Below are 144,179 nucleotides of genomic sequence, written 5' to 3'. Positions count from 1 at the left end.
TGTTTCACAAGAAGTCTGAAAGGAAAAAAAGAGCATAATTTTCAGCATATACCACTTCTTTCTACTTGTTAGGCTGCAAGACAAAACCTCTGGATTCTGAAAGCCCATTTGTAGGAGAAAAAAAAGGTAGATCAGGGAGATACATCTAATATTTTTGGAAACAAATGCTGTAAAAGCATAAAGTTATTTCAGCTGATACATTTAGAGACCTCACACTTCCAAAGTAGTTCTCAGTAGGCTTCTGGGAGTAAAAAACTTTATCCTGACATTTCACACGAAACAGTTCTCATCCCACGTGAATTTTAAAGCTCTCTTTACTTGACTGGACTTCTCATTTGACATAGGGTGTTGGCTGAGACAGACTTTGATTTTTACACCATAAACGTGGACCTTCAGTCCTAGGAAAAAAATTGTTCCTCTGCCAACTCTTTCTGCTATGTCTGTGCTGCACTGACCATGAAAGTTTCAGTGAAGTTAAGCTCACTTTTCCTTACTCAACATGATAGTCTATACGACCAACAAAGGTTTGGTTTAGCCTCACATAATTTTAGAGGTTTAAGTAAAGATTCTCCTCAGTCAAAGTTCCCTTCAAAGCTATGCATAGCTTTAGGGTCTCGGTGGACTGAATCAATGTTTTGCAGGTACCTCTCTCTTTGCAATGATTATCGAGGATTATATACATATATATAGAGAGAGAGATTATAGGGGAGGAATTTAAAGTCACAAGGCTGATGAATTCCATGCACAAATTTAAACAGAATTTGGGATAAAATATAGTACCTGAAAATTAGGTTATTTTAAATATAAGCCCTTGGTATATAATTTTATTTGAATAACTACTTTTACATAACATTTATTTTAAAATAGCTCACTGAACAAGTTTAATCTTCATTTTATCTTTTAAAAATATGATGAAGTCATGGTTAGTGAAATGAAATCTCTGGGAAAAAAAATAAATTGTGATTCTATTCACAACATTTTCAGTCTTAAATGTGTAGAAGTGGATGGTTTATATTCAGATTTCATACATAATTATTACATGAATAAGATAAAACACTCAAAAATTTAGTATTGCTATTGCATTTTGCAGTTTTACCTTAAATAAATATGTCTTTGGAGAGGTGCAAATACTGGCACTCACTTAGTATGTTGAAAAGAAGAGGGTTACAGACTAAAGTGTGATCTCAGTTGTACTTAACTGAGTTTTAAAGGGTAGATTGCTGTCATCCTCAGTTCCTAAATGGTATAACTCAAATTAAACTGAGCCATACTTAGAATACCAACAGTGGTGTCATGATAGATTTCCAACCTCAGGAAATACTAAGCCGTAAGAATTCTTAAATCCCAAGGAGGAAGATAAGTATTTCTCCTCTGCATAAAATAATATTCACCTTTATCTATTTTTCCTTTTCTTTTTTTTTTTTTTAAAAACAGAAAGAAGAAAGAAGAAAGAAGAAAGAAAAAAAAAAAGATTAATATTTACAAAAAAATTCTATCAGAATAGATAGGCTGGACAGAAATTATATTTACTGCACCAGTAGCTTCCAAACAGCTCCATGTATTATTCCGGCTCCCAGTGTGTTATTGAGATGATTTTTCTGAAATGAAAATCATTGAAATTGACGTTAGAAAAATCAGCAGCACAGAATAATAACCAGCAGCTAAGCTACTGGATTTTGAATAAGGATTTATAATTCTCCATAAGCTTTTCTCAAATTCCTCTTAATATGGCCAAAGACATTCACAAATTGGAAAAGCTTCAGCCAATAGAGTATAGCTTATGGGTTTAGCGTGAGTTGGCACAGCTTCACAAAGCTCCTTCAGGGTGCTCTCAGGAGAGTCTGAAGTGACCAATGACTGGTTTCTCAGATGCTCTTGTCTTTAATAGGTAAATTCAATATTAGTTCAGCATGCTTCTAAGAGTGTGAGTCCTCTGGCAGCTGTATTGTTCAAAACGTCCAGGATTTTTGAAGTAAAGTGGATTTTTAGTGGAACTGTATAGAGAAAAAGCTGCAGCACGTTGAATGAGAAAAATTAGTTTCTCACATACACAAGTAATAAACAGTGGATTCTACAGGCCAGTGAGTTTGTGAGCACAGGATATGTGGCATTTTGGAGGACTTTGAATGTCCTTGCAGAGACTAATTTCGGTTTAACAGCTGTGCAGCTCTATCGTCAAGAGAACTATTGTGCTGCTGCTGTTGTAAAATTTAATTTTTCAGTCCAGTTAAGATATTTTCCAGTAATGAACCCTGTTACACAGATATGGTCATTTATATTATAAATGGTGATATTAATTTCTGTCTGCAAGACACTTCTACATCATGCATTCTCACAGGATTAAGCATGCTCTCTGTTCCAAATCACTAGCCAGCATAATTTATGACATGGGGCTCCTTTTTGCTCTATTCAGCATCATCAAACCCCTTCAGCTGTTTAGCAGACAGTGGCACATTTTCTTCTGTATGGTGTTCCTTCCTCCTAGTTTTTTCGAATTTTGCTTGTCTTTTAATTCGCATCAATAATTTCAATATAATTTAAAAAAGGATGAAGAAAACCAACTGGTGTGAAGCAAAAAAATCTAATGATTTCCACAGAACAGAGTAATCGCGGTTCAGCTTCTTTTTCCATGGAAATGTTCTGGTGTAAGATACCACCCTGAACTACCACCTACTGCCTGGTGAGTTTGTGCTTTGTTTTAAAGCCTTCATCGTGGCAAACATAGTTTTTAATGCAAGGCCTCAGTCCTGCTGAGAGTTGTCTTGATAATGAGTTATCCAAAATTCCCTGTAGGGCAGGAAGCTAAACCCCTGAGCCAACAAAAGGAAAATGAGGATGTGCATACAACTACCACTTGTAGTCCCACTGTTTCAATGGAAAACTCATGTGTTCCAAAGGTACAGACAAAATTGAATCAGATGAGGAGGCAGGACTCAAGCTGGTTGGTAATTTGAACCACTTATAAACCAACATAATAGCTTCTTGCTGCTACAGGTGCCTTGAAGCAATAGCTCAGAGCGGGATCAGCCACTGTGCTCATACCTCTTCACATAGGTCCATGTACACGTGCCTATGTACATAAACATAGACAAAAGAAAGACTTTGTCCACTGTAACCCTCTTCCTGTGCTCCTCGACCTAGGGATGCAGCGCTCCGTGGCCCAAGGCTTAGCTCCGATGCAGCCCAGCTACAAATCCTGGGGATAAATGTCAGAACTAATTGTTTTATTTTGAGAAAGAAATGTGAGGAGGTGCAAAGAGTCATGCAAGAAGGAGAAGGTAAAACTGCAAACTCGCAGCAGATTGAGTATCTAGAAGGAAAAACACCAACATGAAGACTTGGTGCATAAAACCCTAAAAGAAAAAGCAGTGAGTCGTAAGACAGCAAAATATCGATATCGAGGGTTGAACTCTACCACAGAGCAGTGGAGGCTGACCCTCTGTCCCCTCGCTGAACACTGCCTGGCCTGCAAGCACTCATAGGGATTCTTAGTAGGGGTTGTGCGCATATGAATGCTGAGATTAAGAGCTTGGTAAGTGTAGCTATTCCTTGTGGTATTAGCTAATACATTAAAGCTCTTGAGCACATGGTAAAAGCTGCCTGAACAAAACAATGCAGGGAGAGCTAAAACAATAATATTGAAAATAACTCTGTAATTTTCAGTCTGTTTTCCCCGTTTCAAGGGAGTGGGCTTAGCCATTCATGTAACCACAACTTGGAAAATCACTATCAGCTCCTGTTTTCTGTACTAACCTCTGACTGATTAGATGGGAATTGAAACCAACACAGAAATAAATCACGAACACTGTCAACTGAAAGACTTAGCTATAGTCTATTATTTTGTATTATTTCCGACAGTATGACAAAAAAGAAATTTGTCAACTCTTCCTGCACCATATTTGCAACCTTCTGTATTTCTGACGTATTCTTAATTGTCCTTATCTGAGCCTAAACCTCTTAAACTTCATATAGAGTTCACAGAGGGGAACAAAGATTCAAACAATGTACACAAAAAATGTGTACTCTATGGAGAAATGGGGGAAATAGAAATGAAATTATACCTCCAGTTGTGGTTTCCAGCTAGTGGGGGGAATATGCGAATTAATCAGTCTTGTTGGTTATCTCTGAAAAGCCCACGAAAATTAAAATAAAATAAAATTATTTTTAGCACAATTTCTATATTTATGTACTTAAAAGAACCATGAAAGAAGTAAAGCCAAATCTTATTTAACCATCAGAAGGCCTTCAGAAAGATGGCAGCTAAATGCTGAGGAAGTTATTTAACATTCAAATTCTTTTCATTATAAAAGCATTTATTTAATTTATTTTTTTTGCTCAGAAAGGAGAAAGATGCCAGCGTGAGATAGAAGTGGGAGACAAAAAAAAAGCCATCGTTTGGATGAACCTTCAAAAGTTCTTAGTCTGAGTTGTGGAAGAAAATAAAAAACGCAGCTTCAGGTATAAAATATAAAGCATATTATGTGTCCCTCCGACGTGCGGAAATAGACTCCACAACTCGGAAAGTTGTAAAGTAGCTATGTTTATTACGCGTAGGTGCACGGGGGATCGCACCACCACAAACGTGCACACCGTTTGGCAAAACAGAACCAATTTATGATGCAAAGGCATACATGACTCATCACCGGATCATAGAACGGTCGTTAACAGTTCCTATTATCTCATTTGCTCCTTCTAAGGTCGTTACCCACAGACAATGGGGTTCCGGTAACAGTTCCTGTCACCTTTATGGCTTTAGATGGCTTTAGATGGCTACTTATCTATAGGATTCTTGCTCGTGATAGAGCTTCAGTGTTTTGCTAAACTATTTGCTGTGTTGCAATGCCCGACTAAGTGTTATTCTCCATATCACCTCCATTTACTGTAGTAGAAAATATGATGGAGAGGTTGTGCTTTGGGATAAAATTATATACTATCTGCTTTGAGTGCAGGCAATATGAATGGAAATATTAAAATGCAATAATAACTCTATTGTAAAGTCAGATAAGAGAAAACCTGTCTGTTGCTATTTTGTTCTCAGATTTTTATGTGGTCTGACATTTCTAGCTGGACTAGCAGGAAGCAGCTGCACAACACTGGGAGATACACTAACAAAGATTGCTCTCCTGGAGAGCTGAGCCATCCAGACAAGCTTCTTAACGTTTCTGGCATGAAACAGAGACCTTTGCTAAGAGTCCTCTAGAGCCTAGACAGAGATGCAGCTGACATTGTGCAGGCTTCCTTTAAACAGTTTTGAAATACTCTGTGCTCTCCTAGGTTTGGGCTTTCACACTGTAAACAATACACTTACAATACACTCTTTGATTTTAACACCTCTGATACTCCAGGCATGGCTGAAACATCGCCATGTCTGATAACGGGTTTCACACCTCGCCTCAACACCTCTTGTTTCCTCTTCCATGTTTCCTCCATGCCCAGGAGCCTTTCAAATTCCGTCTTCAAACTATCATGAAACCTCTGCATGTGTTAGAGCTGGCCAAAGCAGCAAATCCATCTTTGTGAACTCCATGATAAAAAGATACTGAGCGGCTTATCTCTACTGTGATTTCATTCAACCCATAGCAAAAGAGTGGATGCTGGTTTCTGATACAACCACTTTGAACACACAATGGATAAAGTATAGCTCCAGAAACAGAGATTGCATGGGAGAACAACTTCACTCAGAAGAAGCCCATATCAGTATGGAGAGAGCATAGCAGCTCCCTTTTCTCACAATCTCACCTGTCTGTAGGTAGGGTGTGACTAGAACTAAGGGAACCTCTTTATACTCAGCTGATGCCCAGAAGTACCTTCAGCGCATTAGGTCTGTTAGTAGTTAGGGTAACCTAGTCTCACAGACAGCATCCCCGTAACAGAAGAGCTTTACACTATCTTTGTGAAGTCTCCTGACTGGTGCAATGTGCTTTTCAATGATAGAGAACGATTTGGTCCTACAAAGACTGTCCTTTTTGCATGACTCCAGCACTGTAGGTCTTATGTACTTTAACACAAACATTGCTGAAGTAGGAGCCTTTTAGAAATGAAGGGAGAACTCCCTTTTAGTTCCATTCCTGGGTTTGGATCTCTCTATTCCTCCACAAAAATAAGTCTAGTGAATTACAAGAGAAGGCTTTCCCTTGCATGCCAAGAAATACAGCTTGAACTGTTTGTTTCATGAAGCTAAAGGTATCAACACAACAGCATCCTCGTATCACTTGCAAATAAGACACAATTATGTAATTTTGAGATTTAAAGTAGATCTGGAATAAGATAATAAGTTTGCTTCCCTTAGAAATGATTCTAGGGATTTTAGAGCAAGAGCTGAATATAAAGTTGGAGGGTTTTTTTTCTCACTAATATAATGTTCTACATTACTCTTCATTGTCAGGTGAGTATTATGTAGAATTTTCTTTCTCCAGCCAGTGTGATATCCTGAGACTTCTTTAAGATGCTTTGTTGTCAGATTTTTAAAGAGAGATGTACAGAGAAAACGCTTTTCAAAACCAATACATTATGTTTAAAATCAATGTTTTCCTTGATTGCATGTCTACCCTGGAGAAAAGTTCTAGTTCATTTACAGGCTATTAGGTTCAAAACAGAAAAGACTGGATGAAATTCAGTGAGTCGGATGAAGTGGTAAATCGGAATAGATAATGCTTATGGCTTAAAAGTCTATTCAACTGTTTAGAAGGGAAAAAAAAAGTAATATAGATAGATTTGTAACATGAAGTTGTTTGTTTTGGGTTTTTTTTTAAGTGAAAGAGAGAAAGCTCTAGTCTGGAAATACACACTTCCCTGAGAGATCTCTTTGGTTTATCAAACTAACAGTGCAATTCTACATATTTTTGAAGGCCAAGAACAGGCGCCGAAAACCTGGGCATTGATTCAGCAAGGTACTTAAGAACGAGCTCAGTTTAAAATTGCTCTAATCAAAGACAAAGTTCCTGGTGCTACTGTCTGATTTTAGAAAGCAAATTTAGCACTAATGAAAAGATGCCAGAACGAAACAAGTGAAGGCTGTCATCTCTTTCTGTGCAGAAAAATTGACACTAGAAGCAGCGAGGCAAGCTTTTTTAAGCTTTTCCTGCCTGTCCCATTCTCATCAGCCTTACCTCCATATGTTTTAACTTAATTTTATTGCTGATGCAGTCCTTAAGATGCTTAGCAACAACAATGGTAATGCTATATTGACACCAATTTGAACTAATAATGTAAAAGGCAGTTTGTAGCTCTAGCCAGGTCTGCTAGCCAGTCTCCTTAGCAGTTCAGCATCTTTTTTCCTCTTCTTGTCAGAAATTCACTGCTTGAACTTGTTGTCCACAGTTCCCACGTTAGCAACACCTCAGCACGATGTCTGCTACCTTTTCTCTTGCTCAGAACATGTCAGGATATTTGCCTGACTGACAGTTTTAATTATGAGTAGCTGGAGCATGATAGGATCAAAGGCACAAAGGTGACAAAGAGAAATGAGATTTAGAGGTGGATTATTGAAGGCCTTCATTATCCTTGCAAGCCTCTAAAGGTGTTAGGTTGTGAAACAAAGGTTTTCTTTGTGGAAATTTTTCAGAAGAGATGTTCTGGTTTCTTAACCAGCAAACTGTTTTCATAAATAATAATGACTACTTTAACTGAGAAATAAAATTATATTCCTCCACAATTCCCTGCTCTTGGCATGGATAAACTTCTCATCAGTACCAGGTATCACTTTATCTCTAGTGCAGCATTGAAAAGAAAATTCTTCTTTGTGTTAGAATATGAGAAAGATCTTTGGTGGAGATTAGTTGGTGGTGTTTTTTTTCAGGGCATGTTTTCCAGTTTCCTGCTGTGGTGAACAACTGTCAGCAAGATCTTACCAGGTTTCTATTAAGACATCCTTTGCACTGTCATGCAGCAACAGGACAAGACTAAGATTCACCCTATGCTTCTCGCATGGGAAACAGGGAGGCTGCCCTGAATTACAATCCCTAACCTATGACACTGCAGAATTTCTATAGTCTCCTCAGAAACCAGCTCCCACAAGAAGAATTCAGAGATGGGTGGGGATAAGAATGAGAGGCAGACCTAGCTCTTCTCTTCCAGCTTCTTGTCTCTGACCATGGCTGGATGATGCATAGGGAAGAACATAACACAAATGCAAAGAGAGAATAATTCTTCCTGGATATTTGCCTTGTTTGGGGAAATGGGTACTTACAGGATTTAAATTAATTTGTCTAACTTTTGAAGTCTTAATATTTTTTCCCCATGATGTTCTAAAAAAATAAATTCCACAATTGCCGGTGCACCATTTGAAAAAGCACTTCCTTGTGTTTGAGTCATCAGAGCACCGCTAGCTCTTCTGCTTTGAGTTTTGTATCTCCCTTCAGTTGTTTTTTTTCAAGCTGAAAAATCCTCATCGATTTAGACTCTCTTTATGTCTCATAATATGTGTTGTCTTCCTCTGCACCTTTTTCATGTCTGCTTGAGTAATTACACTAAGCACTCAGTATATGGAATGCTAACATTTTACAATGTGGCATTATGATATTTTCCAAGCATTCTGTCTGATAACAATTTTTTTTATATTCCTGAGTTTATCCTCATGTGCCTATTTATGTATATGTTTTTTCTGTGCATGTATATTACCTTGTTTTTATTAACACTAAATTTCATTTATTTCATGTCTCTAGCCCAGTATCATAGATTGTCCAGCAAAACTTTAGGCAGGTTTATACTATGGTGACTAATTTTGTGTCAGCAGCAAATTTTGTCACCCCACAAATTTCCCCTTCTTTCAGATGATTTATGAATATGTGGAATAGAACAAGGTCTAGAAAAGATTTCTGGGTGAAATATCAATGGTATACTCGTCATCCACCTTTACAGTAACTTTTCAGAAATTCAATAATTTAATTGAAATTCAATAATGTTGTATTTACCAGGACTCTTTTAGCTTTTAGCTTTTTGATTGCTCCACAGGATCTAACAGATTTGTGACACATGACAGCTATGTTGATTTTTCCACAATGTTTTGTACTTATACATAGGAAACTATTCCTGTTTTGTCACAGTCTACCAGTTTTTCTACTGCAGAAATAGGATTTACTGAGTTGCATTATTCTGAAACCTCTCTTAAAAATTACCTTAACATTCTCTGTCTTTTGATACAAAGCTTGAATTTAAAAGTTAGATAAATGTTTTAGTAAATCATTTTAGTAGTTATTATTAATTATATTTGTTCTAAATTTCTCTTCTGATGATCTTTCATTTTGTCAAAGGTTCTCAGAATTTTATCTGAAATAGGACCCTTTATTAAATCTCTGCACAGTGAAAACTAAGGCATAACAACAAAATGTATTTTTTTTTACTTTTATTTTTTTCCTTTTACACATGGATAATTTTCTGTCTTGACTGACCCTCTGGTTGGCTCCCTGTTTTGACGCATTTTGAAAAAATTCCTATTACGAGTTTTCTGCCTTTAGCAACTGTCTTAGCAATGAAAGACATCGCCAACCTGCCTCATTGCCAGTCTACGTGTCATGTGCTGCTTTCTGTTCTTTTTTGCATTCCTCATTTGAGCAATAGAGGGAACACAAATACTTATTTTTCCTCTGAACCACCAACCACTGTCTGGCAGTATGGTGAAGGGAGTACACTGGTCTCTTGGAAGAAATCTCTTCATAGAAAAAGTAGGGAGGTTTGGGAAACAGTTTCTTCAAAGGAAAGTAGCTCCTCTGGAGTATCCCTGAAACAGTACAATTCCAGACAGTTCACAGCACTGCAACACATTGGGAAATATAGTTTGTTTTAAACAGTAGGTTTAACCTTTGAGTAGAGATATTTAATACTGCATGAAATATGAGCTGCAGAGTGACATTTGCCTAAAATGTCACCTTCTAAAACTCCTGGAACTGAATCTTTAAAAAGACCATCGAAAACTCTCCATTAAACTGACAGTCACATTTGGTACTATTTTTCCTAGCTCATTTCATGAAAAGTGTTTGTTATGGATGATATTTTTGGGGAAAGTAAGAACTAACCAAGGAGTGGTAGTCACCGAAAAATCTTCAGCTAGACACAGCAGCAGCAGAAGGAACAGACCTAAATAAGAAGGGAAAAAAGTTTCTCCTCACTCCTCAGACTTATTGCAGCAGACTACTATTGCAGCTACAGGGCTACTGTCCAACATGGTTAGGTTGGTTAGTTTACTTTTCTTATTCATACTCACCGATAAATACAAGACCAGAGACTAAAGTCAAGTGAGAAATCCTGTCTTCCACCTCAAGGTCTGGATGAAGTTTAATTCTTTTCTGAGCATTCAACATCATGTAATCCATATCTAATAAAATGTCAGCATAGCACTTTATATTCTTAAAAAATTATAAGCGCTTTAATTTATAAAATATAGTCATACTTAGTTGTATGTGGAAAATGGTTATCCTACCCGAATGTCATGGTTTGATGTGGGTGGGAGGTTCTGGTGGCAGGAGCTGCCCACCAGATTGGACTCCCATCCCCCTTGGGGCTTGAGCCAATCGGCACCTCTGTGAATTGCCCTATTTACGTCAGGACAAAGGAACCGGAAAGGTGTGCCTTTGCCCAGGAGCAAGGAGAAGAGAGGAGAAGGGAGGCGCTGTCCCCACTCCCCAGTGCCTGGCCAGGTGGCTGTCAGCACCGGGCTGGTGCCACCCGCTGAGGATGGCGGCAGCGGAGCCACTTGGGGAACTCGGGGAGAGCCCTGCTCCCAGGGTGCCCACCGGGCCGAGTTCACCCAGAGAGGACTGAGATTTGAGAGAAATGGCCACACTGACACCAGGTCAGTGAAGATGGAACGGGACGAGGTGTGCAGGAGCTGAGTTTCCCCTGCAACCAGTGGCGAGATGGCAGGCGGCCCCCCTGCAGCCATGGCAGTCTTTGGTAGAGCAGAGACCCACTCGCAGCCCGTGGAAAACCCACGGGTCTCTTTTCTTTTTCTTCTTTGATTCTCTCCCTCATCCCTGGGGGTGGGGGAGTGAGCAACTGTGTAGGGTTTGGTTGCCGGAGCGGCCTAACCCACGACACCGAAGAAACTCTGGGTGATCATAGCAGTATGGCCTACAATGCATGAGGATAAACCCAAAATTTTTACAAATATTCCATGAGAAATACACAAGCAAGCAAGGATGGTGACCAGAGTAGAGCCCTTGCAAGAGATACACAAATTTCCTTGAGGTTTGAAGCTAGATCTGCCACATTTCCAGTGAGTCACCTGGTGTTGTAGGAATTCTGTCCTCCAGTAGATCTCTCTTCTTCGCTTCAATCACACATTCCATTCTGATTCTCTCCAAAATGAATAGTTTCTTAAATGGACCCTCAACAATTCTTTAGCTTTCTTGGGAAGAGCTGGTAGTTGTCCCAAGCAGGGAAATAGGAGAACTCTGCTCAGGAATTTGGGCTCTAGGTTTATCTCAGAAAGTTGTATGATAGCTAATGCTCAACTCTAATTCAGCAAGGTAGGCTTTTGTGCCTTCCACTCATTGCTGATACAGCAGGTATAGTAACAGCAATAGGGACTGAAAATCCATTAGGAACAACAGGCTTTAAGCTGTGCAGTTACGCACAGTCCCATTTCTGATTTGTCTCCTGCTACCGCAGTTGACATAACTAAGTTGCCACTGTAAGGCTCTTGAATTTGTTGTACTGATCACATTTGAGAGACGTATTTTTGGAATTAACTCTTCTTCCATTTGTAAGCAACCTAAATTGATTGAAATCAAAACACTTGACATTTTAGGACACTTGATGATAATTATTTTATTGCACTGGGTTTTTCCCCATTTCAAAACCAGAAAATAACTGCGTATATTTTTTCCTCCAAATTATACAAAACTCTTCAAATGTGTGTCCTCAGAAATTCACAGGTCATATTCTTTCTTTCAACAGGATTTGCAAGCAGATGCATACAAACAGCCTGTGCAATAAAGACCTTCATTTCCTTTCCCATACTCTCATTCTCTCAAGTTGATGCAAATCACAGCATACGAGGTCATGGCCACCTTTCCAAGGCTGATGGATCACCTCCTGAGACTAACACTCAATACAAAGCTGCCTACTTAGATGATACAAGCCATCTACAATGAAGACTGGAAACGGCACCTGCAGAGACTGATGGCTGTTCTGTAATCACTGCAAAACACAGGTCGCACTGTTAACATAGCCAAATATTCCACTAGCTGATGAACAACCGTTATCTAGGATATGTCATGGGAAAGAGCCAGGGAGGGGTATAATTTATAAAACTGCTGCTTTGGCTTAGAAAACAATCACAATAGCAAAGGAAGCCTGTGGTGGTTTAACCCCAGCAGGCAGCTAAGCACCACACAGCTGCTCACTCACCACAGCCCCACCCAGGGCAATGAGGGAGAGAATAGGAGGAGTAAAATCAAGAAAACTCGCGGGTTGAGGTAAAGACAGTTTAATAAGTGAAGCAAAGTGGCACATGACAGTAAAGCAAAATAAGGAGTTTATTCATTACTTCCCATTGGCAGGCAGGTGTTTAGCCATTTGCAGGGCTTCGTCACACATAACAGTTACATGGGAAGACAAATGCCATAATCTGAATGTCCCCTCCTTCTTTGCACATATTTATTGTTGAGTGTGATGTCATATGGCACAGGATATCTCTTTCATCAGTTGGGGTCAGCTGTCCCAGCTGTGTCCTCACCCAATTTCTTGTCCGCCCCCAGCCCACTTGTTGGTGGGGTAGCATGAGAAGCAGAAAAGCCCTTGACTCTGTGTAAGCACTGCTTAGCAATAGCTGAAACATCCATGTGTTATAAACACTGTTTTGGTCACAAATCCAAAACACAGCATTGTATGATCTGCTATAAAGAAAACGAACTCTATCCCAGAAAAAAAACAGTACAATCTCCATCCTGCATTCCACGCCATTGGACAGTGTGGGACCCAAACATGACATTAAGTGACCAAAAGGATGACAAGGAGTTCAGAAAGAGCTGTTCTTCTGGTAACACTGCTGTGCTTTGACTCTTTCTACAATATACGACAAATCCATTTTTAAATAATAACTCTCACATTTAAAGAAACATCTGAAAAAGTTTTGCAAACTGACCTGCTGATGTCTGGATGTGCTAACAGATTCAGACCCTTTGAAGGACACTTGTTGGAATCAGGTTCCCCTCTGGTGCATTTTCATTTTACGGTCCAAGCAACTCCCTCATACAGTATCCGCTGTATGGGATGCAATACAGTTGTTTTCCTTTTCTACATGGGCCAAATAATTTCATTTAGCAATCGGATTGTACCCAGTGGTATCCTACCTGAAGAAGTTGAAAGATCTGTGACTTGTTTAAGGCATTCTGGTTTTGTCTCTTTTCTATGTTTACTTATTTTGTCTAATATTGGCTTTTTTGCTAATGTATTAATGTAAACTTAGTTCCTGAATCTTCATCCAAATTCGTAGTCGTTAACTACCCAAAGTGCAAAGCAAACAGTGGGGTTCTAAAGATTTAAACTGCTACTTTGGTACTGGCAGTACAATGACATCATATGCAAATTATTCAATATTGACTCTGCAGGAGGGAAAAAAAGAAAAAAGGAAAAAAACTTTAATAAAGAAAGCTACTTTCAGCAGCCTTGTGCATGAGAAGTACCAAAGGTGATCCATGTGATACAGGGATGGTAGAATTTTTAATAAAATGCAAGAGAAAATGGATTTGTGTTTTTCTGGAGGAGAACAGTTAGATATCCGGGTGGAATAAACACAAGAGATGTTGCAAGACTAGATGACTTCAATAACATGGGAACATAAATTATAATTCTAGTAGAACAGAATCAGACATACATTAAAATGGGTTTATTTTGCAAAACATAAACTTTAGCATAAAATACTAGCAATGACATTCCATGAAAAAAATATATCCACATAAGAAGGGGGAAAAAAGAGGCTACAGGAATACAAAGGAAGCCTAAGACATGCAGGGACTGGCTTTTTGGTTTCATTCATCTTCCAGTACTTTGAAGCATTAGACAAAAGCTCATGCATAGAGTAACTTCCTTGAAGAAGCCAAGGCTTTTTTTTTTTTTTTAAATTACAGGTTTCCTGTGTATAACTGTTTTTCTCTCACTGAAGACCTGCACAAATCCTCTTCCCCTAGTGAGGGCCCTCAGTGAAAACTGTTGAGCAAACAGTACGAGTCTCAATGGTGATTCAAATATCACGCTTGCTCCATATATTAATATCATTTGAAAACCAGTCGTGGACTCTTTATAGTGGGAACATTTTAAGATATGGCCCGAACTTTAAAGACAATTTCAATTTGAAGTGAGTGCAAATTTTGCACTTTAGAAAAGCAAACATTTTCATGACGATCCTGCATTTATTCTTCAGAGTGCTGTGAATATATTGGAATATGCTTCGTTTTATCTAGAAGACTTAATTTGTCACTGTTTCTAAACTGCAAAGGAAAAAAAGTATAAATATTCAGCTTCTTGATTACTCATATAAACATAATCATAATCTCTACCCAATGAGATTTTTTTTTTAAATAAATAAATCTTCCCAGGAAGGGCAAGAAACTCTTGTATTAATATAGAGCTGCAGAGCTTTAAAACTTTGAGATGCAAGTACTGACAGAAGGAGAAACTGATTAAAACCGAGCTGATAACTTACCTCCTACAACATGCCTTGAGTCAAATTTTCCAGAAAGCAAGCAGGAAAAAATGTCTTTGTTTAGAAAGAAAACTCTGTTTTGCAAGACAAAAAAGGGCTCTTGGCTTTTTCTCAAAGTGTTCCTAACACTTGTTGCTCTCATTTTTGCCACGCACCAATTTGCACACAACCTTCCATAATCCATTTGTACCCCAGCGCTGGTCCTGGCAGCCAGCCCCCCAAGAACCCACTCATCTATGTTGTTCACCTTCTGCTCAGCCTTATGCTTCCCAGCGCTTCTGGCAGTGGCCTCCACCACAACAGCTGAACCACCAAATTCAAATTTACAGAGGCCTGGAAGAGTTTGGGCTCCCTGGACCTGTTAGTGACAGCTGCTCTGGCATGTGCTCTCTTCAGTCGTACGGTAGAACCACTCAGCACTTCCCTTTAGAGTGAGGCTGCATCTCTCCCTGACTACCCAAATGTTTAATTGCTCCTTCGATTTACCCCAAAAGGAGAGTATTTAGTTTTTCCATTGGCTTTACTGAGGTAGGTAATTATCAGCAACGATGAATATATTCCAGTATAATAGAATTTCAGTTATGTATAATAGAAAACTTATAAAATATCACCTTTTTCACTGCAAGTTAATAGAAAACTTCTAAAATATCACCTTTTTCACTGCAAGTTAATTCATATAGCTACACTATCAAAATGCCTGCTTCATATGCCAGATTCCACATATCAGCATACTGGAACAAAGTAAGGAATATCTCAGCAATACAGTCAAGAGGAAAAACAGATTCATCACTTCTGATTTGGATGATATGGCATCTGCTCACTACACAGCTTGCAGAAACAAACAAGAGAGTTTGTGTTTTCTCTCTTTATCTAATCTTTATCTTTCTTTATCTGTTTTATGTGTTACCATGGATTGAGACTGCTCAGTAGTGTTTGATAGACTGAAATTTGCGGATTTAGGCACTTTGAAGTAACCTATAGACTTAATTGCTTAAGTTATCACCTAAGCATTAAACCCTCTAGTACTCCTAGGATATTAATTATACTGTAAAATCCCTCTAGGGATTGGTCCTGTCCTGGTATCTTATAAACAACAAGGCTTTAAAAACCCTTGTGAGGTAGATTTCATTACATCTTTTAAATAGTTATATAAACTGGACTGCAAAGAGATCAAGGTCCTTGCTCAGTGCTGTGCTGTGAATCAATGATAGATTCAGTAATGTACCTGAAATGACCTGTAGCAGTTTCCTTTCCTTTAACTGACAGGCTGTATTTTCTCAGACAACAAATTATGAAATGCACAGGTCTTTTCTTTTCCCCTGTAGAATACAAATTATCAGTACTTGGAGTCAGTCAGACGTTCTTTTCTTTTGAAGCTGTATAATATTCCACAATTATGCAGTTTCCTGATGGGAATCTTCTAGTTCTTTTTTCAAAGTTTTAGAGCTCCGTGGACCATTGGCCTATTCTGTTATTTTAGCTCTTCTTTTGGGAAAAAAACAACAGCAACAACAACAACAACAACAACAAAAACCCCAAACAAACTGAAAAAACAAGAGAACTTTTGAGCTTATGCTCATAGTTTTGCCTCCCTACTTTAAAGACCTGACCTGGAAGTTGGAAATTGAAATCTTCAAACATTCTTTTTCAAAGGTAGAGATTATGAGCAAATTGGTTTGGGAGAGGAAGAGATAGTGGTGATTCATTATAAGAACTTCAGAAGGAGAAACTGTTACCTCAGAAAAAAATGTAGGTAATGGTTTCTTTCTTTCAGTCATTGTTAATAAAATGGAAGTACTGTTTTACAGAACAGTGGGAGAAGTACTGTCAGAAATCTCTCTTTAGTTAAGATATCAATATAATGCATTAAACCAAATTTTTCATTCAGATCTCATTCTTTTCCTCCATTAGGATCAGCACTACTTTTAGATCCAGACTGCCTCAGCAAGTACTTACTGCTAGGGAAATCGCTGTTACAAAGCAAGATGCAAAGTCTAGAGTTGTCTTAGCAAAGTATTGCACAGTTCAGTGCTATAACGGTGAAGAATCACTTTCACTTCGTACCAAACAAGCAAAATTGTAGAAAACAGCCTTAGCACTGAAGCTACTCAGCTTTCTTAAACACTGTTTGTTTCATATCCTTTGTTGATATTTGTCAACCAACTTCTGTTATGCAATGTAACAAACGGTAAGAACCTGGTTTTGCACAGCTGTCTTGCAGCTTCAGTGACTGTAGCTGTAAATTCAAAAGCTCTTCATTTGCGTGCTATCCAGTATCTCCTGCATATTTCCTAACTGACTGCTAGCCCTATCAGCCCACCAACACATCGGTGACCCAGTCACTACGAGACGCACGTTCAACACATCTGTAAACAGTATTAAGATGATTCCCAGTTACAGTCTCACTGTGTGATGCCCTTCTTTGCTGTCTATTGGTGCTTGCTAGTCCTCCACCTGGCAGGAGGTATGTTGGATCAATTAATGCATGGGCAGCTGCCTCTCTGAGTATCCTGTTATTCCTTCATTCCCAGTCAGATAGTAAACCCCAGTGAGAAAGTTAAGTCTTTCCCATGTGATACGTGATGACCTTGTTTAGCAGGAAGTCATAGATGTCATAAAACTTACTGTTTCCTAAGCCAGTAAAACTTGTGCTATGTTAAAATTAAGCCTTTAGCTTCATAGTACTGCTTACCCTTGGCCTATATTACACGCTTTAATGTACTCCACCGATCAGTCAGAATGCTGGCAACACAAACATCTACATATCTGCAATGCTGGATATTTCCTAAGGACAGTGAACAACGTAAATATCCATTACCACAACTATTGCTTAAATTGTACTTCAGAAATAACTATTTTTTAAAGTAGTAATCGGATGCCTCATTGCACTACAACACAGTTTTGTTTGGGGATATATCATCTCCTGATAAAGCCCTTAGTTTAGACTTTGAAAAGATGGCTGATTCCTTCGCCAGGTATCCTGCCTCTGTAAACCAACTTTTCATGTCCTCGGCTCCAGAAACGAAACTAGATGGAGAAAGGAGGGGATTAACTGGGCTATTTTGAAGCATTTATATGAGCTCTCGGTGATGATGGCAAACCTGGAGAATAACTCTGCATTATACAAAGATTTGATTAGACTACCCCTCTGATTTCTGTAAGACTGGATGCCCAGCATTGCAGCATGGCACGCAGTGCACGAGCTGCTTACACGTATTAGCTTATTTGAAGATAGACACGGTCATGCACAGTAGAGGAGATATACACAGTGATGTTAGTTTTGTTGCATATGGCAGACCTTTTTAAATAGACAATAACAATTCCATTGTCTTATTTTTAAAGGTAATTAAAGTTCCAATAAATTTAAAGTATTTTGGTATAACAGAATCCTACATATTTCCTACATATACCCACTCAGTAGTTCATTGAGGGAAACTTGTTTTGGTATTAAGGCAGTTTAATACATTTTAAAAAATCTCAGTTTCAATGGAGAGTTTTAGGGAGAAAAAATAGGATCCTGAGAACTCAGTAATTGTTGTTCAAAAAGCCTTAATGACTTAGGAGTCCAAGTCCCACTGAAATCCTCTCATAGGTCTTGGAGGTTTTTAAAAATTAGGACAAATGCTTCTAAATTTCTGGGGCAATAACTTTGAGAAGTTTCCCCTAAATCACTGTTGTGAAATACTGCACACAAATCAGATCAAGTTTATGTTTTACATGCTTACTTCTCCTTGATAAGAAAAAGATTTTACCTTTCTCTTTTCACTGCTATAAACATCATGTGTCAGTATAACTTGAAGCCTACAGGCTTTTATTCTCACAGTCTGTGTTTTAAGTGAATTATAAAGGAGCAAAATGTTGTCAACAATTCAGTTCACAGAACCCCTAGAGTTACCCTATGCGGCATTTTAAACCTGGCAATAAAGCAAATAGTCTAGCCTTAATAAGAAAAAGAATACGGATATTGCAGTACATGAATTATTGAGGAAAAATATTCCAGCCAAGATAAATGAGAGAGTACTGGAAATCATCCTCTTATTCTACTTCTACCTGTTAAGTCAGCTTAGATCAAACAAGGTGATTGTAGGCTTTGATCAAAGATTTGTTTCTTTCAAGATACATTTTTTGCTGAAATATTAACAGAAGCCTACCTAGCTTTTCAAGCTGGATAACACAGAGGGCATCACAAAAAATGAGGATTGCACACATTACTCCTCTGTAGCAACTTCTGGGATAAACACGGCAGCCCATCTGCTCATCAGTGTCTAATGCAGGAGAGAAAGGCTAGACTTCTCAGTCATGCTGGTACCCCAGACTGAAATCTCAATGCATTGTAACAGGAAACATCAGGCTCGTCAGTGGTGTTAAAGTGAGAAGGCAAAATCCAACAAAATCAGACCTTTTTGATCTAGAAATTAGGTTAGTTATCTGGAGCCAAATCCTATCCCTTTTGTGCATGTAGAACTGCATCTTGTTCGTGTAATACACAAATATCACAGACTTCCTGGGACACACACTGCTACCCAGTAGAAGTAGGAAAGCCTGAACACGGTCAGTAAGTGCTTGTGCCTCAGTTTACCCATCTGGAAAATTAAAATTAGTAACATCTACATTCCATGTCTGATTTCATGAAAGTTTTGATAATACTTAGAGATCTTGAGATGCAGAGACTCAAATCAAAAATCGATATTATGACACTTTCCCACTTCTGCCATTTATTTAGGTTTTCTGATTGCTAGTTCCCAATAAGAGCAAGTAGGCAGAGCAAAACAGAATGGGAAAGATGAGCCACACAAAGCCACGCAGTGAAGACAGGCCTGATATCATAAATCTCTAATATACCTAAGGAAAAGACTTAGGCATGGAGATACTTACTTTAAAACAGAATTTCCCAACCTCTTTCTCCCTGCACTGCAGTCCCAAAAGTACACTCCTACCTGTGCCTCCTGCCTCATTAGCACAGTCACAGCCTTGAGTCCCTGTAGCAGCATCACTCTATGGCTTTTGGTGTTGGCATCTCCCCTACAACCTCAAGGCACAGGCAATGCAAGCACCTGCCCGAGAAGGTGCCTTAGCTCTGCTACCAAAGTTCACACAAGCTCTGGATTTTCCCCTCTCGAACAAGACACTCACACAATCTCTTGCTGGAAACTGCGCAACAAGGAAATGTTTTTGCCAGACCGCGAAGGATGCCTTGGTTCTTCTTTGCAATTTTCCATTTGCATTTATATATTTTTGCCTTTCATCTGAATGCCATGCTCTGACATACCTAGATAAACACAGACAGTGTGTGCCCTGCCTGGCCCATATACCCGGCAAGGCAACGTTCTCGAGTGCAAGGCATAAAGTTCTTGCCAGCTTAAGGACGAAGCTCTCTGTCTGACTGAAATGTCAGATACTATATTAAAAAGGTAGCAGATTGTGATGATAATGAAGTGCTGCAGCCTGTCGCTATGTTACCAACTGCTCTGAACTGACATGTCAGAAGGAACAGCACGGAAAATGCCCAGAATCCCTGTTTGGATCCCCTTCCCACGCCTACCACCAACTGAAGTATTTAAAATATTTGCAGCTATAGCCAGCATGTTTCTTTATAAACAAAGCCTAAAATGATAAATAGATAAACATATTACCCCAGTGAGCCTGCTGTCTAAAATCATCCTCCTGCCTCTCCAGTTTGCCTCAGATTGCATCCTGCACCCTCCAACAGAGAACGGGCAGAGAAGTGCCCATTCCTGAATAATTTATTCGGCACTTCTCTGCCCGTTCTCTGTCCCTCAAAGAGGCCAAACTCCCCCTGACCGATGCAGTGTGTTTAAAAGTAGATTGAAACAGGAGAGGAGATGTTTTCCTGCTGACTGAGGATGAGGTAAGAGACATGGATGGTCTTTAAAGGGAGAGGGGACATTCTCCATCCCTCGGTCTGTTGATTCCACCTATTATTGTCGTGTTTATACAGTGTCAGCATCACCATCCTGGGCAATATGAGCTTCGCTGGATAATAAAGCTGGCTGCAGCTGGCCCGTAAGGGGTGGAGGCAGAAGTGAGGAGGGTGGTGCACGAGGGCACAGCCAAAACCATTGCTTTCATCCCGAGCAGAGCAGCGCTCACAGCAGGCTTAATCCCTTCCCTCAGCAAACCTACCTACCGTGCAAAGAGGAAAACACTCACAACCAAACCACTTCTGCTCTCATGGAAATTTTACGTAAACAAAGAGAACAAAACAGAGTCCTTATCACTATGCTAGGGATGTACTGTGACTGCCTGGTGATTTTGATATGAGATGGGTCTTCATCACGGGGTGTGTTTGCTGAGAAGAGATTGTGTTTGGAAGGGCACTAGATCTGGACATGATTCTGCTCATAGACGCCGATGTCATTTTTAAAACTGTCTACTCAGTCAAGCAAACAAACCGGTTGGAGTCACTTGTTTCCTGCTGCACACTACACAGAAACGGAATTCTTAGTTATTTTACCAGTTGTGGATGAATTTTGGGTTACATAAAACGGTAGGTTTTCTCAACATTACGAAAAGAGATCAGTTCTCTGAAAAGCCTACAACATTTAAATTAGGAATAGGTTCATTTTCTGCTAAAAATCTACCATATCATTATCCAAATTCAACAGTAAAATATTTTAAACTGGTTTTGAGTGAAAGTAAATTTCTTCTAAAAATACACAGCAGGTACATTTTCAAGAGCCAAGAACACAAGTACAGAAGCAATTCTATTGTTTGTAAAAACCACACTTGAATAGCAGAGGCTGCTAGATATTTAATTTCAATAAAGATTTTTTTCAAGATAATGTGATGCCAAGCATCAAAAGGAGAGTGTCTGAACTTGTGCAGCGCACAGCTGCAAAGCCCCAGATACCAGATGAAATGGAGGAAACAATGCAGTATGAAGTATGTGCTGCTACTTGACAAGGTGCTCCATAGGTAATGGAAAACAGAATTAAAAAACAACTAAAAACAAACAAACAAAACCAAAACCACCTAAACCCCACAATTCTGGGTATTTTTTATTGTGTCTGAAAATAAATTGCTCAGAGCATAACTGAAGATGTGTACATCTAGGAGAGTCCTACTCCTGTCTCTGTCCTCCTGGTGGTAAGGGCACCTGGTGCCAACTCTGTACTGAGGAGGGGAAAACAGGCGTTTAACCAAATTTCTGATTAACAGTGCATGAAATCTTCATGGCCTATCACACTTGATCAACTGTATTTATCCTCATGCCACTTGCCATCACTTCTCATTAGTCCTGCCATGCATCTCAGAGGGAAACCAGCAGAATTTATGCAGTCAATACAAGGCCACACTAATATCTTACCGGTGTTGTATTTACTCCTCTCTTGGCTTCACTTTCCTTTCCTCTTTTTTGCACCTGCACTTGTGAATAAGCATAACATAGACCTAGCTGAGATAAAAATCTGAGAAAATATCTTATTCTTTAGATCCTGCTTAGCAACAGCTGTCAGCAGGCATATATGACTAGCCTAACACTACACATAAAGAAAAGAGACTGACAAGACTAAGTCCAGTGGTCTAAAGTAGCTTCCTGCTGCACTGTAAAAGGCTGTTTTCCTATAGACTAGGACAGAGCTTCAGGTAAAAGCTTGTGCTTTCTCACAAGGGATTAATGCTAACAACAGTGAATAGATAGTCCAAAGGAGCTTGATGCTTTCCAGATGTCTGCCAGGAATATTCTAGGCATGAGGTGCCAATATGATCTTGATGACTAACTGAGGTCCCTTCCAGTCCTATTTTCTATGACTGCATAATTCTGATGTATATCTTAATATATTTTCTGCCTCCAATGAAAAAGGAAATGCTGCTTTACAGTTTCTTTAATAGTATTTGGTGGTATATTTTCATTGACAGTGAGGACCCTGGAGTGTAAGATGTCAGATACATTGACTCAAATATAAATAATTAAATTGTTTTTTTCTCCTCCATTAATTCTACTCAGCCCTTTGCTCCCATCCTCCAGATAGATTCCTGATTAACATAATTGGAGCAGAGAGTTTTGTTTTTCACTTTTCAGTAGAAAGTTTTGTTGTTTTTCCCCTCCCCATGGGAATTCAGTGCACAAGCTTGACAACATCAGCCGGGTTGATTGAAATGTGCCTTTTAACTTTGTCTTGAGAGAAAACCTAGAGGGAAAACATGAAAGAAAAACAACTCTAAATGAAAAGTGCAAGATACCTACCACTCCACAGCTCCTGTTCTGAGTGGATCAACAAAGGCTGATAGAATAAAGTTAAGGTCTGTCTGCACCAGTGAGACCTGTAATGAATGAAATTGTTGGGGGCTTCAGCCAGTTTGTTGTAATGAGGAGAAGTCTTCTGTGGTCAAGGCTCTTGGCTCTAGTTGTTTTTATCTATTTGCCAGCAATGCATGTTTTATAGATGAACCATTACTGGCAGGAGGTAAAACACGTGTGCAGTCAGTTGGACACCCAGGAACCTCAGTAAATACTGAGATTATCCACAAGAACAAATGAAGCATTGCCTAGATAAATTTTGACCATAGCAAAATCTGGTAAACATCAGTCTGTCACATCCGAAGGCTTGATCAACATGTATTTCTGTGTACAGAGGAGGTGATACTTTTATGTTCTCTGTTTTTCTGAGCCTGAGATGTCCTTTGCATTATTACAATTCCTGGGGAGCTTCTGAGTTACCAGCAAATGAGAAGATTCACAGATATATTCTCATTTTCACGTTTCTCTTCATGCTGGAGTCACAGAATTAATTTTCTAGTTCATCATTAATAACTACAACACTACAGTGTGAGGGAAAATATTTAAATAATTTTATAAATATAATTACATAAATGTCATCAATATCTCTCATATATCAACTTATCCTATGTGATTTAATTTCACAAAGCCAGTGCTGTAGGATACAGGAACCTGTGAATCTTTCCTACTATGCCAGGCTCTGCACAGAGACTTTGTTCTTCTCCAAGTCTCAGAAGTGCAGCTGTTACTCTATGCATGAAAGAGGAGAACACTTCTGTTCCTTGGTGTTTTAGCTGCTTGAGTGCTTTCTTGACTGCCTCACTGCTCTCGTAGTAAGAGGAGAATTTCGCTTACATGGTTAACAAGTTTTCTATCTCTCCCCTCTGCTTTTGAAACATACAAAACATATGCCAGAGAGTAACATTACAGTGAGTTATAAAGAGATAAAATGGAGACGTGATCGATCAGATCCAAAGACGGCATGACTGAGAGCTGAAACTCTGGTCCATTTAAGTTGCTGGTAATACACTCATCTGTCTCTCTGGAGCTAGATCTTTTCTCCTGGGTTTTCCAAGTTATAAATATGACACTTACTTAGATGCAAACTCTTTTGTGTTGGCCACTAGGTGGCAATAAGGCCACTGAAACGTATTGCAGCCAGCCAGACAGTGAGTGTACAAAACTTACTGCTTCAGAATGGAAATGAAGAGGTTGGTTTTGTCTGGAGAGTACAGACAGGCAGACTGCAGCAAATTGAGTTAGGATTTCACAAATCTCTAAGGAAAACAGGTTGTCAAGGAGGGCAAACTGAGTGGCGTCAAGTGGGCTCAGCCTTTTACTGCCAGGCCTGCGTCCATATCCTACCCCAGGCTCATTTAGTCATCTTCTGAGAAAGCACCACCTCCAACACCTCCACCACCACCAGCCTACAGACTTCACTTGGCTGAAAGTCCTCGATCTGCCTCTGACAGCCCAATGGTGGCTTTAGAAATTAGAGTTTCTGATGATCTGACTTTGCAATATTCGCAGTAGATGTTAGGATAAAATTTACCCTCTGAGCATTTCATTTCAGTGCATCTTGAAGATTAACAGTGATCTCCCCAAGAAGAAAGAAATTTCTGAGCAGTTATGTTGTGACTGCTTCCACAGTTGCATGGAACCACTATACTGCCATTTCTAATGAAACCATAAACAATCATCTAAAGAAAGTGGATTAAAAAAGTGATTTCAAGTGGAAGTACTGCTAGCAAATTTCTAATCAATTCTGCCTCTTGAAATAACAGAGAATTGAAACAATATCACAACAACTTATGTACCTGACAAGTATAACAGGAAAAATAAAAAAATCTGATTTGTTACTCTCCAAATTAATAAGCAAGTTTCCAGTGCTGGCACGAAACACTTGGTCCCGTTTATTATCCTTGCTACCTTCCCACCCACCATTTCATACTTTAATGCATTCCTATATGACTGCAACAGATGTGATCATCTTGAATGAAAAAAAAGAAAACTCAGTATCTTGCATCGGATATTTACTAAGTTATTATTTCTTTATAATAGCCAATATGACTTTAATTTTCAGATTCTGTGATAATGGAAATGTATCTTTTAAAGAATAAAAAAATAGATCACATTGTTCCCTTGGGATGATTTTAGGCAGGCTAACTCCAACTTACTTAAATGGGTTCACTGAAAAGATAAATTACAGCATTTACAAAAGTAGCCATTGTACCCACAGGCTGGTGTTCTTCTTTGCTACATTAAAGTATTTTGTAAAAACATGATGAGCAGTAATCAAATATTATTATAAAAACTATGCAAGTTGCATGTTTGTTTATCTAAAAAGCCTATTTCAGATTCTACAAGAATCCTGGCAGAAAGACAGTTAGAGCCATTTAGGAGCATATAAACAAATTAGCAATTTGGAAGACAAGCTCAGATCAATAAATGTCAGATCAGTAGAGTCTCTTGAAAAAAAAATGAGATGGAAAGCACAACAGAGATCTGTTTTTTAATGGATTACAAAGGTGAAAGTGATTAGAGACAAGATTATTCTGAACCCTCTTTTGTAAGTTGTGCTCAATGCCTTCCTGACAAGGTGATCACTAGTATGAAATAATATGGAACTATACTTCCAAATATTTCTTGAGTATTTGCTAGTATATGTGTTTGTCTGTTACTTTTCTGTGTCTCAGTTTCCCCATTTGCAAAATGATGCCATTCATACTGATTTTGTCATGAGGTGTATTGGCATCTGCTGATGAAAAATATTTCATGTTAATGGACTGAAAATCATTTACAGCTCTTTGTCACTAGAATGAGTTAGTTACAATAATAGCCACGAGCTTGATTTCAAAAGAAAAGCCGGTAGCAGTGGCAGTGTTTCTACCTCTTAGTCAGCAAGCTGCTTTTCGCTCCACTTATCTTTTCTTTTCATTGGCATTGTGTTACAATTGAGAAGTCTTATCAGGTCACAGCACTCTCACAGAGAGCACAGAAAGGTTTCATTGCCCCAAAGAACTCAGGGAACTGTAATGGGAGTTTTCAATGCATTCATGTCAGCTGCATTTGTACCCTTCAGCATTGCTTTCTCAACAACATTTCCAACATGGCTAACTTTCATGCTGTTAGTGTTTTTCCTCTGAGGCTCAGAAATACAAGGGGAAAGAAGAAGAGCAAAGAGAAACTCTCCCTCTGGATCTAGGAGCCTATTCACTGATTCCTTTTCACACTCCCACTCCAGCAGGCCCTGAACAGCTACCTGCCTGCCTGTCCTAATGATTTTCATGCTCATGAAAAGCTTTATTGCAGGATGGTGATTTGGAATCTTTTTAAACGTTGCCATACATCTCACTCAAAGCAAAAGAGAATCTGAATAATACCTGACAGCCAACAGATGTGCAGTCTGTAGACATAAAACCATCTTGAAATTCTGCTACTAACAACCTAACAACAGAATAACTTCTCTTTGTGGCAAGGTATGAAAAGCAAACAGTTAGATGAAAACACATGTATAAAATTGGTCTTATTTTCAATGCTCAAATTTTCCAAGAATTGAAGAGCTTTTTATATCTAGCAGTCAGTTACACTTGTAATTGTGGGGCTGGAGGGTGTAGGAACACATTAGACTCATTTTGTATCTTCTGCACTCCCTCCACCCCATTATTTTACCAGAGAATCAAAGAAGTAAGACATAGATTGATTTTCTGCTAAGGGTGAGAGCAACTGTACCTACCAGTGCAGTTCCGCAATAGTTTTAAGCCATTCTAATGTGGCATCATCTCTCTCTTCCTCCTGACTGTATGTTCTCACCTTTCTGGTCTTGTGACCTGATTCAGGGAATGAAATCAAATGGTTCAGGGAATGAAACCAGATGTAAACTAGCCCTGGAAGGAATGCCTGATATGGTTTTGCCTGGTTTAACCAGGCATTGCAGGACCAAATGGATGGTGACACTACTGCAAAGGAGAAGGTGCAAACCCAAGCCCGAGGTAAGGTGCAGTGGCCCTTCAGCACCCTTCCTACCTCAGCCATTCCCGACTGTACAAGGAGCTGAGCGTCCTTCAGCACCTGATCCATGGCACTTCCGATGCATGATAGCCCTGCTTCTGAAGCCAAACTCTCAAATCTTGCTGCTCCTCTCTCTTTGTAAACTCATAGGCTACTGGGAAGTGGCCCCTGACCACAACAAGCTCTTGAGCTCACCTCTTAGACTTAAACATGTGTTGAAGAGCTTTACTAGACTGCAGAGCTCACGACTGCCACTGTATAGGTTCCTCAGAATAGGTTTTTCTGCATCCACTTTAAGTACAATGATACATGGATCTACTTGAAAAAAGAAATGAAGGACCACAAAAAGAACAAAAAGTATCATAGCCATTACTGTCACCTGTGCAAAGAACGCATTGCAATGGCACTTTGTCTCTATCTAGTTTACTATCTTTGTAGAAACATATTTAAGTACTCAGGAAGAATGTGCTTGCTCTGCCTAGTCTGGGTTTTGCAGCAAAGTCCTTTCTCAGGGTTTCTGAGCTTTAGGCTTTAACCTGTGTCAAGAAGTTAAAGTAGTGGAAATATTGAGGTAGAAAAGTCAGGGAAAACTCTCTGGGATCCTCAGACAGAGGGAACAGAGATGATGATGGGAGAAAAATGCCTAGTTGGAATGAAAGTCAAAGATACTTTATGAACAACAGCAACAAAATGGTTTCTCCGAATAAGACTTACTCATATACTTCACTTCTTTTTCTTCTATTTCTATAGACGTTTTTATTTGAGGTGGAATAGGATTTTGAAAATAATTTAGCTTGTTCTGAAGCATTCACATAATAAATAATATACTGCACACAAAATAATTATATTACACTGAAAAATTAGAGAGCACTAGGATTAAAGAGGCCCTTTCAACTGTGCTTCTTCCCTTTATACAATTCTGCTCCTGCATAGTCATGCAAGTTTTCATTTCGCGCTTACATACTGTTTTTCTCAGCAGGTACTCCTGCTCCCATAAATAAGTGTCAAGGCTCTCTAAAGACTGTGTTTAAGCATTCCTGCCTGGCACCCAGGCCATCAACCCAACAGATGATTCAAAATGATATTGTTTTATATGTTGCTGCACATCAACAGCCTTAACAGGGCCATGTAGCATGGCACAGCTGTGCTCTTCTGAGTGGTTCAGACAGAAGGAAAATGAAACTTTTGAAACACCAAAACAAGATTCTGAAAGGAAAAAACAGATACAGACCTGGTAAAATCCAAATAAGAGGACAGTGTCTAGTGAGGCTTCACTGATTCTGGGATACTCTAATGCAAACTGCTCTGATTGGCAATACAGCTCCAGCAGATGCACCTCATACAGTGTGTCTTTCCTAGCTGTAACTGCTTCTTACCAAGGTTTCTGTGCTAGCACAGGTCTGTTGCTCAGGGATCACACCTCCTCATATCCCTGAGCAATGCCAGCACAAATTTGTAGTGCAGATTTGACACCTGTGGAGCTCATCAGGTCTTTTAGGGGCTAGTTCAAGAAGACACAAAGAGAGAGCAGTTTAATTCCCTTTCTTCCTTTATGTCTTTAAGGTATAATTTACAGTGTACTGTGAAAAATTCGCTAAGAACAGAAGCAGCTTCAACTGCAGCTTAACACTTTGGTTCTTTGTTTCTTACTTTAAGCTTTGACTTAATTCTCTTCACGCTTCAGCAGATGTGAACCATAATAATTAGAGCTAGCTTTTGGAATGAGCTGCAAGGATAATTGCCTGGGCACCCACGTATGGAGAGGGGACAGAGGGATCATTACGTTATCTTAGGCTGTGCCTGCACCAAGAGGCTGCTGTGCTCTGTGGTGTCTACTGCAGCCTTGGGCTCCCAGTCTCCCAGCCTCCCAGACCTGGCATGATCCCCTTTTGGCCTGCCTGCTGGGATTTTTTTTCCCTGGAAATCCAACTGAGAGGAGAATGAGAAGAGGGGCTGTTGCATAACCTGAGAAGTGTTCCTGGTTCCACAGTCACCGTATAGAAACATCAGAAAGGAGAAGGAGATCCATGAGTTACTTTCTCACTGTAACACTAAGACTGTCTTTGCTTTTTGCCAGTAGTCATCTGCAGTTTTCTGGTTTTTTCTACAGATAGCTGGTGTTTGCTGAAGGTTGCACTGAAGAAAGATGCTAAAAAGTGGAAGAGGTATATATCTACTCATCCTTCTTCATGGTGATTAAGTGGATTATATGTGCAAGTAGCTATATGGTGCAAATAAGGAACAGGAAGGGGAAAAGAATATTATCTTTCTTTTCTTGCTAACTACTTTGCTAAACAGGCATCAGTAACCTTGGGACAATATTTGTTTACCTGTGGGTTTCCACAGAAACTCATCTTCAGATATAAAGTGATTTTTAATGAGGTTTTTGACCCTTACGTGCAGAGTTCTTAAACAAAAAGGGTAGGGGAAAGGGTCCTGCCCTTAGGGTATTTAGCAGGTGAACAGCAAACTGAGCCAAGGATCTCCTATAATGTTACAAATTAGCTACCATTTATTCCAGTAAGTTTATTCAGGCTCTAGGAAATGTTTCCATTTACTGTAATAGGGAAGTAGCTGAATAGTTGAGGATTAAATTTACTTTGACTATTGGGTTAAGTTAAATCCTCAGTGGGGAACGAATGGTTACTAAGGCAACAGGAGCATGCATTCAATACCTGCTATTCAAGTCTATATCCTTATGTTGATTAACTATCACATTGTTTATTAATATTCACTCTGAAATGGATGTTGCCAGAACCTCTTTCCTTTGACCTGAGTAGCAAGACACGAATTAATGTGAAAAGAACACACAACTACTAGCAATATATTAAGATGCCTCTTGAGAAGCACAGATCTTTGTATCTGAAGAAGAACTTTTGCTTCCAGGTAATAAAACATCAAAAAAGCATTTGTAAACAGAATTCTGAAGAGAGCTCTGCCCAGAAAACAGCAGGACCTATCATGATCTCCTGAAACAAGCAGTATAAAATTAGCAAAAGCCGGGCCAAAATATCCAATTAGATATGAAACACCAATATGTAAGAATTGCCACGCAGGATCAAACTAAGAGTATCTGACTGTGTGTGTTGTTGAAGACCATGACCAATATGAAGTGTTTTAGGTGAAGCTGGAACATTTGTGTCTCCCTATTTTTTTCTCCTGTAATAAATGAGAATAACATGTTCAGAAAATATATGCTAGTTTTGGCCTATGATAGCTTGCAGAGGTCAGGATCATTATAAGGACCTCCAAGAACTCGTACACATTGTGCAACACAATAGCACTTCACAAAGCTCTTAAGGCACCTTTGTGTAGCCTCCCACAAGAACACAGAATCAAATGCACATAGCAATTCATCCCTGAGCTTACTCATTCCTCTCCCATTCAGAAATTAAATATCAACAGCAACAGATGCTTCAATCTGAAACAAAAAAAATACATATTTAAAATGCTCTCTTAGGAGTGAAAATTCTTCCCATTCAGAATCATCAGAGCCTGTTATTTAATTTCATTTAGATTTTTGCATCATGTTAAAATATATGCCATATTATATAAGGGTTACATGACACTTATACATTAACATGATTTGTTACTTTAATAGTGTAGGAATATGACAGTGTGACTACCAGTGTCTGTTCGTAGAAAGCACGAATGTGCCTTGCTGTTTCTTGAAACACTACCAGAGAGAAGTTAGTGTGAGCTGGATCATCTCAGTTCGTTACTTCAGTAACCATTCAGCAGGCAAGGCGCAACATTAGTCCCCTTGTAAATTTGGCCCTAAAGGCTCAATGTTTTTCATAATTTGGTGTTAGGCCTTAAAGTCTGTCACATTTCCTCATTCACAGTTTACGACCGATGCAGCCACAATGCTCCCAAGTGTAACACAGACATATTTATCAGTCCATCTTAAAAAATTATGCTATGGAAGCAAAGGATCTCATTCTTCACCTCTAAATGAGTCTATGAAAGCAAGAGCACTCAGTAACTGAAACAGAACTAAACCGTCTGTTCTAAATGACACATTGCAGACAAGTAGAGAGCACGGAGTTGGTCTTACGTTGATCAATCTGGGGAAAAAAGAAAGAATATTTTTGCTTAGGCTAGAGTCTCATATCCTACAATATCCTTGACTTCAGCTGTCTGAAAACACAGTGATTTGTATACTCCCTGTAAAATCACATTGGCCTAAACAGAAGAATCATTTAAAGGATTTTAAAAAAAAGTGTAGGAAAAATTTTATACATAGTATGAGTTCCAGACTTTTTGTTTCATTTTTATTAAATTCTTGTAAATTTTCCATTCTGTAAAGGCAGCTGTCACATGAGACTGGCACACACTGGACAGCTATGGAAAAGAGGTCAAGATGTCCTCATAGTTTGGATGCTTTTGAGGATCCCATGAGATAAAAATAATGATTATCAATGAAGCATTAAAATCTATAGGGATATCTTTTTTTTAAAAAAAAAAAAAACACAGGGATTTAAGGGTCTTAAATCCTTAAGGGTCTGAGTTTTTAACTTGAAGTGGTTTTTACTTTTCTTCCTTTTGCTAGCCTCCGATGCTAGCTTTCTCAGACACTATAGTGTAGAGAATTAGATTAGCTATTCTACTAAATAACCAAGCATTTCCATAGTTAAGCCCAGCACCTCAGGAAGGCGTCTGGAGTCTTGTGGATTTTGCTAGCAATTAAAACTCTAAATCCTCCTTGGGCTCCTTTAAAATTCTTAGCCCAAACCCCACAGCCAGGAGAAAGCTCGAGATGCTGTGGGTTTGCCATTCCCCAGTATGAGGACTCTGAGGCTCCCAGGCCAGCAGGCAGGGTCAGGGTTACCAAAGAGCATTCATAGAGGCTGTGCTTCCCAGATGTAGTTGAATGGGTTGTCTTGTTCAATAAGGGACACTTAGGAATTGCCAGCACAAAATTTCTCGGTAACTGGAAGCATTTGAACTCTGATTGCTTGTCACTGAGAATGACAGTCATCAAAGACAGACAGAAAGAAAGTGAATATCCAATAACTGTAATCAAGTAAGTGAGGTTTCTCAATTCCGTGTGATGTGTGCAGGTTTTTCATTTCCATTGAAGACTAAAAAGAAATACAAACAGGGCTTAGTAGTAAGTATCACTGTTGATTTACTTACATTAGAGATTAATTGAATATTTAGTGCCACAGTCCTGCAAAGGCATGACTTCTGTGACTCATCCCATGAAGTCACCTGAACTTCTCCCAGTGCAAATCTGGAAGTCTTTCCAAGACAAGAGTTTTTGACTGACTTTGAGAGCACTTTTTAAAAATCTCTTCTTTTTGATGTTACCACTTTAAGGAGAACAGGTGGTAAAATATTCTGACCCTACAGTTGATCTCTACATTCATTCAGATTATTTTAATAAACCGAAGAAATTATGTCTAGGAAAATAACACCAGACAGTAAGAGATTTTTTGTTTGGTCGTTGATTTTGTTGTTGGTTTGTGGCTTTTTTTCTTCCATAAAAAGTAGAACAAACAACCTGATGATAGAAAGAAGAGAGCTAATTAAAAGTTGGACAGACAGTCTCACTCTTTTTGGAAAGCTGCTTGGTAAAGTGCTACACCGTAATTGGATTACTCCACTAAGTTTAATGAAGTGGGTCAGTTAAACCAATGTCTCTGTCTGTTATGAAATCTAGTGAAAATCTGGAGTGACTTTTGGAAGGAAAAAAGTGTTTGAAACCTTAGAAATATTATCTAACAGTGAGACAAAAAGATTGAAAGAGGTTGATAACATTTTTGATCATTTGAAAATATTTCTTAAATTCTTTCTCGGGAAAAGAGCACCATCTACTGATCATCACTCTGAAACTTCAGTATGATGTTTCATTCACATGGGTTTTACTTATGTAAAAGATCATAATCTTAATTCCAGAAGCCCTAGATGACTCTCGAACACATGTGAAAGAAGGCTTACATATCTTCAGCTACCAGCTAATACCATTGTAATGTTTTATTATTTTAGTAGCCAGCAACACCTTAGCAGCAGAAAGTGTGCTTAAGAACTTCAGAACCTATGGTGATATTAAATAAACCCACATTACCACTAACAGGAAGGTACATGCTTTCCTAGTACTGTTGCTTGTTACAGATGCCTGCTTCTTGCTGGCACTTTTTAGCCATGTGAAGAACTAGCCTAAGCAAAGGAAAGGTTGTTTTTTCAAGTAGAACTTGTTTTCCAGCTGCCCTAAGTGGGAAAGGAGGACTGCCCTTTCCAGTCCCAGCACAGATTTATGCCAAATTGCAGTATCATTTAACATCTCTTTAAAATATATGTAGCTCTTCTACTCTAAAGAGAATAGTGACTTCTTGAGTTCACCTCCAAAGCTTTTTTTGAGCTTGCTTTTCTGTCAGAGAACCAGCTGTGACAAAGAATGTCACACCGAGGAGTATTCACCAGAGACAGTAACACTCATCCAATGCCATAAACACTTTCCCCACTTACATCCAGAAGATGTAGCTATACTTAAATCTCAGGTCATTATTCAGGTGTTCTACCAGACACATTCTAATTATACTCTTTTAATTATATTACATATGTCTTCTTTTTATAGCTGTTCTGATGGCACTGACTTTTCTTCTAAAAAGATTGCTCAGCTGAGTTCCTTTATTTTATTTCTCTCTTAAAAATAAGCACTCCAGCTAGTGACATCAGAGTAGTGCTCCAGAAGCAGTAGTGTGGGCTACCCAGCAAGTGTGGGGAGGATGCCAGGCACTGAGGGTGGTGGTCCAGAGTGGGGCAGAGATCTGCCTGACCAGGCAGCCCTGCTGTGACAGTGACCAGGACAGCTGCAGCCTTGCTTTGGACAGAATGGATGACTAGAGCGTTCATGCAGCCTCAGACCCAAGGCACAGTGTCCCCAGTGAGGTTTCTCCCAGCTCCACCCTGGGGTGGCAATAGAGACTGCAGAGCCTGCTGGTGCAATCAGGGCCCTAAGAGCAGCAAGCAAGCTTAGCTATCTTCGTTCATTTTCCTGCACATTTGATAGGACTTGAATTGTTAAAAAGTTCCAGTGCTGTTCTGAAAAATGATTTCAGAAAATCGGTGTGCTGGTGATTGCTGTCATCCTATGAGTGACGGGGCTATTTTCCCAGTGTCTCACATCTGATGTGATTGTGACAATTGTCTCTAAACCAGAACGTGAGGAGCTGAACCAGGAGCTCCCACAGCTGCATGCACAGCTACAGCTTGAAACTCCCAGCCAAATCTCCAAGACTGGCACTCATGCTCTCTGTAGGTCTGGCACACCTCTATTAGCTGCTCATGCAATTATGCCTCTCTGTGAAGCACAGGAGAAGGTGCTTCTCATACTACTGCCCTTGCCAGGCCATAGCCCAGCAGCTAGAGCTGAAAGGTATCATTGTGCAATAGCTTCTTGCTTGACTCAGCCTTTGGTGTTCTTGAATTCCTCGCCCAGGGGCATGCAATCATGGGAACATCTCAGTTGGTTGGGGGAGGAGCTGTTTAGAGAACATTTCTAGCTCTTGTAGCTTCAGGGTAAAAATTTAAAACCATGACTCATTTGCATTCAAGATACTCCATTACCCTGCCTAAATATAGAATTAACAGCCTTTTGAGTTTGAAGTTTTTCTTTCTTTATACACTGGAACTTCTACCGGACATGTTTCTACTTTGCCTGGTAGGTTAGATGGTTATTTCATGATTTTGGTATGCAAGGCTTGGTAAGACTGAAAAATCTGTTTCCTCCATTAAAAGGTGAAAAAAGGAATGACTGGATATAAACTGAAAACATAGTAAAATCATAGGTTAGGATAATTCAAGTGGGAAGTGGCCTCAGAAGGTATCTAGTCCAACCTCTACTTCGAAGCAGCAGCTCAGTTTAGACCAGATTGCTCAAGGCTTTATGCAGTTGAGTCTTGAAAACATCTAAGGGTGGAGATGGCATAGCCTCTCTGGCGAACTTGCTTCACTGCGTGACTGACCTTATGGTGAAACAGTTGAAAGCTAAGTAAATCCAAGTTAAAATATGTTAGCCATAGGTAGACATGTATTGAAGGAATGGAGAGAAAAGGATTAAGTAGAGCCATTTACATGAGGAAAACTGGAGCCACTGATGTGTGTTGACAGATGTTGAGCAGGTAAATTAGAACCATCTGTAGGCTAAGTATATCACTGTGTAGTGTAATTCCAAGGTATACGATAAATTCATTCATAGAGCTTGCAGATGTCCTTTTGTAGAAACGCAGAGTTAAGTTGCAATGCTAGAGTGGAATGAGTGGCTGAACTGGTCAGGAAATGCATTTTCATGCATCTACAAGAAAAAAAAGTGAGGTAGAATTCTCTTTTTTTTTTTTTTTTCTCCATTCGAAACATTTATTTGAAATGCACATGGTTGATTTGTTTTAGGAGCATCTCGTTATTATTACTTTGCACAGAAAGAAAATTCAGCTGGTATTTTGGATTTTCTAGCTAGTCCCTCTGAGTCCCTCCCTTTGTGCCAAGCAACTTGTGGGGTTACTCCAAAGAGGAGTGAGTCTTAGATTTTTAGGTTCATAGATTGAATTAGAACATAGAACATCCAACATCAGACCACGCCATAAGAATAAGGACCAATTTTTCATTTTATTCTAAAATGCAGAAACAATCTTGAATGAAACTAGGCCAAGCTCCTGCATTGTTGTGTCATCCCAGGACTGTAACAGATCCCTCAACTCCAACTTGTGAGTCATGCTGCCCTTCAGCCCTGTTGCTCAGAGATCTTCTGCAGGTGATCTTTTCTGTTTCTCCTGAGGATCATGCTCTTCTTGGTCTAAAGTTTCTCTTTTTCTGGAAAAGGGAACTTTTAGGACAAGGGAGAGCTCTGGAGTTCACTCTGGAGACCCCTGGGCTGGATGATGTCTGACAGTCTCCCTGTTCTAGCTGTGGCTATGGTGATGGCCCATTGCCACCAGGGCAGACGAGAGGAGCAAACACTTGCAGGTTGTCTGAGAGCTGAAAGGAAGAGCTAGAGCTGCTCTCTCTGGCCTTGGCAAATCATTCACACAGAGCTGGGCAGATTCAAACGTACGGCTAACATAAGGAAGACTTTAATACTTGCACATACACTATGAGGAAAATGTAAGTTTTTTTTCTAAAACAAAAAAAAAGAAAACGGTTTAACTTTTTTTTAACTTTTTTTTCTGTATTGCACTATGTCAACTGTCTGTGTTTTGTGCTGTCAGGAATTATGTTTGAATCTCACAGTGCTCTGTCTAAAAATTAGACTTTAAAAGGGTCAATATGAACCACCATAAACCAACTGTATCTTCTAGTCAGTAACTACCTTTGAAAACTTGGCCTTAAACAACTTCAGACTCACGTAGTGAGTCAGTGATGCCTTCTGTTTTTCTGTGAAAAATATACTAGGCTATTGATTGGAGAACTCCAGAGGATCCTTGGGATACAGCATCTAAAAGGAGAGAGGAGGGAGTAGAAGTTATTTTGAAAAAGATGTTTTCAACATGCTTAAATTAACAATAAACTGCACCTCCGCTGGAAAAGGCTTGTGGAGATGCAAACTGAAAGGCTTATTTAGTTCTTTTCAGGCACGCAATTATAGTTGGTATATTTAAAGGTACTAAGTTTGATAAGTTTTTGATAAGTTGATTGCCCTGCAATTCTGTTATCTTATTTTACATTGTTCCATACATATTATGTGTATAATATATTCGGTATCTATGGTGTACTAAAATGGTGCATGTCTCCACGGCAAGACAAAGAAAGTCCTGTATAAGTACAACTCCTCAGAAACTATTCAACCACATCAGAGATTACATGAAAGATATTTTACTAAGGCAAAGAAAACTGGCAGAACTGAAACCAAAATCTAAGGATTAAACATAATAAAAAGTAACCTGAAATTGTAATATATGGTTTTCTAGCTCCATCTGGTGTTTATTTTACAGAATTTCTAGCTCAAGGAAATCTGTTTTCCATTCCGCTTTTCAACTATACATTGGAGTGACATTAAGAGGATACTTAAATCTATGCATCCTGAGGACTTAGAATCATAGAATCATAAAATGGTTAGGGTTGGAAGGGACCTCAAAGATCATCTAGTTCCAAACCCCCTGTCATGGGCAGGGAAATCCTTCACTACACCAGGTTGCCCAAAGCCTCATCCAACCTGGCCTTGAACACTTCCAGGGATGGGGCATCCACAACTTCTCTGGGCAACCTGTTCCAGTACCTCACCACCCTCAATGTAAAGAATTTCTTTCTTATATCTAACCTAATAACTTATATTCAAAGTTATACGTTAGCTACTGTGAAGGTAAAAGAATACTACTTTGTTTTAATCAGTGTTTATATCCTGTGACTTAAATCATATTCAGGTCTGAGAAAGGTCTTTTATGGCCAACAACTTATCATTTTCCCTCACAATATCAGTTAGACTGCTAAAATGATAAGAGGACTGGAGCACCTCTGCTATGAAGACAGGCTGAGAGAGTTGGGGCTGTTCAGCCTGGAGAAGAGAAGGCTCCGGGGTGATCTTATAGCAGCTTTCCAGTACCTAAAGGGGGCCTACAGGACAGCTGGAGAGGGACTTTTTACAAGGGCATGTAGTGATAGGATAAGGGGCAATGGCTTTAAACTGAAAGAGGGGAGATTTAGATTAGATATAAGGAAGAAATTTTTTACATTGAGGGTGGTGAGGCAGTGGAACAGGTTGCCCAGAGAAGTTGTGGATGCCCCATCCCTGGAAGTGTTCAAGGGCAGGTTAGATGAGGCTTTGGGCAACCTGGTGTAGTGGAGGATTTCTCTGCCCATGGCAGGGGGGTTGGAACTAGATGATCTTTAAGGTCCCTTCCAACCCTAACCATTCTATGATTCTAAATACCCAAGCATTTCTATAGTTATGACCAGCACCTCAGGAAGGCATCTGGAGTCTTTTGGATTTTACTAGCAATTAAAACTCTAAATCCTTCTTGGACTCCTTTAAAATACTTAGCCCAAACCCCGAATTCTATGATTCTAAAACACTATTCCTCCCTACCAATCTTGCCTCGCTTACATCCTCATCATGGCTCAATCATCAATGCTACTGCTTTATTCAAATTAACTTTCAAACATTTGCAATGCAATCATCACAAGTCTTCACACCAAATCTTTCATTGTTGCTGCTTTCAGGTCAGATAATAATGTATTTACTGACTGTGCAGAAAAAGCAAGTTGGAAGGGTGAGAAGATCCCCACTTGACCACTCACCGGATCAAATGTTTGTGGAGAAAGTACCTACGCAGACTTGGACATAAGTCACTTTTAGTATCGTAGAATCATAGAACAACCCAGATTGGAAGAGACCCCAAAAGAGCATCTGGTCCAACCTTTTGTGGGAAAGGGAGCCTAAATGAGCCTGATGAGCCTATCCAATCACATCTTGAAAACCTCTGGTGATGGTAACTCTATCACATCCCTGGGGAGGTTTCAGTGATTGATTGTTCTCACTGTAAAAAATTTATTTCTTATACCGAGATGAAACCTCTCTTGGTGCAACCTGTACCCATTGTCCCTGGTCTTTTCCATGTGGCTCCATGTGAAGAGAGAACCTCCATCCTCTTTGTAGCTGCCTGTTAAGTGCTAGAATAACGTTATGAGGTACCCTGCGGAGCTCTCTCTTCTCCAGAGTGAAAAGACCTAACTGCTTCAGTCTTTCCTTCAAAAAACATTGATCACCACCCTTTGAGTGCAGCCTGTGAGCGAATTTCCCACCCATCTCACAAACCACCCATCCAGTCTGTATCTTGCCAGTTTGTCCAGCAGAAGGCTGTGGGAAACAAGTGTCAAATGCTTTGCTGCTGTCCAAGTAAATAGCATTGTTGTCTCTCCCCATGTCAACAGAAAGTGTTACTTTGTTCTAGAAGGTGATCAGGTTTGTCAGGCATGATTTGCCCTCGGTAAATCTGTGCTGGCTTTTCCATTCACCTGCTTCATTTGGTTTGTAATAGTTTCTAGAACTCCTTCCATTACTTTCCCAGGGATTGAAGTAAGACCAATGGGCCTGTAGTTTCCTCGACTCTCTTTTGGGACCTTCTGGTAGATGGGTACGACATTTGCCCTCTTCCAGTCACCAGTCACCGGGGTTATCCCCTGATCTCCACGACTTTTCAAATATTATAGACAGTGGTCTTGCAACAATGCCAGCCACTTCCTTTAACATGCTGAGATGGATTCTGTCTGGGCCCATAGGTTCATGAGGGCATAAGAGTACAAGCTCTTCTTTGTTAGCATTTCTCATGATATAATGGTATAACACCCTTGTTTTTATACTGGGCCTAATATACCGAAATGTCTTGTTCCTATATGTTCATACACCCTCAAACTCGCTGTAAAAAAAAGCAGGGTAAATTACATACTATCCTTTAAGAAAGGGATTCTCATGTTCCATAAAGTGGAGTATATATATACCTGCACATGCATGTTGAAAACAATATTAAATCAACATGAGGACACTTTTAAATATGATTTAGCAATTGAGAATAACGTAGAACAGCCAGTACTTCCTGACAAACAAGCTTTCTGCATAACTCATGGGCTTGACTGTACTTGTAAAGCACCTGAGTAAAGTAGATAACACTGAGAAAGTCTTGTCAAGCAGCAAATGTATTAAAAATTATACCTTTTTTGTCCCTGTCTCAGTTAGAAAGATGAGTTTTCCAACCTTACTCATTTTAAGTAGCTTACTCTTCAATAATCTTGGTTACAAGGGACAACTTGTTTTCAAAGATGTTGTTCATCACATGTATGGGTATTACTGTGGTCTTCGCAACTTGCCTGCACACACATATTGTTCAAAATTATCAGACTATATGTATGTCTCACCTGCAGGTGACGGAAGAACTCATCGTACTTGGCATTCAGTGCTTCAACTTCGGTTTTGACTGAATGCAAGCAGTAGCTCTTGGGATCTCACTGGCTCTCCACAACTTTTACATTCTTCTTTACACTGCAGATATTCACACTTCTGGATTCAGACCTGTAGTTTTCTCACATAAAAGACTCCATTTCCTAAAATATGTGTGTGTAATGGCAAAGTGGAAGGAATTAAAACAACCATACTGTAAATCAGCTGTTGGTCTCACTGAGCCCAGGCTTTCCCGGGGTAGTTAGCCAAGTGCAACCAGCTCAGTATCACACAAGCTCAATACACTCCCATTTGGGCTGCTGCTCCTCATCCCATCCTTGTTCTCCACATGCTGACACAAATCTCTACAGCAACAGCTGGTAACTACAAGAGAAGAAGCTGTGAAAGCTACCTTAAAGAAGACCCAGACAGTCTTGAGCCCCTGGTCAGAGAAGGATTATGACTTTTATCATCCTCTGGCAGGACAAGCAGAATATGAAAACAAAAACAAAAACAAAAGCTAAAACAAAAACAAAAACAAAGCAAATGAAAAGCAGGCTATATAACCAACCCATCCCCAAGTAGGCAAAACAAAACTGGTGCCATGTAGCACAATGGACTCCTTCCACCCTCTGAACACCACCCAGAAGAGCACCAGTGATGGTGGAGATGGGGAGTCTTGTATGCCTTTTTCTGTTTCCCTATCTTCTGCAAGACCAAATAAATGCACTCCAGCCAAGTTACAGGCAATTCCCAGGCTGGAGTAAGTGCTGCCTGCTCATGAGACTCTCTGGTCTGAAGTGAAGGCATATTTGGCGTAGTGTAAAAAAAGAAGGGTTGTTTCTTTTTCTTTCTCCCCCCGATGCAGCTGTAAAAGCATGATAGTTACATTTATAGCCATCAGACTGAGACTGAGATGTTCCTTCCAATAACACACGGCATCCACCATACCCACCCTCTACAGTCTCTAACTCAAAATGATTCAGCATTGGCTGATGCAAATGGAATTAATTTACTTTAAAGGAAAAAATTAATTTTGGCTGCCCATTAAATGTCACAGAGGAAATTCATGGCATGTAGGAAAACAAGTGTGTACAGTACTGTTGAGCCAAGACTGTCTAACATGTTGTACTCATTATAGTCCAAGCATTATAACAACATTTTTAATGAGGAAAAGCCTTATAGCCCTGTGGTGATACCGTGGAGGCATTATTATCACTAAAAGCCTTGTTTCCTCCTTCTGATTTCTGACATGTTCTCAGGCTGGAGTCTGTGATATTATCTCAGTGAGTGCCCTGATCCTGCAAATGTGTAGAAAGCCTCAGCATTAGGAAAACAGGTATTACCAGTTGATTTGTTCCTGTTTCCAAAACCAAGCTCATTTCCAAGTCTCCTGGGACCGTCATTCCGGAAGGCAAGGAATCTTAACCGTGGCTTTTGTGCCACATCCATCCAATCCTCTGCATGCTATTTCCAGATGTCAGCTTTGGCCCAGGGAGGGAAGCACAACACAGAAGCTTTGGGATAGCCGAAATTCAGGAGAAAGTTGTCTCAAGTCCAGCTCCTCACTACAGTATTACCAGGATCAAAAAAGAAGTTACTTAGTATTTTTCTGTGCTTCCTTTCCTAAAACGGGTGGAAGATACTTCTTTACCTCACCAAGGTACCCGCCCCAGAATGGCAGGAAGCTGTGTTTTCTGTTAGATGGAACATTTGAGCTTTCTGAAAACAGAGGCTTAGTTTGAGCTAACTTGGTTTCAGGGTAGTTGCCTAATAGTTCCACAACAGTCATGTGTTTTGGTTACTTTTTAATCTGACATGGTATGTGAAAAACGGATTGGTAATACATTGCAATGAAGTCTCCAACCTCTTACCAACTTTCAGCAGGAGAAATCTCCCTGACATTTATTGCCCAAATCTCAATTAATTAAGTATAGTCGTTAAAAGAAACTAAACCCAGTGTTTCATAAAGGACAACTACTCTTCATTTCCTAATCATGCTAGTGAAAAGAAAAAAAAAAAACAAAACATGAAAAAAACAGCTCTTGTGGGATCATAGGATGGTTCAGGTGGGAGGGGGCCTCAGTAAGTCCCAAGTCCAACCTCCTACCCAGGTGAGGGTCAGCTCTTGAGCTCATTACGGGTTGCTCAGGGTTTAACTCAGCTGGGTCTTGAAAACCTCCGACGACAGAGATGGCACAACCTCTCTGGGCAGCCTGGGCCAACTGTCTGCCTCCCATCAGTGAGAAAACTGTCCTGAAATCCAGCCCAGTCCTCTAGTTTCATCTTGTGGCTGCTGTCTCCTTCCATCGTGCACAACTGTGAAGAGCTCCAATGCTCCCTCACAGAGGAGTTGCTCTTAGGCCCTCCTGCACACCTCAATAAGTCCTCAGCCTCTCCTTGCAGGGAGGTGTCCAGCACTGATCAGCTCCAGGACCCTCTGCTGGGATCGCTCCAGCTTGTACAAGTCTTTCCTACCCTGGGGCCCCGAACCTGGCCGTGGGTGCCCTCCATGTGGCCTAGCAAGTGCCAAATAGGGAAGGGAAAAAACCAAACCAAACGGCCAAAACCCCCTTTCTTTCAGCCTTCTCTAGCACGGGAGGCTGAGAATTCCCCAAGCTCTGAGGCAGGAGACACCATACAGGATTTTTCCCACACCTAGATGTCTCGTTCCCCTGATCCTTCCTGGAAGGTCCCAGCCTGAAACCACCCCCCATTCTGTAGAAGCCCGCACTCCCGTTTAACCTCTCGGCACCCCCCGCGCAGCCCCTCGGGAGCGGCAGGCCCGACAGCCGGCACCAGGCGCTTCCCGTGCGGCGGGAGGGGAGGGAGGCCTTACGGGATCCCCGCCGCCCTCTTTGCGCCGTTTCTCATCCCAAACAGCCGCCGTGAGCGGCTGCCCTAAAGGCCCGCCGCCTGGCGGGGGCACAGCCGGCGGGGCAACCAAGGCGGGCGGGCGGGCGGCGCTGGGCGCAGCCCTCCCCGCGACGGCGGCGGTGAGGGCGGGCCGACAGCCGGAAGAGGAGCCGCCGCCGCCCGCCCGACTTCCCTGGCAGGCGGACAGGGGAGCAGGGAAGCAGGCGGGCGCCATGCTGCAGTTCTTGGTGAGGCTCCGCGGGGCGGCAGCGCCGCCATTTCGCGGCGGGGCGGGGCGGAGGGAGGCGCGGGGAGGGGGGGGGCGACAGCGGGGCCGCTCCTCGGCGGGAGGAGGAAAGTCGCTGTGTGCCGCTACCGCCCGCACCCGCGCCCCGCGGGCGGCTCCGGGGGGGTCCGGCGGGCGGGCGGCCTTCCCTCTGCCCGAGGGGCCGGTGGCGGCCTCTGCCCCGCGCTCGCCGCTTCGGGGCTCCTGCCCCGCGGCGTGGCTCGTCCCCGCGGCCGCGAAACGGCTCACACGGGGCGGCTGCGCCCGGTATTGCCTCTCTGGCAGCGGCGCAGCATCCTTCTGCGTGCGGCTTCGGGCGGTTTCCCTTCTCCGGCCCTTCAAACCCGCCCTGACCCTTCCAGTCGCCTCGCCCCGTTTTTCGGTACCCGCCGGGTTTTTCCCTGCTCCCCGCGGAACGGTGCCTTAAAACTGCTCTGAAAATGAAGTTCCTGCCTTGCTTTTTCAACAAGGCGTGCCCTTAGCTTGCTTCGGAGGTTCGGCCGAATCTGCGTGCTCACGGTGATGCCCTCCTGCTGCTCAAATTTCTTTGTGTTAGCGTATGTACCTCCCACCTGCTGTGCCAGCAGGGCTTCTCGCTCCGTGCACCCTTAAAAAGTTATCGCTGGTGGTGCGGATTTTTATATATAGAAGTTAAGGCAAGGCATCATGTTTCGTTACTGCCTTTCATTAAATCCCCTTAACGACAGCAGAATTAATAGACTAAATGTCTTTTAACTTTTCTGTCTTTCCGTATGTTCCTTTGAACTCTTCTGGGTGTCTGAAGTTTAGATGCCTGGCTGTTCCTCATTAAAGGCTTAATCGATGGTGGTATTTTTACTGCCAAGTGTGGAAATAAATTGTCGGACCGAAAAGATGCTGGCTGCTGCTGTAGCAAAGCACGGGAATAACCTCCCATTTTTCATTCTAGTGATGTGAGGGATGTTATAGGGTTTTAGTTGTGTTCAGGTATGTCCCAGTAAGTACAAATAATAAGTTATATCCTTGTATCCCTTATCATGGGAAGGGTAATTTAGCTGGCTAGTAGGTTTCATACCGAGTGTTGACACAGAGCAAGAAGAGGTGGACTATTGTAAGCTGAGAGTCGTTCATTTTTTATGAAATGAACGAATAAGGTCTATTTCTTATCTCAGCTTCAAAATGAAGTGTAGGAATGCCTCAGTCGTTTCTGTAGCTGTCTCTTATAGCCTCTCTCCTCTCCACTGAAAACATTCAGTAAGAGTAAATACCCTTAGTCACTCTCAGAGTTTCTGTGTTTATTGTCTACTGCTTGCTGCCAATGTTTTGGTTTTTTTTTGCATTTTCTAGATAAAAACCTCGTAGTAATTTTGACTTCTTGATTAGCACCTAAAAGTTAGGAAAAAATACGTACTAGTTCTGGGTTTCTTCCCTCTTTGGGTGTAGATTGAGTGTTTGGCTCTTGCTCTCCCTTGTTAGGACTGTAGCAGGGAGATAAAAGGATAATCTCACAAACCTTATGTTTTTGTTATCCAGAGTGAAGCATAAAATAAACATGTGTTTAAAATGCAACTTGAAATCCTGAGTAGAAATGGAAGACTCTGAACTCTTCTCAACCCTACTGTCCTTAGTTAAGATGCACATTTTAATTGGCTGTATTTTTTGCTATCCATATAACTGAAGTCTAAATAGTGAAATGTTTCCCTCTGCTTGAATTGTCAGTTATAAAGGTATATGTAACTGGGTGGATTGCTCTTGAATGCAGTGCTAGATTTTTCAATAAAGGAGTACGCTTAAAGGGAGTACTGATGTCAGTACTATGTACTGAGTAAGGTTTATCACACAGCAGAATACGATAGTTGTCTCATCTTTGGAAATGTTCTAGGACAAAAGCCTAGAAAACTGCCGATAAACAAGGGCCTGATTTGTGTTTTCAAGTGAATTCTCAGACAGTGCTAAAGATGGAGGAAATTATCTGATAGAACGATGCTCTTCTAGAGTACTACTTTAACTGATAATTAAAACTACAAGAGCAAATGATAACCAGTGCGGTACATACAAAAAGAACTCTACTTTTCCCTAAATTGTAAATGCTAAGCCCCTTTAGAAGTAGTAATAGACAAAGAATAAGTCCAAAAATCTGTTTAAGAAAATACTGAAGTAACTTTCAGTTATTCTTCATTTGGCAGTTTTCAAACAATTTTAGTTTTCTGTAGCTAGCTTTTCACTGGTGATGCTTATGGAGTCTGAATCACTGAAAAGATGAGCTGTACTGTAGTCTGCTTTGGGCATGGAAAAGATGTCTGGTCAGTATGTGATGGCGAAGTTGTCGTTGTGGACAGTGGTTTTATTTTTTTCTTGTGGTTTAACCCCAGCTGGCAACTAAGCCCCATGCAGTCATTTGCTCACTCCATCCTGGTGGGGTGGGGAAAAGAATCAGAAAATAAAAGTGAGAAAACTTGTGGGTTGAGATAAAGACAATTTAATAGGTAAGGCAAAACCACACATGCAAACAAAGCAAAACAAATTCATTCACTACTTCTCATGGGCAGGCAGGTGTTCAGCCATCTCCAGGAAAGCAGGGCTCCATCATGCATAAGGGTCACTTGGGAAGACAAATGCCATCACCCTGAATGTCCTCCCCTTCCTTCTTCTTCCCCCAGCTTTATATTCTGAGCACGATGTGATGTGGTATGGAATATCCCTTTGGTCAGTTGGGGTCAGCTGTCCCAGCTGTGTGCCCTCCTAGCTGCTTGTGCACGCCCAGCCTACTCGCTGGTGGGGTGGGGTGAGGAGCAGCAATGGCCTTGACGCTGTGTAAGCACTGCTCAGCGATAACAAAAACATCCCTGTATTATCAACGCTGTTTTCAGCACGAATCCAAAACATAGCTTCATACTAGCTACTGTGAAGAAAATTAATTCTATTCCAGCCAAAACCAACACATTTTCTTAAAATATTATTATTTTGACAGTAGTGACCACAAGCAGTTTTCTTAAACAGAACTGGCCTCAGCTGCTGTATAGAACGATTGTTTATCGACAATGAAGGCACATTAGTAGTCTCCCCTTCCAAAATAGTCAAATGAGTTTTCATAGTATAGGATGTACTTATTATTAAACATAACAATAAAAATAAATCTAGGACCTTGGGAAGTTGCTGAATGAAAATCTCATCACCTGTCTTTGAAGAGGGAAGTTTCTTTCCCTCACAAAGTATCATTACACTTGAGGATTTTCCTTAGCTGGCAAGCAGGGACCAGGCCAGAAACTGTGCTGCTGTTTTGCTCTTGCTCTTCTTCCAGGGTGCGTTTTCACAGACAGCCTTCAGCAACTACAAGTGTGCACAGTTGTCAAAAGAGGTTGTGCCCTGTCTCCAACCAACAACCCTTTCCTACCTCAGAGGAGCCCCTAGATCAAAGTAGGGAAAACTGATTTCTTGGAGGCTAAGGAGTCTGGAAGGTGTGCGAGTGTTAGTTGTTGCCGAAGAGAAGCAGCGGGTTTACATCAGTTTAAGTTGATGGGGAGCTCTACTCTTAAACCGTTTAAGGTGAGACTGGGATCTTTTTGGATTCAGAACCTCTGTTCTGACTTTCAAGATTGTGAACCTTTGTGTTACTGCGTATTGCTGTGTTATATCTTTGTATGCGTGTGTCTCTGCCCAGCATTGAGCATCGTTTTAGTGGGGTGTTGCTTTAGGCTTTCCAGGCATGGACCAAGGGCTCAGTGATATGTAGGTCCCTGCTACTCTCTCCTCCGCTTTTATAAGAGTTACTCCCTTTGGGGGTGTGCAAAGAATTTTGTGGACAAAGATGATCATAGGCTGAGCCAAATAGTCTTGGAGATGTGTATTGAAAACACAACTGAGCTGTATTTTGGACATAATGGTAAGGTTTTCCTGGTGAGGAAGTTGGGTAAAATTGTGTCTCTCTGGAAGAAAGGTGAGAAATTAAGTAGGAGTGGAATTGAAACTCTTTAGTTTTCACATGACTTGCAATATTCTTTTTTTTTTAAATTATTATTATTTTGATCAATATGCTTTTGATGGAAGGACGTTAACTATTCTTTTCTCTCTTTCTTCCTTTTAGCTTGGTTTTACTCTTGGCAACGTGGTTGGGATGTATCTGGCTCAGAACTATGATGTGAGTATCCTTGTATTCTCAGAGCTGAACCTCTTCTGAACTGAAAATATAAAGCTGTTTTCCCTGAATTGGAATTGAATCAGTCTTTATTTTGATGTTTTATTGTATTTGAACAGAATACAGATTGTACTGACTTTAGTTACAGATGAACTGGAAACAAACTATCCCTTTGACATCTTGTCTGTGATAGAGCAATGCTTAGAGCCTTAACTGATGTTGGGGCCCTAGAGCACAGATGTAGTAACCAGACTTCTATATAGATAGACACGGAATAAACAGGAAAGGTTTAGCAGCTGCTCACGGGTTGTACCAGCATTAAAATACTGGTTTCCTGACTCTGATGGCCTGCCTGCTTACAGTGTTCTTCATTCAGTACACCTGCTGTTCCTTAAAAATCCTTCAGAGCATCTGAAATTTCGGTCTCCTGTACCAGTAATGAAAATAAGCTTTGCCAGCTTTTTTTTTTAAAATTCAGCACCTGGTCCTACTTCAAACAGTATATCCACCTGCAATCTTTCTTCTCTCACAGTGAGGAAAGAAAGAAAGTGAACTTTCCTTCCTCAGTTCTCACTGTGAGCAGAGACTTTTTACTGTGAGAGTTAGAGTAGGAGAAGAAATTTTAGAGCCGAGTCTTCAGTACAAGCTTTTAGCTTCTGCAGAGTCAGCAGAATCCCTTGTAAGAGCACTGCCACTTATTTGTGTACAGGCTAGAGGAGTTAATAAAATTTAACAGATTTTTTTTTCCTTTCTTATGCAATGTGTATTAGCCTAGTTTAAAAAAAAAAGTTGTTGAGGCTTAAATCTGACATTTATGTTTTGCTTTTCTCTCATCTTCAGTATTGAAGTCATCTTGCCAGCAGAATTCTTATTTTTTGTCCCTTGCTTAGCGCAGTCTTTTGTGATGCTTCCTGTCCTGTCACTCTAGTAAGAGTGCTAATAAAAGGCTGGTGTTTCTTTCCAATATATGTTTTACAGTGTTATGAAAATGTATTCATAAGAAAATATTTGGGTATATCAATATGCATTGTAAACATATTGTAGTGCTTTTCTGGCAGCACTGATAAAGTATTACCACAAGAGGGGGACTTACGCTTTTGATTTGCAAGTAGTTCCCTGGGAATGTAATGCTGACTTGCAGTATGAACATAGTAATTTTATTGCTACTGTTGAAGATGATTTGCTTTAGATGACATCTAAGATAAACTCATTATAATCAGGTCCTAATTCTGCAGCTCTACACGCATGTGCTTAGTTACAAGTGCATGGAGGGTTCCACTGACAGCAGTGGATTTCTCTCTGTTTAGCTTAAATGTCAGGCGTGTTACGGGCTGGGCTCTTAATTTTGTTTGCTCAACAGAGCTTAAATTTGAAAGGGAAAGTAAGAGAGAAACTTACGATATTACTTGTAGTATCAGCCTCAAACCATCCAAGGAGAGCACTGCAGTCTGTTTGGATTAACTTCTGGGCTATGGTCAGGTTGCATAGGAAGTAAAAGCCCATGATCTTTTCCACAACTGCTAGTAGGAGCTTTGCTTTACTTTCATTTAATCAATTAGGTTGTGAAATCCTTTGTTGTCGATTCCCAGTTTTAGCTAGAGTCATGAGATAATCTATTCCTTGTCCTTAAAAGTTGCTGCTTTTTTAAAAAAAAAAGTTGTCAAAATTTACTGTTGGGTTGCTTTATCAAAATGCTTTTATTTGCAAGAGAAAACTGAAGTTTTGAAGTTCACAAGCGGTAAATTGAATTTTCATTCAAGTGTGAAACTGCAAAAGGTCGACAATTTGCAAATCAGTAGAATTCCCCAATGGCAAATTTTGGTTCCCACAAAATGGACCAGAAGTATTTCTTGATAAATTTCTTGAGAACATACTTGCTGCTCTTGAATATCTCTTTTCTCTTGTGACCGGTATAGCGCAATCTGATTTCCAGTCCAAAAGTAATTATTAAAGTCTGTGCGTCAGTGTTTAAATCGGCTTATTCTTTGGCAGTTTGTCCTCTTTCAGTGAGGAAGCCAGACTGGTCTTACTAAATTTCCTATGAAGTGATCTCTTTTCTTCCCTCCCATTCCCATCACCACTGGCTGACTTTTAATCTTAACAATGTAAAATATTTCCTGAAGTCCCATGTGAGGTGCTTTCATTTGCTGTTTGCTTTGTTTTTAACCTTTGTGCAAGGTAACAGATTTTTGGAAGCAAGTGGCTTTTAGAAACCAATTTAAAATTCATAGAATTTCTTACTGTGTTTGTGGTATTGTCTTTCCTGCTGAGACTTATGTAGCTCAGGATTTCTTGTTAATTTGTGTGGGTTTTATTTGTTATTTGATTTTTTTCTTCAAAGATTCCTAACATTGCAAAGAAGCTCGAAGAATTTAAGAAGGATGTGGAAGCTAAGAAAAAACCTCCCAGCGACAAGTCTTAAGAGACCAATGTTACCCAGGTCACCTCTGTGCATGCACCAAGGATGCAATTTACCTTTCAGGCAACAAAGATCAAGTAGAGGGTTGGCATGGGAGGTTCCTTCACTTTTAGTCTTCTAGAACTGGAATGTCTTTCTTTTGAAAGAGCAGCCGTGAACTTTTCCTGGGACTGATTTTCAAGGGTTTCAGAATTTGGATTTGCAGCTGATATGTGACTAGATAAGACCGTTTGTATTTTTTGTTATTGCTTTTCCTAATATTTTGTAACCCCTTTTTACCTGATCCAACTGGAGTCCCGTTAGTCCTGTTACTATGTGTACCTCACACTTTGTAATACCTTAGTTCTTAGACCATCATGAAAGAAATTAAATGCATCAATAAGTGACTTTCAGGGTTTCTTGTCGTTTGTTGTGAGCAGTGAGACTTCACTGTCCTTAAGATCCGTGTTCCTTTATTGGAGATGGGGAAGTTCATTTGTCAAACTGTGAACCTGGGGGAAGGGAGGAGCTCCTGCTTTTTCCATTATGTTAAATGATCCAGCAGTATAGACTTTGCAGAAACATGGCTGACTTCAAAAGCGTAAAAGGCCATCAACTTTAACCTAGGGTTTCAAATTCATTGTTTCTTCTATTATTGTCTCTTCCTCTTATTTCTCTTCTGCTTGGTTGCTTGCAGTTATCTCTGGAGCGATGGGGAGGATGGGAGAGAGGAGTTATCTTCCATAAGGGGTAATCGGGGCACGTAGAGTTACATTGCAGTTACATTGTGAATCCAAACCATTTACTTCATGTACATAATGGTCCAGTTTGTGTAATTGTTCTAAGTATACTTTTTTACTGCCTTTTGGTATGGAGCAAGGAGTAGAGCTCAGTATTTCTATCAAATGTCTGGTATTCCCATAAATTCGTCATTCCTGTGCATGGTCTTCAGCCCATTGCCTTCACATTTGGTTCAGTTGTCTACCATGCATTTTGTTAGGATTAGAACCGTTTATCTGCTGTCCCCTATATTGTCTGTCTGATATACTCCTCTTCACCCATTACTGCCACCAAAAACTCTGGTGTGTGAGAGAACGCACATGATATTGCAGCATTGTCCTCTTCTGTTTGAATGGAAAGCCAAGTCTCCATTTCGAAGCAATTGTTTTACACAAATTCTGTTATAAATTCTGAAGAAAATATTGCAGTAATTTGATTAGATGTAAATTTCTTTGATAGATTGTTGAATTAAGATAATCCATTTAATCTGTGTTTTTTTTTACTGTAAAATAGGAGAGTCGTATCAACTCTGTAAGGTGACTTAAATAATTGAATCACCTTGACAGTCTTTTGCTGAACATGAAGGGCAAATTTTCTATCTTCGCTACTAAATACAACAGTAACAGTAAAAATACTATAGACACTCTGCTTTCATCTGCTATACTGAAATTGGATTATTCTACTTCTTTGCATTGCTAATTTTGAGGATAGGTACCAGAAAGATATTCTCCTTGCTTTTAGTAACAGTGCCCAGTGATGAACCGCTACAGGCAAGCAGGAGGAACAAGCACAGAGAACTACCTCCTCCGCTCCTTCAGGCTCTTGGTTAAAGGATACCTGCAGTGCTTCTCCATCAGTGTTTCAATTAGGATAAGGAGTGTGGCTTCAAAAGGAATTGTCCTCTTACCATGTTTTCATTCTCATCACAGGAAAACTATAGAGCACATGGACTGGATTCCTTTCAGAAGAGATTAAACCAGAAGATGTGCTTTGATCTCTAGTGGGTCTTTAGCCCATGAAGCAGGCCTAGAGACATTCAGAGGGAAACTATCCCAAGCTTTGGGCACTGTTTTGCTCTGTAGACCCAGTGGACTGCGCTGTTTGAGATAAGTGTAGCCTGAAAGCTTTTAAGTACGGGACTCCTCATGTACACATTGTAATTTTCACTTTCCACCCTAAGGCCTTTAGTTAGGATACATCAGGCTGGATTTCAAGCTCAGGAGTTTTCACTGAATCAGCAAAGACACATTTACAGAATACCTTATGCCAAACTTTTGCTTCCTTTCCCAAAGTTTGATGGTGGCAGAGTTCACCCACAATGCAGTCCTGCAATTGAGGAAAGTGTTTCTCACCTAAAGACTCTCCTTCTTAAAGAATATAAATGTGTATATATATATATATGTCACCTGTAATTTCTCATAAAGAATATAAATGTGTATATATGTATACACAAACACCACCACCCCCCCCCCCCCCCCCTTTACTATTCTTGAGCAGAGTGTTGAAAAATACTGGCTCTAACCCATTCACATTTCTTTGCTTGTCATATACAATTATGTTAGTGTTTAAAATTGGATTATTTATTTCCTCGAACATGCTTTATGTTCTTCCCTTTCTTTACACAGAGATGAGAAGGGAGATAATATTCAAAATCTCTGTATTTGTTGCCAAACAGGCCTCTGTTACTCTGAAAGTGTAATTTGGAGCTTGGACTTTCAGCTGTGCAGTCCAAGCAGATGTTGGTTGGTTGGTTTGTTTTTTTTTTTCCTGTTAGTTTAGGAAGTGAAGCAGCTACAGCTGTAGTTCTGTAGAAACAATGTATGCTCATTAATATTAAAGACAGGACTTCCTCACTGTTTGCAACACATTTCAGCTCAAGCTGTCCTTTTTGTCCCATATATTAATCTGGAGAGCTGGGTAACATTGTGACACAGTTCTTGTTGACTTTGCAACTACTGTGGAACACATTTTTCGTAACTGAGTCAGCCTGAGGCTATCCTAGATGTACTAAAGGTTAACCTCAGATTTCAGAGGGCACAGAATACTCATGGATAATGACTGCTCGATGCAGATCTTGCAGTTGTGGGCTCAGATGGGCTTTGGATGCAGTGTTGTCATAGCAGGTCACACAGGATGACTGCACCTTCCAGGTAGCTAGGAGCAATTTTCCCACTTAACATGGATACTGTGAATTTCTGCATGTTCAAAATGCCTGTGTGGATAACTGGAATGGCCAGCTAAAATATACAGCCTTCCTTTGCTAAAAGCTCTTAGGATAAATACAGTTGTATCCATTTTCATATCAACACATCTTGGGAGGTGAAGATTCAAGGCAAAAGTAGAGGAAAGTGAACAGACTTCTAAAATATTTACGGTGGATTGAGACTGTTACCTTGTGATGGAAAATGTTGCCCTAAGGTTCTTGTAGACCATCTACCACTGAATACAGTAAGGAGTTAATACTGAAAATATATGAAATGCCAGATAGCAAAGCTAATAATTAGCTTGCTGGGCACCAGAGCTCAAGTAAAGGTGGTGGATTTACCTCACAGAGCTTTACTAACATGAGTGCTCAGTGGTGCCATTTTACATCATGGAACCACAGCCCCTTGTCTCATGATGCGTGCTCCATCCCTTGACCTTCATGGCCCATGGGCACTCCGGTATGCCCATGTACCTCTTGTACTGAGGAGTCCAGAACTGGACATATCAGTTCGGATGTGTTTCACCAGGGCTAAGAAGAAGGCAAGGATCATCTCCTCCCTCAGCCTGTGGAGTATGCTCTGCCTAATACAGTTTAGGTGCTGTTGGCCTTCTTTACCTCAAGGACACATTGCTGACTCATGTTCAACTTGTTTACCAGGACCTCCAGGTACTTTTCTACAAAGACGCTGTCCAGCTAGTCTGCTCCAGCTTGTAGTGTGTGTGGGATTATTACTCCTCAAATATCTTCTTCTGTTGAACTTCAAGAGATTTGTTTTGGTTCGTTTCTCTGGCCTCTGAAGGTCTTTCTGAATGACAGCATGGCCATCTTGTGCATCAGCCTCTCCTCCCAATTTTGTATTGTCTACAAACTTGCCAATGGTGCACGCTGTTCTATTGTCAAGGCCATTAGTAAATATGCCAGTGTTCAATAATTCAATACTGGCCCTGGTATTTTCCCTGGGAGTACACCACTAGAGACTGGCCTCCATGTGGACTTTGCAGTGCTGACCACAACCCTATAAGCCCAGCACTTCTGCCAGTTTTTGATCCGCTTTACTGTAGTCCATGCTTCCTCAATTTCTCTGTGAGGTTATTGTGGAAGGCCATGTCAAAAGCCTTGCCAAGCAACAACTCTCCTCTCATCCATCGAGCTAGTCATTTTGTTCTGCAAGTGCCAGGCTGGTCAGGCATTATTTCTCCTTCATTAATTCATGCTGGTTACTCCCAGTCACTTTCTTGTCCTTCATATGTTTAGAAACAGCTTCCAGAAGGATTTGCTCCATCACTTTCTGAAGGATTGATGTGTGACTGACCAGCCTGTAATTTCCTGTCTTCCTTCTTGAAGACAGGAGTGACATTTGCTTTATTCCAGTCCTCAGGGCCTCCCCTGGATCACCGTAACTTTTCAAAGAATACAGAGTGGCTTTGCAATGACATCAGCCAGCTCCCTCAGCATTTCTTTAGGTTTCCTTTTGCAGCCGGTGTGCCTACAAAGGTCCTTGGCTCCCTGTTTGGTAACAAGAAGGGCCTCTATAGGCATTCCAGGTGAGGCTGGCCAGGGCTATTAAGGCACTCAAGGCCCTGGCACTGGCTTTTCTAACCCCATCCAAGTCCGTTAAATCACTAATACCTCCACCCACCTTCTGTGGAAATGGATTGTACTGCGGAGGGATTACTCAAGGGCAGGGACAAATTTAATGAAGCCAACTCTTTTTCTTTATGTTTTTACATTAAGTAGCATCATCTACATCAGAAACACTTATTATGAATTCAGGTAAAGATAGGTGACTCCTGTTAATGTAGAGTATCACTCTTCACAGTGATTTCTGATGAGTGAAGTAACATAATGGTGACTGGCAGCATGGGACATTTCCCAGTGGTGATGCTGCAGGGAGCTGTGGTATCACTCAAAAAATTTATTGCCTTTGTGAAGGCAGAATTTTTCCACTGTGGTTCTCCTTCATGGTTCTCCTTTGTCCTGTGGTGCTGGCTGCTGTGTTCATCACCGGCTGTTACGACTCCTGCAGGTGTACTTCTTTCTTGGAGAGATTTGTTACATGTACTGAGCATCTGGAAATGTTCTTTGAAGGGCCCAGACTTCTGTTGGCCCAGATTACAGATGGCTGTTAGATTACTGATGAAATTGAAATGTTGCAAAGGAAGAAATTGGAATTCTCAAAATTAATAAGGAGTTGGTTTCATAAGCCTAGATTATATCTGTGTTTGCAGAAACATGATGGCGAGTTGGTATTGATTTGTAAAAATCAATATCTGCTGTATGTGATGCAGATCATTTGAATATGAGGAAGTGATGGTGGATATTGGAGTGCGTATGTTACTGTTAAACTCCATAGAGAAATTTCCTGTACAGTTCTTTTTATTCTTGCCTCAGAGGGACAAGAAAGAGTTACTTAGTTCTGTTTGTTACACTTCTTGGTGGTATATACTAACTTTTACTTTGCAAAGTCTACCGCCAAGGTCACTTTTATTGAATTTGTACTGAAATAAAATAGCTGTGGAGGCTATTTGCTTTTTCGCCTGAAATATACATTGATCACAGGCGGTCAAATTTACTTTCTTGAAAAATAAATCAAATTTCATAAATTGCCTTCAGAATAGATATTCTCACCAAAGTAAATTCTAGCTTTAGTCTTTAATTCATTTGGAAAATACCTAAATACCCCATTCCTGTAAATCACCAACTCAAATCATAACTACACTAGTAACTTTCCTTCCCTATGAGCCCAAATGCTGGAGTAGAACATACTGTTGGTTTTCTGTGTTAAAACAGGGATTCTGCAAACTTTCGTCACACTGGTTAGAGCCCTTCTCTGACAATTGAACCTTTAGGCTCAAAGATGTAACTCAAGTAGTAAGATACTAACCAATGTAGGAAAAAAAAAAAATAAGGGTCTATTTTAAATTCTGTTATTCACATTTTTTGCAAACCAGAGAGAATTAAACAACCTATGTACAAGTATTAAGTACAGCCATCATGCTCTGCTTTTTTTCTGAGAAATAAAACATTAGTCTATCAGCTACAGAATGAAGAATTGCTCAGTATAAATCACCTTAGTTTACTTCAGTTAAATTGTTCAGGTTTTATATCACTGTGGGAAAAAAAATATATTTAGGCTTAGTAGGATTCTAGTAAAAAGTAATGTAAAACTGTAAGATAAAATAGTATATTGTTACTAGTTAATGTGATTGTACTTTTTGGATAGGAATCTTAAATTCTGGGCTGAAAGCAGAACTTTTATTTTGACTTGATACATGTGCTGAATGTTGAAAGAATCTAGGAATCACTTAATTTGAAATCTGGCTTCTCTCCTCTCTGAAGAAAATGCTTCAACTTTGGCTATTGGTGGAGACAAATCTGATGATGAGTGACAGTATGCTATAAATTACCAGTGAAAATTTCACACTTCTTTGTCCACTTGCCATTTTAATTAATAAAAAAAAAAAAAAAAAAGCTGCAATCAGCACCCATTGCTGTCACACTATGAGCAATGCAGCTTGCCCAACCCAACCCTTGCCCAACCCTCATCTGCTGCTATTTTCTTTTGTGATGTTCAGATTCTGCCAGTAAATACTTTCTCCTGTACTTTCTTATGTCTTCAGTGAAATGAAAGGAATCGTATGTGTTTGTCTAAGGGGAAAATCTGGCTGTGGTGTGTGCACTGACTGATCTGATATGGAAAAAGGGCCAGTACAGCACGCTACCTTCCTGCAAATGCCTGGTGGGACATGGCAGTGACGAGTGCCAGCAGCTGTGGACATGGAAGTGTGCTGAGGGCACTGATACAGAAGAGAAAGGTGCTGGGGAAACTCCTTGCCCGAGTCCACTCCAAATTTCTGTTCACCAGTCTCGCGAGGCACAGACTGTGCCAGAGACTCGTGGAAATGTTTCTGAAGAAATATTGCTTGAATGTGGCACACAGCACTGAGTAATTTCCATTTACCTAGTGCTACTGGTGTTATTATTAAGGAGTGTTGGTGGCCATCCTGATTTGTGAGTAGTCCTAGATCTCCCTAGACCTGATTGGCATGCTGGCTGCTCATCTCACTTGCAAATGAGAATATGCTGTGTTCATATCCCCTGGGAAAGGTGTGGGATAGCAAGGCCTGGTGGGAGCTGAGCTGAGCAATAAGTATTTGGAGGGTAGAGAGTGATTTGTTGCTGAGCAGATAGGCAATTTGAAAGTGGTGGTGGATGAAGCATGAAGAGAAAAGGATTAGAAGATGAGTGTGCAGTAAAAGGTGCAGAGTGACTAAAAAGCAAGCCGGAAAGAGGATGTCTTGGCATGGGGAGAATGATTGACAGTAACTTTGGGGACTGTGAACAAAGAGATGTCCTTCTTGTGCGTGGAGGGGAGACAGGACCCTTAGTACTGCAGACACCCCCACCCACTGAAGTGCCTGTTCGTGGAGAAAGTTGCCCGTGTTGGTGGCCACGTGTTGCAGCCTGCCTCTCCTGCTTCAGCGGCAGCGGTGCTAGGCGCAGTGTGCTGGGGCACTGCAGCGTGTGCCAGCAGGGAGGCCGGGGTGCCTCTGCTTTGAACATCGTGTTGGGGTCTGTGCCCAGCAGCAACCGCTGGCTGGGGAGCAGGAAGACACCCAGGGAGGGGAGCTGGAGTGATGCAGAGGCAGACGTGAGTTTTGTAAGGTGGGGTGCAGCAGAGCAGCAAGCTCAGACAAGGGGAACCGACACATTGGAAAGGTGAGAAGGGTTGAAAAAGCAAGGCTGAGATCTTCTTTCATGGATTAGGAGGGCATGGGGATGCACTGAGCCATTGGTGCACAGAAATACTTTGTTTTTCAAAACCAAATTTACAGGAAGTACTATGAACAGAAATTGTTTCACTAAAGGGTGCTGCCTCCTGCTTTTGGTACAAGGGCGAAGACGCCCTTTTGCGATTTGCCCATTTTGCTTCCCCTCTGCCAATCTACAACCTCTTACTGTGTCTGTTTATTTGCAAGACAAGTCTGTGGGATCCCTCTGTTTTGACAGAAGCACTAAACCAACACCTCCTGCTGTCCCAACACTACTTTCCTAAGGGCTTGGTGGGTTATGAGGTGAAATATATCCTGTTTATATTCTCACAGAGCACCAGAATATGCAGTGGTGAATAATTTATTTTATTGATGTTTTATTTATGCAGAATAGGTGTTCACACTAACATCTAGAGAGTCTAGATTATAAGTGGAAAGCATAAAAAATCATTAAAGTATATATATAAAGAGTGTGATCACATGAGATCCAATCATCCTAATATACAGCTTAAATGCATTGACATTAAAGAAATGATTAAAACCAGGACATAATACAAGAGAAGATTTACTGAGCATCACAGAGATCCAGTCAGAAAAGCAGGGCATTCAGTTTGCAGATAATGAAGAGACTGGCCTTTTGGTTTGGTAGTTACTGCTCTATGTCACAGTTTCCTACATTTGAAGTTCCTGTTCTCTGGGCTGCTAGAGAGCAGGTGGGTGTGATGTTCAAGTGAATTCGCACAATGAGGAGATACACCAGCACCACTCCACTTCAGCCCTCTCCCTTCTTACTCATGGAGCAGCACTGAGTGCCATCTTGGATGGGATTGTATTTTCTCTGTCACGGGAATCGTCACTACGTAACTATTTAAACAGCCGCTAAGAGAGAGGAGAGCAATGGATCTGCTGGCCTGGTGCGGTTTTGCTGGTTACAGTTTCACCTGCTGTAACATCTCCTGCTGCAGTACAAGGGTAAGGAAAGCAGGTACTGACCAAAACTTTCTGTTTCTGAAGCTCTTCCAAGGCAGAGGTTGCACGTACTGCAATATTGGAAACTTTATACTAGGACTATGGGGAAAAAACGTTCTCCTTCCCCAGAGATCTCTCCTTCCTAAATGTTTAGTGGTTTCTATCATCCCTTTGAAGTGCTGTAGCTGGTAGCTGTGTTTCTTTCCAGACCATATGCATTAGCTGGGAAACTGTTTTTTTCCAACACAGTGATGAGTCACCTCAAAAGAAGAAAATTTTTCCTTTAAAAGAAGTAGGCTTATAAAACTCTGGGTTTGGAAATAAGACTCACTCTTCATTCACTGTAGGATTGATGGTAGGATTGAATATCCTACTACTGAGTACAGCAGTGTGTATATACTTGTCTTCTGTCATTGAAATCCTATATCCCCTCTTTTACAAGTCCTACACAACTGTTCTAGGGCATGAAAAAGCCTTAGGCAGAGAATTAGGAGGAGGGTTTTTTTCAGAGTTATGGTATGACAGGGAAAGCAGCAACAGAACAAAGCTAATCTCTCCTTTTAACTCACACTGGTTTTCAGAACTGAAAAGCTTTTACAGAAGGCCTCCCTGTGGATTTTCTTCATGGTTTGCTGTGGATCCTGATTCTATGTATATACAAGTTTTCTCCTTTCTTTCATATGTGCAATGTAGATTTAATGTTTTGTCCCAACTCGCTTTGGTCTTCCACTTTTTCTTTTTTTTCTCGCACTTTTTCTTGTTTTCTTTTTTTTTTTTTTTTTTCATTGAAGATTATGCTTGGCTAGTGGCATTGCTGACCACTGCCCATTCTGGAAAAGTATTCAGCTGGAAAAGTCTAATTCCCCAAGTGTTGATTGCCACCGTGACAACAGCCAGGCCAATCAGATTTACACCCAGGCCAGCTTTCACCTGCAAAAGCAAAATGCATCACAGCACGATCAATGACAACTTGATCAAAAACAGTTAACACGGAAAAAAGAAGGCAGTAGGGTGTATGTATGAATGTATACTGACTTATTATGTATGAATGTATACTGACTTATGTATAGTGTGATAAATTGTGTATACTGATTTCTAGTGCCAAAAAAAAGCACAGTGAGTATTATGTATCAGGGTGTACATTGTGGGAGTATTTAGGAGTGATCGTCAGGTTGATACAGCTCATTGGAAAACAGCTCAGTTCATCACTTCAACTCTTCCATCATAATGGGGGTGTTATACCACACATAGCAGGCTGATAATTACATGACTTACTGTGGAACTATGTGATAAATCTGATTTCTCATACTCTCCTGTGCATGTCTTAACAGGTCAATGCAAAGGATTATGTACTCCTCTTCTTAGATACCTCTTTAGACCATTACATTCATGAAAAAGATAAAGATGACAATTATGAGTATCCTACAGCAGATGTGTAGATGTTCTTTCTTAACCTGACACCTTGGTCACATAACAGCAATGCAGATCAACATGACTTTATATTAGCACCAACATCATTGTTATTGTTATTGGCTGCTGGATGTGACTGGGACAAGGTGTTGAGGTTGCATGAAGCATGAGAGGATATACCCAATCTCAAGACTCACCATATCTTTAATCTGGCAGTGCCCATAACTGAAGACAATGGCATTTGGAGGATTACCCACTGGCAGCATCACCGCAAATGAAATACACATGGTGACGGGAATCAGGGTGTACAAAGGATTGATAAGCAGGGTTTCTGACTGGAAGGACAGAGGAGGAGAGAAATTTCACTTAACCAATGAAAGCCACTGCTCATAATTGGGATGAAAGGACCCTCTCTGCTTTACATGAAGAAAACAAAATTCTGTGAATCTCACCTCCCCAGTTTCTAAACCTAAGCATGGGAGCCTTTTTTCTTTGTGTTGTGGTTTTTTTTTTTTTTTTTTTAGAGGAGGGTAGTGCTATAATTTGGAGCTGGTCATGCTCCAAGGATTTCTCTTGAGCTATTTCACATTAGGTGAGGGTGGAGATTGCTACTGTTGGGCCTTCTTTGCTTTTTCCTCCCACTCCCATGTCCTCCATGTCATTCTGTGTTTTGTCTTACAGACCTTAACACTGACTGCCACTTCAGTCTTCCTCCAAGAGAAATCACAACAGGTTGGCATGAAGAACTTAGTTCCTTCAGTTACTGAAGATACTGAGACCATTATGTAAAGTCTTCCTGAACAATGATTAAGACAACTAGATGTTCATGGTCCTAACTCACCTGATGGAAATACAGTAATGATGGAATATTCTTTACAGCAGTCTAAAGAATTATTCTTCTACTGCAGCCTTTGGCAGTGGTGAAATTTTGCATTTTTGTTTACATTGCTATGGTTTGGTTTTATGTCAGAGAGAAAGGGAAGGGTATGCACAAGGCTAACTTCATTTTGGAGAGGGAAGTGTCTCCAGGTTATTTTTACAGTCAAAAGAGAGAGACTGCCTTAAGATGGCAGTTCAGACTCCTAAAAGTAGATTGCTCCTCTAAATTTCTCTTTAGGAGAGTCTCTTTCTGCATGGAACAGAGGTAAATTTGAACTCATAAGCCATACAGACATAATTACTTATTTTCATCTGACTATATCTTCATATTACTTCAGAGGTGTTCACATAATGTACTTTGGGACAATCCCATAAAATCGTTATAATAGGGAAACATGATCTGCATTCTTCTTCACATTACATAAAAAAAAGTAAGACAGTTTTCTGTAACTGCTATTCCAATATAGAATGAAATTTGTATCTCTTTCCTCTGCCTTTGTCACCAGTCTACTGATTTTTTTTCTGATATTGTCTTTGTCAATACTGCCTTTGTCACCAGTCTACTGATATTCTTGCAAATATCTCTGCTTTCCGTGTTCGATGACAGTACACTTACCAGATCACCCTCTTGAACACGTTTAAATCTGATATAAAATTCACTACTACTGTCTTAGAAGTAGTAAGTGGGTGACTACTAACTAATGAACAACACATTTAGAATAATATTGATAAAAATATCTCAAGCTTTGTATGGACTTCACCTATCGTGTTGGTTATATCATCACCTTTTCTTGCACTTAGACTATGCATCCCTCAGGGCAGGAGCTAGGTTTTCACTTTGTCTGAGTGGTATTGAATAAATTTCTTGGTGCTAAAATAGGCTTTTGTCTGCCTGAGTTTACTATTTTTCCTAAGCCCAAGACTGCAGAACAGTAGCTTTAGAACTGAGACTGGGTTTCTTGTGAACAGAGTGCCAGTACCCTGACATCCTGAAACATTCCCACAAGCCTGTCAGGAAACAACAGACTAAAAATGTAATTATTTTTACTCACCATGCTGCATAAAATAGGCAGAAAGATGGTTATGGTTGCTGGATTACTAACAAACTCTGTAACCAGGGACACCAAAATGCAGGCCAGTAGAGTTACCGCCCAGTAGGGAAGGCTGCTCAGGGAGAGCATTTGGCGTCCAATCCATGTAGAGAGGCCAGAGGTCTGGGGAAAGGACAGAAGTGCAAGAATTACTAAATACTTAGTATGTTTGTAAAACAGATTCTTCTGTTTGGGGTGGTTTGCATCAGAGAATCTCGCCAGTAAATAAAGTTTAGGTCAATGATTTCTACATTTCCTTTTGTTCACTAAACTGAATTTCATTGCAGTGCCTAATAAATAGTTTTCCATATTAACAAGGTGATACATTTGACAGTTAATAACATTAAAAAGACATCAAGGCTGATTATCCCTCTCTTCAGCATGTGAACTAGAGTATTGCTAATTGGTGATGAATGATTGCTCAGCCTGGGTAAAACTCATTGTAAGATTAAAATATACAAATTTAGTTGTCTACTTGTAGGAGTCTATAGGAGGGCTAGATGTGTATTCATGAATTATACTGAGTGTAGACATAGTCAGTAGAGCCTAGAGTATGATTTGTCCAGTCAGCACTAGGAGCTTGACTCAGTTGTCTGAAGAGGAACATCCAGTGGCAGCTGAGATGTTCCCCTTCTGTCTCATTAGCTACTAGTTAAGAAAGTGTGAGGTCTCCCTCAAATCCTGTGTCATGTCTGTCAGCCTTGCAGGAATATCTAAATATTCTAAAGCATCTGAAATGGTAGATGCTTACACAATTGACTTGAGCCCTAAACATCTTTTTGTTAGCTAGATAGCTGTCTATTGAGTGCAGGGAGTAGGGACTAGGTTACGTACAAACTTGAAACTATCCACATTGTAAATCCTAGCTGCAGAGCATACAAAGAGATAAAAGTCCAGGTTTATAATTTTTTTTTTTTAGGAAGGAGGATAAAAATCTGAATCAGTACCTTGCATCCAGCTGCTAAGGCATAACCTCCTCCAACCAACACTACAATCTCCCAGGGCATGGTCTTCTGGAAGTCCTTCCAGGTAATGATGGGATCTAGTGTGTTAATGTCTGTTGACGTTTCACCATCTCCTATATCGAAATTAAGCAAGTGTGTGACCGGTATTACATTGGCATTTTTGCAAATATCTTCGCATTTTTCACATTAGTAGGAATAATGTAATATACGTGGGCATTACCTTGAGAACTGTCTGTGAGAGAGGTGAAGAAGCAGCATGTAGCCTATTTCTCTGGTTAGCTCAGCCTCAGAAAATGCAGCATATTAACTCCAAATGTCCTGACTCCCCCTTGGCTGCTCTGTTGATGTGAATAGTTATAAACCCCTGTGTTTCATTCTATAGCTTTTTGAGGGACTGTGTGCTTTGTTGTGTATACATGTGTGCAAATTATCTGTAGCTGCTAACATGGAGTTACAATGGGATTATTTTCTCAAAGAAGGGCATTTTCTCTCTCTCCAGCAGGCCATGAAGCTTGATGAAGTGCGTTTATGTCCCTAGGTTTTATCTGAGGACATTATTTTTTAGATGCCTGAGTGTTTTCCTGAAGTAGGAGTTGGAGAGTGTCATTTTTCCTAAATGCTGCATGAGATATGTTGGTATAAAAGAAAAACATATCTACATACATTTGTAGTCTCTATATAAGACTATGCAGGTAATTCTGTTTTCATACAGGACTGCTGAAAGCCTGGCACAGCAAACTGATCAATACCACTAGGTGCTACCCAAACATGAATGTAATAATCATTATTATTATCAAGAAGGCTGTGAGAAAGCATTGCTCAAAATTGGAACTTTGTCTGACGTTTACTGACTTATTTTATGTTTATTTTATGACATTATCAATGATTTCTGCTGTGTAAGTGATGACCAGATTATTTACTAGAGCTTATCTTCAGCCAATTTTGCAAATGTCTGCATTATAGTTCTATATATGGAACTCTATCTGAACCTTTCCTAAAACTCAGTCCTAATTTTTCATAACTCTGTTAACACAGAAGAGATGGTGGCCTCAGATACAAGATCTGTTTGTAATCTGCTGGGTAAGACAATGTGAGTTAAAGCAACAAAAAAAGAAGGGGGTTGATGTAGGAAGGGCTGGTATCAGAGGAGAAATTGAACCCTGACCTTCCACAATGGAAATCTCTTCTTGGAACATTATACAGAGAACAGAAAAATGTCATTAAAGGCACTGGAAAATGTGCCAAATCTCTTTCTTGCTGCATTTTCCTTACCTTTTTCTCTTTTCCCAAAACATGGCTTTTTTGCTGGAATCAGGAAAAGGAGAAAACCAAGAAATAGAGACACAGTGGCATCAGTCCGGTAACCTTTCCTAGGAAAGAAACAGTGGGTTTATCATAAAAATCATAGAATCATGGAATGGTTAGGGTTGGAAGGGACCTCAAAGATCATCTAGTTCCAACCCCCCTGCCATGGGCAGGAAAATCCTCCACTACACCAGGTTGCCCAAGGCCTCATCCAACCTGGCCTTGAACACTTCCAGGGATGGGGCATCCACAACTTCTCTGGGCAACCTGTTCCAGTACCTCACCACCCTCAATGTAAAGAATTTCTTTCTTATATCTAACCTAAATCTGCCCTCTTTCAGTTTAAATCCATTGCCCCTTGTCCTATCACTACACACCCTTGTAAAAAGTCCCTCTCCAGCTTTCCTGTAGGCCCCCTTGAGGTACTGGAAAGCTGCTATAAGATCACCCCAGAGCCTTCTCTTCTCCAGTCTCAACAGGCTCAACTCTCTCAGCCTGTCTTCATAGCAGAGGTGCTCCAGCCCTCGGATCATCTTTGTGGCCCTCCTCTGGACCCGCTCCAGCAGCTCCATGTCCTTCTTGTGTTCGGGACTCCAGAGCTGAACACAGTATTCCAGGTGGGGTCTCATGAGAGCTGAGCAGAGGGGCAGAATCAATTCCCTTGACCTGCTGGCCACACTACTTTTGATACAGCCCAGGATACACTGACAGAAACATTTCCAAGCAAGGTATGTGGCTCCAAGCAAATTGTTGCAGGTGAAGTTGTATTTCTACACCTGAAGTCTTACTAACAGCCCACTAGAAAAATATGACTACATATCAAGAATACAAATTGAATTTTTTTCCCATTTATTAAACTGACTCCTGTAGTCAACTTCAATCACTGTTCAACAATTTTTTAACATTCCAGTGAAAAAAAGAAATTCTTTTTGGTTTACAAATCTATTTACTTGGAGGTACCTAAAAATAGTGTGTTTACTAGATGCAAGAAAGAGTAAACACATTCTGGGGAAAAGCCAAACCCAAGTGATCCTTTAGAAATGAACTGTAGATTGATTTTAAATTAAAAGTTCAAAACTCATTCTGAAAAAGTATTTTGAGAAGTGTCAAACTCCAGAGATCTTCAGAAAATCCCAATATTAGAAATCGTTTTCTGAAAAAATTAGGATGAAAAATTAAAATAATTTTATGCAGTAGAAATGTGAATAAAATTTAGGTACAAATCACTTATTCTTAGACATGCATTGTGTGTTATAGTTACATTTAATATATCTGTTTCAACACTATTTAAAAGAAAAATTATTTGCTTCACCATTCTGTGTAATATTTAATTGAAACAGACATTTTGTTGACTAAATGTATCTTCAGAAAAATAAACTTTTTGTCAAAAATTACTATTTGAAAATAAAATTGAAAAAAAAATATTTTTAATTATAGTTGCAGTCTATTCCAGTGGCAGCTTCTCTATGAGTGCACCAAAGTGTTTTAACTTCAGAATCTGACCTTCCCATTTTTTTACATTTGAAATATGTTTATTTTACTTTCTCTACCTAGTTCACTCTTCTTACTGAGAAAGATTACAATTTGCTGCCATGCGAACAAATGTAGTTTAAAAAACAAAAATCCTAATTTTTTAATAAAGACTTCATTTTTAACCACCTTGCTAAAAGTGGCTGATGATCTTTCAAGGCCTAAAGTTATTGCAGAAAGTAAGAAGATGCAAGGCCATGTTCCTTTGCAGTTGTTTAGGGAATTTCACTTACTTCTCAAAAAAAGATGACCATCCTGGTACAAAACCAGGCTCACGAGTAAACCAAAGCAAGGTCATCAGAATGAAGAAAAATCCAGTCACCATCTCAGGATAGCTAGAAATAAATGCAAAAAAAAAAAAAAAAAAAAGCTAGGAATTAAATCCAAGGTCTGTCTGAATACCCGAGAGCAAATTCCAGAAGTAAACAAGTAGAAATTGGTTCCAAAAAAAAAGATAAAATACATATGGAAAATAGAAAGGAAGATTAGTTTGAATTAAAGAATTCTACGTTTGGCTCCCAGCTAAGAACCTTCTAAATCCAGTAAAAACTAGGCTAAAAATATCCGTCTGTATTTGCAATTCAATCATTCATGGGCAAGACCTGAAGGAAAATATTTATAAAAGCCTGTTTTATATTTGCATTATTTTCTAATTAAATGTGGTAATAAGGTAAAACTCATGTTGCTATTCCACTCTAAACACTTTCTATTGCATTTTTTAAAAATGTGGAAAGCATAAGAGGAAATGATGAGGTAAATTAGTGCAGATATTTTAAATACATGGAATAAATATAAGGTGACTTGAGGATACTGAGTTTTAATTTAGGATAGATTTAAATTAAGCATGTTTCATATTTAGGCAGAGTCTGAACAACAGTCTAGATTCAGAGCTGATTATATTCAGCAAGTTGATCTGTCAACATTTCAGTTGAAGATTTTATGAGATTTTATGAGGTATCATCCCTTTTGAAAAATGAAAATCTTACAAAATAATATTTTCAGGTGACATTTCTTGCCACCATGAACGAAAGTTATGGGACAGCTGGTCATCTCATGGTGTGGGAGATTGCTGCAACGCCTTTGCTAACAGTGAACTTCTATCCACCAAAATATATATGTGCCTGAATTGGAAACGGGGGTCCTTTAATGATTTAGTTCAAAGGCAGAGACAAACCTTGACTCAGACAACCTTTGGACCCTGTTATAAACCTGAATGTTTCCTTTTATTTCCTGTTTCTTTAGAAATAAATAAATGAGTAAATAAATGCATGCTTGTAACAAAGTCTTTGACTTTAGTTCATTTTGGCATTTAGTTCTATTCCTGTCCTGGAAAGGAGGAGAAAGAGCTGACAGTTTAAGAATAATCCACATGAGCCATAGGCAACATGGAGGATGATATGAAAGGATAGCTGTGCCTACAAAGGCAAATTCCTGAGGAAGGCAGGTCCGTTTTACCTAACATTTCCCAGTTTCTTATATTCTTCTTGAATTCTTCTCTCTGACATTTCTTCCCGTTTGGTCTTCTTCTTCTTGCTCACAGAACAGGTCTCTCTAAAACTGAGGTAGACAGCACAATAAAATTAGACAAGGGCATCAAGTGAAAAAAAAAAGTCATAAAAAATAGCAGCAATGAGGCAAACTGAAAATTCCAATTGCCAAAGGAAGAAGGTGTGTCTGGGTCAAGGCCTGATGGCAATGGAAAGGGAAATTATTGCATGTGATCTTTGCATAGTCTAGTTTCCAGATCTTCTGAGAATCAATCCTAGACATAGTAGGAAGGTCTCCAGGGTGCTCTGACTAATAATGGCCGGTATCACTGAGCCATCTCGAGCTATGGCTGGGCTTCCTTTATGTAAGCTTCCTCAAAAAGCTGGCGGTGGCCAAATTTTCCTGGTGCCAGAAACCTTCAAAGGCTATAGCTAATTTCTGTCATCGCATAGAAAGACTGCGATGGAGGCCAGCAATCAGTAGATTTTTTAATGGGGTAACTGTATGCTTTCCAGTTGGATCAGATATTCAACACATATGGGGCCTCATCTGTCTTTTGAGTCTAGATTTGACTTGAATATTCAAGAGTCATTGTAAGTAATGGGGAAAAGCTGTGCTGAGGATCACAATAGCTTTCATGACCTGTCTGATTCTGCTAATACTAGCTGTTTCTAAACCAGACACAGTCACTGCAACACCAAATTGCCTGCCACAGAGGCCAAAGCAATCAGCCTAGTCTTTTGTCCTGGAGAAAAATGCCTGTACTTTGGCTGCACACATACAATCACATGTGCGTTTCATAGCTAAATATATTTAAACCTGCTATATATTTGTATGAAAATTAGACAAAGTCCTAGTTTATTCAGATTGCCTTCATACTATAACAAAACCTGGACATCCCTAATTGAAATTAAGATAGTTGCAAGCTCACTTTAACCTTTCCCTTTTCTTCTTTCCAGTAGCACTGCTTTGCTGTGCTTTGAGCCACAGATCTCAGCTTTTCTGCTTCAGCTATATCCCGTCACATAGAGGTGTGAGGGATGGCTTGAGAAACCCCTGCAGCTAAATCAGTCTAAAATAGGCTGCAACAGCAGGGTCTTCAGTATTTAAATTTCCCTGCAAACCTTGCTGTTAGACTCCAGTAAAATCCACCAGCAGTAACGCGGCTACTGGAAGAGAAGAGCTATGTGGTTTATAATGGCCAGTTCTACAGTAATGATTCTACCCTTAGCTCTGTTTTGCCATCGAAAAACTTTTAATGAGTCAATTATGCTTCCCCTTTGACCTAGTCTAGAGCCTAAAAAGAAAGCCTGATGTTGTTCCGACTGGGCCAAGTAAGAACAGATCGATGACACTGAGCTTCCTAGGAAAAGAACATGAACATTACAGGAATTCAGTAAACATTTATGCACAGGCATTAGGCAGCTGTTTCAACATGTTGTGAGTGTTTCTAGGCTTAGGAGAATGTGAAGAGTACTGTAGCCAAACTTCTAACATAACATGTTCTTTAATGAACTGCAGTGAACAGGAGTCAGAGATTAAGGAGGCTTGGAATCAACCAGTACTTCTCAAAAAGTTGATAATGCTTCAGACTCTGGTATTATTTAGAACAACATTAATCAGCATGAGCTCTTGGGTGCAATGTGGAATTTCAATTATATTTATTTTTTTAAAAAAGAAAGTAATTGAGGGTCATGTTAGGGCCTGTTTCCTCTCAAGATTAAAAAAAAAAAAAAACAACCACAAAACCAAACTTATTTTAGCCTTTTAATTTGGAACTACAAGGCTCAGGAGACTGACTGAGAGAAGGACATGGAGCTATTCACCTCTGAATTACCTCTTCAAATCTAGTCAAGGTCAGCAGCAAGCAGAAGTCATTATCATTTTATTCATTGTCTTAGGTGAAATAAATTAGTGATGTCAGTTCAGCTTACTTTTAAGAGTAAACTAAATCAAATTAAGGCCACTTTAATTCTGAGTAAATGTGTCTGCACCACAATTTAATGCAGATTAACTAATCCACTCTAAATGCACACATTTAGTCAATTTTCATTAACTTTGCTGAGTGCCTCCGCAAAGAGAATACGTGGTACAAATGAATTAGGAGACTGAGCCTTGTTCTTATTTTGGGGCTAAGGGACTTACTGGTATCAAAAGGTATTCATCTCTTAGGCTGTGAGTCCTTTCCAATTTAAAGAGAAATATGTATGGAGTCTGTTTACTTTTAATTTTAACTGGTCTTACATCAATTTCATTGAGCTGTGGACAGATCTGAAAAGTGACTTGTTCACTTGCAGTTATTTTTCTATTCATCTTTAAAGTGTACTTTTCCAAAAGGAATTTTAACAAGATTTTTGGTCCGCAACAGGACCATCATCGTCATGAGACTCAAAAAATCAGCTGAATGCGTCATAAGGATTTCCATCAGCAATACCTTGGCACTTCACTCTTAAGCAGTAATATGGTACACTGCTGTGTGCAGTGCAGTTAAGCAATAAGATTTACTCTGCTAATTGCTCTGGGAAGATGAAAGAAGTTGTGCCTTAGTTTTTGTCATTTGATACTGGAAACATCTTTATGAGACATATTCTAGAGGAGCCACAGATGCCCTGCTTTCATAATCCATGCATCTTGAACAAGCTGCACTCACTTGCAACCCAAAAATAGCCAATGCATCCAGAACCAAGTCAGAACCAACATGATGAGAGAGATGGGGAAACTGAACAAAAACCAGGTTCCAAAATTCACCACTTCAGCATTTGGGTAGTGGCTGTAAAGGAAAAAAAGGATGCACAAGGAGTTAGAACAGTAAGGACAGGCACCTCCGATACGCATAGATGCACACACATAAATGTGTATGTATATTTGTCATGGCATGACAGAAAAACTGCCTCAGTATGTATTTGCAAAAGCTGCATTACATGTGCATGGTGAAACCAATTGCCAAAGAATGTCAATCATTGACCATGCCTGACCAAGAGAGGAACTCTATAGCACTTCACACCTTGAAGACCAAATGGTCTGAATTATCTAGCCAGGTTCAAAAACCCTTAGAGTTACCAGGAGTGAAATTCTGACCCTGCCTGTGGTTTTTGTTAAAGCTCTTTTAGTTTCAGCAAACTTAAGAATAATTTCACCGAGAACCTCTTTGCATGTTTTATTGTGGGCCACACAAATAATGACTATAGCCTGCTAGGCTCTGACAAAGATGTTTGCACACATGCATTTGATGGAACTATCATACAGTAAGATCTTTGGAAAACCTGTAAGATTTAAACCCTTGGTTTAAGGATGCTTTCTGAAATTAGTTTTCTTTGCTACTACTATTTCTGACAGAGGTAACATTCATGTCTTTGAGAGCCCTGGGCATATATGATAAACAAAATACTTAGCTGGTCAGAGAGCTGCTCCCCATCATCTCTGAAGCAAAGGTGTAAGGCCGCATTTCTAAGCTTATTTATTTTTGCACTACATGTTGAGCAGCCCAAGTACCACTAGTGATGCCTCTAGGTTCACCGTAAGAACTCACTTTCCAAGAACCTATAGAACAATTTGAAGCTGGTTTTATGACATTCTTCTTTTGTATTTCTCTTTGTCATCTTTGATATATCTTCATGGCTTTAGTGTTTACTTTTCCAAGGTGCCTACTGCCTTCATGATAATAAATTTGTAAAATCAAAAGAAGTTGCTGAAGAAACTTAAATATTTGTTACTGCATGCTGAGGAGTTTTTATTTTGCATGGGAGAAAGACATGGATATGTATTAACTGAAGCTCGCCCTTTCAACCACTAACCGTAAGTAATCTCATTAGAGCAGAGGAGGAAACAAAATTGCCTTCAGAGAGATTGTCTTATAAGGGTTCCTTGAGGTAGTAAATAACCCATGGGGAAAGCCACAGAGATGGTAACAACCCAACCACTATTCTCACACAACCACAATATCACTTACTTGTTGAAGTGCTCCAAGAATATGAGGCTAGTGGAGGTCCCTATGATGGTTGTCAGTCCTCCAATGGTCGCTGCATAGGAAATACTCAGTGAGAGGCATTTACAGACCATGTGGTCATGTCTGGTCTGATACCGGTACTTAGTGCGCAGGTCCAGTTCTGAGGGCGTAGGAGGCAGGACCAGTATCTGAGCCTGTGAGGGGATACATTCACCCAAGAAAGCAGATGATCAGGACAGCAGCCCAACTTGCTCTGATGCCATGGTGATACTGGTCCCAGAGAAACAACAGGTTTGCATAAGAGGAGACAGTTTTTTCTTCACAAGGATTAACTGGGATCAGAACTAGAAATCTGTCCAGAAGCCTGGAATTGCCTGGTCTGTGGCAGAAATGTAGGACAAACAGTAATTGGACTTCTGGCTATGGTTTGAGCCAGCTCCAGTTCTGGCTGGAATCTCAGTGGGATACCAAAAGCCTTTGTGGGCTGCAGGGGTGGGATGCTAGTACTGCAGCAGAAGGAATTCATAATCCTTGAGGCTTATGAGCAGCCGCCAGACAAATGCTTGGAGGACTTTTGGCACTCATACTGGCTCAGGGACTCTTGCTAGGAATGGAGTGCTAAGGGTCTTGGAAACATCATGAAAAAGGCTGGGCAATGGAAATATAGAAGAAAAAGCTGCAGGTAAATATTGCTCCAAAAGAAGCTTTCTTAGCAGTGACAAGAAAGTCTCCATATTGGCAAAATAGAGTCTTGTACTGGAAAAAAAGGTCCAGTACTTCAAGGCACTTACATGCAACCCAAGGTTGTAATTTAGCATCAGGGAAAAGGCAGCAAGTGGTTCAGATGGATTTGTTAGATTTATTAATTTGGATTTGGGTTTATGTAGTAAAATCAGTCATGCTATAGGTTCACTATCACCGTGAGGGTACCCTGGCTAAAATCCCTGTGGGTTAAAAGTGACATGAGTATATTTGTTACACAATAACCGCTGAACGTGTATGGGAAATGAGGACAAGACAAGAGGAAATTAAGTATCAGAAACATCGCATTAGCCTTTTTTGGAAACATACAGTCAGATTGCTGTGAACTGTGAATGCAAATTCATGTGTCAATTTTAACCTCATCTTTCCTGGACATCAACTTATGCCATTAAGATACTGTGTGATTATACTCCAAACAGCAATTACTTCCTGGATCAACTCAAGAGAAGTGGAAATACTGGAATGAACTGATGTAATTGAGTTTTGTTTTGAGGGTGAATATTTATCAAGACAAAAAGGAAGTTGATACTAAGACTTCCTAAAGAACTGGCTGAACAGCTAAATGGTCCATGCCTGCTGCTGGTTTAGCTCTGAGTAGGATATTGTGTGTCAGGGATTGTTATTTTGAGTCGGGCTATTTTCCAAGGAGGCTTTGCAAAAATATATTCTGTAGAACAGCCAAATAAGAAGGGAAATTTGTGGTCACATTGCTGAATATAAAGCTAAATTAATTGCACTAGCTATTGGAGAAGAGTCTTCTTAGAAAAACCTATGCTGGGGACATCTAAATGGGAGTAAGAACTAGCAAAGGGCCAAGCCACAACTGCTGTAAGATAATGGAGACCGATTCCGTGTAACACAGCTTACAAGGAACAAATACGAAACAGTGGGGAGCAGGTGATGTTCACGTCTGTCTTTTCTCTCACCCTCTAGGCCTAACATCTCCTTACCTGAGGTAGGTGCCGCCCGTTGCTCTTAGAATTCACTGTTCCAATAGGGTCGGTTATCATGTGTACACCATTCATACTCTGTAGGGAGGCAAATGCCTTTGGATTAGCCTTTCTTCTGTTCCTAGGGCACTTAGATTAGAATTGATGATGTTTTATAAAGATCATGGGTAGTGGGCTTTTGGAAAAAAAAAAAAAAAAACAAAAACAAAACACCAAACACCACTAAAATTTCAGCTGTAAACTTTACACTGGGGAAAACAAAACAAAACAAAAAAATACAAACACTTTAAAAAAAAAAAACACAAACCACAAACAACAACCTGATCTTATTTTACAGTGACCTTAAAACTCAGATTATAATAAGTGCAGATCTTCTTCCTCTGCCATATAGGAGAATCTAACAGATCCCTTGCTAGAGGCTATGACTTTGTGATATGTGTAAGTTGTTCTAGTAACTGAGTTGTCTCAGCTGCAGAAGCTGGCAATACCTGGACAATAAAAGATCATATCTGAACTTGCTAGAAACGGTATGAAATTGTTAGTTTGCTGACTGGGTCTTGCGATCTCCAGCAATAAGTACAACACTATAGAGCTAATGTTCTCCAACTTGATTTGGGCTGACAAAGCAGGACGTTCTGCAATATGTAATCTCTGCCAACAACCACTATTTGTTTGAAATAAAGGAAACAGCAGTTTGTTACAGAGCTGTATAGACTCTGCTGTGATGGTTCCTGCATTAGAAGACAGTGTAGCTCAGAAGATACTACCTATGACAATACCTTTGAGTGCATCAAGGAGCTGAAGTCAGTAGTAGTAGCACTAAAAACAAAGAAAGGAAAATATACTTTAAAAATGCCTGTTCACCCAGCTCCCTCAAAAGGAACACATCATGGGTGGGAGGGGTAACATCTGTGGGAGAACTAATGCCTACTGAAATAGTGAAGAATATCATTTATTAGTATCTCTAGTGTGGTATCTTGGTCAGATACATAAGAGTTGTCATTATGTTTCACAGATCTATCTAGCTGTGTAGCAATGAGGTTCCAACTCCGTGAAAGAAAAAATATGTATTATGGTTAGTATATACCCCACTGTAGGAATGAGCTCCATTCGCAGTGGAGTGAATCACCAGGCAATCCAGCACTACCACTGTCTCATTCTGCACAAGTTCTTCCTCCGCCAAACTCTCCAATGCTGCTTCTGAGCACCTACCTGTATCACATTAAACCTTTCACTAAAGTCTATCCTGTGTGTCATGTGGACCATGCAAACAATCCACTGAACTTTTTACTTTGATACTGAAAACAGATTTAATTCTAGAAGATGCACTACTTTGCTTTTCCCATCAAATTTCAAGCTCTTTTTCAAGTAATACTGTTTTAATAATAGTTCTGTTATGAAATATCCCACACATACTCTTCTAGGGCTTAAAGGGATTAACGGCACAATGCCAGGCTGAAAATTTGATTCTATGCTGCACAGAAAAATATGTCTGGGATAAAAAGATAACAACAGAGGGAATATTGGAGAACCTGTTAATCTTCAGGCTAACAAGAAAACTATTTAGGTCTTGTGAGTTAACTTAAAGTCATGAACGTGCTATTTGAATAATAATGTTTGTTTCAAAGTAAATTTTTCAAGGTGTAACAAGAACCTGTCTGTCTTTTGTTTTGAACAATTTTGAACAAAATAGAAAGAGCCCAAGAAGGGATTGTGTAATTTATTATCATGTCTTGTAAAATACTCCTCAGGATTTAGCCTACAACATAGTTTTAGGACAATGACTGTGTATATTCTCCTGAGTATCTTTAAGTGTTGGTTAATTTGATAATTTGACAAATAAATTAGTCTTTTCCTTGATTTGCCCTTTTCATCTTACTAGATTTTACCCCAACTAGAGACCTGATTGAAACTGTTAATGTTTCAAACTTCTGAAGAACTCTGTCTATATTAAAAGAAATATTTTACAGGTCTTTTAGGGGGAAGAGAGGTGTTTTTTGTTGGTTGTCATCCCCCTCCCCCCTGCTCTCATCTCTCTCTTGAATGCTCTTGAGAGTTCAGACTTTCCTTAGGAATCTTCTGTAAGCGTTTTCCCTCCAGATATGCCCTGTGGGTACTCCATACTGTGCTTGGATCCTGTCCATCACTGTTCCTTCAGGGGAACAGAACTAAAAATCTGTGGACAGCACTTTCTTATACAGCACAAACGTATCTTCAAAAGAGATCTTTCAAACCCTGAGGAATATTTTCCTTCTCTTTAAAATGGCCATAGTGTTAAAAAAGAAATGAATCCTAGGAAGCTTTAGTGAGATCCAGACCATTACGTTAATCTCATTTCTCGTATAAGCCTTCCTTGTCAGTCACAGCTAAAACATTCACTTGTAAGCTTCTGCTTGACCTTCCTGGCTCTACTCCTGAGTTCATCTCATTGCAACCTGTGTAGGGCTCAAATCTCCAGTCGTGATGTACAGGGTTCATTCTTACTCCTCATTGATGAAGATAAGTTCCAGTGAAGGTTGGCCGTGCTTTTCGCTGAGACCTGCAACGAAGGAAGAGAAAGCAGCCCTTGGGGTAAGAACTGAGCTGAGCCCCTGGGCCACACCACTGAAAGTGGAGATGCTACTGCAAACAAAACTTCTCTGAACCCTCTCAGGTACTCTGTGACTCTTCTGCAGCATTTTATTGTGTCATATTGTCCTGATCACGTGCCTCTGGCAATTAAAAGTCTATCATACCTAAGTATAACAGGCAAGGTTAAATGACATAATTTTCAGCCTAGAATCTGTGAATGGAAAGGAAAAAGAGATTCTTTTCTTCCCAGATTCTTTCCTGCTGGAAAGAAATGAACGAAATGAACCTTATGGCTCTTATAATTTTTCTTGTGTGGCGCTCTCTAACCTGGGCAGCCTGAAAAGGCAGGTGTAGAATGAGCAATCATGGGATTGTCACAGAGCCCACTTTTGGGCCTCTTCTATATTTTTTTGACTTTCTTCTTAGAGGTTTCCTTCCAACCCTATAAAATCCTATGACCTAAGAGTTTATGACACACAAACTCCAGTACATGACTTAATTTAACATAAATAGTTTCCCAACTCCCGTTCTCCCATTACATCTTGAAACTTTCATTTTTTGAAAGAAATATCAGAGTACAAAAAGAGAGTACAGACCAGTGTCTGTGGTGGTACAAGTCAGACAGCTCTGACCTGGATAGAATTTTAATAATGTGTATCAATGAGTCCGGTCACTGATAAACAAATGAGAAAAGAATGGTCAATATTGACAAGTACCTATTGGCTCGTTTTCTTCAGTAATGGTGCTGCCTGCGGTACTGATGACCTCATGCTCCTCCTCAGTGTTCACTAGCTCCTGAAGCACTGCCTCCACAATTGGCATCACCATGGCTGTAGTGGATGTGTTGGAAAGCCACATAGAGAGGACCGTGGTACAACACATAAAGCAAAGAAGCAACCTGGAGTACAACATAGGGAAACCTTCTTGAGGCACTTTCAGATATATTAAAGGCCTCGTTGCCTAACATTTTCACTAATCAACTGATAACTACATGAAGTCTTTCTGTGGGGCCAAAATACATCACTGTGAGCAGATAAAATGCTGCTTTGTACTAAAAACTGTCATAAGACAATGTATCATTGTAAGCTGTTTGTGCCCCATGTGGAAATCAGCACATGACGTGAGAAATAGTGATTTTCAGCATATCCAGGATTTAAGCATCCTTTTGTGTTTGCTAAACAATAGACAAAGAAGGAATAGAAAGACTAAAATCAGTATCAGTAAAAAATAGAAAGCAAAGGGACAGCAAGCCAAGGAGCAGGAAGTGGCAGAAAGAGGATGGGAAAATTTGTAAGATTTCAAACTCTGAAAGGAAAGGGGGGATAGGAAAAAGAGCCCCAAATCAAGCTAGCTTGGTTTCCCATGGATGGAAATGTTGGAGTTGTTATTTGCTCTTTCAAGCTGCTGCTTAAGTCAGCTTCAGACTACGCCGAAGTCGAAGGTTCACTCACATGCCTGGCTTTGCTCCCGCCATCATGACCATACGCAGGGCAATTCTCTTGTGGAGGTTCCATTTTTCTACAGAAGCTGCCACACAAATCACACCCATGAGGAGCAAAGTTGTGTTCTTGAAATATTCAGCAGCGACCTGCATTAAGGGCAAGGAGGAAACAGTCAGTTAAAAAAGCAGTAACTACCCTTTACAGAGAGCATGCTGAATGAGAAGAAATACGGTATTGTGGATTTTTCCCCTTAGAGAAAGAATGAGATGGGGAGCTGGAGAAAATGAAGAATTCATAAGTCAAAATGTTCTCTTTAATCTCTTTCATGTTGTGTTTGCAAATAACCAGTCTCTATACCCACTTGTTAGTAGATTTCTCAGTTTTGAAGACCTCAAGAGAAATTTTCCTTCTCTGAGCAAGACGTTCATGGCCTGCAGTTAGTCATACTCAGCTGCTCCCAGACTGAAACAGCCACGGACAAATCTCTGCATTTCTGCACTAAAGGCAGCTAAACGTGCTTCATTTGCTTTTCATTCTGGAGCTGTTGCTGTCTATCTTGTTTGTATTTCTTATGTCTTCAACTGTTGGGCAAAATGTGGCATCCCTAGAACCTATAGCTTCAGGAAAAGTCCTTTGGGATGTGCTCTCCGCATGCAGTAAAGAAAGGTTGGGATATTGCTGTGATGATCCACAAACCCTATGCCAGAACTTTTCACAATGGATATCTGTTTCCATTGTATCAGGAAAATAGTGCAAAGTTTCAAAAAAGAGAACTTCAATTTAAAGGGGATGAGCAAAAATCATCAACTAGCTCAGGAAAAAATTCAGAGACCATGCACAGACCTCCAAAGAAGCATTGTTGAATGAGTGACCTGCTAAGATATGAGAAAATGTTCTGTAAAGAGACTTCAAAAATAACGAATGAAGCAAACAAAAATATTTTCTCTCTCTCTCTTACGTGAGAGCAAACAAAATGAGAGAAAATAAAAGTTATACACAGATGCTTGCATTCTAGCTAAATTTTTCATTTCGTTATGAGGCAATCCTTCCCAAGCTGCTGCTGGAGTATTTTTCCAAAAACATAGTTTCTTCAGTTTAAAACTCTTTCTCTAACCACGTATAGGTGCCAGCATTTTAAAACAATTAAGATCAATAGATGCAGTATTTTTTCTATTGTCTGGAGTTATACTGACAATCCTCCATAAAAGTGCAAGAATGACACTATTATTTTTTTTGTGTGTGTGAAAGCTACAGCAAGTTAGTATTTAATTATATTTATTTAACAAATCCCCATGGTGACCTAAATAGACTTGGCCATTATAGTTGTGTGCCAGAACTTTTAAATATCACTTTTTTTGGCTTTCTTCCACTGGTTTCTTTCTCATTAACTTTATTTTCCTGCTACCTTGTTAAAAATAGATCTTATATGGAATGAAAGGAATCCATCAAGCCAGCAGCACAAAGAATCTGTTGTTTTCCTTTATTCCTTTCACAGCCATTTTGGAGAAACAAGTGAATTCTAATATTCTTATTAATACACACGTACACATATACGACACTGACTCATGTTCTTAAGCCCCTGTGAGTAATTTGCAGCTAAACCGCTAGGCAAGAGCCCTGGGCTTCTGTGGCTTTCCAGAACCACAGACTGGAAATACTGTAGCATCATCAGAGTTGTTTATTTTAAAATACAGGGGTTTATTTCTGTTCCTAAAGCAAATAATACATTCTCTGCAGTAGTCCCACTGTCATTTAATTTGATATTGCATTGAATTTCTGTCAGGATGTCCTTAAATTTTCCTTCTCCAATATGCTGCAGAATTTTGTAATGAAAATGCATAACTGCTTTACCTTTATGTTAGGAAAAAAAAAATCCTTAAAAGTGTTTAACTATGTTGGTATGGAAATGTACCTGATTATATTATACAGTTGTTACACCATCGGGAGAAATAAGGGAGGTCATAAAAGTCGTGTTTTGTTCTTGACTCCATCCATTTATGGGCATGCCCAGTGACAGATTGTGTTAGAAATGCAACAGTTTTATGGTTGCTATATATTCTTCTGGGTTCTTATCTGTATTTCTAGTCCTTATAAGTCAAATGTGATTCCCTCTAACCCCCAAAAAAGAGAGAGAAAAAAGCATGAGAAAAGAAGCTGTAGATAAAATAAATTCTTGGCATATCATTAAAGAAAATTACATTTACCAAAAACTCAAGTAAGGAAATTCAGAAATGATCAAAGAGACTTCTTTGTACAGCTACTGCTTTGCCTTAGACTTTGTGGCTACAAGGCAGCACTAAGGTTACGGCTTCAAAAAAGGACTAGATATTCACCTGGATAACAAAATTATCTGATCTCATACAGTAAATGGTAACTGGTTTTAGAGTATTTAGCCTTGTACCTTATACATAATCTACAATGAACATGATTGGAAGGAAACTTTACAGATTATCCCGTAACTGTTGTTTACATGGTTTTGGAGGAGGGGAAAGATGGGATCCTTTGATGTAATAGGTTTTGGGAATTGTTGATGATGCAGTAGCTGAAAGGATGGACACCCTTCTTGACTAATATAGCCATTACTATACCTATCTTCAGTAGAAAAAAGAGGCAGTCAGCCCGAGTACATCTTGTACTACATAGTACAAGATGTAGACTTCTTCCTGCCACACCTCTTAGTCTTGCTAGTCCATTACGATCAGTTTTATTCAAATAATTAACTGAGAGTAAGAAAATTGAATGATGAAAATGTGAACACTGGTCTGACCTCACTGGACTTCATGACTCCAAAAAGTGGGTATAGGAAAGCAGGAACTAAGGCTGCTGCACCAAGTGGTACCGCTTCAGAGACCCAGTATACAGCCGTCACGATCAGCACGTAGGCACATGAGGCTTCCTGTAGGGAGAAAGTGCAGAGGTTATGTGATACTGCCCCACCACCAGCTGTGGAAGCCTTGTGAATGCATCCATAGAACTCAACACTCTGAGGGTGCCTGGACTTAAAAAAACTCCACAAGGACTGCATAAGGACCTCCTAAGGTGCAGCTGTTTGGGTGTGGAACGTAGGCTACTATCTGAAAGGACAGCTCCAAAAGATGATGCTAATGAAAGCTTTTGCACATAAACTAGGGAAAAACATTGGGATAAACATATTTATCAGCAAAATAGTGTTGCCAAGGGCATTTATAGATTTGTTGGTTTTTGGTTTTTTTATAATTCAATATTTACCTAATGTTCAACCATGACTCCTCAGATTGGGCCTGTGGAGCTGTTTTTTTTTAAACAATTTTCTCTCCAATATTGGATAATCCTGAAGTTTTCAGGATTAGATGAGAACATTCACATTTGTCATCGCATGGATAAAGCTAGATTGTGGCTCTTTTGGGAAATACTCTGAAAGATTGCTTTTTTAAAACAGTGTGAAAACCTACAATTTTTTGTCAGTTGATTTTATTTTCTCTGGTAATTTTCACAGACATTGAAAGAAGACCACAGACCCGAAGGGTTTAGAGACAACAGGTAAACAGAGTTCATCAAACAAATTTGCTACTGTCCAAGGTTTTGGTAGAGTAAGCCATGACAACATCCTGCTGAGCATTCACAGAGAGCTGGTATATGATGGAGGAAGGTGCTACCTGCTGAATATTTTTACAGGAAAACACAGCTAGTCCACGGAAGTCTTTCAGTCCGTGTTTTAGATAGATATGTATTTATATTTTAGATAGATATGTATTTACAGTGGAGTTCTCCTTAGGCTGTTTGTTATGCTTAGAAACCTGGGAATGTTTCCTGCTAATAGTTACAGAAATTGCCCTCAGAAATGTGTTTTTCCTTTCCTTTTCTCAAATTTGAAGCTAGCTCCTGTACTGGGTCTAACTGACAGTTCTGTGGAAGCTAGTAGGTCTGCACTGATTTACACCAGCTATAAATTTACCTGTTCTTCATTATTCACTGGATATGCCATGTGAACTTTTCAAGCTGTATGGATTCACAGCTCAAAATGGCCATTGTTTAGAAAATTCACTGTTCACAAATGCTATTTGAGTGTGTTAAAACATACTTTCATTACTTTTGTCTCCTGACTGAATGACTTGTAAATTACAAAGCTTTCAAGAAGTCACACAAGCAATTTCCACAGATCCTTGTGCAAAACAATGAGTGTGTATTACACTTCATTTTTTTTTGCAATCAGTTTTGTGAACAAGGTGGTAAAGTCTAAAGTAAGACTATACAGGGATGTGGGTTCAATGGAATTAATCAATAGCTTGTACTTAAAGTCATGTTTATACATGTCCTTTTTACATTACCTCTAACAAAGAGCCACAATCAGCTGTTCATCTTTTTTAATAACAGCTTCTAGTAATAACAGACAGAACACAGCCCAGAGAAAAAAGTTAAGATAGATTGGTATGTGCCATTTCCTTTACATGCTTAAAAATTGCAGCTAGCCTTACACAGAATTTTGGGTTTAAATTAGCTGCCAGACCTTACTCTGACTCCTATTTCAGAAAAGCGTGACACTAAACGGTTCTGATTCAAGTAAGTGGGACCACCAAAATAACTGAAATAAGGATATCAGGGAAAATAATTTCCTTGAATCAGATAAACTCCAATTACTTTAGAGACTATAAAGAGTATCTGAAAGGCTATTGGAGAAATTTAGCTCTGGATTGTTCCTTTATGGATGGGCAAGTACTCTGAACCATGCAGAAATGTGCATATTTGTTTCTCTTCCTTCACTATTATAGAAGAGTGGTTTAGGTTTTAAACTCTCCAGTACAGGTTTCACTAGTCCTCTATGATCAGGTCCTTCAGCAAAATATTACAATAAAAGATTGTATTACAGTTGTAGCTTCATTTTTACCAAGGGAAAAAAAAATTCTAATAGAGGCTAGATAAGGTTGGCTTAGAACAGAGGAGATCAGAGGAGTTTTTTCAATATTCATGGATTATGAAGCATACATTTTAAAAAATTGAATTGCTGTTCTGTTTGAAACTATGCTGTTTCAAACAAATGATCACTCAATAAAAACCCAAACAAATATTTTTGACTTAAAAATGGAAATAATTTTAAAAATGAGACGACAGGAAGATGACAGGATTTCTCTACTAGGAAGACAAAACTATTTCAGATGAGAGTCATGGAGGTGATGGATTAGTTTATAAACATTACCCAACCTGCTGCTCAGTCACCTCTAACTACATTATACTTCATGGTTAATATTCTACAGAGAGCAGAGTGCAGGGTCATTTTTGAGACCTAGTGACTATTTGACTTTTTCTTTTATTTTTAGTTCATTAGTTTCTGCTAACAAACTACTATGTTTACATGGGCTCTGTATGACATCCAGCAGTTGTCTGAGGAGAAGAATGCCTTTTTATGAAAAAGCATTGATTTTTATTTTAAAGTAGTACAGATGTAAGATCCAAGAGATATCTTTTGCCAAAATTCATAAAATTAATTTCATCCTAATATGATTCCAAACTATTTTCTCACTCCAAAAATACACTTATCTTTAATTTCTTTGAGCACTGATTGTTATTTTCTATCACTCCTCTGTGTGTAGCAATAAAGTAGACTGATAGTGGAAATGGAACAGACAAAGAGAAGTTGCATCTCTAGCAAAACCTAGCTGGGATGGGCTCTGAGTCTTTGTATTTCCTATACTCTAGGCTGCAATCAGTTTACAAACAAAACTAAAATAAAGCATATTTTTAAATGGTAGAAAACTGAGTAGCAAGTAGTAGGAAAGCTAAGTTTGATAATCTCCACTAAAATCTTAATCGGCTTGTCTAGCAATTTTATTTATTTATTTTCTCAGTGCTTTAAACCAGCTTATTTCCAAGAGAAACCATATTAATCTCTTCTATTTAATTGAACTGAATTTATATATTTAATTAATGGTTACCAGAGCTACTAAGTACTGGACTGAAGTAGTGGCTGTATAATTTGAACTGTTTCACCCTTCTCACTCCTTGTTGTACAGCTGAAAAGTACTGTTAAGCTCACATCAGGGGCTGAAGCAGGAAACAAGAAAACCTGTGACGTTGGAGGGACTACCACCTATCTTCAGTCAGTCCCTTAGGGGACAAGAAAAGAGGAGCTGAAAGGAAGCCATGGCTAAAATTTCCCCAACAAGGGTCATGCATAAAACTTTTGTAACTAAAACATCTGAGGATCTCAAAGTGATTAAAAAGAAGAATAAACTCTGTGCTCGAGATTTGCCTGCTTGAAGTTGTGCATTGCATATCTTGCATGCAGGCATGTGGTTAAGCTGTGCAAAGAAGAGGCAGTCTAGCCTCTGGACTACAATCTTTGAGCTGATGGGATCACACTGTAATTCCCTCCCTTCAGCTGGTGTAAATAAAAGCACAGGTGAATGAAAGTATGCCATCTGTGGCTGTTCAGAGCATGTTCTGTGCTTTAGGGTCCATCCTGCTGATTTGTCAAGTCAAGGTGAAAACATCACCCAATGCTGCAGGTTTCACAACTTAGAGCAATTCTTGCTGACTTTTGAGTAGTCATCCGCATGTCCTTGACTGGGTTCAGTGCGGCCACAGGATCAGCGGTCATAGGAGACTCTGCCCACAACAGACTGAATTCATGTGGCATGCTTTATGTTATTACCAGTGGCTTTATGAAAAAAAGTGTGGATAAAGGCAAAAAAAAAAAAGAGGCAGAAGTGCTCCCATGTCACTATTAACAATGAGATAAATAAGGATTGAATGAAAAAGACATACAGTTTGTAAAGCATAATTTTTTTCTGCATGTGTCATGATCTGAAAGGCACCAATGCATATTCCAAACCTACTGTACAAATCAGAGTTCAGATATAAACTTTGGAATGGGAAGAAGAAGTGAAGCCAATTTTCTCAAGTTTCTTTTTTAGCCAATTATTTATTGCTACAAAATCATAGAAAAGAAGCTGTGGACATTATTCCTGTAAGCCATATATACAAACAGTTCTGAGTCCTTGTGCTCCCTTTGATCACCCTTGCCCCTACACATGTAATGCTCCTTTGACATTTCCAGTCATACTTGGGAGTACTGGTGGACGAGAAGCTCAATATGAGCTGGCAATGTGCTCTTGCGGCCCAGAAGGCCAACCGCGTCCTGGGCTACATCAAGAGGAGCGTGGCCAGCAGGTCGAGGGAGGTGATTCTCCCCCTCTACTCTGCCCTCGTGAGACCTCACTTGGAGTATTGCGTCCAGTTCTGGAGTTCCCAACATAAGAAGGACATGGACCAGTTGGAGAGGTTCCAGAGGAGGGCCACGAAGATGATAAGAGGGCTGGAGCACCTTTCCTATGAGGATAGGCTGAAAGAGTTGGGGCTGTTCAGCCTGGAGAAGAGGAGGCTCTGGGGTGACCTTATAGCGGTCTTCCAGTACCTCAAGGGGGCCTACAAGAAAGATGGGGAGAGGCTGTTCAGGAGGGCCTGTTGTGATAGGACAAGGGGTAATGGTTTTGAAATAGAGGGAGGTAGATTCAGGTTGGATATTAGGAAAACATTTTTTACCATGAGAGTTGTAGAACACTGGAACAGGTTGCCCAGAGAGGTGGTGGATGCTCCATCCCTGGAGACGTTCAAGGCCCGGTTGGACGAGGCCCTGAGCAACCTGATCTAGTTGGAGATATCCCTGTTCCTTGCAGGGGGGTTGGACTAGATGGCCTTTGAAGGCCCCTTCCAGCCCTAACGATTCTATGATTCTATGATTCTATGATATCATCAAAGATGCTGCTAGCTGATTCTCTGCAGAAATGCAAATATAAACCACATGATAATTCTCATCACTATAAGACAGACAGAAAACCAATATAATTGTCTGATAAATGAAAATATAAGTAAGCCAGCAGGCGACAAATTTAATCTTCAGGTTTAAGAATTAATCATAGCCAATGGGCTGTAATAAAGTAAATACTACACTAAACCACTTGAATAGTGTATTGTCAACTGAATTTATTTGGTGTAGATGTTTTCTTAACAGCATTATAAATGTTTGTTAAATCTGGGTCGGATTCACGGCTATACTTTACCAACTGTGGTCATACCTGTATATATTAAGTGGATGTAAAACATCATCTGATGGCTTTTCATATCACTTTGCAGTGAAGTAACACCATGAGGTGCAGAGTAATAGCACAGAGGAGCTTGTACTGTACAATAGCAGTTCTTGCAGCAATACTGTCAGTGAACTTCTGTTTCAGCACCCATATGATGCTATTACAATTCCCTTGGTTATTAAAGAGATTCCTTATGGAGACATCTTGTGCCTCTGAATCTGGTAGGGAGCAAACACGAGTGACAAATTTTAGTGCAGTGAATCTCATGTTTCCTAGGAGAGGTTCACAAGGGACAAAAAGCATGCCATATGGGCATGTCAGGGAGTATCTGTTCTTATGTCGCCTTTCCAGTGACACTGGAGATTAAACCCTTGCTTAAAATAAGCCTCTGAGAGATAGCGAGCCTTCCTATTCTCTGAAGAAGAGCACTATTGTCTCTCGTTCATTCCCTCTTGAGAGAGAGAAGAGATGGAAAACTACTATAAGAGAACAGCTGAGATGATATACATTGAAGTTTGGAGCAGGAAAACTTGTTCAAAATGCAACAAACAGTTCCATGGTGTAGGAACACTTCCTTTCTATGAATTCTGTTTTTTTTTCAAAATAAAATACTACAGTTTTATTTTTGAAAATAGCTATGCAATTTCTAGTCCTTTGCATTTCTATTTGATAAAGTAGCAGTGTTAACAAAACCTCTGGTACTAGAAGGAAGAATTAATCTTTAGCCAGGTAGAGGAAGGAATGGAAATTGCTGCACCATTTGGCCAGATTTATGTCTAGGACTATGGAAGCACCAGCTGCAGAATGTTTAATACATTGCAAATTTTGATAAGTTAAACAACACCATCTCTATAAGGTACAAAAACATTATTTTATGTTCTACAACTGCAGAGATGTGCAGAGAGAGGAGTTAACCACACAGCCAAGGGTACTCCAGTAGCTCCAAAACAGTATCAGGAACACAGCTGCATTCACTCCCATTCCTTGGTCTGTGTGTTAAGCACAGACTATTACCTCCTTTGTAGTGTTGTGTATGTCTCTGAGTCATCATTTATTAGCCACTGCCAGAGCTGCAATGTTTCAGTAGATATCTGCACCTGCTTTAGAGTAGTCAATGCCGTTACGGTCCGGCATGTCTGCCACTGAGTCCTAGCCCCTGTCTCATTAGAATTGCCATCCTATAAACCCATGCTAAATTGAAACTCCCTCCATGCATACTTATTATTAAGAACTAAAGACACTAAAAGTATTCCTTTTAAAGACCTCTCCTTAAAAAAGTTTTATAGATATGTTTGTTCTGTTCCCCCTTCCACACACGTATTATAGTAGAAAAAGAAGGGAGACAATATTTCTGCATTAAAGTAATGTTTTACTGGCTTCACCTGGTTCTTCAGCTCTGCTTACGGCATGACTCAAGGTAGCTTTAGTTCTTACTGTGATGACTTCCCAGTCCTTCAAATTTGAGTTCTTGATTTTTCTAAGAGCTATTCTTATTTAGGTCTTTCCCTTTCTTTTAGCACACCACAGACTTAACCAGCACAACTACCTACCACACTCAGAGGCTTTGTTAAAAAGAAAATGAAAATGTACTTACACTGCTGGGATATAAGAGTGGCAGGGGAAGCAACAAAAGTGGAATGAGAACAACGAGCAAGAGATTTCTGGATCGGAGAATCTCCTTCGTCATTGCCATACTCTCTTACTTTCTGGTGGCTTTCTTCTCCAGGTTCCTCCAATACTCCAACTTCCACTCCACGTTTTCCTTCACCTGTGCCTAGGTTTCTCTGAAAGGTCTCTCACTGCCTCATTTCTTATCTCCACCCACCTAAAATAGCTTTCTTAATTTATTTATTCTTCAATCTGTTGTTTTGAAAATATTTTTCTATTAAAAAGCCATTCAGTTTATGTAGGGCTCACCAGCACATCCAAATTATTATCACACCACAACATGCAGAAGTTTGCAAGCTGGAGCATAGTGATCTTTTGACAATTTTTCTTTTTAATTCAGAATCACAGGTGTAGCTGTGTTGCATCTTTATCCTTATGCTTTGGAAAGTTTTCTTCCATCATTCAGCAACGTAATTCCTTTTTTCATAAACCAGATGAGATGTGTTTCGGGCTGCTGCTTTTCCTTCTGTTTTATAGTCTGAATGTCTCAAATACAAGTTTCTTTTCTGCTGGAAAATTATTGAAACCAACAATTTATTGTTCAGTGTGCAAAAGCAAACCTGAAGGTATTCCTTCTTAAAAAAAAAAAAAAAGTAAAAAGAAAGAAAAAATTAAACCATCTGCAGCTTCTCCAGATTTTGTCTCTTTACTATATATTTGGCTTCCGCTTTGTATCTACCTTTACCCTACTTTGCCCTGAGCTTGGACTTCACAGGGCAGCAATTCCAACACAGATTATACTTGATCTCAAGATAAAAACTTGTTAAAAAGCTTCAGGCAACTCTAATTCACCAATTAGGACTGTAGAACATAGTAGTTGCTCCACCCATTATCCAAAACCCAGTCAGAACATTTGAGAAAATCAACAGCCTTCTCTTTCTGACATGCACACAAACATACAGAAAGAGCTTTTAAAAGTTGCTGAACAGTTTGTTATTGTTTCAAGGCCCTAGTACTGATGATAAATAAATAATCATTGTTTTCTAAACAGTATCTTTTGTCTTTCATGTTTCTTCCATCCTGATCCATGAATGTCACTTATTGATAAGGTACTGGCTGGTCTCTATTGATTCATGAGCCTTCAGTAACAGTAGGATTCAGACTCAAATTGCGAATTTTTAGGCTTTCTACTCCAGTCTTTTAGGGGAGAAAAATTTCTACAACTCTGTCATTATTAATGCTCTTTGTGGAGCAGAAAGTACTGGAGATTTAGGACTGAATCCATTGTCTGGTTGCATGCACAACCAGCAGACAGACATCCATTTGCCCTATATCTCACCAGAAGCCACACATGTAGGATTTTCCATCCTCCCAAACCTTACTTGTCTGTCATCTCCCCACACTCTGCTAGTCAGACGCAAACTGAGCTCCCAGACTAAACTGGGATGCTTCTGTGGCACTGAGTCCTGGAGAACTTGCAAAGGTAGAAGGGCAGAGGAATTTGATGTGCAGCATGAATTCTTCCTGGAATTGGTAAATGTAGCTAAGACTGTGTAACGTTTCTATATCTTGAAACTTCCATCAAACAACAGCACCTTGAGACTCTTCAGGCAAGTTTAGCAATTAATTCTGAAAGTGAAAATATAGTTAATGTGAAGATTTCGGATTGGCCAATACAGCCAGTGAAATTATGTCTGTATCTGCTTTGCCAGTTGTTTCAGAGAAACTAAAAAGAATATCTAAAATACTAAAAAATGTTTTAAATGTTTTATTTTACATGAAAAAAAAATCCATCATTTTTTTATAATCTATAAGGTCAAAGGGTGGATAAAAGGTGCCATTTAGAGGTAATGGCTCTTTACCCCTTGAGAGAAGGGCTTTCTATAAATATGATTCAGTCTGAAGTAACGAGATGCAAACTGTGTCTTTCCTCTCTTCCTCCTTTAGGAGCAGGCAACCTACGCCTGCATCTTAAGCAATACTGAAGGAGGGAATCTGCCCTAAACCCAAAGAACTGCCTTGAGGCAGAGTGCTCCTTCCCATGTGAATTCTGGAAAAAGATGGCACTCTTGATCCTATTTATTACCTCCTCCTGCCCGTCAGAAGGAAAGGCTGTTCCCCCTTTTCTTGTGTATTGTTACCCATGCTGCAAGTTGCTAAATAGTAAATCTGCTGCTGAAATCAATACACTGCAAAACCAATTAGTTTTATGTAGAATATTTTTATTATTACTTTGACAGTCTCTGTTAAATTAACCTGGGAAGTCCAAGCACATTCCCAAGGAATAAATCTCTTTTCCTACACTACACACAGTAATGGGAGGAGGGAAAGAAACTCAGAAAGACTTTATTGTCTGTTGGGGAGGCAGAGGTTTCAATTGCCAATTTGTAAGCTACAGGAAGGTATGTACGGCATAGGGAATGATTGGATATTCAGAACTATTTGCAATTCTTTTCCATGGGATACTTACTGATGAGCAAACTCTGACTGCTGGACAGTCCTGTTGTGGGGTGAGGAGAGTGGCTGGGAGGTATTTCTCTGGATGGTGACTGCTACTAATGAATACTTGCTGTAGTGATCTTTCTTGTTTTCTTTGCAAACCTGGTGTCACTGACTGTATGAGATTGATGAGTTGTCCTGGTTCCAGGCTCTTTTGGCAAGTGATGCTTCAGGGAGTCAAGAAGAAACAGATCTGGAAAATCAGGAGCTCCCTTAATAGCATTTGCCCACCATATGTTTGTAAAGCACATTGTGGGAAGAAAACACAAATGGGTCATCAGTGTTTACACTGAAGGCTTAAAGGGCATGTGGACTGTAATATAAGGCTGCTTTGCAGGTGCTGAGCTGTGTGTGCAAGTAGAGGAGACAGAGATACTTGTGTCCCATAGTTTTGTGGCTGAAGTTTTCAGTTTCCCTTGCCATATACCAGCCAGCTTTGTCCAGCTGCCAGCCTGCCCCTAAGCTGCTGTGGATCCACATTCCCACGAGTGATTGCCAAACCAGTGTGCTCCAACTGCTGGCATTATTTGCTGTTTGCTGCAACAAGGTGGTGCTGGATGGATTTGTTCAGCTCCAGTCCTTGGAGCATCCCTGTTAAGGGACACAGAAGAGTTTATTCCTTTCACACAAGTGATGCAGAAGCAGGAAAACATGATTCAGAATCAGGCTTGAAGTCCCCAGTTCTCTTTTACAGCCTCAGGGATTTGTGATCGGGCCTGTCTCCTTAAGATATTATGCAAATAGAGAGATAGAGAGTGCTGGTAAGAAAGGATGACATAAATGTTCAGCTGTTTTGCCATGCTCTGGAAGTAGAAGCACCTCTATTATCAATAGAGACGCAGAGCTCATATAACTTGTTCACAAAAATTAGGCAATTTGCTTTAGAAATGTTTGGATTTTTCATTGCTAGTCATCTATCTGACAAGATATATCTCCTTTTTCTGTCCATTTTCTGTCCATGATTTTTTTGCAGTTTATAATAATCAGTTGCACTATTTCTACAAAGAATTTGTGCTGTAAACAAGTACTGCTTTTCCACTGCTCCCAAAGTCGTAATTCCCACAACTAGTTTGGTGAGGGGACTTTTCTGCTAAATGGTCGGATGCAATTGTTCCCTGACTGAACAACTTGGGGTTCTTCCGTGTACTCAGCACTTACGTGCACACACATGCATGAACATACACATACATATACACAAATGAATACATAATTTACCACCAAAAATGAACCACACTGCTGAATTCAGCACCAGGTATGTTTTAATGCACCTTCCTCCCTTGCCTCAGGGGGACTCTGAAGCATGGGTTTAGATGACCTCCGTTCAAGTGATAGACCCAGGAAAAATGTGTCATCATTAAATTAAACAGGGCCTTTGTCTTGCCTTTGACTCCGCTGAGGAGAAATCCCTGTTCCCTTAAAAAAAACAAGGAGCAGAAGCAAAGTCGTGTGCAAATAATGAAAGAATCATTGCAGACTGTTTGGGAGGGCAGCTCTGGGAAGCAGGGAATATGTTCACAGGCATTGTTTGCTGCTGGTGTTCACAATGCCCTTTGTCTTCTGCAAATGTTATTGCGGTTAAAAATTGGCTCAGCCAAATGAAGGGAATCAGACAGTGCTTATTTACAGGAATATTTGAAATGAATATATTTGACATAATTTCTGAAGGCTGACAGTTATGAATCCTCTTTGTTTTACAGAGGGCTTTTGCATCTCTTTATAATATTATTTTATTGGCCGGCCAAAATATGAACTTGTTTTCCCAACTAGGAAAGCAGCGTTCTCCAGCACGTACACATAGGTATGCGAGCATAAGCATAGTGTACTTCTGTATTGTTCAGAGGAAACCCACAGGACGAGACAAGGGCATATCTGTCTGGGGTGTACACCAGACTCCCTTCTTTGCCTGTCACAGAATGCGCCTCCACGCCACCACAAAAGCAGAATTCCCAGGACTGAAGATAACATTTTTCCCCATTTAACATGGAACTATAAAGTGGATTCCACAAGAGGGAGCTAGAAAACCAATAATCTTTCATGAAGCAGCCTATTAAACTCTTTATCAAGCAGAAAAGTTGACTGATTTGGCATTGCGTCGTCTCCTACTATGATGGCTCTTTGTTATATGGGAACATCAAGTCATGCTTCAGGGCTTTGTAAAGATTGACGAAGGATTCAGCCCAAGTGTCTTTCTGATGCCCCTGGGACTGAGCAGCCCTGTAGGCGGTGTAGACCATGGTCAGCACTGTCCTTTCAAAGTCTTCTTTCTTGAGGACTCGTGGATAGGAAGACAGCCTGCTACTCAGCCTGCGGATCTCTGTGATGCTCTTGGGAATAATCTCATTGCAGATGGTGTCAAACTCAGCAGCCTTCCTCAGTGAAGCTAGCTCCTCGTCTTTGATGGAGATCCGCTGACTTTTGTCAATGTCAAGCTCAGCTAAAAGAAACTGATACAAAACCAGAACACAGAAAGCTATTTAGCTTCTCCAAGAGACTCTAGGCAGAGTAAATGTGAATTAACTATATGTCCTTAGGTCTTTACTTTAGATCAAAGGGAGACAAAACTCTCATTGCACTGGCTGGAGGTGGGGCAGACCAGAAAGTCTCTATGTAAATGTTGGACTCCTGCGTTGCCTACCTGGGAAAATTAGAGACAGGCTATGGGGAAAGGAGAGAGGAAAAGGAAAAAGCAGGTAGTCTTCTTTTGTTGTCCAAAATAGGCATGGGTTACTGCTGGTGCCACATGGAGATTAGAGAAGTGGAGACAACAGCACAGCTGGGAAAGATCATTTACCCTGCCAGGGTTAGCAGTGGTGGCCTAGCCCTGTATGAGAGACCATAGCAGTGGCTTCCCAGCCCATTTACCCCATTTGAACACCCAATTTCAGTTTCCCAAGGTGTGGGATAGATAGACTTGACCCATGCACGTTCTTCAGGTGGGCCACTTTCCCTCAGCTAAGCATATGACAATGTTCCAGACTATGCATTACACCTGCAGTCTCCATTGCTGCGAAAGAGGGGATCTGAATCATTTTGAAGTGAAACAGTCGTGCCCTTAGGATTACTTTGCAATGACTGATACTTGTGGCTTTAATGATTTGAACAAATAATTTGAGACTAAGACTTAGACCAAAGAATTTAAATGCATTGTGTTGTTAATACATAACTGTTCTGCAAGAAAGCTGCTTTCAGTGGAAAGCCATTTGTTCTGGTTTTCACTTTGCCTGCCATTGAGCTAGAACTCACATTTGAGATGCTGCAGGCAACTGCTACCTGCTTAAGTGCTGAAAGAACTGAGTTTGTTCTATGTATGTCTGTTCTCTCCTTTCTGGTGAGCTATTACATAGTCAGCAATGGGTTTACTGCTGGGATGAGTAAAAATGACATGAAGACAGAAAACAGATAACCCCAGTATGGACAGTAACCCCAGTCTTGGTTAGGGCTTAAGGTACCATCTGTTCCCATATACTGAACCTCATAAAGCAGGACCACATCTTCCAGCGAGTTTTGTAGCACTGGGTTAAGGAAGGCAGCTGAGGATCTCTTCAATCGCTGAGCAGATGGGAAAAGCATAGCTGGAAAATAATAATGGGAAATGAGAGGTTCCATAGGATGATAAACACTGAAAAGAGGAAGCACTTTTCAACAGTAGATTTAACCAAAGAACTGCCTGTTGCAAACACTTACCGTACAGTATGACTTTTCACTGTAAATAAAATGGGCGGCGTGGACTGCTTTGACTATAATCTACTAGGGATGGAGCTTAGCTGGTTTTTGTCCTGTATCTATACAGTGGCTAACACAGAGTGGTTCATAGTCCAAGCCTGGGACTCTAAGGTGAAGCCACGGTGAAGGGAATAATAATGATAACTGCAACATCAACAATACCTGAAATGCATGTTCTTCTCCTGGCTCTGCAAGGGGAAATCAATACTGGCCTTCAACAAAGCCTACTTTCTTCAGGCCATTCTCCTACTGACACACTGCTAGGATTGTACATTCCTCCTGGTTTCAGCTGTCTAAAAGTTGATCTCTCCTCAGTTGATAGAAACAGCTCTTCCAGAGAGTAGATCACCTCATCTGTCCAGGACATACATGTCTGGAAGGCATGACTCACACTTTGGAGATGCCTGTGTCTATTCATTGAGTCTGTTACCAGCTTAGATGAGACAGCTACATTCAATTCATTGTGACTTTAATACTTCACAGTGTTACAGCTAGAAACAACAAGTTTTACTATGATCAGGTATTTATTCATCACTGTGAAGTGTACTACAGATATTGTCTCAGGTAAATGAGACAGAAAACATATGTGTAGCCCCTGAACTCAGCACCCCAGTGAGATGGAGCCTTTGTGGAATCAATGAACTGTATAGTCCAGAGTATAAAAAACACCTAATGCTACATTATAGACCGTCTAAATGCTTTGAATTACTGACTAGGTTACTAACCAGGTAACTAGGTGCTATTAAAAGGAGTAAGTTCGTCTCAGAGTACAGGGGAAAAATCCTATTTTGTTTAATGTTATGTGTATATGATTTAGATGTTGATGTTTGAGTAACTACAGTTTGGATTTGTTGTGGTTTTTTCTAATATTCAGGAATAGTCTAATATTTTTTAATAAAATATTAATTTATAATTTTAATTTATTAATTTATAATATTACTAAAATATTGATTAATTAAATATTTTAATTAAAATATTCTGATTTTTTTTAAAGTTGTGCTTATGTGACTGTCAGTGCATTTCCTCATAAACTTCATTTCTCCACTTTAACTGTTGTTTATCAGTAGATAAATTTGGAAAACAGTTTAAAAAAGGAGAAAAAAAAAAACGCCTTCTGAGAGGCATTATGATTCCCCCCTAAAAATGTAGAGTTTTACAATTATAAGTAACATTTAATAGAACATGCAGCTTGCTTTGAATTCCTGAAAAGTTTCATCCCACTCTCTCTCTCTATCAGATTTTTTCCCATGAAATATCTTTACTAGATGAATTTTGTCTTGTTTTTCCAAAGTTCTTGGGATGGATTTTGCATTCTGCCTGTAGAAAATCTGAACGTCATTTAAAGCTCTCTCTGCTGGACATGCAAAATAAACCAGAGTAACTATAATTATTTCATGGAAAAGTTGTGCCTGCTCCCTGATTACATGGTTCCTCAGACAATTTGCGTCTTTGACTACCCAAGCAGATCACAAATACGCATTTCCTTTTAGACTCCATAGCCTAAATGCAGTCCTGTTTCCTGGGCTGGTGCCAACTGTTGACTTTGTTAAAGTTTGAGTTGCTAGTGATATTTAAGTTCTAGTAATGCAAGGAGAAAGAAACCAGGCCCTCAGAGATTGTGTTAATTAGGACCTTTACTATCTAGCATAAGGAAAATTAATTGGGGTAATACTAGGCATGAAATAATTCATGCTTGACACAGCAAAGGGTATTTTGGCCTTGAATTAGCTAGGGAATATAATATAATATAGGTAAAATAGTTTGTTAAATTGCAATAAATGTATTGCAGCTGGATACTACTAACTGTAAACACATACTGTAGGGATGGATTTCAGGCATTTTGGTAAGATGTCTGCAGAGCTAGGTTCTTCCTAATGAATCCATGTGAGTTTAGATTAAAACTTGTTTAAATAACCCAACAGTACTTGCAAGATGTGTCACTAAAAGCTTGAAGGAACGAATGCACCAAGTAAAATAAGACAGGTGTTGAAGTAGCTTTTCCCTAGCATGGTGCCTTTACCACCCGAGCCTCTTGTCTGACTCAGCCGAGGAGGTGGTGAGTTTGGGAAAGGTCACAAGCTTCCTGCAGGTTCTGCTCGGCGAGACTGTTTGCCTGTCTGACCACTGACAACTGGGGCTATACCCATTTTCTGCTGCTGCTCCATCACTTGTGTTCACCTATCTTGCTCAGAGCTTTGATGAGATACAATGGAGCTATTCCGTCTTGGCAATTCAAGAATGCGATTGAGTGCATGCGAAGCACTTGAAACTTCAAACACTAATGCTGAGTAATTAAAACTTTTATTTCTGGACAATTAAAACTCTAATTACTAAGTGGCTGGCAGAAATCCAGTTCATAATGATGACGATTCATTTCTATCTCTTTTAGATGACCTTTCAGGGGAAACAGCCTCTGATTGCAGAGTACCTCTACACATGCAGATGGTTTACATGTCAAATATTCCTTGAGTCATGGAAAAGGTGTCTGTGGCATCTTGCTTCAGTGCTGTCATGCTTATTGTCATCATATCAATCGCTTTCAGCTTTCAGGCCAAGTGCAGATTCCTACCATGGAGCTGAACTAGGAGTCATCAAATTCAGCCCATCACCACTCATCTAGAAAAGCCTCAATGAAGAACTCGCACAAAATGAATGCCATGTTATCGATTTAGTACTGACCGACTTGCTGAATCACAAGTAACACCTCAGAAAGCAGCTGGGTTTTCCTACCCAGCTGTTCCCAGGGTAACATGGATTAGATTAGGAGATTCAAAGGGACAAGAGCCTGAGCTGCTATATTGTGAGAAAGAACTTTGTATGCATGTCAGAAGCACGCAATCCTCTGTAGGGACCAGGCTAGCACTGACTCCCTGATCTCATTATCTTGTTCCCGAAACATATCAAACTTTGTTACGGTTCTTAGAGTCTCTACTCAGAAACTCTTTCAGAGCTCATTTGTACTTGTCATGATGATCTGATTTTCCCGATCCACGTTTTATTTCAGTCCTTCCCTTTATCTCATCCTGCTCAATAATCAAATCCTTCCACCATCGCTTCCCCCACAGTCCTCTCCATGAATTCAAGAGTTCCTCCAAGACTGTGTGAGCATTCAGAGCAAGCACTCTCTGATTTTCTTTACACTGACTTAACATGTGTAAGTTAAGCACAAAAGCTGAGACAGAAAGATTCCAGCCAGTTTCTTCATTTAGTGATTGCAAATTCCACTTGAAACTTTTCTGCTGACATTACTTCCTCCTGCATTTACTTGTGTCTCTGACATGAGTTAGCTAGGCAGTATCAAAGAACAGCAGAGGAGTATTACCATGACTTACCATGTCTTTACTATTTTCTTCTCCAAGGGAGTTCACTGTAAAGCTATCAAGCAATTATTTCTGAGGAGGATGCAGAGCGATATGCATCATTTTATGGTGATGTTGCAGCCAATTCATTTCAATGGCAGTAGCTGTGAATGTCTGAGGAGCAGAGACCCCTAATCAGTATTGACAGAGAAAGCCCACTCAGTGATCTCTGAAGTCAGTAGAGAGACTCTTATTGATCTATTGCTTTTACTTACAAGATCTTACAAGAAGAGTCAAGATGTCAAGACATCTCCAACTGAGATATGGGTGCTTCTATCCTGAGAGCTGAACAGATACGTAACAAAAAACTTATGATCTGCAGAGATGAGGTAGGAAAAGTAAAGTTTTGATTATCCTTACTGAAAATATTTTATATCATATATCTGTGTACTAGCAGGCTCATCTTCTTCCGCATCTCTTCTTCAGAGGGGCCTCAGGAGTGCTCCCTGATCTTGACCTCCCACGCTGCCTACTGAGGTTACAGGGCTGGAGGCGGATGGGAGCAGTGTCCCTGGGCACAGCCACCCACTCCCAGCCCACCTGCCTGACCCTGGACAGCCTCATCCTGTGCCCTGGAGCATGCCACTGCTTATGCCGGAGGATGGTGGGCAGCCAACAAATTTAGTCCTAAGGGTGTCTGAAAGTGCCTGTCAAAACGTGCTGCAGGAGTCCCTGTTTTCTGCACTGCTCGCTGCCGGGGTCCGTCCGGTCTCCTATGGCTATGTCGACTCAGCTCCACTTCTCCTCAAGGACTATGGCTTATAAACAAAGGCTGCAGCAGTGTTTGCCAACTCATTGACCTGCTTCTATGTAGCTCATGACAGCATAGACATTTTTTTACAGTTTAAATATAACATCACATCTGAGACTGACAATAGCTTTATTTTAAAGATGCTTTCATTTTTTTTAAGAACTGTGCCAGAATTTTCTGGACCTCATTAGTCATGTGATAAAAATTTGTGATCTTTTCGCAGGTTTTCCATGCAGTTTCACTGGTGAGGGTACAGGGGTTTGGTTTTGCTTTCCAGTACACGCTTCTGCTCACAATTTCCCAGTTGCTGCCTGTGATGTCTTTGCTCAATAAGTACAGAGCATAGCTGTAAGAGTGCTCAATTATTTGTGCACCAACGAGGCCTTTTCCTTCTCCTACAAAAAGATATGAAGCCAAGAGAATGAATCAGGCCCTGTGCAGTCCATTGCTCCAAAGCACGTACAGCTCCCCGGGGCTCCAGGACATGAAAGCATTTTAACTGGGGTCATAACTCTGTAGGAATTATTTTGACTGACTTCAGGGCCATGGAAAAGAGCTATCTCATCGCTTCAGTGAGACTCTTTTCATGAAGGACAGGAGGAGCAGAGGAAGAAGAAGGACTTGTGGGCCAAAATGCCTGACTCCCTGTAAGCAAAGCAAAGGAGAATCGCCCGTTGGCGTAAGGAAAGGCAGTGGCCCCACTGGAGTTGTTCTATAAGCCAAATCAGTCAGCAGGCTACCGGTTGTGTCCTCCTGTCTCACATTACTGGGGCCTGACTCTAAAGAACCTCATAAAAATAATTTCTTTGTCCATCACTGGCTTCCTGGGACCATCCCCCTATTTCTGGGAGTGCAAGGCAGGGAGCGGTTGCACAGGGAGCAGCAGCTGCTTCTGTTCAGTGATGGACCTAAAAAGGAAAAGTGATCTCTGAAACTCCTTTATGTGTTTGGCAGGAGCTGTAATAGGGCTTTGCAAAACCATCTTTCTATTGCAAGCTCACAATCATTTCTTAGTAGTGAGCAACTGCTACAAGCTCAGTAGTACATCCAGCTTGATCCTTCACAGCAAAAATTTCCTTTTCCTGCCCAAAGCTTTTGAAGTCAGGACTCCTAGGCTTCAATAGAAAGAAGTTAGTGCATCCCAAAGTATAATGATGGCAATTCCTCCCTACTTGGCTTTATCTTATTGGTAACGCAGGGAAAGAAAGTGTTTACTACAATAAATAAAAAGAAATAATGCAATACGTAAATATGTACAATGCCCCTTAAATGAAAGGAAATAAAAATGTAAAACTTTGTAAGTTATTGTTCATGAAGGCATCGTAAATTATGTAAACATTTTTTTATAAATTCGTTGGCTGTTGTTTCGTTCTGTCCTGTAACAAGCCCTGAGAAACAGAGCATTTGAATTATACTCCAGTGGTGTGAGGTTTTCCCTAGCCTAAACATCACATGGCTAGGAAAAAAAAAAAAAAAGATTAGAGGCCATGCTTAGCGGTTTTTTTTATGCCAGCTTCTGCAAGTGTCAAAAAAGTCATCTCCTGGGCCAGTTTCATAATCCTTTTAAGCTTGCTGTTAGTCAGCCTGAAGCATATGCTAGTTCCACTAGTAAGCTGGAAATTGTCGTTGTGTCATGATATTTTTCTCTAACCTGCCTGAAATTTGTACCAAAGGGTTCTCAGCACACCAAAATGCTCCTGCCAAAAGAAGACATTTGTTGATAACCTGATAATAGATTTTCTCACTAACATTGACTTCTTTAAAAGATGAAGATAATTCTTCAAGATGAATTCAAGCATTTGCCAAAGCAAATGAACTCAGCACTGTCCACAAGGTGATTGTATAGGTAGACACAGCAGCCACTATAATGCCATACAAAAATTATAAGTTATCTAGTCTGGCTGAACTATTTTGTCGCATAGACTGCCGAGTAGTTCCTAGGAGTCATTGTTGCTTTGGATCTTAGGGCAAATGCCTGAAACGGTCAAAAGAGGATTTTCTTTAACAGTATGTGGGAAGCACTGTTTTGAAGTCAGTCTCTATGTAAGTCTCCAAGTTTACATGCCCTTGATAAAGGCTTTTTGTTTTGTGTTTCTCTTTGATCACCTTGCTTATGAGGGTTTACAATCAGACCAGAAGAATATTTTACACAGAAAGAGTTATATTTCTGTCGGATGACTCTCTGATAGGTCCTTATGCTGAGCAACTCCATTGATAAAGTAACAATTCAGTATCCCCAATTTACTGTCTCAGGCTAACTGTGAAATACCTGTCCTTACCATTCTGCCATTGAAGTCACTAAATATTTTGCTGTCTGCTTTGTGTCTGCAGCAGATCTCAGTACCAGAAGCTTTGCTTCTGCCAGGGTGAAGTGATGTTAACCTGTGAGAGATGTGTGGTGGGCAGTGAAAGTAGCAACATAAATCACAAGAAGTTTAGTGTTAATAAGTGATGAACAGGTTTTGTGTATAATAACCTCATACGTCTTTACTACTTGTCCTGCACTTGCCTCATCCGCAGAAGGATGCGTGTTCACTAACTGTGAGGTGTTTATACTGTCCTGGCTCTGCAGTCGCTGCAGAACATGAGCTGTGGCTGGCCAGCCCTGCAGCAGAGCATGCTCGGGTGTAGCTCCTCTATGCTTCCTGACATTTTGCTTTTCTGTATCAAAACTGCTGTATTAGAAACGGTTAAACACTTTCCCCTAGCCCAGGATAAATGGAAAGAGCGGGAAGCTGGAGGAAGAATAAGAGGAATAAAGTAAGGGAGACACACACAAAACCCTAGAAAGACAAGGAAAAGACACTAGAGTGCTATAGGTTAGTTTCGGAAACTTGTATCTGAAATTGCAGTTCCTCACGTAAGTAGCTCCCATGACAACAAGTAGAACGCAGTGTCTTGTGCATTCCAACTTTAATACATTTAAATCTCCATTATTGGGAGATTAAATCCCAATGCCCCTTAGGAGAACACAGCAGCGAGATGGAGAAGACATTTTAATTACAAACCAACACGAACTAGCACAATTTTAAAAGCAGCTACCAAGAGAATTTGCGTCTTTTTACTTTCAGCTCCATATCCTTGCTATCTTAGCTCCTAAGACTAAAATTGATAGTAGCAATGATCTCTATTCCTGCCTTTTGGCTAAAAGTGAGAGTAGACATTTGTTTTTTCTTTAGCTATAAAAAGAATGGTTAAATGAAAAAATATTCCATCTTGAAGGTCTCAGTTTTGTCACCAAAGACGTAGGAAGTACATCTCCCTACAAAAGTTCACAGCAGACAACACTGTTCTTAGAAAGAAAAGTCAATTTAAAACACTTAGAATTAATAACAGATTGTATTCAATTCCTTAGTTCGTCATTTAATGTTTTTTTTCAAAGTATCTTTTACTAATTTATCTCCTTTTTAAGAAGCACACGTATTCTAAAAAGGTGTCTCAGTTCCATAAGACAGAACCTACTCCAACCTATACTTCCGCACTTCATAAATATCCTGAGATGTGTTAGATTAGATTAATGTGCAACAGAGTTTCTATATAAAACTAAGTGGTAATAGCCTTTCTAGCTACTCGGCATGAGTAAGAAATGTAAAGGTGTATTAGAAAGATCAAAAAAACTATGTTTACAGAAATGGATATTGCTAGAGAAGGAAATGGTGCATCTGACCCTGTCGTTGTGAGAGGTGGAGGATATTTTTTCATTTTATGATTTGAGCAAAATGGTTTCAAAGATATGACTAGCATCACCCAACTCAAATGGTCTGAGAATTTATTCCCTCAGATGGAATTTCCATTATACAGCATTTTCACCTGTTCTCAGCCTGGAGCAATGTATGCTGCGTTATTTATTCTTCCTTTGGTCATAAGGAGGGGGTCCCCACCTGGAATTATTTACGCTCACAGAAAAAGATGCAGTCAGCCAAGAGAGACCTTTAATGTTCTGGAGCAAAGTTGCCGTAGAAGGCATGGAGAGAAAAAATGCACACAGAGAAACTGAAAGAAAGAAGTAGTAAGTGAAATGTATTGTTATCCTTCAGTTTACTGCCCTATTACCAGGAACTAGGGATAGGCTATGACAAACACTATAAGAGTGAAAGGCAGCAATAAAGAGAGGAAATCCAGAAGTCTGACACAGAGGCAATAAGCAATTTTGGTAATACAGGAAATTTCAGGCAGAGGTGGAAAATGAACCAATGCTTTATATCCCTGTCCTCATTGCAGGGTCACCTCTCCTTCTCTATCTGTGTTGTATTGCTCACAAGAACTTATCTCCAACAGCCCTTGTACAAGAAAAAGACAAAGCAATATATAATAATATATAACTAGCATCACCCAACTCAAATGGTCTGAGAATTTATTCCCAAATTAAACACATTTGAAAGTGTTTCTTACAAACGAACAAGTGAAGAGGTGTAATGATGATATAATCTGCTTCCATTTCTCCCAGGAATGAACAGAGAAGAGAGGGAGGGAGGGAGAAAATGCAACAGGGTGTTGGTGTTTTGGTGCTGACCAGTAGAGAAGGACCCCAGGAAGAGAGCAAAGTGGATGACTCTCCTGTTGAACAACAGAGTGAGAGCAATGGATATCAGAGCTCTGCCCCACATGAAAAGTCAGAGCTGCAGCAGCTCCAAGAGCTCTATGCATCCTGCTATTGCTGCCTGAAAGGAAAGCCCTTCAAAACCAAGTCTGTCTCTCCAGTTCTCTGGCTTTTTTATATTAACACAGCAGAGCCCGAAGAGGTGGGCTCCAGCCCAGCACCACCTCCCCCGTACATATTTACACTGAGCTGAGACACTGAGCACAGAGAAGATGTGTCGAGTCGCTAAGAACAGCCTTTTTACATTTTGTGGTACTTTCTTTTTTCAGTTGGGCTTTCTTGGTTTCCTGGCAGGCAAAGGAGACTGTGTATCCAGGGTTTTGCAGCAGCTGACCTAATCACAGCTGCAGCTGCAAGGGGCAGTCTGGTGTGCCTGCCCCTCCCTCCTCGTCGGGCTCTCCCTCCTTCCCTTTGTGCCGACATTGCTTTGTGTGGCCACGCAGAGAGCTGAGCCAGGGATCTGGCTGGTCATGAATGAAAGAATAAAGCAAATCAAAAAAAGAGTGGTAGCTTTTAGCTGCCTCACTCCCCATCGCAGCTGCTACTCCAGCAGCTCTCCTACGTGTGAGAAATTCCCAGCACAAGTGTGGTCCAACTGCTCTTAGCACATTTGGTAATGATTCCAGTTCTCAGATGACTTAAGAATGGACATCAGCGCTGGTCAGGAAAAGCAGAAGCCCTTCCTCGTACCTACACACCCTTGATCTAACCACCAGGGTCATAGGCTCCTTTCTATGGATGGCCACCTCAACTAGAATAGTCATTGCTCTTGTTGGAGGCAAGAATCAGTTGCAGGACCACTGGCTGCCAAATATTTCTTTCCCTTCTGTGTCTATGTCATGGTTTAGCCCAGCTGACAACTAAAGGCCAGGCAGCCACTCCCTCACCTTCTCCCATCCCCAGGGAATGAGGAAGAGAATTAAAGGGGAAAAGGGAAGGAGACCTGTGGGTTGAGATAAGAACAATTTAATAACAGTAATATATTAATATCTATAGTAGTAATAATAATAATATATACAAACAAGTGATGCACAGTGTTATTGGTCACTACACGATGACCAAGGCCCAGCCTGGCCCAGCAAATGATCCCGAAACAAATAAGTCCTGACATCACAATCCTGGACAAGTGAGAGGCCCGAAAAGAGAGAGAGCACTCCAAGAGTCCGAGAGTGAGAGCCCTCGGAAAAGCAAAGGCCCTTCTTTCTGGTTAACGCTCATTTTTATACTGAGCATGACGCTGCATGATATGGAATACTCCATTGGCCAATATAGCCCTCAATTCTAAGTCTAAGTTCAAATCATAAGGGGAGTTGTGGACCCTCTGTCTCAGCCATGCTCCCCTTCAGCCTGTTATGCACCTGCACACTGGCAAAATATGAGAAGCTGAAAAGTCCTTGGTGTCTCAGTACCGGCTATAAACATCAGTGCACTGTCAACATCCTTCTCATAATGAGTGTCAGACCAAAACCAAAACACAGAGCTCTTCTACTGCTAAAAAGAGAAATTAACTCTGTCCCAGTCAAAATCAGAACAGCTTACATCCCATTGGACTTTTAACAGAGTAAATTCAACTGGCACAAAGAATATCTAAAATTTATTCTAAGACTGGATGGTGAGAAGGGAATCAAAGGTTCAGTTTGTACCACAGACCTTGTTATTGCTGATTGAATTGTCCTGTGATGAAGTATCCCATGGGAACTGTCCCACTGAGATCATGGACCTGTTAGTTGAGGTGAAGAAAGATAGAAGAAATGATAAGAACCCTGGAAATATTCACATAAGCCGTCTATAAACAGTTTCAACTACTAAGTTAATTCAAGTGTTTGACGGTGGATCTAAGAACTGTTATTGAACTGATAACAAACTATTTATTATTTTATTTGTGTATTAACTGCTCCCTCACATATAGTGGCACACATGAAACAGCAAACTTTCTCAAACTCACTAAGTATCAATATCGTGGCTCAAAACTGAGGAAGAATAAGCATTCATAGAATCATAGAATGGTTTATGTTGGAAGGGACCTTAAAGATCATCTAGTTCCAACCCCCCTGCTATGGGCAGGGACACCTTCCACTACACCAGGTTGCTCAAAACCTCATCCAGCCTGGCCTTGAACACTTCCAGGGATGAGGCATCCACAACTCCTCTGGGCAACCTGTTCCAGTGCCTCACCACCCTCAATGTAAAAAATTTCTTCCTTATATCTAATCGAAATCTATCCTCTTTCAGTCTTATCATCATATACCCTTTGGTACCCATATACCATCATATCCCTCTCCAGCTTTCTTGTAGGCCCTCTTTAAGTACTGGAAAGCTGCTATAAGATCACCCCGGAGCCTTCTCTTCTCCAGACTGAACAACCCCAACTCTCTCAGCCTGTCTTCGTAAGAGAGGTGCTCCAGCCCTTGGATCATCTTCATAGCCCTCCTCTGGACTCGCTCCAGCAGCTTCATGTCCATAATATTAACCATTTCTTCTCCCTCAGATTAGAAAGAACTAGAACTGTCTTCCCCTTCAAATCCCCACTCGAGTTAAATCAAATTATTAGGACGATAATGCATAAGCAGAAGTTTTCCTTTTCCTCTGCTCTGGGGTTTCATTTGTTCTTCTAAAACAAGGAAACCCAGCTGCCTTTCCAGCTGTTCACTGAACTCCAAATGTTAGTGCACCTGCTGCTAGTTTTCATAATGAGGTGAATATGTGCTGGATGGAGAAAACGTATAAATCAGCCTTGCACCATAAACAAAAAGCAGAGGGATACTGGGTCCTTTTTGTGAGGAAAGGAATTATTTCTGGAGACAATGCCTTTTCAAAACGTATGTTTTCTGGTAGCAATGATAAGAACAAGAAGTCTGAGGAAGTAACACAGAGCTGAAGATGAATTCAGGTAGGTTTCTGAACTGGACTAGTACAGCTGTTTTGCCACCTGAGCAGAATATGAAGGGTGAAAACCTGTGCTGCATCCCTGGGTAAGAGGCAGAGATACCACATCTCTCTCCTGAGGTGGTGAGTGAGGGTCACTATGAGAAGGCATCTGTTCTGTCAAGTTCACACCTGCAAGAATGTCTGGACTCTGTTATGTTAATTTCTGCATCTGCACAAAAATAAATATTAAAAAATTAATGGAACACAAATATAATCATCCATAAAATCTAATCGGTAGATTTCAGTATGTGCAGATGCAATGGAGGGCCAAGACAACCTTTGTGATATTGCTGGAAACATAGCAAAGAGATCTGAAGGATGAATGCAAAATGGATTATTTTTATAGATGCTTTCTCCACTCTGCAAACACCCATATGTGCTTTCCATTTTACAATGCTTCATTTTTCCACTGTTCCTTGTTATTTCTTGCTCTTCTAAAATTGGAATATTCCTAGATTTTCAGGTTTCACAGTCTGCCGAAAAAAAGCTGAGACCAATGTACAACTGAATTCACCATTAAATACAGAAAGCCATGACAGGACCTTGAGTGTTGCAAACCGCTAAAGGCAGCTGGACACTGTGGATGAGATCCTCAGATGACCTGAGCTGGCACCACCAGCCTCGTGTCGCTGGTCTGCTGGCAGCCAGGTCATAGAGAGCTCTGTGTTATGGAAGGCACGCTTGGGATGGGAGGGAACAGAAGAAGGTTAGATTCGGGCTTACGGAAAACTTACAGCCAACAAAATAACCCGAAGGTCTTCTTGTCTGAGGACCGGGACCTGAAGGGCATGAAGTGATGACAGTTGCTCCTGAAATTGATGGAAATTCAAAACTCAACATCTTTCACTGCTGTAGTTTCTGCGCCTACGGATGCCATCTCTCAATGGCTCCCAGCCCAAGAGGACCCTGCCAATTTGCCCCATGTGTTTGACTCAGTGCTATTCTTCTTTATCATACATTCTCTTCTCCTGGAGTCTTTTGAGCTGAACTTGTAAATAGATTTTGGCTTACAGGAAGACAGTCTAAGCAAAAGTTTACAGGAAAAATATTAATGACCTCATGCTCTAAACTTAGGAAGAATAAGTTTGGAGAAAGGGAGGAAGACGATTTCCAGTGAAAACCTCTAACACGCTGGTGACTGAAACCAGCTGGAAGTTTATTCTTTGATTTAACTCCCCTCTGTGAGTGGGAACTGGTAATGAAGACATCGTTACTGTGGAAAAGCACTTTAGATAAGCTACTGTGATACTCACATTGTAAATTTCAACCTGTCTGTTCCTGTAGTTGGGCTTTCTCCTTACTAATTCAAACACTCTGAAGATTCCATAATGAAAAGTGTTAACTTAAAAGTTTTTGCTAGCATATACACACTCTGTGACTCGTCATAATAGGCTGCTAATGAAAAATCTTTTGGTCAATCCGACATCTGTTGTCTTGCAACTAGAGAAACACTCCTTGTAAAACAAGACTTCATCACGTGATAATTTAATATGACATTTCTTCCTCAGTTTGGTGATGATGATGATCTCCCAGGGAAGATTATAGAGACCATCTAGTTGTGAACATGATTGATATTCATCTTACATCATCTTCAGTATGACTTCCTTTTGTCATATTAGGGGTATTTTATTACTGGACTCTGGCTTACAGGTAAGAGATAATAATTGCCTGAGTTACTGGAACACACTAATACAACAAACTGATCATTTGCAGGAGTAGACTGACATTTAGCATGGCCACAAAATGAGGTAGGGACTACTTGTCCCCATATTTGTACTTCTAAATGCTGTCTCCAGTAACCTTTAAGTTCTGTTTTGAACTCTGATCACTACACAGATATTAAAGATGAAGCAGAATGCAAATCAGCTTGTCATGGCTGAGCTCCTCGGACATACTGGGTTAGTAGCTGTGACCCATTGCATTGGGTTATAGAGAGAGGTTACTGTGAGCACTCCAGTTCCTTGTGAAAGGAACATTGGGAAGGTGATTTATAACTTTGTTTTAATAATGCATGCTCTACTTTGTCAACAAAAGCACACTTAAGGAAATGCGCTGGGCTTTGAAAAAAGATTAAGTAAAACCACAACATGTTTGAGTAGCTGCTCCCAGCTGAATTGCAGTAAGAAGGACTAGCACTCATTTTCACCTCAGCAGGCAGGCATTCAGGTCCAGCCTCAGGTTCAGCATCATGCAGAGACATCAGAGGGGGTACATTGTCTTCTTTTCAGGAGAGATTCATTTGTTTCTTTGACAGTTTATGTCTTGTTTGGCAGCATGAATTCAATCAGTAGTGAAAAGCTCCTGGTGGACATCACAGATGGGGCTGAAAAGCCAACTGAACATGATATGCATTTCCATCTGTGACCATGTAAATAGAAAAGAGGGAAGGATATAGCATATTTAAGACGTGATGAGTTGGTTGCTTTCACCTTGCTGACAAATTTGTGCAAGTAGAAACTGAGCCTCTTTATCTCAATGGTGATACTTTGCTTAAAAATTCCCATAAGTTCCTTTGGAGTATATATGTGCACATGTTGTTCAGCTTTGGAGCTCACCTCAGATGGACCATGCCAGCTGTGAGCAGCATGCACAGAGATTAGAGCTGACATAGCTGGACGTGTGCTGGATTGACGGTCTGTGGCCCGTGCAGTTAGTCATTCAGGGTTTGAAGGACATCCAGAAATTCCCAGCAAATGTCCAAAAGTCTTCTCCCAAAATACAAATTCTGGCTAGAAAATAAGTGTCTTTCTAGGGATATGCAATTTCTTATGACATCTCCAACACTTAGCTGTTTACCAGGCAGACTCTATAAAAGACAGACATCTTCATCAGCTGGAGCCCACAGCATTCCCCCACTGTGAACGTGAGAAATGCAGCACCATGGCAAGAGAAGTTTCTAATCTGTGTGACTGCCAGCTTGAGACTGCCTCATCTTTCTCAGTCCCATTGTTAAACATCTAAATTCCCCTCTCAGCTCCCTGTGTTCCTGGAGGGTTCTCTCCATCCACCACACGCAGCATTGTCCAGACCTCAGCCAAGCAGCTGCTGTCTTCCCTCTGTGCAGTGGGGCTGGTTTTAGGGCGACATGGGGCACAGTGAGAGACAGACACCCAATACGGAAAGGCAGGAGGGGTAGACAATGCAGGTGAAAGCCTGAGCCTGGGCCAGAAAACAGGTTTTGGCTGTTCTTGGTGGTCTCAAAATTTAGACCCTTTTTGCTGAGCTCAGACACCATGTTGCCTTTTCATTTTGCCCTGGTTTCTCCCAAGCATCCTGTGTGGAAGCAGGGCCATGTCATCATCCTCCTTCTGCTGGAGAGCCCAACATGGCAGTCACACACTGCCCTCTGTCACTTGAGCCTAACTAATGGCATCGGATTCCTGTTACAGGGCACTCCAGCATGGAAAAATCTTTAGGAAAATTTTTCTATCCTTGTATCTTTGTGAGGATCCAATGAAGCTTTAGATTTGCTAAGCACAAGTCAAGGTAGGTCAGCCCCTTTGAGCTCTGTTTATTAAAAATCCTGGTGGTAGAAAGCAAGTAAACAAGCAGTATATACATTTTTATCATTAGACTTACTACCTTCCAAAACTTTCTGCCAAATTGGCATTGCAATTCAGAAAACCAGAAGTTGCTACGACTGTGACAAATGAATGGTTTCACTTAACGCATGCTGTACTATATTAGGATGTCTACAAGGAGCGTTTAACTGGAAATGAAGTTTGTTCAGTGCCAAGCCATGAACAATTGCAGTAAATAAAAATGAGGCATGCCTTAAATATCTTTTATTTTAGGAAGGGGCTTAAGCCACAAACAGTTCCCTCAGACATAAAATCTGCATTTAATAAATAAATTCAATAAACAATTACTTTGTGTCTCTTTAGAGCCATGCATAAACAAAAATGTGACATCATGGCTGTGAGCATTATGAAAACCAACAAGGAGACTGAGGGCTTGCAGAAGTTGATCCACTCCTCCAGGAACTGATAGGGGAAAACAGTGACTTGTGCAGCTGTGGCCCTGTTACTATGACTGGTGTTAATGGGAAAGCTTGACTGGTAGTAATGGGAAATGTTGTAGCCCCATAGCTCTGTGAAAAAAATAAGTTTTTTACAGCTTCTGTGGAATGAAATAAACTGTTTCTCAGGCTGTGGGAAGAGGTTTTTTCATACCTACATAGTTCAGAAAGCTCAAAGGAAGGCAAAAGAAAAACAAAAAAAAAAAAAAAAGGAAAAGATGTGCAAAGACCTCAACATATTGGTGATTCAGTAGCAGAAACTTTAACTTTTATACTGTGACCAGTGGTGAATTGCCCAGACCAGTATATCTCAACATCCTGGTGTGCTGAGAGGCTGGTGGCGACGAGAAGCAAACACGAGTTCTGCTTGCGTTGATAAAAAGGCAGTGCCAGCTCCAGAGAAACACAGCCATCCCATGAGCCTGAGAAACAGACGGATAAGATGAAGACCAGCTGTGACAGATGGACATCTTCTGAAGGGCAGGTTCAAATGGGGTTGAAAACAATCTGACAAGAGGGTGAATGATACCCTAATCTTCAAGGTATATGTGCTTTCATTTCTCCCATCCACATTTGTCACATTTTATCTATCTCCACACTTTTCCTTTCTCTTCCTTTTTTCCTCTCCTTCATACTACTTCCTTCCATTTGCCATTTTTACCTCCAGCTTTTTCCTCTATTCTTTCTCAGCCTCTCTGCCTTTTGCCTTTGTCTCATCTCCCTCTGTGGCTCAAACAAGCCCTGCCAAATTGGAGAGTCTGTACTCTTTCCAAGACAGGGAAGAGATTAGAAGCATCGGCTCTGTTTGGGGCATGCCACCACCTGCGAAATAGATGGAGATGAAATCCCAATGTTCTGGCTCACAACAGATATCCACATCTGGTCCCGTACAGTTTACTCTCTTCACAATTAGGCAAAAGTCTAACCAAAGTGTTCTGCTCCCCGAGTGCCATGGAAGGAGGTGGTGGGGTCACACAGGCATCACAGAAGACCTCATGCATTTGGGTCTCAAACTGGAGACTGCAGTGCAGCATTGCCCTTCCAGTGTCCTGTTCCCTCCCAAATAACCTCTGAGCTTCCAACAACTTATTTTTCCCTTTCTCAGCAACTTTTTTTCGTCTACCCACCTGGCTCCTCCAAGCAGGGAGAGACTCAGCGAGTTTGGAGCCTGGCTCCTGGCTGGTGACCTGTTTCCCTGTGGCTGGGAAGGAATTTCCAGAGGACGAGTGGTATGCGTGCTGATCTCGGGGGAACTGGGAAGCTGCCAAACCTAACCAGCAAACTGGGCCAGGAAAGGCCCCACATATGCTTTCACCAGAGGAAAGGAATGTTTGTGGAAACTGGGAATAGTGGAGCTTATTTAACCGTGCTCCTCTCCTCCTCACATTCTTCATAGTCTTGAGCCCAGCATCAAGCTCGCCCTGCTGCAAGCATCACGATAGCAAGACAAGAGGAGCCAGGTTATTTCTGCAGCCTGGAGCATCTCAGGAGGGGATAAAAAAAGTTACCAGTGAAGGGTCAGCCGCTGAGTAGGCGAGGGAGCCCTGCGACTTGTGGTGTAGACTTGGGCTAGTTTAATGTCTCTCTATTAGCAAGTATGGGGGGGGGGGATATATCATAAAGCTGCCACAGCAATACCCAAATAAAACAGGATTTCAGGGTAATGAGAGTCACAGGGACAACAGAGGCAGACAGGATCCCTTCCTCTGCCTTCTTTCCTTCCAGTGGAGAGGAAACCTCATAGATTATTGTCCTCTTGGGGACTTTTGTCTATGTGTCTCTTCACAAGTGTTATTTGCAACTTATCCTCAAATTGCTTTTTTCCTTCTTTCTGTGATGCTCTGATACGTTTTCTCCTCTGCTTCCCACCATCAGCTATCCATGTAGCTGACCCGCTTGAGCTTCACCCACGCCAATGTCATTTTGCTGAAAAACACTTTAACTAACAAATGACGTGTTCAGGCTGGAAGCTTTTAACAGCCAGGGTTACTACAGGAAACCAAATTCTGGGTAATGACTGTAACTGTGGCCTCACTCCTGAGAGCAGCAAAATTCCTGTCGACTTCGGTGGTGCTGTTTTGCACTTTTCAGTGCTTTTAAAGTTAACACAAGGAGCAGACTGGTTTGCCTACCTGCAGCCGGGTTCATGTACCCAGCCAGATTCTTTGCATCTTGGATGGAATTGTCTCCCTTCAGCAGAGCCACTGGGGTGCAGAGGGAGAGAGCATGGTGTTGCAGAGCCCCAGTTCAAGGTGGATGCAGGCTGTGCACATGGGCAAGCACCAGTTCTCGTTTCTAGCACCCCAGGACAGCTCGATGGGTCCTGCCCTGCCTTGAACCCCAGCACAGGCACTTCGTGCAAAGTTAATTGCTCCACCACTCAGTGCTTCACCTCAGCAATTTACATCTTGCCTGTCACTGAGTAATCGGAGCCTCTGCAGCCTGATGATGTTCATTAAGACCTGCTGATTTTCCTTTCAATGACATTGTTCAGTGCTTCAGACAGGATTCCTTTCTGTCTGAGAAGTCATTATGCTCCTGCTGAATCTGGCATTATCTACTCCAAGAAAACAAGAAAAGCACTTTATGCCTCAGAAACAGAATTAAAAAAAATCACCACTGTTAACAACAAACAGAACTACACAACACAGTCATCCTGAAGAGATGCGGGGCAAGTGATTTAATTACTTCGTGCCTCACAATAAAAGGGAGAGCTAACATCTCCTCTCCTTAATTACACTGAAAGTTCTTTGAAAAAGCAAAGATTTTTTTATTTTTGCTCTGAGTGTTCGCATAATGTCAGGTACCAGCTCTGTCTCTGGGCCCAGCAGTTGCATATAAGATAATCAGGAGGGTACTCAGAGAGTTCTCTACAGTCTTTGCATATGTACACGAGTTATTTCATTTGTTGCAGAGCTGCTTTGCCTATGTAAGGGAACATTGGCCTAACAGCACATATTAAGAGCAGTGAGGTGGTTGCTAAAGGTAGAGTGAAGGGAGATATTTCCATCTGAAAGTGTCAAAAGAGATATGAATGACAAGAGGTGCTTCTGAGCTGGACTTCGGTTTCCACATGAGGACCCTTGTGGGAACTGGTCTGGATCTCATGACAGTTCTATACCTGGGACTGAGGCAAATAGATCGGACACTACAGCATGAAGAAATCCTAAAAATACGACCAAAGTGGCAGCAAATATCTTACTGACTTGCCAGTCCTTGGTACTGAATGGAACTGGGATCACTAAGAAGATTCTACTGGTGCCACTTTCAGCTCATAATTCTCATTTAGTCTAGCACATATAAAAGAGAAAATAGATTTACTTCTTGCGTCTCCCTCTTGTTGCTTACCTAGATTTCCTCAAAATTGTCTAGCTCCTTTCTCTTTTAAACTTTTGATTCTGTCAGACTAGTTTATGACTGTATGAGCTGAAAGCTTCAGCCATTTTTTGGCTGCTCCCTGTGGTGAAAAGAACCTCAGAATCACTTAGATCCTTCCTTGCTAACAGCATGACTGCTTTTATAGAGTACAATATCCATCTGTGATCTAAACTAAAATGTGCAAGCTTCTGTAATCTCCCTCCGATCTCATCACAGTTTAGCATTGTTGCCCTAGAAGAGATGATAAACTTTGATTTTTTTAAGCATCCTTTGAACATCTTTCAGTTTCAGGTATTCACTGTGAATTCTGATCCAGAGATCATCCTCCATGTAGGTTAAGATCATCCTCCATGTAGGTTAAGATCATCCTCCATGTAGGTTAAATTAATTAAGTCTGCCCCTAAATGAGCATTTGGGGAACCAGGACATGCTAGAAAGGATTTTGATTACAGTCACAGCCCTACCCTGTTGGATATTTATCCTATACAGGTTAAATCCATTCAGAGACTGTTACACTCTAGCTACCTTTTGCAACAACAAGCAGCTTTCTCAGGTACTAATAACTGATCCCTTTTCAGCCCCTTCTTCAGTTCTCTTCCTGTTTAATAGTTTCAGACTGCCATGACAGCTGATGCCCGAGGGATCTGCCACAAGGAATGGGAAGGCCATGTCTGCGTCACACAGTGAAGCATAGGGCAGAGATGATAGAGCCAGAAGCAGTATGACCATATCAGGGTGGCACCGGGTTCAACCAGGTGACCCCTGTTGAAAGGCAGAGCTCATTCCCCTGGGCACATACCATGCACGTGACTGTCACTCTGCTGGGACACCACCTGAAGTCCCTGCACTGTTCTGTGATGTGCAAGACAGGCAGGTTTCCTCAGCCCTGGGTCTGTTGTCTCTGTTCCATGCACCATTGTCCCATGCAGATCTCCCACTTGACTCCTTAGTTTGTTCATTCTCAAACATTTTCAAGACCTGCTTGAAAACATAATTTTGTCTTTGCTTTCTTCTAATTTCTTAAAGGCAGAAAATATTCTTCCAATGCCTCCTTTCTACCACTTACAGTGTAGGACAATTTGGTTTTTAAGCATCTAGTAGCTCTGAATTTCAATCCCCGACTGCCCTTCAGGCAATGCCTCCTCTCTTTACAGGTACAGTTACAAAACTTGGTGCCGTAATAATTTGCATCAGGCAAGTAAACCCCCAGACCAGGAGACTCTAACCTACTAACATGCATTCCCAGGAACTAGTACAGACTTATGATCAGACTCGGAGTAGGTGGGAAAAACCTCTGCACTGAAATAGGTCCAACTAGCAGGGAAGTTGAGGCAGTCGAGGCAATTTTCCAACTGTTCACGTGGGAGCCAGAGAAAAGGGAAATATTGCATTTTCTCCATAAGAAGAAACATTCTTTATGCAGCCAGGCTTAGACAGAGTTGGCTCTGTTTCATAGTATTTCATATCTTTCATTGTTTTATGTGCATTACGTATTTTAAGAATTGGATAACAATGGCTTTATGGAAATTAAGGGAAGTTAAATAGATGTTGCATTTTAAAACGTTCTTGCAGCCAGTCCAGCTGGTGTAATTTCTTTTTACCCTTGGACCAGATCTTTGGAAATCTCAGCATGTCCTACATAAGCCAAGACCATAACCTGTATGCTGAAGGCCTGCTGGGCATATATGTGTATATGTGTTTGACCATTTGTGTTGTAATTAGATGCTATGGTCAGGCCACATTCCCTTTGCTTATGCTTTCCAAGCCAAAAATGTTAAACAAGTGTTACTCTCAGTGGTGGAATCCCAGAAGTTGCTGGAGAAGAGAGTGCCTGGCTTTAAGGAAGCAATATGAGATGATGGGGGAAGAAAGGCAAGTAAGGTCAAAAGGGGTGGAGATGCAGTGTATGCCCTAATCTCCAAGGCACTCATCCTTTCCCCACATAGTAATATCACCAGCAACCTGGTATGTGGCAAATGATCACAGAGTATAGAATATGTTATGCACTGCTTTCTTACAAAAGGACTGGCTGGCTTTCTAGCAACAGCCAGTCTCTCTTTCTCTTCTACATAGTCCTCCCTCTCCTGGCACTGGAGACCTGCCAGCCTGCTATAGCTAAGCCCACAAGCAGAAGCAGCCTGCAAAAGCTGCTCATATAGCAGCTGCTCCATCAAACTCACAAACTCAGTTGCCACAACACTAGAGCAAATGCTAAAAGTTTTCACAATTGTGGGGAAATCAAGGAAGATGGGCCTTCTGTTCTTCCAAGTAATTCCTTCTGCAGAAAGCCCCTAAGGAGAACAAGCTGCTCCCCTGGTGTTCCAGAACAACCATTTGACTTTCAGCGAGCACTAGATATTGGGTACAAAATAATTCATGTGGACAGATAGATCTGGATGAGACTGTAATACTGCTTTTGAGGTCCGGAAGGCACAGCACAGCCATTCCCCAAAAGCATGAAACCTCAGTGGTGTTAATATAGACAATACATGCTTTTCCCAATGATAGGTAAAAAGAGTTTTACCTACTTATTTTGTGTCTTTCAACATTTCCTTTTCCAGCCTCCACTGAGAGGCAAACTTACTATCTCAACTGCTTCCCCAAGAAGCCATAAACATAAGAAATCGTACCACATCTTCACTCCCTGAGCAACCATGTAGCCAGGATGCTACTGTTTGTGTGCCATTTATTTAAATGAGAAAGCCCTTACAGCAAATAAGCTACAGCCAGCTGAGACGAAACACGCTGATAAGGATTGCCTTAGGGTTTCTCCTCAGGGAACAGACAATTCTTTTAATGCAGATCTGAAGCTAACTTCTGCTCTCCAAGATATTGGTACTCCTCGAAGCAGTTTGATGAAAGCAACCAGGTTGCAAGCAGTGACACTGTCTCCAGTTACTACAGCTGCATGGAGGTTTTTTTGTTTATTTTTGTTGTCAAAGAACAGGATTTGTTCCTTAAGATCTGGAATTCTTATTTGGGACCTTCAGAAATTAATATGACCTCACCTCTACCATCACACAGGGAATATCACTCGGTAGAGACCTAACATTACCTTTCCTCCCTAAACAGGTGATTCACAAAATCTGAGAGAGTAACACCATACAGCTAAGCCTACAGGAAGCTCAAGGAAACCTGAGATCATGACAAGCAAATTATTTTGTCACTGCTCAGGATCTTTTCTTTATTATTCTGAACATATCCATCCTAGGGATCAAGCTTTGCCTGTGACTTCTGGACCAATGTCCACAGCTGGATCTAGGCAGGCTGAGGAATGTGTGAAATTTTTAATGCAAATGGCTGAGGCAGTAAAAAGATAAAAAAAAAAAGAAAAGCTCATTTTTCCTCCCAGAAATGTTTGGGATTTTTTTTCCATTCACTGATGCTCATAAAAGCGAAGGGAAAAGGGAGGTGGCAGTCAAAATTTCCACTCACCAGTCAGCACAAGTACGTTCATCTTTCCTCATGTCTGACTTTTTTCTTGAGCCAAAGCTTAAATACTTGGTTACAGGGGCTGGGCATCCAAGGCTGCCCCAGTGCCCCCTAGTGAAAAAACAGTAAGAAGTAGACCTTGTTTTATCCAATACTGACTGTTCATTTCTATTGCAAACAACAACTGTTGGTAATTAAAGCAGGATCCTTTGTCCTACTGTTTTGTAAACAATCTGGACTACTAGTCAACAAGGAGATGATATGCAGATCTGTCTTTCATTTCCATCAGACCATATGCTGATCTGTCTTTGCTTTTCCATTGCAAAACTCAGATCATGAGTTGTATAAGACTTAAATAACAGTGTTTTAACCCAGTTGAGAGCTGGTTGTCTTTGTGGAGGGAGGGAAGGACTCTGAGTGTGCAGAAGGATGTGTCATATCTTGGTACTCAAATTTCCCATTAAATTTCTAGGCAATTCAAAAATTAAGACAGTGTTTTGGCCCTCTAGATACTGCAGATTAGGATGGAATTGGTTGGGCTGACACATATGTAGCTTAGGGGACTGGAGGTTCTCTGAAGTACCTATTGTTGAAGGAGTCATGCCTCTAAAACATATTTGGAGCTAAATAGTCTGGACAGCTGTGGACAAGAAAGCTGGTTTCTTCCTCAGCAGATGTCTGTGTACAATATTTGTGAGAACTGCCCTCCTTATCACAACAGGGAATGAATCTTCTTTTCCCTCTGAAGGCTCCAAAAACAAGCTCTAGAGCTTCCAACATGAAAACAATCTGCTTTCCCAAAGGCACAAAACAGTTCTGATGTTTTCCTTTAAATATTCATGGTGATTAAAATTGGACTTTAATAGTTGCATGGATTCCTTTTAGGGTTGTGTTGTTGTTTAATTAAAATAAGTGTGTTAGCAAAAGTGAAGAAAATCCTTAAATTGGATAGTGATTATTCCATGGAAATGAACCCCTTTCTTTTTTTTTTTTTTTTATGTTTGTTTTATTATGTTTGTTGGTTTCTTTTTTTTGTGTGTGTGTGTTTCATGGGTAAGATGACCTCATTCTTCCAAAAGATAAGGTTGTTTTTTTTTCATATATACAGATCTAGTTTTAATTTTCTCACCTTTTTATGTGTCATCCCTGGAAAGACAAACTCTTATCTACAGAATTAAGGGATTTTATGATGACCATTGGTGTCATTACCTCTGTTATACAGTAAGAGAAAAGTAAGGTACATGGAGGTATAATAACCCTTCAGTGTCATCCAAGAGGCTGATAGGAAAGCTGGAGAAGGAACCTGCCATTCTGAGTTCCAGGTCAATGCCCTACCAGTGAGCCCCCACTAACTGTAAGTCACAATTAAGCACTTATACAGCCTTAGCAGAATTCATTGCTTCATTCAGTCATTGCCTCCCCTACAAAATCTAAACCAAACCCAAATAGCAGACTAGAAAGGAACCAGCTATAACGAGGAGAATATGGGAGACTGGAGTGGGGAGGGGGACATCTGAATGCTTGAATTTTTTTAACAGACTCTGGTTCCTTTAAATATCTGTGAATTTCAATATCAGAACCACAGAAATCTTTTGGGAAGTGTTTCCTTTCTTCACTTCCAGCAGCTACCGAACCCGTGCCAAATACCGGAGGAGAGAATAAAACAAAAAAGAGAAAGGACACAATCATTAACTTTTAAGCAAGCACCTCCTATGCAATCCAATAGTCTCAAACCATTTCATATGTGCTGTCACACACTTGAATACAAATATGTCACAACTAGATATTGTCATATTGGCAGCTGAAGCCTGATAACACTGCAGGTAGCTTTCTCCATGTTGTATGTGCTCATCTGTCAGGGTAGGGTCATAGACATTCCTAGGAACCTTGCACAATCCAGGCATTATTGCGTTTACTAGTACCAGGAATCTGCCTGGTGGAGCAGAAGATTATGCCACTTGTGACTGCAAAGGCTTTTGTTTTAAGATTTCATGATGTATAATTTTTGTTAACGCAGGAGAAAAAGGAGAAGGAGAGAGAAAGGAAAAAGTGAGAAAATAATGTAGTTTTGGTTCTTGGGATATTTTATATATATATTTATATTATAACAGAATATATATATATAATTTTACCTTTATGACTTATGTATGTGTATTTTTCTATTTGTCTATATAATTATTTAGTTGACCTGTTTAATGGAGAAAAGTAATTCTAGAGTTGAAAGGGACAAATTTTAGCCATATGTCTATATATGTATAATGAAACATAATTTCAGACCAATCCACAAACTCAAAGTTTTCTCTTAAATAGTTTTTCGTGTTTAAATCTTACCTCTGCTCCATCTGTGGGTCACAGTGGCATGAGCACTGTAATAGAACAGCAGCAGCAGCAAAGTCTTCCAAAACATCCTTCTCTTTAAAACACGTATATCTAGCTGTATAGTAGCTTTTTAATTTCCTACCTTCCTTTCTTTTCAGGAATAAATAAATGGCTTTTCCTCTCCCCCTCCCCCTTTAAAGGAGAACCTGTCAGTTCTTCTGAGTACAGCTGAAGTCAGTGTGCAGCTCTTCTCCCAAACCAAGTCTCCTCGGGATCAGGAAACTTACTTTCACAGACAGACTTTGTTTTTATCCACATCTGGAATGACTCATGGTGCATGTGAGTTTGCTGGCAGCTGTGTGAATAAATATCGTTACATTTTTGTAGTTGAGTTTCATTTGTTATATGGGCCAGTTGGAATTTATTTTTGTCCAATCAACAGCCACAAGTAACTTCATTAAAGGACACTCTTGAATCCCATCTCTGTAGCTACTCCTCTGCAACACAGGGAGCTATATGCTAACCCATGTCTAAGGCAAAAGCCTCCTCTGGAATGATGTACAGCTGCCCTTGGACACTTAAGTCAGGGAGTGGGGCATGTGCTCTGCAAGAACATTTTGCTACTGTGATTCATATAATCACTCTTTTATTAAGAACATATAATGCCACAGTTAGACGTCAGTTCTGCAACACAAGACCTGGCCTTCTCTTCTGTTTGGCCAGTGCAGAGGACAGGGAGGTCCAAATCCTCAACTGGCTCTCTTCAACGGTACTCCAGGCTGAATGTTGAGAGGTGATGCTGAACAAAAGGGCTACTGATAGACATCTCCTTGCTGACACTGGCCCCAGGGAAGACAACACTGGAAGTGTTTATCCCAGAGCGACCAAGCAAGAAGGAAGCTGCAGGTAGGTACGGTCCCTGGCATAGCTTCAGCAGCAGCACCCGGGGGTGCTTTATGGGAACATGGCACTGGAAAAACAGCAGGGTTCTGTGTGTTGAAACAGATTGATGAGAATAGGGACACAAGGAGTGTTTAGCAGAATCAAGGGATAGGGGATACTCCATTTGGTGCCTAGAAGTGATGAGTCGAATTCTCTTCTTCTATAGGTAAGTGTAAGCCAGGCACAAATCCACAGGCATCCATGAATTTACACTGGTGTAAAACTGGCACATAAGAAAGGAGACTCCAGCTCAGAAGGTATAAATAGAAGACTTAAGGGAAAGGACCAAGAGCTGGAATGGCATCGTGGCTCAGAATTAATGGGCACTGGCAGTAAGGCATGGAGAAAACCTGTTCAACTCCTGTCTGTCTCATGCCAAAGTCTGGTCTTAGCCTCAGTCCTCTCATTCTTCTCTGTCCCAGCTTCAAGTAACACCAGCTGTAAAGGAAGGAGGAGGGTCAAATAAGGTTGTCTTGCTTAAGGCAACTCCACTTATTTTCCTACATGTACAGATTTTCCTGTGCTCAGACTGCCTCAGGTTACTCCCATATGAACAGCACATGAATGTAAGACAGTATTTCACATGCCAAGGAGATGACAAAAGGTATAATTCAAGCAGAGGGTGGCTAACTAACTCTCTCACTATATACTCATCTTCTTACTGTAATATTAGAGCTGAGTCTAAATGCAAGGTTAAAGCTAGGAGTGGGCTCACCCAAATGTATCCATCTGAAAATTACGGAGCTGGAATAAACTAGTTTTACATTCCCTAGAGAGGGGGAGAGAGAGAGATGCCACAAGAGGATGATTATTCCTACTTAGCTCAAATAAGTCGCTTAGAACAGGATGAGTTGCTGTCTGGAGGAGGTGGATCTAGTCATCAGCATGGCCAATTCTGAGGTGATATGCATCAAGATGATTTGCATCAAGAAGGTGCAAGTTGTACCATAGGAAGGGAGTAATGATCTGTCAACCACTGAGGAAAAATATTGCAGTATAACTCCTACCGGAAAGACTTCAACCAGTAAAGAAGGCTTGAGGAAGCACACTTTAAGTAAACCACCTTAGTGAAAGCCCTCTAGCAAGTAAACACAGTGGGTATAGATGGCTTCATTAACTTAACTGTGTCAGCCTAGCTACCCTGGCATGACAACCTTAATGTCAGCATGGCCTGTGAACAAGGTGTTTCAAAGTGAGGTGGACAAGGGAGATGCAGCACTTAGGATGTGCATTGCAAGCTTGAAAAATGAAACAAAGTTATGAGAAAACTTAAAATCCTGTGGGGTAACAAAGAAATGTTTCCAGTGGTGGAAACTCTTCTGAAGTGCTTTATCATCTCATTGTTTATATCTAAAGAAATAGCAGCTGATAGGAGAAGATGAAGGAAACCAGACAGGCTCTGTTCCCCTCTAAACCAGAGTCGGAACTACTTTGCCGAAAGATCCCTGCAAGATGGCTCTGCTTCCTGGCTGCCAGCAACAGGACACTTCCTCTGCTCATTCATTGTCACTGCTTTATATATCCAACCTAGAAAGAGAGAGGACAAGAATCCCAGGAACTTTCTTTCCTAATCTTCCTCTCCACCCCCAGCCTCTGGAGCAAGCACCCTAGGAGCAACAGAGAAACAGCAGCTGATAGAGACAGAAAAGATGTGTGATAAGACTGCCATACAAGTCGGAGGGATATGAGGTGTCCTGGCTTCGGCTGGAACAGAGTTCCTTCTTTTCAGCAGCTAGAAGATCTCTGCGTTTTGGTTTTATTCTGGGATTCATTATAAGAAGAATGTTGATAGTGCTCTGATGTTATAGTAGGCACCAAGACACCAAGGACTTTTCAGCTTCCTGTGTTCTTACCAGTACGCAGGAGCACAACAAGCTGGTGGAGAGCATGGCCGGGACAAAGGGTCCACAACTCCTCTTATGATTTGAACTTAGACTTAGGACTAAGGGCTAAACTGACCAATGAATTATTCCATATCATGTAGCGTCATGCCCAGTATAGAGATGAGTGTTGACAGGAAAGAAGGGCCTTTGCTCTTTGTGGGCTCTCACTCTCAGTCTCCCCTCTCTTTCTCACTCGTTTTTCAGCCTCATTTATCTGGGATTGCAGTGTTGGGATCACTTGCAGGGACGGGACAGATGTTGGTCACCAGGTGGTGAGCAATTACACTGTGCATCACTTGTCTATCTGTATTATTATCATTATACACATATATATATATTCATATAGTAGTAGTAGTATTAAATTGTTCTTATCTCAACCTATGGGTCTCTTTCCCTTTTCCCCTTTAATTGTCTTCCCCATTCCAAGGGGATGGGGTAGGGTGAGTGAGCAGCTGCACGGTGTTTAGTTGCTAGCTGAGCTAAACCATGACAGAGGGCATGAAAAGATTACTGATCTCACCTTATTCAGAACCTGGAGATGTTTCTCTGAAGCTGCATTACACCCTCTCCAGCAGCCTTTTCCATATCTGAGCTCAAATACGAGCTCTCCCCATCTGTGGTCCAAGGCCCCACAGTGCGGTCTTCAGACATTCCAGCTTTGACTGCTCTATGTGTATCACAACTGTAAGGCACATTTGACTTTAAGACCATGAAAGATGCACTCACATCTGTTTTCTTACAGGAAATGCAGCTGTGTAACAGTCCATGTAAAATAAAGAATGCTTTCCCTGTGGCATCTCCTCAAAAAGTGTAAATGCCCTTTTTCCGTCTCCAAACTTGAAATCTTTTTCTCACCCATATAGATGTATGTACACAGGGAGTCATATCCTCCCTATTAGAAAGCCCTCCAGATGAAGCCAGGGAATAAATCTTTCAAGTATGCTCAGGGCACTTCAGCAATACAGCTTCTATTCATCTCATGACTATATTTTATTAGACAGTTGCTCAGTTTCAGCTCAAGGCAGTTTCCGCCTATGCTGGAGGTTTGATTCACTACACCTATAACGAATGCCAAAGCAGGGTAGCAATCCTCACTATTTATAAATATTAAACGCTTTTAGATTGCTTTGAAAGTGTCAAGCAGAGGAGCTTTTCGCAGTGAAGATTTCATTCTGAGGGTGTATCTGGTAGGAGAGGGTACTATGCTGCTGAAGCCAGAAGGCTGAGAGCTGGTCTGCCGGCTGGTCAGTATTCAAGTAGTAAATCAGTGTAGTGCTAAACACTGTCACAGTTATGTTAAAGTGAATATCTAAGTTTTGCCAATTCTCGTAAATTTACATGTTGGAGCTGCAAGTCCTCCAGTGCTCCCAGTATCTGCAAGACCATTCAGTAACAGGAAAGGTGTGATTGTCTGCTGCCTCTGGCAGGCAATTTGAGGTGAAAACAGACATTTATGCAACTCTCAGCAACACGACTAGATAGCAGGAGACCAGCTTTTCCATTTGATTCCTCCATCCTAATGCTGTCAGTGAGTGTCTGTACACACTGCTACTCCCACATAGCCTTTTAAGAAACCTGGAAACAGGGCAGGGAGGAAAGGTATGAGTGAAGACTGAACAGGGAAGCTATCAGCTGCCTTTTTGCTGGCCATACACAGTGAGAGCAGAGAGCTAGTAGCAGTACTCCAAAGTTGTCCTTCTTTCCCATCACAGATCACTGTCATGGTGAAAGGACAACTTCAGCAAGCTGGGACTGTAGAAACCTTGTATTTCCTGGGTGATGCTCTGGAGAGACCAGTGCTTCAGGTGAGGTGCCTCTATGTCCTCTTTAGTAGCTCATTGTATGGAATAACTTATAATCTAAAAAGGGAGTAGAAAGGGAAACAAGGCAACAGGTGATCCAAGATCAGCAGCCTGTGAATCTTCCAAGAAAAATAATCTCTTTTTTGCTGGAGAGTACCAGCTCATGATGTCAGTTCAGTTTTGGCTTTGATTGGCTTCTGCCAAATCCAAGGTGGGGTTCCAGTCTGCCCTGATGCCTCAGTCACTGCGAGATTCCCTTGCAAATCTTCTATCAAACAGATATTTTTTAGATTTGCTCTGGTTCAATTTGAAAATGGAGTGTGTGTGAGGAGAAAGTTCCTCTGAACTAGAAACTTTGATCTGCAGCCAGAGCCCTGCTCAGCTCCATAGGCCATGCAGCATCTGTCTGCACAGTATGTCTGAGCACTGGAGCAATACTGATGCACAACACAGACATTGGTCTCCTTCCCACCATAGAGATGGATAAATGGAGACAGACACACAAAGTGACTCACTCACTGAATGAATTGATGGTAGAGCTGGGGCTAGAAACCGAAAGCTGAGCCATTCCTTTGCCCAAAATGTAAGGCCCTGATCTGGCACCATAGCAGCTCATACAGCACCAGTGCCATCAACCAAAAAGAGAAAGTAGTTTCCATAAGAGGCCAAGAAGTACCTAATAACTAGGCCCACAAAGAGAAAAGATAAATAAATAAAACCAGCTGTACACAAGCTCCCAGAAGAAGAAAATAGGCTCTATCAAAACCGGACTACTGGCATTTGAACCTTTTTATCTCTGATGACTCTTGCTGGCCCCTCAGCTGAGGTTGCAGCTTCCTGCAGCAGCAGTTTGGATGACAGAATCTCACCGAGCCTCGAAGCAACAGCAGCCAGGATGAACCACCCAGTGCAGTGGAGTTGTAAGTTGGAAGGGACTTTGAGGCATCTTTTAGTTGTCCTTGTGCCTCAGAGCTCCCTTGCTGCCTTGATGTAGCTGCCTGAGCTCACATTCACAAGAGCACTTAGATCCTGAGCTGATCTACATTATAGATCTACATTTGAATAACCAAAATTTAAATTCTGTCCATGCAGCTTTGCAGATATCTGAATTCCTTGTGTGCCTAAGCTTCCCCTATGAGGCTCCTTAAATGCTTGTATCATTGTATCTACCTTGAAAACATTGAGCTGCTCACTCACATCCTATTTCATATTTCAAACAAAATATTGGGACTCACCACAATATTTACAAAGATATATGACTGCAAATGCCTCTTCTCAAGTCCCATGTTGCACATTTCAATTTTTTTCCTCATAATCAGGAAGCAGATGGGGCACATATTTTACTCTGTGACTTGATTATTTGAGAAGTCGCCTGCTTTATAAGGTATCCTGGCTCAGATCCTTTCTTTGCCTCAGGAGATGTGGATACATACCATAAGAAATGACCCTAAGACCTGAATTTCAGGATCTTCTGGGACGAAGCTTTTCAACTCAGTTGCTGAATCTGTTATATCTGCGGGAAGTAACTAAATATTCATTGCAGTAGAGAGAAGGAATGTGAGGATGACTCTTTTGCCATGATCACAGCACTTACATGGGAGATGCAGGTCTTACTACCTTCTCATCTTTTTTATTTGGAAGCAGGATACATTCCATTGATGTGTCATTATTCACCAGGCACATATAAAATATGGAAGTTTAATTTATCTGAGGAAGAAGAGATATTTAAATCCAGGTTCTTGGATCCTGGTCGAGTACACTGACTAATTAACTAAGAAGAGATCCCTTTCCTGTTTTAGATATAAACGTCAGGAAAGAATTCATGTTTACAATGAAAACCTAGGCAGAGACGAGTAATTCCCACTAGCTTTAAGCTCCAAAGAGACAAAAAATTTTAAATACCCCTTTCTCCTTGGTATTTCCTCTTGACTAGCTGAGATACAGTATTTGTGTTTCAGCCTGGATTATATGAATCATTCTCAGACATCAGGCTTTCTCCTTAAGTACTGTACAGATAGCCTAGATACTGAAACTGGGGCTGTGAATATAGCTTGGAGTGACGTTAATCATTCTCACACTTAAGCCCAGCAATGCTGAGCCAGGGTCCCTCCTAAATCAAGACTTCATAAAACCAATGTGCTAGTAAGGTTGCTTTGGTCAAATGAGTGTTGCACTACTTAAAGATTCAGCATGCCACTTTTTTCCCCAAAATCTTCATTTTTTTTTTATTCAGTTCCTCAAGCATCAGTCAAGGTGGTGCTACCCACACCAGCCCACAGAGGAAGGAGCACGGAGATACAGCAGTCAGTAGAAGCTAGCATGGAAAGTGATGGGAGGCTGACTTCTTTCTCTCACTGCACCTTATAAAACACAGACTGTTAATTTTCCTGATGGCTGCCAGGGCAGTTGCTGATATAAATCACTAGATCTACACCTACCTTAGAGAATCTGTACTGATTTATACCAGCTTATAAGCATGTAGCCCTTCCTGGGTAATGCAGCATAACCCTTTTGGAAAATTAAACTTTTCAAAGATTCCATCATTTCTGCTTTTTTGCAACCTGTTGGCTGCCAGCGTAAGCTCCAGTGGCACGAAGCCAATGCAAACATCAAGCCATGACTTGCAGTTAAGGAACAGAAAATGTTGTTAGCAGTGCTACTGTAGGACGAGGTCTGAAATGAAGCAGACAAGAATTTTCTGTCACGAATCACTGCTAATATCATAAAGGAAGGTCAGCTATTCAGAGAATTTCCTGCCTCTCAGCCTAGAAAGTCAATAATGACAGCAGTGAACATTCACAGGGGGAGTTTTATGATTAAATCCTCAGAACAGCAGAAAAAAAAGTCTCTTCAGTAAATATAGCCATGAAATGTTAAATCCAAAGCAAAATAAAAACAGAGCTTGATGATACAAAACCAAGAATAAATGATGCCATCTCTGGAGCAGAAACACTAAATGATAAGCATAAGCTCATTACCACAAATTGTTATCAAGAACAGTCAAACAGAGCTTTCTATGGATTTTATGTTTTAGTTTAGAGCATAATGCTTCACCAGTTTCTTGAAATTGTGGAAGGAAATCGTCCTGGGGTAAAGAGAGAGGCAAAGATTCTGTCTAATAATTGCAAAAAGAAGATACTAGAGACACAGTAAAGATGGATTATGTGGTGACAGAATTAGAGGTGGGGTGTAATGCAGTGGCATTACGTAAAGAGTCAAACAGGACTGAGATGAGGCTGGATCATAAAAAGAGGATGACAGAAGAGGAGTGGGATTAAGAATGACTGCCAGATGCAGATGAGATTGTGTCATCAGTATACAGGCACAGGATCTGAACAGAGTTGGGCTCTTTTTTAAAAAGCCTGATATCAAACTTGAGTCGATGGGAAGCATAACGTGAAAGTTAGATCCCAGTCATTCCTGCTCTGAAAACTTCTTCCATCTCCTGCTTCTGCCAGTTTGCACACCAACATTCCCACTTGTTTACTCCAGTGGAGCACTGGTGGGGCTCTTCAGCAGGATACAGGCAATTTAAAACAGAAGTGAGATGAGAGGACAACTCAATCCATTCCCTCCAGATGGAAGCAGAATAGTAGTCCAGCTATTCCTTTCGCCTTCAGCAGCAACGTGGGCAAAGCAAAGAGAGATGCAACAGGTGACCTGCAAACCAACGTCTGACCTTCAGAGACCCTGGTCTGTAGATTGAACATTCCCCTCTGCAAAATGAGCATTCCCCACACCATCAAGTTTTTTTTACATGGAGAAATCACAAAGCAATTGCATTTCTGCTACAAAATGTAATCTTCCTGGTTTCTAATTGCCTAAACAAGCCCCTTAAACAAGTTTGCAGGCAGGGAGGATGCAGGAAGTAAAAACATTCTTAAAAAATGGGAGGCCTGACATGTGCCTGACACCTCAGATCCACTGAGAATGTGCAGATCATCACAGATGCAATAGTTACTTTTCCATGCTACCAGTATGCTTGGCTGTCAGACCGCCAGAGAAGCAAAGTTTTCAAATATGAGAACAGCTTTGTGGCAAAGGTCTTCAAGAGGAATTCAGGGAGCTTCCTTCTCTGTGCAATGCAAGCTTCAGGCAAAAGGTAAACTTTGAGTAAACCATTGACTTTTCTCTGCCTTGGTTTCCTGTGTGCAAAAAAGGGAAGACAATGCTGCCCTTGTTTCTCATCAGTTTACCTCTTTAAACTGGAAAATCTTTTGGCCAGAGACTGTGCCATACCAAGCACACGTGAGCCTTCACCTCTGCTGAGGCCCTAGGATGCTTTAGATGTCCAATCAATCCACCATACTGAGCCTCTGATAGTAGTGAATCACAAAGACAAAGGGAGAAAGGAATTTTTGCTTTATTTTATTCACAGAGGCCACATCTTGATTCATTCCTGAATGACCTAACCGACAGAGATATTTAGTGCACAGATTTGTTTAGCAGCTTTACAGGGTGAAAAAATGACCAGCTCCTCCAAGTTAAAAATCAAGACACTAGTTTTTGTAGTGGGAGGGTGTGACGACACACAAGAGGGGCAGCAGATACTAGCTCCTCACTTCTCCAAGCCTTTCCTCGTCTCCCTTTTGTGAAATGGCAACTTGGTTGTAATGGTAAGAGCAGAGACACATAGTTTTACTGACAGCACAGAAAATAACACGCTGGTGGGAGAGGAAAAGGAGGTCAGAACCAATTAAATCTCTTAGGCTGCACAGACTAAAGTAGCAATCAATACCCTGAACACATGAAGTATCAGATGATTGTGCAAGACACACTTTTCCCACTTGTGAACCAGAATTTTTCTTGATAAACAGCTGTAGAGTGAATAGCATCTTAAAGCCCAGAGTGCATCTTAAGCTTCAAGACAGCTAATTAACAACTCATGCTTATAGCTACAATCTGTCCAGGATGGCAGATTCATTCAAGGATAAAGGAGCAAAAGTGAGTGTAAACCACGGGTAATGCCCTGGGTTCAAAAGAGCTCTCACAGCTTCTTTAAATCATTGCAGCTTTCAAGAGACCTTCTTCCCGGCTGTGATCCCTCTCTCTTTGTTCAAGGTGGCAGGGCATCCTCTCGCTTTGTGTGTATGAAGGTGGTGGGACAGAGGCAGACACAAATCTCCTGGCCATCCTGCTGGGATGGAGGAGCCTCATGTTGCTGGGATATGTCCTCATCTAGAGCAGGCTGCAGCCGCCCAGTGCCACGTTGCTTGACAACCTAAAATGCTATAGTATGGTGATGAAACTGGCCCAGGGCCTTCATAAAACTGTTTCCAATAGTGCCAGTTTCCTAAAAAAAAAACCAAAAACAAAACCAAAAGAAAATTAAAAAGATTTTGTGAGTGAATAATAGGTGCACAACAGAGCTCCTTCTCCTCCAGAAAAATAATGAATGCATACAGCAGGCTATTCCCTCGCTGGATAGGTCCGCAACCTCTCAAGTTAATGTATATTCCAGCTAATGGGAATTGTAATCACTGGCACCAAGCCCATGTTTAGCTCAGTACCAGCCCTAGCACAAGGGAGGCATTCAGAAGCAGCTCACATCCAAGGGCAGGAGAAATGAGCTGCCAATTGTGTCAGACATGGTGCCTCGGGGGAAAATCTAGCTTGTGGTGCTGCTGCCTGCTACATTTCTCTGATCCCTTCCAGAACAGGCTGCCTCTCTTTTGTCTAACACCCACAAACCCAAATTAATAGTATAATGTTCTTATCATCTGCCAAGATTTCTTGATTGTGTACAGCACAGTGCATGGATGACGACACAATCGAATTACCTTTCTCATTGCTAAGAAGGGTGTGGGCTGGTTTCTCTCTGAAGTGCTCTCACTTTCTTCCTTCCGCAGCTTGGCACAAAAGCTTGAAAGCAAATGTAATGGGAAAACCAGCAAATTCTCACCTCTTTTTTTTTCGTTGAAGAACTATACGTATAAGCGTATATACGTGTGTGTGTGTGTATGCATATGAAGGGAGAGAATGTGCTGCTTAGATGGGCTCCCTCAGTGAGAGGGAAAGTTGGTCTTTGAAGCATGGTAGTACAGAATTGCTTGCACTGCAGTGACCTTTTCCCTCTGATATTTGCACTTGTCGTTTGTCAGAAGCTGTATCAGCTGCTCCTTGCATCCTGGGCAGTGCTATCAAGTGCCAAGAGGCCAAGAGAACAGTCTAACTAGCTCCAGACTTGCACCAAATCTGCAGTGAACTAACGGTGTTGGCCACACTGAGAGACACCTAGCTTATATCTGTGAGCTGAACAATTCCCTATTGCTAAGTTGCTTTAGTTCAGTGGAGTTTGAACCATTACTGCTGTTCCTAACTGTTTCTGTAGTACACAATAGCAAAAAACTGTCATGGAGGCCAGACCGACCCCGTTTCTTCTACGTCACCTGTGGCTAAAACACGAGAAGTATTTATGCACGACATCTATACTGCAGAAGAGAGAGAGAAAGTACTGTCTCCCTTTTCTAAACAGTAAGATCAATGAGATTCAGGTAATCTAGAGGTGGTAGGGAATAATCTAGAGGTGGTAGGGAACTGTATGATGAGTATGTTTCTTCTTGGAAAACATCAGTTAAATGAAAGTGAAATTTTCAGGGGTAGGGGAAAATGTGTGTACCAGTCCTGGGAAGAAACATTTCTAAATCCCAGAGGGAACTGTTGGTCAAACTTGAGAGAGCACCCAGTCCTCAGTGGACGAATGAAATCTTACAGTACGTTGCTAGAAGGAATGGAAAGCTTGGATTCAAGTCGTTGTAACTCCCATCTGAGACAAGAGCCTTATCTGTCCATTGAATACATAAGGAGAAAGTCCTTCAGGCTCCTCCATTGTAAGCACTCCATTTCCTTCAAGCCAACTAATATTAACTGAGACAGGGATCCCAACTTGGCTCCTCAACATCTCATGAGAATGTTATAACCCTAGTTAATGCCTTCCTCACTGTTCTTAACAAGTAATTACTTACACAAAGTGAAATCATTTTGACAAAAGAGAGAAGTGGAACTTCTTTGTCTCCCTCTGAAAGGTGCTGGATTTGTCTTAATGCAGATAGAACATTTGTGACAATGGAAAAACTTTAGCAGGGGCAGAAAGCGTGGTTTCCACTCAGCATTAATTGTGACCCTGTAACAGGAGATATGATAAGCAGAATTAGGCTTAATAAACCTCATTAAGTGAGGTTTGGGTACTAAAATCCAAACCAAGAGTGGCTTAGATTTAGTACTTCTTTTAGTCGAGCTCACAATGCTCAAAAGGATTATGCAAACAGTTGAAGAAATGCTTCCAGTTTGGCTTCTCTTGGAGCCAAATGGTTATGTCAGGCTCCACAGAAAGCGGTGATAGGTTTTTATCTACAGATACAGGTTTTGTGGATATCCTCTTTGGAGAAACATGCACATGCCTAACGCAAAACAAGATGCCTATCTGTCTGTCTCTCCTTCATACATCTGTGTTCACATGACTGTGACATTTGTCTTTAAACCATGCTTAAGATATTAGATTTCATCAAGCAGAATTTATGTCTCTAATAGCGTGGAGCTGCCTGGAAGAGCTCAACGTTGTGAGGATGCAGTGCTACCGCTATCCAGAGTGCAGCAAAGACAAATGCAGTGAGTCTCCAAGCTGCAGAGGCTAGGTGCCATCAACAGAGTCAGAGGAAGGTGCGATGGGAGCTGGGCAAAACCACACCAGATCCATTCCACTGTTTGCACTAGGTCCCCACTTGTAGGAGTCCGCAGCAGAACATCTGTGCAACACAACTGGCATGTTGGGATTAACTGATGTAGCAGAGGCTGGAAAGCTCTTATAGGGCTCTCAAGCATAAATCAGGTGGTCAGGAGAGCATGTGGAGGTGTAATGGGAGATAAGGAATAACCCCATTGGTGCAGTGCTTCAGGGCAGACATTAAAAGGGAGAAGAGAGCACAGGAGAAGAAATGTGTAAGAGGTAATGTCCTGACATATATGTGCAGTTGTAGCATGAAAACAAAGGTTTGAACCAAACTGAAGAGCGTGTCTTGTGTCTGGAGTAAAAAAATACAGGAAATGCATCTTAACACAACATACTAAGCACACTACTCATGTAGCTTCGTTACAGCTCTGGGCCCCTAACTGGTCTGTCTTCCCTGCCATTCGGCTGGTCAGGCTTGTGCAGCTGGGAACTCCTCAGCCTCACTGGCCTGCGGCTGGTTCCCCTCCAGGACAGATCTCATGCCATGTGCTAACAAAGGGGTGCAGGGCTGGTTGGATACTGAGAGCGTGTGTGGCAAATTTTATCTGAAAACAGGTGTTTACGACTACAGTGATAATGACAATGTCATACATAGTTGTTGTAGCAGGTTGTTTAGGAAGGAAGCAGGACTTGATAAAGGAGTAGGAAAAAACATCCAGACACAGTCCTCTTGAGACTACTTCTATGCCCCAGTAATCTCTCAATGTGGAGTCTGTATCACTATTAAGGTCATCATTAGGTAACCTCCTTCTGTGACCTGTATAACTTCTTTATCATCAGACTAAAAGAACAGGACCAGAGGCGTGGAGTGTTCCAAGATTATGCACGTTTCCCTTCTAAAAGATCCCTCTGTCTCCTCACCTAATGCTGGCCGTTGCCAGCACAAGTGAGGGAGAAGCAAAATGTGACTCCGTACCTTTAAGAGCTGGATCTAACGGTTTTGCCACATTTTAGTCAAAATGGGAGAACGAGGGAAAGAGATAGATTACGCTGAAGCAGATGCTGGTAAGTATCAATTCAGCATCAAAGTAAGATTAAATGTAAATGTTAGCAAACTGGAGAAGTAGAAAAAAAAATGAACTTAACATAATCCTTTTTGTAATTATAAAATAAAAGATGGTTGATCCCTTCTCTTCTCTCTCTTTCAGCCACCGTCTTCCTTTATTTTTATTTTGACAGTAAGCCTAATGGAAAACACCAGCAGCTGAGCTAAGTTTCTGAAACACTGAACAGCAAAGGGAAAAGATGAAGGCAGCTTTGCAGATTTTGCAGGTTACTGCCTCTGTGACAATAACCTCTTTATTCCCTCAACTCCCTCCCTCTGGAGATGTGCATGTCCTGCTGTCTTTTGGAAAGCAGAAAGAAACTTAGCAGATAAATGAGTTCAAGCATGTGTCCCAGGGAGATAATAGCTCTGACGTTATTCTAATTTTCTGCTAGTAAACTAGGGCTTGGTTCTGAAACACCCTCTCAGGCGAGGAGCCCATACATATTCCAGAAGTCCCATTTTAATCACAGAATAACTTTATGTTTGGTGTTTGACTGCCGGAAAGGAGAGAGGACATCCAGATGCTGAAGCAGAGGCTGCCTCCCCCAGTGTGGTGACCCACTAGCAGCCACAGAGCAAGAGTTTATATTCTCTCCAGCAGCTACAGATTGCTCTGCCTGTTGTTCTTACCTCCCTCTACCTCCTTGTCCCACAGTCTCCTTTTATAGTGACCTGATGCCTTGCTTCCTCCTGGTATCAGTCCCTGGGATGGGGGGAATGGCAGGAGCAGAGGAGATTTGGGATCCAAGTGCTGCACGCCGAGTTTGTGGCTTTGAGCGGTTTACCTGTGGTTGTTTACTCTGCCTTCCTCCTTGTCCAAATGCCCTCATTAGTTTACTCTTAATTATAATATCCATAAGTGCCTGCTCTCTGCGGTTCCCTGTGGCTTGCTAAACAGTCTGCTGAGGCTCTACTGAATTCCAGGAGAGGCAGTGAAGGTATATGTGCCAATGCCTTCCCAGTGCTCTCTCTCTCTCCCACATGTACACACACCACCGCAGAGGAAGCAGCTGACACCACTGGCAGAAAAAGGTAACTAAAATGTCCAAGACCCCACCCAAAGTTATTGAACTAATTAGGAAGACGCCCAACGGGCTCTTGGTCAGGCTCACAACGAGCACATACTTTTAAAATTAGTTTTCACCGTCGTGACAGGGAAAGGAAAAATCTGTTTTATTTAGCTCGTGGCTGTGTCTTAGCCTGAATCTCCTCTGCACAGTTAAAGCAGGCTTCAATATGGAGCAGCCTCTGACTTGGATTCGCAGATTTCTATGCCTGGTGGTCATACCCTGGGATCTACCTGGGCTCGCGCTGGCATTCCCTCTCCTTGCTCTGAGAGGACAGATCAACCTGTACAAGTACAGAAGGACATCTGCAGCTCCTCAAGCCTCTTCCCAACCACTCACTTTCCACTCCTGTCCCCACAAAGGGCAGAACAATTTTCCTGCGAACAGCTGGGAAAGCGTCCTAGACTACCCCTCTACAGCAGACACGGAGTTAGGACCATGGGTGCTGCTGAGATGTGCTGACACCTTTATTAGGCTAACAAAGAATTGCACGCCCAGGGGTCAAACCAAACCGATCAGCATCTGCTGTGACCCGGTACACCATGGCCCATCTCGTGTGGTGCAACTAAGGCGTACAATGGTGGAAGGAGAAGTGTGACCCTTCAGTGGCAGAAACAGTCTGTATGGGGGAAACAGAAGCTCTCCGGAGAAGCCGACTGTGCACTGGTGCTCTGTAGCTGCACTAATACCTGGAAGGGGAGCACACCGCACGCGTTTCCATTATCACCATGGCAGGTTGTCTGGGACACCACAGGAAGTTCCACCGTTGTTTGGAGGCCCCTTTTCTAAAATGAGAGAAGTTGTATTTAAGCAAGGAAAAAAGCACCGTTCTTTCTCCCACACAGAGATCAAATTTTCAGGATCTCAAACTTGGCACGAAAGCTATGAATCTTATTTAAATGAACTGTTTGTTCTTAACAAGGGAGCATTGCATAGATTTATTTTTTTTTTAATTAGCAGTTTGTGGTGAGAAAATGAAACCATTGATGTTTAGTGTCTGTGCTAGCTAGGAAGGTATGTTGCTGTTTGATATGAATTGCACTTGGTTTAAATTGTCTTGAGAAAATTAATCTCATACTCTTTAGAGCCTCATAACCATTAGCCTGGGCCTGGAGCGATTTCTGAGTAGGTGGTTATAAAGCATGTTTCAAAGACATGACAAGGAAAACACCTCTGTAATACATTTGGGAGGTCTATTTTTAAGCTAGTTGTTGATTTATTTTTTTTTTTTACATAAATGTTTCTTTTTGTATCTAAAATGCCTTGCTGCACAATTGCAGGTAAAGAATTCCTGTTTTCTAAAAGAAAAATTTCAATGTATGACTGATCGCAAGACTAAATTTCTGCCTACAGGGTAAAAGCCCTTCTAAAAGTCTCTGTAAATATGTGAGGACTATGCACAATCAGAAGAAAGAAAATATTTACTGAGTACAGATCAATATTTGGAGAAGCACTGGAAAAGGTTAAGAAATAAAAAATTAATGTACATTGTGAAAAATTTGTAAAAGCAAATCTCAAATTGTTTGACAGAAAGAAAATAGTATAACTGAAGTGAGCAGGCACTGTATTGGAAAAACACCTCCTGAAAGCTCTCTGGGACAGATGGTTGCTATGAAAAAAAAGGTGAAATGCTGTTGTTGCTACCTGAGTACCACCTTCAGTACCTGCTTCTAAGATTTCTGGTCTGACTTTGGTCAGTAGAAACCTGAATCTTGTGACACTAGAGGAGGAGGAAACCTCACACAGGAACCCACAGCCTTTGCAACCTCTTCAACACTCTCCTAGGGTTTGTGTTACCTGTATCCAAGGAATGATACAGGCCATGAGACTGGACCCTGCCCACAGGTGGAAGGACTTCCCAGCTGGCCCAGGGGGCTGCCCCGTGGCCATGAGGCTGTGGCTGCTCCTGTCTCCACCAACCCAGAACAGGCCTGAGGGCTGTGGAGGGCTGCACAGTTGGGTCTGGTCAACGAAGTCTCTGCTCTGCTGGTTGCTTTCCAATTATGAAAAAAATTCTCCATTTTTAAAAAGAGAAGAAAAGAAGACCTGAGGAACTACAGGCCAGTCAGTCTCACCTCTGTGCCTGGCAAGATCATGGAGCAGGTCCTCCTGGAAACTATGATAAGGCACATGGGAAAAAAGGAGGTGATTTGTGACAGCCAACATGGCTTCACTAACGCAAAATCATGCCTGACGACTTTGGTGGCCTTCTATGATTGGATTACAGCATTGATGGATAAGGGAAGATCAACTAACATCATCTACCTGGACTTATCCAAAGCATTTGATACTGTCCCACACGACATCCTTGTCTCTAAACTGGGAAGACATGGTTTTGATGGATGGACCACTCGGTGGATAAGGAATTGGCTGGATGGTCGCACTCAAAGAGTCAAAGAGTTGTGGTCAACAGCTTGATGTCCAAGTGGAGGCCAGTGACGAGTGGTGTTCCTCAGGGGTCAGTACTGGGACCACTGCTATTTAGCATCTTTGTTGGAGACATGGACAGTGGGATCGAGTGCACTCTCAGCAAGCTTGCAGATGACACCAAGCTGTGTGGTGTTGTGAACACGCTGGAGGGAAGGGATGCCATCCAGTGGGACCTTGACAGGCTGGAGAGGTGGGCCTGTGAGAATCTCATGAAGTTCAACAAGGCCAAGTGCAAGGTCCTGCACATGGGTTGGGGCAATCCTAAGTATAAGTACCGGCTGGGCGGAGAATGGATTGAGAGCAGCCCTGAGGAAAAGGACTTGGGAGTGCTGGTGGATGAGAAGCTCAACATGAGCCAGCAATGTGCACTGGCAGCCCAGAAAGTCAACCGTATCCTGGGCTGCATCCAAAGAAATGTGGCCAGCAGGTTGAGGGAGGTGATTCTGCCCCTCTACTCTGCTCTCATGAGACCCCACCTGGAATGCTGCATTCAGCTCTGGAGTCCCCAACACAAGAAGGACATGGAGGTGCTGGAGTGAGTCTAGAGGAGGGCCATGAAAATAATCAGAGGGCTGGAGCACCTCTGCTATGAAGACAGGCTGAGAGAGTTGAGGCTGTTCAGTCCGGAGAAGAGAAAGCTCTGGGGTGATCTTATAGCAGCCTTCCAGTACTTAAAGGGGGCCTCCAAGAAAGCTGGAGAGGGACTTATTACAAGAGCATGTAGTGATAGGACAAAGGGCAATGGCTTTAAACTGAAAGAGGATAGATTTAGATTAGATCTAAGGAAGAAATTTTTCACTCAGAGGGTGGTGAGGCACTGGAACATGTTGCCCAGAGAAGTTGTGTATGCCCCATCTCTGGAGGTGTTCAAGGCCAGGTTGGATGCGGCTTTGAGGAACCTGATCTAGTGAAAGGTCTGCCTGCCTCTGGCAGGGGGCTGGGACTAGAATGTGTTTAAGGGGCCTTCCAACCCAACCATTCTATGATTCTATAAAAATGGAGAAAAAAGTAAGGAAAAATTAGACCACTTTTTAAATTCTCAAAGCCTGATGAAATTGAAGAAAGAGATTGGACTTTGAGTATAAGCACAGAGAGAGCTGAGGTTACGTTTCATATGAATGCTGCATTTCCCACCTTCTGATAGTGTCAGACTTTAGGACTTTCTTAATGTTTGTTTCAAGTTTTGTACCAAGACTTTTTCTAGCTTTTCTTGAAACAGGAGGAACAAGTTGTGTTTCTCCTGTTTCAACGTTTAAGTAAGCTTTAAGACATCAGTTCAAAGCTATGAGGAAAAAAAAAAGAGAGAAAAGAAGAAAAGCTATTTGAATTACTATTTTGAATGCCATCGTAAGTGTGCTTTCTGAAAACATGAAAAAACATTTTAAAAAGTATTTCTAATAAATATCATAATTAAAATGTTGAATTACTTAATCTGAAATGCTTTCTCAGTCATGAAGTCTATATTCTGAACATTTGGACCACAAAATTCTGTTCCGCTAAATTTGCAGATTCGTATGATTTCTTGTAAAAGACTTAAAGGAGACAAGAAATTACCCTGCATTCATGGCTGGATGAAAACAGAAAAAAAAAAAAGTGTGGATTTCAGTACAGATTAGATTTTTTAAGGCTTTTGAAGCTTTAATATGTTCTGAAATAAAAGGAAATAATATACATAATCTAAAAACGAGCTAAAAAGTAAGTCATTACAAAGAAAAATTAATTTTAAATAATGTTCAAGTGTTTTCATTCTTAATTGACTGATATTGCATTTCCAGCTGACTCATGGTGCGTTGCAGTTGGATCAAACATACCCATTGCTGCAACACTAAATATTCAAAAGTGCCCTCTACACTGCTGTGCAACCAAGTATTGGGCGTTCTAGGTACAACCTACTGTATGAAATACCAGTGTGCAAGCACTGCTGACACAACCACACAACATTACTGCTGCATTCCCCTCTGCTCCCTGTACCTCTACATGGATGCTGACAAACTACTGAGTGGCAGAAGAAGACATCTTTTGATGGGGTTGAGAGGTAAAAGTGCTACAATGCTAAAATTCCATCTTAGTGCTTGGAATTTAGTCATTCTATCAAAACATCAAAAGGAACTGTGAAAACCATAAAAACTGAGCTATAGCAAAGCACCAGTTACAAATTTTGATCCAGTCATTTCCATGTTTGCTCCATTGAGCAAAGACGTGGTTGACTTACATCTTTGGGAAGCTGTCCTGTCTTGGTAAAATTATGCATATTTATGGTGAATTTGCCAAGTGTCTTCTAAATTTGTTCCCAAACTAATCATCCTCACTGTTACAGCCACCTTGTACATCCTCCAGGCAACCGGAAGTTCTTGCCAAAATGAAGCAGCACTAAAGATAACAGGAACATATAATCTACCAGAATATCTCTGGCCATATCAAATATCATACATGCCAAACAGGTGTCACCATGAAAAAGCCTTCAACCTTTCTGAAAATGAGGATAATCACTGTTTAAATGGAACTTACATAGCCCTATGGATGTTAATTTGAAATGAAAGTCTGAAGAGGACAACAAGATGCAGAGCACAGTCATATGAGCAAATGGGCACAGGTAAGGTACCCTTCACAGTAGCACAGTGAAAGGATGAACTCAATACCACAAAACCTGCTGAGTTCACAGGAGTTCAAACTCTGCAGAGCAAACCAGCAAACCACAACTACTGCACTTTCAGATGGTGCAGCTGAGATAATTTCACCTCATAAAACTGTGTCTCCTTATCAAGACTGCAGTGCTTTAATCGGAAGACACTTAGGGAAGAATAAAATGATAAACAGTCACATACTTTTTTAAAAAGAGCATTCTTACTTTTGTCCATTATCTTTAACCCAAGATTGCCAAGATTTCCTAGAAAACAGACGTCTAAATGAAGACTCCGTGGGCTGTTCCAGGAAGGAACTGTTATGGGGTTTGTCTTAATCACAAGCTTCTGTAGGTGGGCAAAAGGCTGAATTAATGTTGGTTTGTTGGATAATATAGCTGTCGAGTGTTTTAATGTTTATTTTGATTGCTGACTCAAATTCAGGCAACTTAGGCTTGCAAATGGTTCAGTACAGAAACGGCAGCAAGCATTGCACTGGGTGCTTTCCACCCTTCCACAAACACTGCTTATTTTATAAATGCCTTATGTTTAATCTCTCAAGTTGATTAACTGCTCGTATAATTGGGTAGCATACATACAAAAAGCCTGTGTTTTCCTTTTACTTATTACATTGTAATTGCTAACAGCGTTTAAGCAGAGAGATAATTTACCGTGCGTTTCTGGTACACTAGGACTTCTGTGGTAACATAGTCTGTTGTTTTGCAATAAGTAAAAAGTTTAACCGAAAGCCAAAAATTTGCTAAGGAAACTTAGTAGCAGTCTATCCTCAGTGAAGAAGGTGCACGTTTAACACAGCTAAACAGTACCAAGGATACCTATGAAGTTGCGGAAATAGTTACTTTGTGGCGATCAAGGCTCTGGGCTGAGATCATAAACATGATTTCACATATGTTGCCCTGCCTTTAATACTTCATTATCCTGGGATGCTTCAGCAAGACAGGGTGAATACAGCCACAACCACTATGGAAAACCACCTCAGTATGAAGATTTGCAGGCATGCTAGAGCATGGAAAAGGTAGCATATTGCTAGGTAAGACGAGGACAAGGATTAATCCTTTTGTGCCTCAGTTGAGCAGATGCTCCACTATTGATCTGCATCATAATAGTCATTATGAAACTACATTATTGCTGCCTCTGAGGCTCTGAAATATTTTGTAAGAAACACTAAACCTGCTTGTGTAAAAAATGACACGGTTCCCTTCTGAGCTAGAAAAAAGGGACATTGTATTGATAAGAAGAGCTTTTGTTATGCTGGGCTGAAGATCAAGCCTCATGTTACACTTTCCATTTATTAGTTCATCCTTCCTGGTGAGTACTGGTATTTTGATGCAGTTCCCACTAAAGGAAACATCACTTATGGGCCAAAGAATGGATGAAAAGAAATTTTAACAATTAGGGACTTGTTACATTCTTTGGTCTAATAGCAAGGGGGTTTGTGTCAGGATCCAGAGGCACACTCACCTCTGCACGGAACAGTTTGGTTGGCCAGCATCCTAGGGGACAATATTGGTTTGGATCAAATGGCATCCCCAGTGGCTGAATAACACCTTTCAAACCACTTCATTTTTCTTCCAAGGTGTTTTTTGGTTTTCCCTTTTACAACGTCTACACCAGCAGATGTTCCTTGATGCCAGCTCCAACAGCTATATCTGAGATGTTTAATGCCTTCCCCTAATCCACAAGCTGCCAGGGTCTAATGTTCTCCTGAGAACCCAGCTTCCCTTAATGCAAAAATAAAACAAAATGAATCCATGCCATTTCTGCAGTTTTTATGGTGGTATAAAGAAGCCTGAAATACCAGCCTTCAAGACAAATAAGAAACTCCAATTTAGATGATTTGAAACAAAAACACAGGATAGACACTGAACTATTTATTGATCTGCATTAGTGGAAGATTAGCTAGCAAGTAGAGGGAAGTGGTTATACCCTTCTCAGCACTAATGGGGCAGCATCTAAACTGTGCCCAGTTTCAGGGCACACCAGTAGCAGTGAAAGCAGTAAACTGAGGAGTATCCAGAGGAGGGTCAGGGCGCTGGAGGACATGAGATATGAGGAAAGGCTGAGGTTACTGGGCTTGTTCAGCCTTCAGAAAAGAAACCTAAATGGAGATCTAGAGAAACCTAAATGAGTCTTCCCCCATCTAGAGGAAGGCTATGGGGAAGATGGATTTGACCTCTTAAAGATGCTTAGTGAGAGGCCATAAAGCAGCCATGGACATAAATTACAGGAAGGGAAATTCTGGTAGGACATAAAGAAAAAGATTTTTCCCCAAAGTGCAGTACTGGAAGAGATGCCCAGAAAAGCTGGGGAATCTCCATCTGTGATGGTATTTAAAACTTCATTAGAAAAAGCCTTGGAGTTAACTTTGAAGCTATCCCTTCAAAGATAGCAAGAGATTGGATAGTTTCAACCAAGAGATTGGACTAGATGATCTCCCAAGATCTCTTCCAGCCTGAATTTTTCTATGATTTTACAACCTCATTTTTTTAGGTGAGTGGTATGTAGACACTCAACTGTCAGGTTACACATCCGTTTTTCTGACATTTTAGCTGTTGATGCAGTTGGTAAATCTTTTGATTGTACACACTTTTGTATTATAGAGCAATCACATGAGCACAAAGAAGAACAAATGACTACATTTCCTAGATAATATCTTCCTGCATGGGAAATGTACCTTTTATCAAGATACACCTTGAATAGCTAATGACTCACATTATGTTTCTGAGAAGAATCCTTCTGAAACATGGGAAATAGCCACAAACACAGGAAATCTCATGAGCTATTTAAAGGCACTCTCCTCATGATAGTGCATGACAGCATTCAGAAGGCAAATGGTAAGCATAAAAGTTTTTAATAGTTTTCCACAGAGTAAATCAGCTGCTTTAAATTACAATCATTCCTAGGATAACTGCACTATGTAGGACTATTGCATGACAGCAAGCCTTTACTACTATCCCTTCCAACCACTCAACAGATGCTTTTTTTTTATGGCACAAACTGTCCTTAGTGTTTCATGTCAGGGATGGCTGCCTTTTAGTGATAGCAGTAATTGCTGAACACACAGGGATGAAGAGCATTTTCCGAGCTCTCAGATTGTAATAGGAGTAGGTTATGATAAAACATCAAATGTGGACCCTCTTAAGGGATGTCTTAGATGCCGTAGAATTGGGTAGAAATCCAGGATGTAATAGCCAGTTTCATGTGAGGCCATTTTTCCCTATAGTCCTTCTGTGTTCCAAGATTATTTTTGTTGTCTGCCACATACTGTCATGTTGATAGCCCAACATTTATTTTACAGTGATGTAAAAGAAACATCGTAAATGTAGAAACAAAAAGAGAATGTACCCATCACTGTGAGAGTTCATAGGGATTAAAGTGATTTATTTCTTTTTAAATCAGAGAGCTTGCTTGTTTTCATATGAACCTTGAATCACAGCAGGATTAAGTATTTCCTGCTGTCATGGTTTAACCCAAGCTGAAACTAAGCACCACACAGCCTCTCCCTCACTCTCTTCCCTGCAATGTGATGGAGAGGAGAATCAGAAAAAAACCCTCATAGGTTGAGATAAATACAGTTTAACAGGACAGAAAAATAATAATAATAACAATGCTAATAAAAGAATATACAAAACAAATGATGCCTAATGCAATTGCTCACCACCCACTGACCAATGCCCAGCCCATTCCCGAGCAGTGATTGTGCCACCCCCAGCCAACTCCCCCAGTTTATATGCTGAGCATGACATTATATGGCATGGAATATGCCTTTGGCCAGTCTGGGCCAGCTGTCCTGGCTGTGCTCCCTCCCAGCTTTTTGTGCACCTGGTAGAGCATGGGAAGCCGAAAGTCCTTGACTGCTTAGCAACAACTAAAACCATCAGTGTAGTATCAGTATTGTTCTCATGCTAAATCCGAAAACACAGCACTATACCAGCTACTAAGAAGAAAACTAGCTCTATCATAGCCAAAACCAGGACACCTGCATTGTAACCCCAAGCGTAAGTTACACAGTATGAATAGCTATGTCCAACCATTCACTCCAGGCTGAAATGGTGAAAGGACCGACTCTGCCTTCTGAGTGAGTGACCTTGCTCCTCTTCTTCCACCACTTCTGGTATCTGCTGGACCCTTTGCTGAGCCAAATGAGATCTCTGGTCAAGGCCAGGTTGGATGAGGCTTTGGGCAACCTGGTGTAGTGGAGGGTTTCCCTGCCCATGGCAGGGGGATTGGAACTAGAGGATCTTTAAGGTCCCTTCCAACCCTAACCATTCTATGATTCTATGATTCTATGATCTCTGGTCCTCTGCATCCCCAGCAGTCATGCAACCCCCTGTGGTGTAGCGTGGGGTTAGAGTATGCAGCTGAAACCCGGAGGTGCAGTTTAGGAGGCAGAAAGGAAGAGAGAGCTTCCCATCTCAGTGGTAGGAAGTCATTAGATCAGCTTAAGCCTTAAGTGTAATTTTATCCTCAAAACCACTCTTATTTTAGCCTGTAAACCATTTGTTGAAAACGATCTTATTGCTTCTTGAAGTAATTCAAGTCCTTAGATAATGTCTTAAAGAGGTATCTTAGCAGGAAAATTTTGCTGACACAAAGTCCACAAAACATTTAGAACAAAACACAGATGCAGTATGGTAAATAACCTGAAAATGATGTTCCTGTGATAGGGAGGTGGCTGTTTTTCACTATTGTAGTGACTTCTCCAGTTCTCTCTCTTTTCTGTCATTTAATGGAAGGCAGCTACTCTTGCCCCAGGACTGCTGTTTTCTTATTTGATGTGGTAGAATTCAAAACAAAATATCTATCTTTTTTTGTTTACTTTCTTCTGCAAAAAATGAAAATATCTGTTTTTTCTCTTTTGAGATTTATCTTCATTCCAGGTCTGTTTCTGTTCCCTGATGATGCATTTCACAGGCATGGTTTACTCATCACTTTAAAGAGCTTTTTATTAAGTCAAAACATAATAGGAAAACAGATTGGTATATAAAGAGCATAAATAAAAGATTTATTTTTCCTTATACATAGGTGCGACTGAAAGGAATAGTGATGTTGAATGTGTTAGTAAATGTTTTCAGCAGGAAAGGTCAGTGATAACAACATCAAATTCTCATAAACTGCTTTTCAGTAAATGAAGCAATGAAATGAAAAAAGATATAATATCTGCTATGTGCTGTCAAGCATCTGTAAGCCTCATTGAAATAATAATATCAGGCACTCCTTGTGATCTTGAAGTGGCTATCAAAATGTTTGCATGTTATGCCTCTTTTCTTCAAACAAGACTGGAAATGAAGGCAATACAAAGCTTGAAATAACTGTGTTCTTTACAGGTCCTTGATTTCAAGTAATTATACAAATGTACACACAGTGCTGCTCTGCAATTATCTTTTGACTTATACACTGGGAAGTCCAATATAAGCCTTTTACATGAAACCAGATATAACATCTCCATTCTGTGCATGGAAGAACTGAAGCCTAATCTTTGTTGTTATGTTTTAGTACTTAGTAATTTATTTTATACATATAGAAGTAATTCACTGTGATAATTGTTATATAAATTGCTATATTGCAATATATGCAGGCATTTTTGCATAAGAAAGTACTTTGTCATTTTGTATTTATTTAATTACTAGGTCATAATCAGTGTCTTGTTGTCTGACCCCGACAAATACACTGAAATTAATGGGCTGGACAAGCTTCACCACACAGGTGTCTCATGGACAACTTGTCTTTGCTGCAACACTAATTTGCACTGAACCACAGATGGAGATCTGAGCTCAGAGGGTTTTTTTCCTAGGACTTCTTCACCTGCTTGAGGATGTGGGTTGACATTTAAGTGCTGCTGATAAACATGCTGGAATTAAGTTACAAAATCTCGAAAAGTAGTGAACCTAGTCACTCTTTTAATTGAAGTACGGTTAATAAAAATTGCTGTATTTTCCTGGGTGGTCACTCCACCTCACACTAATTTCATGGAAGGCTAACTTACAAAGCACTGACTCCACCTGTTACAGATCAAACAAACTCTGAAGGCTCAATACCTGGGAAAAAAATGCTGGAAAGACACTTGAATAAAAACTTAAGAAGATTGTTTATTTTGGCTGAGCCAATCAATCCAGAAAACATAACCCATAACTGCTTCATATAAAAAGATACAAAATAGTATGTACATGTACATTGAGGGGAGAGCTGGAGAACAGAGAGACTCTTGCAAGGTTTGATCTTTTCCATAGAGTTGCAAATGAAACTGAACACCTAAGTATTCTCATTTTCACATCCTGAAAGGAATACTTCTATGCTTCCCATTCAAATGGTACTTCATGCTTCACATAAGAATGGCTTCTTGGATAGTACAAGGGACAGAGGCTCTTACCTAAGCAGAGTCAGCCCCTAAACAAGACAATACTTGTAGTCAACAGACTGACGTGATCTATTTATAAAAGCAAATAAATCTACTTTTACCTTGATAGACATGGAGTCACTATGGAGTAACCAGAGTGTAACAATTTTTAATACTGTGCATTAGTTTTGGTTGATAAAGTTATAACAGATTGAAAGGCTTTTGTGTGAATATGCCATCCTGCCTTAATGGAGAATGAGAAAGGCACAAGCTGGAAAAATGCAATACTGTGGAAAAGTTCTCTTTCAGCAACTTGGCAGAGGGAATGTGTGTGGAAAATTGCAGGATGATAGCCTATTTTCAGGTACCAAGCCGCAATGAGACATCTGCTTTGCCAGTACTGAAATCAGTCATCAAAAAGGCCATGAAGTTGAGGAGTCTTGTTGAGAGAGGGCATAAGATTTGCAGTGGTCTGTTGAGACCCAGGGGTAGCCTGAAGGAGCCGAGTTCTCCAAAAAGTGGGAAATTGCAAATCCTGGGGTTTCAGCTAAGCATATAGATTGACTAGTTTTAAGGGATTCATTCTGAACATTTTGATTTGGGGAAGCCATTTGCCTTCTGGAAATCTCTCTCAGTGCTGTAGGAGGAAAAAGAACTGTGTTGCTCAGCCTGTGCTGGACCTGCTGAGATAACTGCAGCTGATAATACAAGGACTGCAATGCACAGACCTGGAGAGTCAAAGAAAATTTTGGTTCCTCCCCTCCACATATGGTCATTTAAGTGACCTGGGAAGGCCAGAGTTAGCCAGCCCAGTGTCCACGTTACATTGCACTAATCTCTTTAAATCCTGAAACAATGTGCTTGTATTTAAAATGCAAGCTCCTTAGCAGAGGATTATTCTTTGTCACATTTTCCCTTCCTACAGTTGGGTTTTCACACAATTACAAAAGCATCCCTCCCACCTGCAGCGTATGATTACTGGTCTGAACTGCAGCAGGACAGGAGAGCTTAGCTTGCTCTGCTCCTCAAGAAGCAGCGTAACAGGATTTAAGGTGCCACCTCCAAGGACCCCCGTCCCAAGATTTCCTTCTTCCAAAGCTGCCATGCTCAGGGCCAGTTACTGTGCTGTTGGCCAT

At 40.8% G+C, this 144,179-nt stretch overlaps 3 protein-coding genes across 3 annotated transcripts; 1 reads left to right on the top strand and 2 right to left on the bottom strand.

Annotated features, from left to right (window-relative positions):
* Nucleotides 1-42,801: 42,801 nt before the first annotated feature.
* Nucleotides 42,802-49,826, top strand: STMP1 (short transmembrane mitochondrial protein 1). The gene is made up of 3 exons (XM_086610389.1): nucleotides 42,802-42,869; nucleotides 46,971-47,024; nucleotides 49,363-49,826. Exons 1-3 carry the CDS (start codon nucleotides 42,855-42,857, stop codon nucleotides 49,441-49,443), a joined length of 150 nt encoding a protein of 49 aa, XP_086466515.1. The 5' UTR covers nucleotides 42,802-42,854; the 3' UTR covers nucleotides 49,444-49,826.
* A 9,112-nt stretch (nucleotides 49,827-58,938) lies between these two features.
* On the bottom strand, nucleotides 58,939-86,241 carry SLC13A4 (solute carrier family 13 member 4). Its single transcript, XM_009986291.2, has 16 exons — nucleotides 86,143-86,241; nucleotides 79,253-79,381; nucleotides 76,495-76,631; nucleotides 75,760-75,941; nucleotides 74,957-75,011; nucleotides 73,252-73,291; nucleotides 72,473-72,550; nucleotides 70,764-70,954; nucleotides 69,465-69,584; nucleotides 66,782-66,883; nucleotides 65,560-65,661; nucleotides 63,764-63,861; nucleotides 62,474-62,604; nucleotides 61,488-61,649; nucleotides 59,754-59,891; nucleotides 58,939-59,076 (listed from the first exon to the last, which is right to left on the bottom strand). The coding sequence occupies exons 1-16, from the start codon at nucleotides 86,239-86,241 to the stop codon at nucleotides 58,939-58,941; spliced, it is 1,902 nt and encodes a 633-aa protein (XP_009984593.2).
* Nucleotides 86,242-90,757: 4,516 nt separating this feature from the next.
* On the bottom strand, nucleotides 90,758-117,251 carry FAM180A (family with sequence similarity 180 member A). The gene is made up of 3 exons (XM_009986293.2): nucleotides 117,176-117,251; nucleotides 92,127-92,227; nucleotides 90,758-91,099 (listed from the first exon to the last, which is right to left on the bottom strand). The coding sequence occupies exons 1-3, from the start codon at nucleotides 117,249-117,251 to the stop codon at nucleotides 90,758-90,760; spliced, it is 519 nt and encodes a 172-aa protein (XP_009984595.1).
* Nucleotides 117,252-144,179: the final 26,928 nt, after the last annotated feature.

This window comes from Tauraco erythrolophus, chromosome 4, assembly GCF_009769465.1.
Source record: "Tauraco erythrolophus isolate bTauEry1 chromosome 4, bTauEry1.pri, whole genome shotgun sequence".
Lineage (NCBI taxonomy): Eukaryota > Metazoa > Chordata > Aves > Musophagiformes > Musophagidae > Tauraco > Tauraco erythrolophus.
Note: the sequence above shows the minus strand (reverse complement) of the source record. Positions and strands in the feature narration are given on the sequence as shown.

Bases quoted from the DNA above. Each gene is read 5' to 3' on its own strand.
- STMP1 (XM_086610389.1), top strand. The intron at 47,025-49,362 runs GTGAGTATCCTT...TTTTCTTCAAAG, and splicing joins ATCTGGCTCAGAACTATGAT to ATTCCTAACATTGCAAAGAA.
- SLC13A4 (XM_009986291.2), bottom strand. From the start codon at position 86,241: ATGGCAATGACGAAGGAGATTCTCCGATCCAGAAATCTCTTGCTCGTT. The intron at 79,382-86,142 runs GTAAGTACATTT...TTCTCCCTACAG, and splicing joins CACTCTTATATCCCAGCAGT to GAAGCCTCATGTGCCTACGT. The intron at 72,551-73,251 runs GTATTGTCATAG...GCCTCCCTACAG, and splicing joins GCTCCTTGATGCACTCAAAG to AGTATGAATGGTGTACACAT.
- FAM180A (XM_009986293.2), bottom strand. From the start codon at position 117,251: ATGTTTTGGAAGACTTTGCTGCTGCTGCTGTTCTATTACAGTGCTCAT. The intron at 92,228-117,175 runs GTAAGATTTAAA...ATTATTTTCCAG, and splicing joins GACCCACAGATGGAGCAGAG to CTATGCTTTTCCCATCTGCT. The intron at 91,100-92,126 runs GTTCAGTATATG...GTTTTGTATCAG, and splicing joins ATGTGGTCCTGCTTTATGAG to TTTCTTTTAGCTGAGCTTGA.